Genomic DNA, 103,419 nt, shown 5'->3' on the forward strand with positions numbered 1-103,419 from the left:
CCATTGGTCCCCATTGTTGACTGCCTCCTAGAATCCCTTGTAAGAGCTTTTTTTTTTTTTTTTTTTTTTTTGAGATAGGGTTTCTCTGTGTAACAGCCCTAGCTGTCCTGGAACTAGCTCTTGTAGACCAGGCTGGCCTCGAACTCACAGAGTTGCCTCTGCCTCATAAGTGCTGGAATTAAAGATGTGCAGCCTTTGGAAGAGCTTTTAAAGTCCTAGTTCTGTAACTGAAACCCAGATTAATTAAAGCAGAATGTCTTAGATGGGCCCTCCAAGGCATAAGCATTCTTGAAGGACCCCAGGTGATTACAATATATGTTCGAGGCTGAAAAATGCTGGTCTCCCATGCAGCCAGTTGGGATTGCTCTAATAGGTGGGTTCGTGTGAGAGTCAGTAACTCTCCTCCCAGCCTCTGAATTCACTTGTTGGTTCCAGCCAGCTGGGAGGCCAACGGAGCCTATTCATCCCCTTGCAAGTGTAAGATTTGGCTGGGACCTATGTTTGTTTCCAGAATCTAAGTGAGATGTTCATTAATTTTTGACAAAACATGTCCAAATACCACACTAGGAAAGGGTACTGAGCCACCCTGGGTGACTGGAGGCTGATTCACTTCCTCCCTCTGGGGCCTGCAGAACCCTGGCATCCCAGAGCAGTCCTCATGAAGAGAGCCATTCTTCCCATGCGGGGTGGAGGAAGGCTGCTTCTTTTTCCAAGGTTGTGAGAGCCTTCCGGCTCCTCCTGCAGCAGCTCAGCAAGTGTCCAAGGGGCACTGGGGCCAGAGAGCAGAGGTAAGTTTTCCTGAAGAGCTGGGATCCCTCACAGTGTTGATCTGAACCAGGCTTTGGAGGCCCATCTGCTTTCTAGTGATGAAGGGTACTTGCTGGGATCAGTCTCCATCTCTGAGGTCACCAGTGAGGGCTTGAGAAACTCAGGTCTGAAATAAGCTTTGAGGAAACTGAGTCCAGTGAGCGCTAAAGCTGTCTCAAGGGCTAAGCTGCCAGCGGAGCATCAACTGACAGGCTCACCGAGGAAGACCATACAGAAGTGTGTGTTTCACTTTGGAAATGGGATTCCCACCATTAGATCTTTAGCTTAGCTTAGCTGACTTACTGCGCCTGTGTTCATCACCACAGTTCTTCCCATGCATTGGCTTCAGAGAGATGTCAAGGACTTGGGCAAGGCAAAAGTGCCCTCAGAAAGATCACAAAAGAGCAAGCCATGGTTCTTTGCCAGTCTTGGGGCAAGAGAGAAGAAGGTGCCATCACTGGTTGCATCCTAGGGACACGGGAACAAGGTGATGTTGCTACCCTGACCTCTGTGGGAGGGCCAGAAGCATCGAGGAGGTATCCTTAGAAGGTTTTGTCACCACTAGGTCCCTGAACCACAAGCCACACCCGAGTGATGCCTTGGGTCCAGTTCCCAAGGGGCGTTAGAAAACAGGCGTGGTCTCCCTCTCGTGTTGGTGGTACCCTGTGCCCAGTGAAACAGCAAGAGAAAGCTGGCCAACCGCCTTTATCTCCTTCTGGGGTTTTAACTCCATTGCTTTTCCCTGTTGCCATGAAATGGTGCCCCGCCCCCAGGCTCACTGCTGTCTGGGCTCCACAATTAGCGCTTTGTTAAATGTTCCCTCCTTTTCACTGGCACTTCATTTCCAAGCTGTAAAACAGTAGAGCCCAGCAGGCTCCTTGACGGTCTTAACCCTCTTTACTTAGAGATGTGGGTGGGAGGATGGGTGTGTGTGTGTCTTGGGTCAGTGCTAAGCCAAAGAAAAATGCATTAATAATGGCCCATCTTTATTTATAATTTTGACGTTTTGCCATGGATTTCTTACACTAACTTATATGTTTGAAATATAATAGACAATGTTTACCCTAACAGCTAAGGTTTTTGATGCCAACAGATCAACAGTGATCTGTGTGTACTTTGAGGATTGAGGATGTAGTTCAGTCAAAGGACTCTTGCATAGCATGTGTGAGGCTCTGGGTTCAATTCTCGGCACTACAAAAATAAATAAAAGCCAGGTGTGGTGGCCCATGCCTGTAATCCTGGCACTCAGGAGTTAGAGGCAGGTAGATCTTCATGAGTTTAAGGCTAGCCTGGTCTACATAGTAAGTTCCAGAGCAGTCATCAATAATACATGGTGAGACCTTGTCTAAATAAATAAATGCAACAATAAAACCTAACACTGATTCTGTATACCAAGTACAGTAGGACACGGCTGTAATCCCAGAGCCTGTGAGGCTGAGCCAAGAAGATCAAGGGTTCAAGCCAACTCATAAAGTGGGACTCTGTTGGAAAGGAAGGAAGGGAGAGAGGGAGGGAGAGAGGGTAAGGAAGGAGGGGGGAAATGAGGGAGAAGGGAAAAGAGGAAGGGAGGATAAGGAGGGAGGGAGGGAGGGAGAGAGGGAAACGAATTTGTATTCTTAGCCAGGTCCTGGCAGGAAGAGCAGTGATTTGCCCCAGGTGACACTAATCTCAGAAGTAAAACAAGAACATGAGTAATTTGTCTATTTCCTTCTTCTCTGTCAACCTCAAGTTCTTCCCTGCTTCTTCAAGTAAGTGGAGAGTTCTGACTCGTGGCATAACACAGTCACACATTAGTGTGGTGATATTTTGTTTGTGCTTTAACGAATGAAGCTTGCCTGAAGATCAGAGTGCAGAGCTAGCCACATTAGGTAGCCATAGAGGCCAGGCAGTGGTGGTGCACACACCTTTAATCCCAGCTCTCGGGAGACAGAGGCAGATGAATCTCTGTGAGTCCAAGGGCACCCTGGGCTACATGAGGTTGAATCAAACAGAACCAAGCGGTGATGGTTCACACCTTTAATTCCAGCTCTAGGGAGGTGGAGACAGGAAGTGATACGGCTGGTAGAAGAAGGAATGTAAGGCGGGAGGAGACAGGAGCTCAGGACTCCATCTGAGGTTTCATAGAGATGGCATGCGGTCTGAGAACTTGTAGAGTCAGGATACCCCATTCATTCATTCTGAGAATTCTGTAGAGGTAAAAACTAGTGACAGGCTGTTCGGCTTCTCTGATCTTTCAGGTTTCACCCCCTAATATCTGACTCCGGGTTTTTATTTTTAAGACCAATTAGAAATCACGCTACATGTTATTGTCCAGCCAAAGAAGCAAAGGCCCCTTGACGTTCAATACACTTCATGCTGTCCCGTAAACATGGTGTAGTTGTGGCTGATAAAATAGAGCTATCGGTGCTGCAGGGAGCTGAGACCCAGGAACACATGTCAAAGTGTAGACCAGCTCCCTTACTGGCCCGCTGACCTACACTGTCTTTGAGGCCAGGAAGCCTTCATTCCTTACAAACCCAGTTGACGACTTTCCAAAACCTTGCTGCTTTGACAAGAAACCCAGCAAACAGATGTGCCGGCCACTTGTAATGACTGTACTACTTGGAGGTCCTGCGCATCGCCAGGCCCTGAATTACCGGTCAGTTGCCCAGTGGCTGACTTGGAGTTCTCTCCTCTCCCATTTTGCCTTTTCCTCTAGGTTTGTACAGCAGGACCATGCAGCATTCACAAACTTTCCACAGAGTTCAGTAAAATACCCCTTGTCATATGTTCAAATTTATCCTATTTTTGTTTTAGGACATATGGCTTCTTTTGCATATTTTCAAATTTTCTCTTGGTGTCTTTGGATTTCTTTCTGGTTTTAAATTTACACTTCCACATTGATATAATCATTCATTCATTTGTTTATTACTTTGGGTTTTTTTGTTTTTGTTTTTGTTTTTGTCTTTGTTTGAGGCACTTCTCTGTATAGCCCTGGCCATCCTGGAACTCTCTCTGTAGGTTTGCCTGCCTCTGCCTCCCAAGTGCTGGGACTAAAGGTATGAAGTACCACCTCCCATCTGAGACATCATCTTTGACCTGCACACAATTGATATAGGTGTATCTAGATTGCTATCCTCCTTTACCTAGTTCTAGGACATTACATTAAAGTCAGCCTGTCCTTCGTTCCTGTCTGGGAAGACAGCTCTACACTAAGGTAATCCCAGATGTGTTGGGGCATATCAGCTCTGTCTCTCGGTTACGCTACCCTGGCACCAAAGCTATACTCTTTTTCTTGAACATCTTGTGGGCTCGTTCTTGAGTCTGGGGCTTACAGAGCTTGGCAATAGGGTGGGAGGGCTGGGGGAGCAGCAAAAGAGTTGGATATTCAGGTCCCATCACCGTCTCCAAAGAACCCCACTCACACATCTAAAAAGCTTCCTCAAGTAACTCTTCTGAAAAGGAAAACAACCAAGCACTAATTTAAGGCAGAGGCAGACAGATTGCTGTGAGTTCGAGTATAGCCTGGGCTACAAAATGAATTCCAGGACAGTCAAGGGTGCATGGTGAGACCTTGTCTTAAAATAAATAAATAACAACAAACAACAAAACAGAACAAAACTCCCCCAAACCAGAAAACATAAGCCATTTGTGGTGGTCTGAATCAAAATGGTTCCCATAGGTTCATACTGAATGGTACTATTAGGAAGTATGCATGTTTGGAGTAGGTGTGGCTTTTTGGAGGAAGTTGTCATTAGGTGTGGGCTTTGAGGTTTCAGATGCTCAAACCAGTCCCAGTGTCTCTCTCTCTTCCTGCTGCCTGTGGATCCAGACACCATGTCTGCCTGCATGCCGCCACACTTCCCACCACGATGATAATGGACTAAACCTCTGAACTGTAAGTCAACCCAATGAAATGTTACCTTATAAGAGCTGCCATGGTAATGGTGCCACATGACTAAGACATTCTTCTTTTCAAAAAGAAAGAACGAGATGGGAAAGGGAAGACTGGAAGGTCTCTGCTGTAGCTCCCAGCCCGGACTCAAGGCCCTATGCAAATTGAACTAGCCTTGGTCTTAAAGACTTTACAAGGGCCCTAAACAAACACCATAACCATTGCTGAGATTTCTCTGCTCTTCCCTCTATGTGCAGAGTCTGCTCCCAGGCAGGCTGCTCTGTTGCCTCCTGCACTCAGTCCCCTGAATCTCCTATGGGCCTTGGCCCCTTCTCTTTGGTCCAACTGGACCCAGGATGGCTGCCAGGCATTCAGTCAGTGCTGATTGCTATTGAAACAACCACCACCAAGAGAGAGTCATCTCCTTCAAAGGACAACCCGCCAGCACAGGGGCACAGCCAGAGACCGCTGTGTGCACGTGAAGTCTCAAGAGCCTGTACCTGGCTGGGACTGGCACCTTACAGACAGATCTGTAACACAATTTTGTAAGACGTGGGACAAGGAGACTCCTTGATGTTCCTGAATCCAATACCAACACAAAAGCTAGGCAACTGTGAGATGATGATGAGATTCTAGGATTTGGTCCAAAATATTTGGGGGAGGGGGGCAGAGACAGAGTGCAGAGTGCGGCTGCAGCTTATATAGCTCTGGCCATGAGTTAAAGCTAGTGAGTGATGGGCACTTGGGAGTTCATTATATTATTCTCTCATGAAAGATGGAGGGATGGGGAGGAGGGGCGGGGGAGGGGAAAGGAAGGAGGGACTGAAAGACCTCGCCAGCCCACAACGTGAGATCTAGCTTTCTAAGACAGAAGCCTAGCTGTCTCTGTAACTTCTTAAAGCTGGAAAATTTGCCAGCACAGACAAATTCCTTCCTTCCCCTGCCGCCCACCCTCTATCCTCTGCATCAGGTAGAAAGAGAAACAAGAGTCCCCGGGGGTCATCTTTTGTCTATCTGCACCCTTTCTGCCAAATCTCTCATCAGGAGCTATGTGGGGGCAGGGAAGGGGTCACCTGAGGCCTAGGGCCCTGCCCTCCATCCCAGGAAGCCAGAGCCACACAGGCTGGGTAAAGCTTGTGCAGGACTCCATGTCTGGATGTGCTTGAAGTAGAAAATTCACAAATTCCAAGTTCTGATCCCAAAGCAAACTCCCCAGCCCAGGTGGCTGTGTCTCGCTTGCACCCTTCACCAGCTCCTTGGAGCCTGGGAGGCCAAGTCGGAGGCTTTGAAAACCAGCTTGTGTTTGAGCTGTGAAAGCACCAATGTCTGTGGTGTTTGTCCAGCAGAGAAGGGGCCTATTTTCTTCCAAATACAAGCTTGAAAGATGCTCCATGGATTTTTTTTCTTCAGACTTTCCACAGGAAACATAAACAAGGAAGAAAAATGACTGTAGGTACTGAGACCTGAAGTGGAATTTCAACCCCAAAGGAACTGCTTTGGTAACAAGCGTTCTCTGTCCCGGGGAAGACTTCAAGAGAATTGGCTGGGGTTTCCTGCGAGTAGCCTTCGCAGACAGGCAAGGGGAGGCATTGGCCCAATTCTTGGGTCTGACTCTCTACCATATCTCCTCTCCACTGAATGAACGGCCCTTGCTTGCTTGGCTGTCTGCTGGGAGATTACCCATTCAATTTTTAAAACGTGTATTGTGTGTTCACAGATGTAGGTGCACACTGGTAGGAGTGCATATGAAGGCAAGAGAACAGCCTTGGGGTGTCATCTTCAGGAATGCCGTCCACTTCCTTTGAGAAAGTTTCCTACTCACCCGGGATCGACCAAGTCAGCCGGATGGGCTGGCCAGTGAGCCCCAGTGAGCCCCAGTGAGCCCCAGGGATCCTCTGCCGACCCGGCTCCGGGATTACATGCGCACACCACTGTACCTGCCATTGCTATGTGAATTCTTGGGGTCTGACTCAGGTCCTCACGCTTACAAGGCAAGCACTTTACCCCCAGAGACATCCGTGCAGTCCTCTCTTTTATCTTTCTAGATGGTATTAAATAGGGGTGCTCCCACACCAAGGGCTCATCAGCCTTGGGGACATGCACCCCAGAAGCCCGAAGCCTACAGTTCACTGACTTTCTCTACACTAATCTTCACGTGGGAATGGCATCCTGTCTGGATCTTATGATTTGCAGGCCAACATAAGAGCAGTTGTAGTGTCTGAGTGACCTGACGTTCACTGGGGATTTGAATGGGCAGAGTCAGATATAAAAAGTGTGTGTGTGGTATGTGTGTGAGTGAGGTGCTACAACACACACGTGGAGGTTGGAGTGACAATTTTGGGGGTGTTTCTTTCCTTTTACAATGGGTTTGGGAGATCAAACTCTGGTCTTGCTTGCAGGTTCATGTCTGTGCTGAGCTAAGAATCAGATTCCATTGTCCATAGGTTAGTGCTGCCAACCGACTGTTTCCATGTAGGCAGTTTGCAAATTCTATGTCTAAAAACCACCTGAGCCTAACAAAAGGCTCCTGACCAAGAAACAGTGCTGCCCTCCGTGTGGTCGTCCCAGCAGCCTGGATGCCCCATCTGGCTGGTGTGCAGTGAGCTGCAGGCCAGTTGACCAAACGTAGTTTACTGGGCCCATGAATGCCTCACACCCATGCTTCTGCCTCTTGGCATCTGAGAACTTTATTTTCTTCCTTGTAAGTTCTGTCTGGTACTGACTTTGAGCATGTTTATGTCTGAAAATATCTGCAGTATCAGTTCCTTCTAGCCCCTGTGATAAGTCTGCCGGATAAAGCTGGGAGCATCAGTGGATGCTCATACTTCCAACCAGGGCTTTGCCGTGTCAAATTCTGAGAAAGACTCAGAAAGCACTGCTTCTTCTGGCTGGGATTCATCTGTTCTATGTATATAAAGCCACTCCAAAACCCCAAAAAGCGTTCAATGATACAAAGGTCACTCGGCTTTAGCTGACCAGCCCTGACCCAGGAAAGTCAGCTACCTGGGAGTAGCTGCCCCACGCCTACACGGTGCTTCTTCTGATGTGGTGGAATAAGGAAGGGGATTTCTGCGGGTATTTTTGTGGGGAGATGCACTGGCTGTGGTTGGCTCTGGGGAGAAATCTGGAGACAGCCAGGAAAGAAATCCTTCTTTTGAGGTTGAGGAAGAGCGATACTGACGTTATCAGGGGGCAAGCGGCTTGGCCCTACAGCTGTAAATCCGGACCCAGATAGGTAAGTAGGTTCTTCCACTCAGTTGCTAAGCAACTTGATGTGTTTCATGTTTCCTGACATGGGAGGTGTGGGATCAGAATTGTTTCTGATTTCCACTCCTCCCCCCTCCCAGATTTTAGAATATGCATACATTAATCATATGCACAATGATATCTTGGGGGATGTGACTCAAATCTAAGCATGAAGTTTACACTGTTTCTTGTACATATTAAGCACATAGCCTGAAGGCAATCTTTCAGCCCTTAGGGTTGGAGGCAACAGCACAGTCTGGGTTGGGCTCTCCTACCGAGCTGCACCCCAGGGCCTGAAGGTAACTTTGCACAGCATTTGTCTGTGTTTTGTTTTAGTTTTGTTGTTGTTCTTTTTGTTTTTTTGAGACAGGGTTTCTCTGTGGTTTTGGAGCCTGTCCTGGAACTAGCTCTGTAGACCAGGCTGGCCTCGAATTCACAGAGATCCGCCTGCCTCTGCCTCCCAAGTGCTGGGATTAAAGGCGTGCGCCACCACCGCCTGACTATACAGCATTTGTTAATGTTTATGCATCTTGACCAGAATCTGTCATACAAGGCTGGGTGAAACTTTAATACTTGTGGTCTCACCTATGGGACGAGCAAAAACCATCTGATTTTGGCACTTTACTAGCTTTGGAATTTGAGTTGGGGATGGTCAACTTGTCTCAACCTTATTTATTTATTTATTTATTTACTTACTTACTTACTTAATTAATTAATTAAAGTTATTTTGTTTAGTTAGTTTTTATTTGTTTGGGGAGGAGGGTTGTTTGCTTAGACAGTGTCTCACTCTGTTCCAGGATGTCCTGGAACTTCCTATGTAGCCTAGGCAGACCTCAAGCCCACAGCAACAACCCTTGTACTCAGCTTCCGGAGTGCTGGGATTATAGGTGAGAGACACAGCAGTTGCCCGGTTGTTTTGTGATTGTTGTTTTTCATTTGCTTGTTTCTGTTTTTACTTTCGAAGTTATTACTTGACTAAGTAGGACAAAATAGAGAAGAAACCTAGTACAATACCAGCCTCAGGGCGCGGGCAATTAGGAACTCTTGTGATTATGCTGGGTTGCAAAGAGGACAAAAGGGAGAGTGTGGGGCACACAGTAGGAGGAGGTGCAGGGTCTTGACCTGCAGATGGTAGCCCCTCGCCCAGCCTCTGGATGCCAACCAGCATCCATTCCAGAGAGCACTGATGTTTATTAAGACCATCTATAAAGTTACTGGAGAGATCTGGAGAGATGCTCGGGGGCTAAGAACACTTACTGACCTTCTAGAGGACCCAGGTTTGGTTCCCAGCATTGATGTGGTGGGCTGGCAACTCTAGCTCTCCAGGGTCTGACACCTTTTCTAATCTCCATGGGGTCCTGCACAGATGGTGTACGTACATACAATCAGGCACACACATACATATAAAATCACATTTTTTATGAAGTTACTGGAAGCTGCATTGGCAGCACCATCTCTGCACGTGGCTTTGCTGCTCAGGGGCCTCTGTAAGGCCTCATTCACTTCTCTAGACTCCTTAGTCTCCCTCCAAGGTCCTCCCCTCAACCACCTTGTTTATAGAGACCCCCCCCCACTGCAGGACTTCCTTCCCTCCCCTTCCCCTGCTACTGAATGATATTCTGACATGTCTTTTCCAATGAGGTCTCTTCCAGTGAGGTCATTTGAGCTGGGAAAGTAAGGGGCAGGTAACAAGGTAATACTTCCTGAGAGCAGAGGCTGCTGGGTGACTGGGGGAGGGTTCTGTTGAACCGCTTATGGTAAGGCGGGGCAGACTGAGAAGCTGGTTAAGAAAACTACTAAGCCCGCAGCTTTCTGTGGTGTCCTTTGACTGCACACTTGATCCCAGTTCACAACACCGCCTGAATGTGGCAATCTGATGACCGACAGACACAATTTGGTTTAAACAAGGAGAGTGTGCCCTTGAGAGACGCTCCAGGTCCAGAGAGCTCCAGTGATCTTTCCTGGCTCATGAGGCCACGGTTCTCCTGTCCTCCGCCTGTCTGCACGAGGCCACAGTTCTCCTGTCCTCCTGTCTGCACTGGCTTTAAGAGCTGCCCTTACCAAAGGACGGCAACTAAATCCAGTCCACAGCAAGAGCCCATCTCTAGCTCAGGTCAGCCTCTCTCCAGCACACCCGGCTGCTTCCTGCTGAGGGCAGTGAGCTCCCTCCCTTGGTCTCCCCTCGGCTCAGACTGCCCTATGGTTGTGAATTACCTGGCAACAATCTGCCTGTCTGTCTCTCACCCTCGTGCCCTCTGTGCCAGCGAGACAGTGCACCATCAAGGGCAGCTTTCAGTGTGATCCTGGCAGCACGGTGTGCCAGCCTTGGTCCTCTCAGCCAGTTGTCTCACCTGCAACCAGAAGGGGATGGCAACTGTATCTACCTCCCCAGCTCTGTTGGGAGAAGTGAAAGACCTGGGGCTCCTGGAACAGAATAAGACTGATACTAACAGGTGACCGGCGACGCTGTGTCTTCTTTGAACGTGGCGCCCGGCTCTTGCCTAGAGCAGTCTTGATGCTCGTTTTCCATGGAGCAGGTATGTGATAAACGTGTTGGTTGCTTGTGTAGCCCTGTAGTGAGTTTCCTAGGGTTCTCTTGATTGGAGGTTCCATAGAGTCTGAGAACTGAGTCCCCTTCTATGAAGACTTGAGGGTCATCTCTTCTTGGTCATCCCAAAGCTGCCTCCTCTCTCTTCTCTGTGTAGTTGTGTCTCCAAGGCCCGTTCTCAAGCTTTGTCTTCTAATGTCAGTTCGCTCCACTAACTGGCATCTTCCCAGGAGTGGGCATATGGCGGAGGTGGTATGTGGATGTCCCCAGTGCAGGTTACTAGAGGGAGTCAACAGAGACAGTGCCTGCGAACAGACAGGGTGTCTGTTCTGAACAGACTATAGAAAGCATCTATAGTCTGATGGTACCAGCCATCAGACTAGGAACACCCTCAAACCCTGTTTCTTGATCCTGGTTCCTTCAGTTCCTGGCCAGGTGGCTACAAAGTGTGGGGACGGGATGGGTCCTGGTGGCCACTCTGGAGCACGCCAAAGGCAAGACAGGCCCCTGTCGCATGCAACTCCACAGTCTCTGCCCCCATGACCTTTTCAGAAAGAAATGCTGTGTTTCTCTCCCTGGTTGCTTGCCACATCTCCTTCCCGCAGAAGCCTGGTTCCCCAGGCAGCAGTCCAGCAGTCTGTGTGAGTGGACTCCCCAGCTACTCACGGCTTTGTTAGAAATCTCATTAGCAGTGACAGACAGACGAGCAAGCGGCAGCTCCATGAGGCATTCCAGGTGTCACGGAAGAGGGGCCAAGGCAGGAAAAGGCTATTAACGTAAAAACTAAGGTCAGCCCCCAGAGAACACAAAACAATAAATGAGGCCCAGAGAGGGGGCAGGTGGTAACCAGAGAGTCGTCGGGTAGGCTCTCCAGCTCAGGCTGGGTCCTAGGGGGCTGCCACGTCTCTTGCTTCATTTGGGGGTGCTTAAGAGATAAGGTCAGAGCAGCCTTCATTGTTTAAGTTTTTGGAGTAGGGGCAGGCTGGATCCGAGAATCTCAGTATAGCCATTCCCAAACTACAATGAAGGAGATGGGGTTTAGCCAGGGTCCTGGGGAGGTCAGCTGAGGCTCTGATTCATTGAGAGCTCAGGTCAGGGCTGGCTTTGCCCCTGCCTATCTAGGTTCTTAGGCCGACAGTGACATATGTATTATTAGCTCTGTTTCAGAGATAAGGAAGCAGATACCTGGATGCTATTTTGGGCTCTTGGAGAATTCACGGGAGCTCAGGCTCGCTCCCAATGATACTCGGAGCTTCTAAACAAGGGGCGCATTCCTTCATTCCACAGTCAGTCAGAAGCGCTCCAAGTTTGTGTTGTGGCTGAGGGGACGCTGAAACTGGTTCCACTTCTCCTGCAGGGGAATTAGCGTGAATGTCCGGTCTCTGGAGTTCTCTGTCGTGCCAAGGAGGAGGAAAGCTCCCCAAAGCTGGGGCACAGACTCTGCTGGGGGAGGCTGAGGACAGTGGCCGTCTGTGTGGACACCCAGCGTCGTTCCAGGGATCTGTTTGCCTTTGCTGTGCAGGGACCCGCCGAGGCTGTGTATTTTTGTCGTGCCTGGCCGGGAATGTGCATGATTTATGTTTTTTTTTTAAAAAACCCAAGGCTCCATCATAAAGGACCTTTGTGACTACAGTGACCTGCTTATGAAAGGCCTTCCTCTCTCGGACTCTGTCAGAGGAGGCACCATTGCCAACTGCCCACCTCAAGGGTTAGGGAATGCAGTGCCCACCTCAGGTCTGGAACAGCCCGAGCTCCCACCGCATCCGCACACCAGCCCACGTCTGGTCCCCACACCCCTTCTCAGGGTTCTCCTTCCCTATACCATCTTAGCTGAAAGTCTTCCCTACAGGAAACCTGATGGAGAGATCCCCGGATCCCTGGTGCTTGATGCCCCTTGACTTCAAAGACACACATGTCCCGGGATAAGTCATTTGACCTCAGCAATCTCAGTTTTGCCGACTGCAAGGAGCGCATAAAAAATCTGTGCCTCAAGCTGTTGTGGTGTGGCCATAAAGGTCCCTCTCCCCAGCAAGTCCCCTCTCAGAGCATGCCCCATGAGCAGTCTTGTTTATTTCTCTCTGCTGAGCACCTAACATGGTGCCTGGCACACAGAGATGGATACTGAGCGACAAGTTCCAGCTGATTGGACTCAGTGAATGGATGGATGTGGGATGTGCCTCTGAGAGCCGCAAGTCTGGCTGGCCCCTGATCAGCAGTCGGGAAATCATCAGTGATGTCTGAGTCTACATGTTTCCCTACAGATACAGAGCTAAGGGCTCTACTCTTGCCCTAAGCTGAGAGCCCCTCTAGAGTGCCAGCTGACCCCAATCTCCTGCTTGGGGGAGGGGCAAAGGACGTTCGTCAGTTCAATTGCCAGCCCAGGCGACCTTCCTCCAGCCTGAACCCTCACTTCTGGGAACAGCAGCCACTCTGGGGCAGTGGGCATCCTCATGTCGGCTCAGTCAGGCTGGGCCCCTCTTCAGGGAAGGGGCTGAGGGGTGTGAAGGACTGGGGTGCGTTGTGTGTGTGTGTGTGTGTGTGTGAGAGAGAGAGAGAGAGAGAGAGAGAGAGAGAGAGAGAGAGAGAGAGACTTTGTTTATTTTCTCTGAAGGATCCTGCTATAAAAATAACCTGCCTGGAAACCTCATCTCTGAGCGGGAGAAAGAACCTTTTGTATCTGAGGAAGTGGCTCTAACTGCAGCCCTGGGCCTGCCTCAGCCATCCAGGAGGGGCAGGGCCCGCGGAGGGCTGGGGGCCTCTGGCATGGAAGCTGGGTGTAGAACCTCGGAAGGAGGCATAGGTGAGGCACGCTAATGAGAGAGGAAAGCTGAGATAGAGCAGTGGTAGAGACAGAGCCTGGCAGAAAGCAAAATCAAGTCCTACAGAGGGGGAGTGTAGGCTGATTGGAGCCTGGAGTCAGAGGAAAGCAGGAGTGTTCAACCTGAGAGTTACAGAGGCTATGAGCTTAGCATGGCATCATGGCCACGTTTCTAGGCATAGCTAAGAATCTGATGGCACTATCTTCTCATCACCGAGGGACAAACACAGGGCAGGAAAGAAGCTGGCTGGCTGCTCTGTTGCTCAGCCCAGTCCCCACTGTGGCTCAAACGGTGACAGAAAAGACAAAGGATCACAAGTACCCACCAGGCAAGACCCTGGGCTAGGTACGAGGTGAGGGCTTGCTTGGGATCTTCAAGGTCCTCTTGCCCAGGACCCGGGAACAACGGCAAAGAAGGATCTGAGCTTGCAGGTGGCCTGTTCTCCTACTGTCTAGCTGACTGGCCTTAAGCAAGCCATTTAAATGTTTCTCGGATTATTATTCTTATCTATAAACTACAAACAATAAACTTTCCTTGCCTTTTCACTGAGCTGTCGAGCAGATTCGTGACACAAGTCTTAATGGACTATTTGGTGCCCACAAAGCAAGAGGAACTGACCTGTCTGGACAATTTCCTCTAGGCACAACAAGTTAAAGGCAGTTGGCTGGTGCTGACCTAGAAGCCACCAGAATCTTAGGAACCAGCACTACTTGTGCCCAGAAATCTGCAAGACTGGTTGTGTTTGCTGTTCCAAGTAGGCCCAAGAGAAGCCATAGAACAGCTATCTGTACTAGACATTGAGTGGCGTGAATTAATTACACCGGGGGCCTTTGCTCACAGAACTTTCCCATAGGGTTTTAGTTTCTCAAACTTGGGATCAACCCACAGAGAACCAAGAGTTGGTAGGAGCCATTAAAGGAGTCAGCGAGGATGTCCCCTGGACGTTCTGTCTAGGAGAGAAGGCTGTGTCCCTGAGAGAACAGGAGCTCAGCAAAGGGTAACGTTTATCTACCACAAGTTGTGGGACTGCTGTTGGAAGAACACAAATCACAGGTCGGAACAGAGCAGGGGTCCTGGGTGCCTTACAACGCTGAGAGGAAGAACTTACAATGTCTTGAGTATAACGGAAGCTATCTGAGAGCACAGCTGCTGGGTGCCGCTGGGAGATGCAGGGCTGCAGAGACATTATGAAGGGTGGGTGGCAGAGCTCCAGAGCTGAAAGGTCCCTGTGGCCTGAGACTCCAGGCCTAAGAGAGAAGCAACATGTAGACTATAGCCAGGGAACTATTCTGAAACACTGCGGGAGGCTTGTACCAGCCAGGGTGTCCATGGGTAAATGGATGAAGAAAGCTTGGTACATACACACTTGGAGTGTTAGTCTAACATAAAAAGAATAAAACCCTGCCATTTGTGGCATTGTGGGCGAAACTTGAGGATAATTACATGTTAAAATTAGCCAGGCACAGCTAGACGAATACCACATTTTAACTCTTTTTGTGGATGACAAAAATGTCAATATTAGGGGCTGGAGAGATGGCTCAGAGGTTAAGAGCATTGCCTGCTCTTCCAAAGGTCTTGAGTTCAATTCCCAGCAACCACATGGTGGCTCACAACCATCTGTAATGGGGTCTTCTGGCCTTCAGTCATACACACAGACAGAATATAGTATACATAATAAATAAATAAATAAATAAATATTTAAAAAAAAGTCAATATTAGAAGAGAGTAGAAGACACTGGGAGTGAGACTAGGGAGAGATAATGGGTACCAAAGATAAAGAAATTCCTTTGAGATGCTGAGAGATGCTTCAGCAGTTAAGAGCATTTGTTGCTCTTCTGGAGGTTCTGGGTTCAATTCTCAGCAACCACATGGTGGCTCACATCCATCTGTAACTCCAGGTCCAGGGGATTCATCATTCTCTTCTGGTTTCTGTGTACACCAGGCACATACATGGTACACAGACACACATTCAGGGAAAACACTCATACATGTAAAATAAGAACAAGTAATTCCTAAATAAGAGAACTCCTTCTTAATTTAGGAGATTTTTTACCATTAGAAAAGACTCCAACAAGCCGGGCGATGGTGGCGCACGCCTTTAATCCCAGCACTCAGGAGGCAGAGGCAGGTGGATCTTTGTGAGTTCGAGACCAGCCTGGTCTACAGAGCTAGTTCCAGGACAGGCTCCAAAGCCACAGAGAAACCCTGTCTCAAAAAACCAAAAAAAAAAAAAAAAAAGACTCCAACAATTCTCAATATACATACATTTTAAATGTTTGGGGTGGTAGGAATCCTGGCTATTCATATACAACCATTATACACTGCATATGTACTAAGTCTGTCTGTATTCCACACAGATGTATTTACAGCAAGTATATCCCTAAGGTAGCCCTTAGTGAAGTGTTGGAAGCTGATCCACGGCATGTGTTTAGGACAGCAATAATGCTAACAGTTTTAATAAAAATGGCAGCGCTTCCTATGTGCCAGGTGTTGTTCAAAACCCTGTACGTGCTATCTCATTTAGCCCTTATAAATGTTGCTATGAATGGTACTCTGGTTGTCTCCAGCATCTGTCATATTCTGTATCACTGTGCAGAAAATTGTTACTTTGAGAGTACTCTAATTCCCTAGTGTTCAGAAAGGACCTGATTGACCTGGGTCAATTAGGCTAATTCCAGGACCCACACAAGAAATTATTTTTTTTTTTATTAAAAACTTGTTTAAGTGTGTGTGTATGTGTGTGCGTGTGTTAGATGGTAGATGTGCATTTGTGAGTGCAGGTGTCTGCAGTGGCCGGAGGAGTCTGATCCTCCTGGATCTGGAGTTCCAGGCAGTTGTGCTGAGAGAAAAACTCAGGGTTCTCTGGAAGAGCAGTAAATGCTCTTAACCACTGAACCGTCTCTCCAGCCATGAGAAAGCTGGCTTCAGTTTGGGCCATATGAAGTATGGGGAAAATCTCGGCTTAACGACAAGGAAGGAAAAGATCCCTCTCTCTTCTTGTACAAGATTTGTGTGGAGGTTTTAGGTTTGCAGGGAACCCTTACTGTGAGGGGCCGCATATCAGGAAGGCAGTGCCAAGGGAATTACTGGAAACTAACTAAAGCATGATCGAGCTATCCTGAGCCTCCCATGATTTTCAGTTCTGTGTATTAATAATTCTGTTATGAAAGTTAATTGGATTTATTTTTCATGAGACCCAGGGTGTGCAACCTTATCCCCAGTCTGGTGGCTATAGGCTGCTCAAGAAGGGCCAAGAATCATGCCATTCCCTTTTAGGGACAACTGACTTCAATCTTAAAAAAAAAAAAAAAAAAAGTGAACTCAGTCCTCTCTCTCTCTGGACACTACACAAAGGTGAACATTAAAGGGAATGGGAGACTGGTTTTAGCCCAGCGTTAGAGAAGAGCTCGCCTATTACTGAACATCAGACTTTTCTCAGTGAATGAGGCCAGCAGGCCAGGGCTTTGGGAGCCCACTGGTGCTGGTGTGGGGTGCACACTGGACTTAACACGGGAACACCTGCCATTTCATGCCCCTTAAGCTGCTCTCCCCAGGCCTCAGTTTCCCCCTGTGCAGTGGCTGGGCAGTACTAAGCAAGGGCTGTGGTCCTTCATCCAGCTCTAACGTTCCGGAATTCCCACAAGTAGGCCTCCAGGCCCCAGGGCTGGCTGAGAGAACAGAGCTGTGGCTGTTTGTCAGTGTGGCAGAACAGTGAGACCCATTGAACCCGTGGTCTCCTGCAATAGAAACAGCCAAATGGCACATGTAGAAAGATAAATTCATCTGTGGGGCTGGTGAGAGGTGCTGGAAAAATATGCAGTGCTTGGGGGCTGTCCAGGGAGAGGTAATTTTCAATTCATAGGCTGGGACAACCATGTGTCCAACAGGCTACACTGAACTTCATTCTAGCACAGCCAGAGGGAAGATGTGGCTGTGGGAAGGGCAGTACTCATGGACACCATAGGACCAAGCAGTCCTGTGCTGTGAGGCTCTCTAAAGAGTCATGCCTCTCATGGTCCTGGATTTGTGGTTTGTAAAGCAATAATAAACCTTTTTAGAAATACACCGCATTGATAAAATCTATATTGTTCATGTGAAAAACTGGTGTTTATTTCAGCAACTTAGACTGCTTTCAGCAAACTGTGAGCCCAGAACTGGAGGGGTCTGAGGTCTTCTCTGGGGATCTTTGAGTTGGACTTGAGGCCAGGATGTAGAGAGATGACATCCTAAGTCTCCTAGTGGCCACTCGTTGACTTCCTTCCATCCTCCTCTCCACCAGTAACTCATGCTGACAGAAGGGACCACTGGTGTGCTTTCATATCTGAAGCCCCATTTGCAGTTACTGCAATCTGTAAAGAAACCTGATGCTGTCATGCACATAGGTAAGAGCTGAGGTGAGGTACAGGGAAGGCAAGCCACAAGCCCCTTAGTTAGCAAGTGACAGCCCTGAGGCTGGAACTAAGCCCCTTGGTCCCACATTCTCCGGTCTTACATAGCACGTGGCTGTTTCTCAGGGCTATGGTGAGCGACGCACAAGGGTTTCTCTTATCTGGGGCAATGCAGAGCCCTTAGTGCTGGATTATAACCTTTACACGTGCCAATCGTTGAAAGATTGGCTTTAAAAAAAATAAAAGCAGTTGTAATGGTGAAGCCTAGTTCTAAAGTTCTGACTTTTTCCATAGCGATCAATTATTTTGACACAAAAAAGTCAAGCACTGGAGTTAAAAATTGACATTCTAGGTAGCGCTTGTCCTTTCCCAGTGTGCCTTAGGTGTTTCTGGGCTGCCTCTGGGGCACACAGGCCCCCGGGGGCCTTTCAGGGTAGGAAGTTAGCGTGTGCTGGAGCAGGAATGCGAGCATGGACACCCGAGAGGTGCACGGTGAGGGGCTTCGGGAAGACTGAAGAAGCTCCTGCTTGGGGACGTCCTCAAGCTCAGTCTTTCACAGGCACAGGAACAACCAGAAATCGAGACGCCCATGGAGTTGTCATCATGGTCTTCTTGACATATAGCATCATGCCATTTTCCCCTAGCGTCTGCCGTCTTCCCTTGGTCCCTGTAGAGCTGGATCCGATCCAGGAAGTGGTCGGTCCATCAGAGGAGATCATCAGTTTCCACAGCTTGAGCTGTAGGAATGAGGATCATGAAGACACTCCGGGATGGTGTTGATTCTGACCCTAAGGGATGGTGTGGGTTTAAACAGCAATGCTCGCATCACTTAAAGAACTGACTCCTGAAATGTCCAGAAAATTCACTGGCTAGTCACCAACTTTTTAAAAAGTTTTATATGTGTATGGGTATTTTGCCTTCATGTATGTCTGAGCACCACATGTATGCAGTGCCTAAATAGCCAGAAAAAGGTTTCAAGTCTTCAGGAAATGGAATTAGAGACGGCTGTTAGTACCACTGGGTGCTGGGAACCAAAACCTGTCTTCTACAAGAACATCCAGTGCTCTTACCCACTGGGCCACCTCTATAGGCTCAGCTCAAAGGGGACTCAAAGGTCTCTGTGCAGTGCACATCATTCCAGTAGGCTTATAGGGCCCCTCTTCAAGTTTTCTCCCATCTCACAGTAGGGAGACAATCCCAGACGGGTGAAGTATCCTGGTGAGGGTCTCAAAGCTCACCAATGACACAGCTGTCTTCTCTTCTCTGCTGTCTTTTCCATGTTGTTCTTTGGCTAAGATGTTATTCTCCTCCAAGATCTGGGAAGTTTTCCAAATACCACTAAGGTGGGCTGCCCGGGGTCCAGGAGTTTGTTCACGGTTTCTCCAATGGGCTCAGCACGGGTGAACGATTGAGAAAGGCAGAGCCAGAGGCTGATCCAGGAGGCATGAGGTGTGTGTGTGTGTGGGTGGGGTTAGAGCACTGAGTGTGGCTTTTGTGTGTGTGCTTGAGGGTAAGGCTGCATGTGCAAAGACGCACGTCGCTTCCTTGCACATTGGTGGGACAGGACCAGGACTACAGACCAGTCCAAGAGGTGCTTTGCGGCTCCTGGAATGAATGGGCCTCTGTCCTCAAGGCTGTGTGAGCCTCTGTGTATGCAGGTCCCATTAACTCAACCTCAGCCACACGTAGAAAGGGGAGAGGCCCGAGAAGCTCAGAGTACACAGTCCTTCTGATGTTAGAATGAAGTATTGATGTCCCACCCGACATTCTGTTATCTCTTCTAACCCCTACTGCCAATTTCCTCTTGAACAGACTCCAGCAAGCGAACCTATAGGCCATGTCAGTATATGTGCTCCTTCCAGTGCCTGGGACCCTGAGTGTGCCTTTCTCCCCCTCAGCTTCAGCATCCACTTTGTATGCTGACTTCCAGTTAGCCAGGTGGCTTCACTTGCACAATTGTATCTGTAATGGACAGGCAGGCCCAAGTCCTGTCCAGGGGCCCTATGTCCCCACTCTCCCTTCCAGACCTTTCTGAGCCCAGGCCCCTGTTGCCCTTGGCAGTAGTTTGTTTAATGGAGTGACTCCTGTCTGGGAGCAGCCTGGAGCATAGGACACAGGGAGACAGTTGTCCAAGCTTGCTATTTTTTTTATTTTTTTATTTTTTACCAGCAGAGCCAAACCACAGTAATGGGTTCAGTGGCCTGGCTGGACGCCTCCCTCATCCCTCCAACCGCTATCCTGGCCCCCATTACCAATGGTCTCTGGTTTAAGACTTCTAGTTATCCACTGGAAGACCTCCTGGGTTGGAATCTGGTTCCCTACATGACAGAAGGGAGATTCGGCTTCTGTACAAGTAACTGGAGCTGAGAAAAGTTCCTGGGGACCAACGAGCAGACCCATGGAGACCAGCAACCACACCATATCGTCCCTATACCCCAGTGCCTGGCACCGAGTGGGACCCAAAACGGCTGAGCTTGAGTAGATGGTAGTAGACAGATAGGCAGATGGATGACTATATAGATGGGAATAAACTCACTTGATAGGCAGATGGATGACTATATAGATGGGAATAAACTCACTTGCCCATGAAGATATTTTTATTAAAATCTTACCTGGTGTCTTGACTCAGAGGAAAGGGTGGAGACAGTGTGATCACCCATCACTAAATCTAAGGGAATGGTGCTAGCTCAGACCCTCTCTGGCATGTCTATGAGACTAACTTAGAGGTCTGGGACTGTGTAAAACTGCTCCACTCTCTATCCTTACTTGGGCTGTCACCCCCAAATCATTTTCTAAATAGTATATTAGACTACCCTTTTCCTGGAGGTAGACGGAAGGGGATCAGGAGCAGCTGAAGGAGAAAGGGACAAGGTTATGTGCCACCCTCAAGCTCTCCTCAGCTTCCCAGCTCCACTTAGGAGTGCTGCCATTCCCTCTGGCAGACCCCAAAGATCCCTGGTACTGAGTGTCTTCGGGAGGGAAATGTCCAACGCACCCCCAGGTCCTTGCTCTTCAAGTCTGGTTACTATTCTCTGTGAGACTTCCATCTAAATTATATCTGGAAAGCCAGGGTTTGAGGCCCAAAGAGGCATGCCTCCCTCACTGAGTCCATGTTCTAAGCAAAAGCAAGATAGCGATTAGCTCAGGGCAGCCAAGAAAGGCCTCATAAGCCAGGGCAAACAATTAGGAACAATTACCATCAAGCAAGGCCTCTGGTGAGGGTGGAAGCCATCTGTGATGAAAACTGGCAGAACCGTTTGGGAAACAGCAGAGGGTGGGGGAAGGGCTGAGAGAGCAAGCCCAAGGGTCATGACTCCTCCCACTTAGCTCCTTGAATAAAATTTCTTTCACAGGGCAAAGGGGCATAGTGTGTGGGGGGTGATGGAAGACAGAGGGAGGGCTCTGGACTCCGCATTCCTGAGATTCTCAAACTCAGGCAGAGGAAACTCACACTGACAAGAATGAGTGAAAAGACAGAATGAACCACTAGAAATGTCTCCAGACTCTGTGTGTGTGTGTGTGTGTGTGTGTGCGCACGTGTGCGTGTATGCACTAGTGTGTGTGCGTGTCCCTATCTGGCGCAAACCTTGCCTGCTTCCTGAGGCCATGTGCATGGATGGGCTGGGGCCACCTGGTGTCTCTGTATTTCATCACCCTCTGTCCTTAGGTTTATCTTTTTCTGGGTTAGCTGAGACTCTAAAGGAAAAGGAGTGGACAGGTAGTGAAGAGAAAATGACACTTGAGGAGGGGTGGGAGAGGAAACAATGAACTCAAGGCAAAGGGACTCCACCTCTCCCTCCCCCTTCCAAACTAAGGTGAAGAGAGGAGTAACACAAGAGGTGAGGACTGTGGAGTGGGTCCCACTAAAATCTCTCCGCCCGGGTTTCTTTAACAGATTGCAAGAGGCCTTTGGTGGGGTGTTTTCCTCATGAGCATGAAGTAGCCACAGGGCAGCAGCACCCCTGAGTTCCCTGCTCTTGGCTGGGAGGATGACCTGCTCAGTGTCCATGCTTCATTGTCTCATTTCCGAAGCGGCGACACCAGTTCCTCGTCACAGACTGCTGAGGGGCAAGGAAGCAATGCATATGAAATGGTTGGCATGCAGGACCAGGGCCTTGAACTTTCCTGCTACTGTATTGTTAATACTACTGGAAGATGGCTCTAGTTGCTAAGTAGAAACAAAACAAAAAAACAAAAAACAAAAACCTTGAAGCCAGAGATTCTGTAGCAGATAGAATGCAGAAAGAAAGAAAATAAGAGCTTAGATCAGGGGCCACTTGGGAGGCTGAAAGATGCAGATCTCTGAGTTTGAAGTGAGACTGGTACACATGAATTCCAAGTCAGTCAGAGCTACCCTTTCTCCAAAACAACAAACAAACAGACAAACATCAATGTAGAAGCCCTCAAAATGGAAGGCAAGAAATGGAGGCACATGCTCTAATCCCAGCATTCAGGAGAATGAGAGGATCGAAAGCCTGGCTATACAGAGAGGCCATCTCAAAAAGAGACCGTGGGGCTGGAGGGATGGTTCCACCGTTAAAAGACTAGTTACTCTTCCCGAGGTCCCAGATTCAGTTCCCAGCATCATGTGGTAGCTCAACTGCCTGTTTCTCTTGTTCCTGGGGACCTGACACCCTCTTCTGGCCTCTGCAGGCAAAAGGCACGTAAGAGCTACACAGACATGCATGCAAAACACTCATATACATAAAATCAAAATAAATACATTTAAAAAGTGTGATAAAACACGAATCCAAATCAAATAAGGTGAGCTGTGATACACACTTGAGAGACAGATAGAAGGATCAGGAGCTCAGGGTCATTCTTGGCTACATAACAAATTTGAGGCCAGTTTGGGTTACACGAAACCATCTCATTCGATTAACATACAACTCGGAGACATCAATAATAGCAATTCATTCCACCCCTGCAACCAGCCTGTCCCCTTCAGTTGTTCTAGACACCTGGAGGAGTGTAGACATTATAACACAAGTCAGTAGCTAGTATCATGCCCAGATGCTGGTAAGTACAGGAGAAAAATGTGAGTGAAGAAGCTACAGACTTTGGACCGGGTGTCCCAACAGTTAGAGGAGGCAGCGAGGCTAAGAGGTCACATGGTAACATTAAACAGCATGGGAGAGGAGCAGGCTGGCAGTCAGAGAGGGAGTGAGCCAGGTCTGCCAGGCCACTGCAAAGACCAAAGTCTGAATGCACACAGCTGGGATGAGGAACTAACATTTCCCCTAGATCTAGGAAGTGTCAGTGTGTAAAGAACAAGGGCCCATCCCTTTTCCTTTGGGATTTTCTGCACAGCCATGACCAGAGAACCATCCAGGAGTAGCTGGGGAGAGGATGTCTCTTACCACTTACAAGTGTAGAACCCACTTGGAGAACAGTCTTCTTGTTTGGTGTCAGGTGGAGAACATTCAGGCAATAGCCAGTTATGGAATGAGAGTCAAGAAGTACATGGTTTAAAGATTTCATTCTCCACTCAAGCCATTGTGCGATGTTTGAAAAATCTTACACCAACAAACAAACAAACCCTCACGCCTTTAATCCCAGCACTCGGGAGGCAGAGGCAGGCGGATCTCTGTGAGTTCGAGACCAGCCTGGTCTACAAGAGCTAGTTCCAGGACAGGCTCCAAAACCACAGAGAAACCCTGTCTCGAAAAACCAAAAAACAAAAATCTGTCCAGCGACAACCTAGGCTCTCCTAACCGACAGATAAATGTTTCTCTACCAGGCTGCGAGCAGCCGCATCTCTGTAGTTTCACTGTTGTGAGCGTGAGCCTAGGGAAGCACTAGGTGATATGGTGAGAAAGGCATGCAGGAAAGCAAGGAGACAAAAGGCGCAGTTAGTGGAGCAGCCGGGAGTCCCGACTGGTGTGCCTGGCCTCAAGAGAGCTCTCTGGCAGTCTCTGCAGACAGGTTTAGTTTTTAAAAGCACCAGAAAGCCACAGATTTGCATGTTATTTGTGTTCCAGGCTTCATTTCCAGGTATGTGGAATGAAATGAATGAATGAACAGTATTCAGTCTCCAGGTTAAGGGGTGGATTCAGAAATCCAGACCACAGTGAGGATCCAATCACTGGCCCAGTTTGGATCAGCAGACAGTTGGGGGATATATATGTAATGTATATGTATATATATGTAATGTATATATATGTACATACACACACATTATCTCAGATATATGAGAGGAGACAGAAACAGTCTCAGAGACAGACAAATATATTATTGAGCCCAGAGTCCCCAGTCAAAGCACAGAAGCAAAATCCACAGAATTTATTTTAAATAAATCAATTAAAAACAAAACTAGGGAGTGACATACACAGAAAAAGGCAATATCCCTGACACACCCCACCCCTGCCCTTGCTTCCAATTCAGCTTCGTTCACTATGTTAATGACAAGGTGTTGTGTTTGCTTAGCTTCCCATCAAGCAAACTATAAACTTATAGACTGTAAGACCCCGAGGACAAGGTGGCCTTTATTTCCTTGGTCAAACCATCGTTCCTCTCCATTTCAGGGCTCATAAGTCCAGTGCCTGGCCTCACCCTTGAGATACCTAGACAAGGATTCTCTGTGTTTCAGGTAAGGCAGTGCCTTTAGAGGGTGAGGCAGAGAGAGAGAGAGAGAGAGAGGCACCCATCATCTGAGTGTGCAAGGGATATCACAACAGAGAGGCATCCATCATCTCACTGTGCAAGGGATATCACGACAGAGAGAGGCAACCATCATCTGAGTGTGCAAGATATCACAACAGAGAGAGGCACCCATCATCTGAGTGTGCAAGGGATATCACTGTCAATAAAAGGATGGAGGAGAAACCTACTCAAAGCGTTCTGAAAAGCCTCTTGGGAATCCTCTTGAAGGGCCTAAGACCCCCAAATGACAGCCTGCTGGACTGAGGAGGACGGTGCTCCTCTAGATGTCACGTGGAGCACTGTTTGTGATCTGCAGGAACCCTTTGGAGGTGACAATAAATCAGCAAATCCCCCTCACACCCCTACAATATTATCATTCTAAACCAATGCTTCAGAGAATGAGCCCCGCCAAATCCTTGGCACACAAGGTAGAAGCCTGCACTGTTGATTAGAAAAAACAGCATCAATCCATTTTCCTGGCCTTGACAGCTCTAGGTGTTGGTCCATCCATGAAGGCAAACGGGGAAGTTATCCCATTCCCTCATTAGGGCTATAGATGTCCAAAGATTTTAAGATAGTGTGATCAGAGAGGGCTTTAAGATCAGACTGGGTGCGTGTACTTAGTAGGTGCTTAAGAAAGGACTCAACTGAATGAGGGTGCCTGAGCAGAGTGGAGTCTGAGCTCTTGGGCACCTCTCTTCCACTTGCCTCCCCAGAAGCTGGGTTCTGTCAAGGATGAGACTATCCCTAGAAGTCATCAAATAACTGATGGCTATTCCTCAGCTTAGAAGGAAGAAAAGCCGCCATCTAGGTATGTTTTATTTAGGCAAGGTTCTGATGTAGGCCTTAATTCTACAACCAAGCCAGTACTGACATTGATCTTCAACTCCAGCTCAAAAGCATCGTACTCCATCTAGCATCAACTATGCAAGCAGAGCAAAGAAAAACAAGACAACCAAGTGCTAGTCACTTTTTACTCTCGCACTGTTCAGAGCTTGGAGGATGGCACAGAGATCAGAGGAGCTCTTTAACAAACCCTCTTCTCTTCTACTAGAGACAGTACCATAGGCTGTGTAAAACCAGGTGAAGACGGGCAGCCTTGGGAAGGAGTGGGTGGAAAGGTTTTGCCAGGTTATCTGCTCTACCCCTGAAACACTAAAACAAAAATCTGCCAGTGCTGAGGACAGTGAGCACAGGAGGCTAGTATGATCACACTGGCTGAAGAATAGAACCTGCTATCACAAGGAAGTACACCTCATGTTTAGAAGAGGGAACTGACAACAAGTCTCTAGGCTGTATGATGGAGAAATACACTGAACACTACATAGGACTCCTGGGAGTCACAGTGGATCTCAAGTCATCAACTGGATGTAATTATATTCCATGTCATATCACATGTTCAAAAAAGGCAGAAACAAGTCTTATTTCCTCTGTACACAGTCCAGGGATGACTGCTGGGACTGTGAGTTTTTTGTTGAAAAGTCTGTAACTGCCATGTAATGCTTATTACAAATATTCCTTCTGTAGGGGAGGGAAGATGGTTATGAGCACTGAACCCAGGGGAAGAGACGGAGGGAAGGGAAACAATAGGCACATTTTGTTTAAAGCAGGTTAAACAGATACTGGTAGCATACCCTCAACCACAGAATACAGAAACATTTTCGGTCTTGGTCAGCAAAGTTCATTCTTGCATTAAGGAAGTTCGCAGGTACTCGCCCTGCTCTGCTGGCTGGCTCTCAAGAATGGCTTACTATCCAAGTCTGCACATAATTCCCACTAAGCCACCCTGTCACATCTGGCCACTCCTATTAGTCCTGGGATGGACAGTGGCCTTGGCATCTCCAGCTTGTACCTGGTACATATTCAAACTGCACTGGAGAAAGGGAGCTGACTTCAGACAGGCTCAGAATTCATTATATATTTTGCAAAGTGCTTTTGTTGCAAGTCTCATATTCTGCTATACATGGCAATAAATATTTGTTGCTTTGGTCCACACAAAAAGTCTCTGAGGAGATAAAACAGATATTGTCTAAAGGAACAAATAATAAACAGAGAAAACAATCTTTGATGAGCCTCAGATAATAGAAAAGCCTGAAAAGCTTGTCTTATTATGACTAGTCCAAGGTGCCACCGAGTCAGCTGTCACTTTAACTACAGTAAGTACCAAGAATCAGACAATATTCCGGGAGTCCTGCAGTGAGACTGCATACCACCACAGTTTTCTAAAAGAGAGTGTGAAAGGTCCCAGCGACTCATATACAGAAAGCTATTTATTTCCTATGGAAAAATAAAAGAAAAAGAAAGGGAGGGGAGAAGGAAGAGAGGAGTAGCAAGAAGGAAACATAAATGTACAAAGGGATCTCTTCCTCCAACATGCAGGGACCAAGGAAGAGGGAGGGCACTGGCGGCTGGAGTGGAGACGGTAACACTCAGTTTAATAATGGAATATTAAAAAAAAAATAGTTGTTGTTTTCAGATTGTAACCTGTGGTAAACATAGAAAAATGTACTAAACGAGCTTGGTATAAAACAGAGTAAAATCTTCAAATAAGCCCAAGGAAGAAGCACAATGCTGGGAAGGATGGGGCACATGGATGGGGAAGAGGAGAAAAATTTTTATATAAAACTACCTATTACAATACAGAAAAAGTATAAAATGTTCTAGTTCTGGAACGTCAGTACAAAAGGACACTGGCATAGGATCACCTCACCATCTAAACCTTGGGCGCTCTCAGAGGGTGGGAGAGATGCTAGAAAGAACAAAAGGAGTAGCAGTTTCAAAATCTCAGGCTTATCAACCTAAACTCCACCCGTTTTTAGTTGAAAATGCCGTCTACCTTGATAACCTTGACTCTTAAGCCAAAATTCATTCAGGTCTTAAAATACTCTTAGGAAGTCTATAAACACCTGATACGTAGCAGTTGGTGGGAATCACTGTATGCTGGAATTTGAAAGATGAAAATAAACCTACAGACTAAATGGTGAACACATTTAGTCTTTTTTCTTTTAAAAGCACATCCCTATGAAATATATACTTCACATGTGTGTATGTGTATATATGCATGTACATACACACATATAGATAGGTATATATGTATATAAAATTCTCTGTGGTTAGAAACATATTTAAACTAACTAGCCACAGACCAACTAGACCTGTATTCATCCAACTCTGGTATTCCTTCTTCTTAGTCAGAAGGAGGCAACAGTGAAGTGGCCCTGTTGCTGCACTCAGCACTGCTGGGTGGGTCCTCCCCACAGCACATGCGCTAGCACATGCGAACCCCTGCTTGTAAGAAAAGGACTGCTTGCGACTTTAGGGTCTGCCAGGGCTTGTGCGCTATGCTCAGAATGGGATGATACTACCAGTGATAAAACAGCTTTGAGGACAAGCAGTGGGCTTCACATCAGGGCATATAAATAGGAAGGGTTCTGGAGGAGGGTACGTAGGCTTGTGCCTCAAAGTCCAGTTTATGCTCCCATTCCTAACTCTGCATCTTGGGAATCATGTGATGTCTACGTGCTGGTGGTTTTTATCCCTACTTGCTGTCCACGCTCTTTCCTACTTCTTGATAAGGCCTAGCAACCAGAGTTTATAAGAAACCAAGATTCTTCCCAAGTTTTTCTTGGGCTCCTAATTAGGGACTCAGTGAGGCTGGAGTCCTCTGGAAACAAGACGGCAGAACTGAGGTGAAAAGCAGTCTCTCTCCAGCTAAGGGATGTCCCTCACCCCTTTCACAGCACCAAAGTTTCTTTGCAAAAATAGTATCTGAGATACAAAAGGAAAGGCAGATGTGCTTGTGAGTGCATCTTGCCTGGGCTGGTCCAGGATCAAGGGCTGCACATGAACAGGGTGAGGAGCAGCTGTTCCAAGGTCTCTGGCTGTAGATGGCAAAGGGCTGGTCCCCCACACTATCATGTCTGCTCTCTGAGATAGTCTTCACAAGAGCTTCCGGTGGAGGATCTCCCAGACCATTCGCTTCCGGAAATACGGCATGTGTTGCTGTAGGGACACAGACACACTCTTAATTTTCACTCTTGTAGGCACAATATTCCTTTCTCCATACTCCCTTTCTTCTTACGGCTTTCAACCAACAGATGCAGTGACATTTCTGGTCTTCCAAACTGCTCATTCTTGGTTACATGTAGCCTTTTCTTCTCATTGTTCTTTTCTATTTCCACTCTGTGGCCTTAAGGGATTACAGTGTCATCATATGGAGTCATTGGGCTAGGCCCAAATGACTACAAGAATTCTGAGAATGGCACCTATCAGGTATTTTATGTTGATCTCTTAAGAGAGTATGAGACTAAGGACTGAAAATTAAAAGTACTTTCTCAGAGAAGAGCTAAGAGAAAGAACTTCAACCATCTCAGATTGGTCAAGATCCAGTTTTAGTTTTGTTTGAGACAGGCTCTCACTATGTAGCCATGGCTGACCTGAAATTCTATGTTGACCAGGTTGCCCTCTAACTCATAAGAGACCGGGTTGCTTCTGCCTCAGAGTGCTGGGATTAAAGTCATGTGCCACCATGCCCAGTTTTCCTAAGGATTTTTTAAACTCTGGGTGGTGACCCATATGAGCATCTGAATATTAAACTTAATATGTGCAGCTGTGAAAAATCTGAGAACAGTCAAAGGTTCTGAGCACACCGTGTTCGGGCTCAAATGTACAATGGATTGAAGGTGCTTTTGGCGGAACTCCCTGTGTCGCATGACCTCACTGCAGCTGACTCTGAGTATGACACACACTTAGCTCTGCGTGTTCTGTGACACCACAGAATGCCAGCTAGTGCTGCCAGAAACACCCCAGTCAAACTCTAGACCACTGGACACTGTGAACAGCAGTGTCTTTACTATATACAACATTTTCTGCTCGTACAGGAACAAAATGGTTTAACTATGAAAAACAAAATAATTTAGTACATTTCTATCATAATTTCTTAGCATGTGATGTGATATCTAATTGGCTTACTTTTGGATTGGATTGTACTAGAATTTTGATTTTAAAAATTGCTGTTTGGCCAGTGGGGTGGCTCAGTGAGCAAAGGTGCCTCCTACCGAGCTTGCTGACATGAGTTTGACCCTGGGACTCGTGGCAGTGAGAAACAACTCCCACAAGTTGTCTTCTGACCGCCATGTACATGTTGCTTCCTTCTCCCAAAAATTAAAAAACAAGGAAATATTTTTTTAAAAAATTGCTGTTTGAATCTTACTTCAGTCATTTAGTACTACTTCTGTGCAACAGCATTCTCAGCATTGCTGATTATAAAACCAAACTACTAAATCAACTCTGAAAACAAGATGAGCTGTATCCCAGAACAGCAAAAATTCAGCCAAATTCAATTCTTTATGTAAAAACAAGGATATTCATTTCATTTGTGTGCAAACTCATTTTTGCCTTTATTCACCTGTAAAGTTACATGTAAACCAGAAGTGTATTAAAATATATTCTTTGGTTTATTATCAGTGTGTTTCATTTAATATTTAATATATTTATATATCCAGGGTAATGCAAAAACTTCTTGGGTGAAAACAAAGTGTAAGTTTTATTTCTTTTTAAAGATTTATTTATTTTATCTGTATGATATTCTCCCTGCATGTATGTGTTCCATGTGTATGCTGTGGTCCCTGTGAAAGACAGAAGAGGGAAGATCTTCTAGAACTGTAGTTAGTAGTGGTTGTGTCTGGCCATGCAGGTGCTAAGACCTGAACCCAGGCCCTCTGGAAGAGCAACAAGTGCCCTTAAACCACTGAGCCATCTATCTAGCCTCAGCAAGAAGAACAAGTTTAAAATGAAGTCCTGGCCGGGCGGTGGTGGCGCACGCCTTTAATCCCAGCACTTGGGAGGCAGAGGCAGGCGGATCTCTATGAGTTCGAGACCAGCTTGGTCTACAAGAGCTAGTTCCAGGACAGGCTCCAAAACCACAGAGAAACCCTGTCTCGAAAAACCAAAAAAAAATAAAAAAATAAAAAAATAAAATGAAGTCCTGGTTCAAACAAAATCTAGAAAAGCCATTTATTCCAATAGAAGTAAAAAAAGTTAAGTCAGAAACATATGAGAATAAATCATAATAACTTGTAGTTTCAATCAACTTTGGCTCAGGACAATACACAGAAAAATGAACAGCGCACTGAGAAAGGGAACAAGGATGAGGTGTAACAAAGTACACGAGGACATTAGGTTGGGGTCTGTGGTGCTTTGGAAGAAAATGGCCTCCAAAGGGAGTAGCATTATTATGAGGTGTGGCCTTGCTGGAGGATGTGTGTCACTGTGGAGGCGGGCTTTGAAGTCTCTTTTGTCCAAACTTCCCTCAGTGCGACTTTCACTTGACTTCCTGCAAGATGTAGGACTCTCATCTATTCCTCCAGTACCATGTCTACCTGGATGCTGCCATCCTCCCTGCCATGATGATGGACTGAACCTCTGAAACTGTATGCTGCCACCTCAATTAAATGTTTTCCTTATAAGAGTGGCCATGGTTATGGCACCTCTTTGCAGCAATAAAAACCTTAACTAAGACAGGGTCTATTCCAAAATCTGAATGTTTTCTCTGGTTCATTTTGTGCTTCTTCTAAGATTAGAGGTAGGTGAGGAGACAGAGAACAGAGATTAAAGCTTTCGTTTTAATCAAGACTCACTATCGTATGTGACGCGTGGTAAGCCAGGATGTGAACTGTCAGTGTCTTCTTTGGTGCTGTGTTAGTGCAGTGTTATAGACTGTGAACAGTGTTATGAGACACAACCTGAAGCATGCAAAGGTATGGCAGAGGCCACAAAACAGAAAGGCAGCTATGGGTAGCTTGGGTATCAGGTGCTTAGGCTCTGTCCTAAATGCCCACCTCACCTGTGTGAAGTTGATTGGTCTGTCTTTGGTAATACAGTCAGCATATTTGCAAGCAAACATCCCACAGTCACTTCCATTCATCTGCTGTGGAATTTCCTAAAAGACAAACAACATACTATTTTTGCAAGATTCTTTATCACTTTGATACCATTTCCCTAGATTTTGAACACATGACTGTGGGAACACATGACTATGTAAGAAAAGTTTAAGGGGGAATAAGTAGTATTTTAGTCCCACCATTGTGTTTTACTTCACACTAATCCCATGGGGAACTATCTCAGATTTCCACGATACCTAAGTTTGTAAAAACTGGTCCTTCCACTAAGCATTAAATCGTCAAGTAGTTCTCACAGGAGTAAGCAATTCAGCAAAACAGCTTGGCATTTAGAAAACAGTTTTACACAAAAAATATGTTATGAGATTTCCCACAAATAATTTATCTTCCTTGAGGAACTGATAAAACTGAAGTCAGGCTAGACATGAAGCTAGAAAGCCCCTGGGAATCAAACAGCAGATAAAACTCTCTCCTCCCCGCACACCCTAGTTTGTGAGAATTTATATGAGATCAACAAGAACATACCTGGCTCTTCTTGCTGAAGAGCTGCCAGCCATTGGTGTCAAACTCTTTCCTTTTCTTGTCAACACTTTCTTGCTTTAGGTATTGCCTAAAGCATTAGAAGAGAATGAGATGAGCCATGTGGAGTTCTGATGGCAGCTGTCACCCCCGGGATGGGGCCGGCAATCTCAGAAGCCAACTGATCAAACTCCCACCATCTGCCCACTTTGTCAACCCACGAGGGCCAGCATCTCTGCTTCTGATTGCATGATAGTTACAGTCTTCTTCCTAAAGTTCTTCAGTCTACTAATCTTCCTAAAGAACAGTTTTTAAATATATTTCTTGGTTTGTATGGTCCTTTTAGAGTCATCAATCTAATGGATAATTTATTTAAATTATATTAAATGATTAAAAATGTCCTTAGTAGTACCAGGGTGTGTGTATTTTAGCAGTGGTAGACTCAGATCTCCTTGTAAAAGTTCAATCCAAATCAACAATTTAACAAGTACAAATTCAAGCAGGGTGGTTGATGGCACAAGTCTTTAATCCCAGCCCTTAGGAGGCAGGATCTCCGAGTTTGAGGCCAGTCTGGTTTACAGAGTGAGTTCCAGGTGCATAGCAAAGAATAGGTGTTTTAGAAAAAGAAGCAAATAGAACATAAGAGACTTGCATTCTAATTTCCAGGTGAGCCACTCACTAAGTATTAAGACCCAAACAAACCAAAAGTCACCTCTGTGGGACTTGAATTTTTCATCTAAAATTCCAGAAAGCTGATTTAAATGAGTTCTGTTAGCTTAATCTCTTATGTATAGAATTACTCCGTATTTTAATGTGTCAAGATAACAATTGCCCTCATTAACACATATTGTAGTATTATTAATTACTACACTCTACTTGAATTTAAAATATGCATTTATACTAGATATGACAAGTCATGTCTCTGAAGGTATCAGACAACTGAGTTTAACTGCTGGAAAGACAGAGAAAGTGAAAACAATTTTGTCTGTCCTCAACTCGCACTTACAGGAGGATCCTGCAGGCTTCATTGTTTATTCCACCCATAGAATCATAGTAGGTGACACTCTTCTTTCTAAAGTCTATGACCTGGGAACAAACAGAGCAGTGAGGACAGTGCTGCAGCATCAGCTTTCCCTCCCCGACTTTCTGTGACACTGTGAGAAGCTGGGTAATGTTCTGTGCTATGATCATGTAGAGTGATACCGGGGGCTCATCAATTGGTGGGCCTAGAAATTAGCCTAAAATATTTTTCTACAGTTCAGTTTTCCCGTGATCAACAACATATGATTCAAAGAAAACTAGTTAACTATCTTAAGATCATTTTCACAGTTTAAGAAAGATGATGACAAGATTCTGGGTTTGTCTTTAATCTTGATATTTTCTTTTTGGATTGATGTCTTTTAAACATAATTCAAAAGAGAATATAAAATAACTTTTAATAACATCAATTTGATGTATGCATGTTCCCAGAGTCATAAAAATACACAAAGCAAGTCATAGCTAGGCAGGAAGTAGTAGCCCAAGCTGGAGCTGGCAGCATCACGAACACGTTTCCCCTTGTCTTATGCTGAGGTCGGTAGCTGGCCTACAGTTGCCACCACCAAGCATCTCCTACTCTAATGGGAAATCCACTCATTTACCTGATTTTTAGCCAAGTTATCACTACTAAATTCCACTTTTCCCTATAATCAAGCAAAGATGTAGAACTAGTGACCCTCTATGTTGTCTTTGTAGATTTCTTTTTCATGTCACCAAAAATAAAGGAGCTACTCACAGCTAGACACCAGTGCACACCCAAGTGAATGGGCACCAGAAGAATGTCAACAGAAAACACATCCACTTTCTTTGTCCAACGTTTCACCGCCTGATAACCAGCTGTTTTCAGCTTAGTGAAGAAAAAGGTATTAAACGCATGTACACTTGGAAATCCCTTCTCTTTACTGCGCTCCATCAGCATATTCATGTAGAAATTGATGATCTGCAGGAAGACACACATCAGAACAGTCAAAACAGTGGCACGACAGGCAGAGCAGCCATTACACTGAATAATCAGTATGCCGTTCACATGTTTATGTATTATGTTTTGAATGACAACCGACTCAATGAATTCTCCAATAGACAGACTTAAAATATCCAGTTTTTACTTAATATAAAGTTTATTAATCAAGCTTCTGAAAGTATCAAACAACTAAGTTTCACTGCTGGAAAACAGAACGAATAGGCAGATTTAGTCAGACTTGTAGAACATGGAGAGGAAGGAGGAAGGTGAGGCTTTAGAGGAAAGGAAATGATGGCGGGCACTGGCAGTGTTACTTTAATGTTTCTGTACTGAGTAAGAGGATCCCGATCTCAGTTCTTATTCCCCCATACCCTTTTCTCCTTCCTCTCTCCCTCCCTTCCACTTTTCCTTTCCTTTTCTCTCTTCTTCCTTTGCTCACTCCCTCTGTTTAGACAGTCTCACTCTAGCAGTCTGGACTCAACTCCCTATACGGTGTAAGCTAGCCTTGAACCTGTGGAATACCTCCTGTTTGAGACTTGAGTGTTGATATTAAAGACTTGCAATGTGACATAAAATCCGGTTCCATATTCAAAGCCATATTGGCCACATGGCAGTGGCATGCAGCTTCGGTTTCAAGCAGATCTAAGCAAACAAAAAGCCAGGAGATAAACTAGGAAAACGCCTGCAATAGTACAGCAATTTCTCTTAGGAGCGAGACATGATATAGTATAAAACTGTTTTCTTTTAAAGGCCTAACAGTCAAGTCACAAGCACGAAGAGATCAGATGTTTAGCTTTCTCAGCTCCTGACTTCAATAGCAAGTATGAGTATGTAAATTAAAATGCTTGACAGAAGAGGAGATACTTTATCAACTTGATGGAAGTGGATTCTTTCTGTCAACAACGCAGTGTCTTCTCTACAGTAACTATGCTGTCTACAGTTCCTTTAGGTCCAGGACTCCCTGGTACTAAATCTTGAAAGGGGCAAAGATTACAGCATAGTTACTTTATGTGGCTAACTACGGTCAGGCCAGTGTCTGTCAACTGAAAGGAATTAATGGGCTAACTGAGCCACAGCTTGGAAATATGACTATGAAAACAGGCACATTTTTCAGAATTTTTTTTTTTTGAGGAATGGGAAAATGCCCCTGTGCTTTGACAAATATTTACACACCAGGATGCCAGAGCAGTGAGCCACTGTCCAACAGCAAGGAACACTGCCAGGAACATAGCCGAGCATGGTCTAGAGCAGAGAAAGGGCCTATAGATAGAGATGCAGAGGTGGCTTCAGGGAAACTGCATTAAGAGCTCTTAGGTGATGGGGGCCAGCTCTGAAGACACTGCTTTGCCTGTAGCTCTGATCACTGTGCACCAGGACCCTGAGGACGCAGAGGACTTAGGTTGTGGCTAATTCTGTGTCCTGAAGCTAACTGTTTCTTACTTGTTTGAATAATGAAAAGGAATCATTCAGGTACAATCAAGGTACAGATGGTATGCTTTCAAATCTAGGTATTCAATTTAACTGCCAGAAAATAATGGTCCTAAATAATGTATCTCTGTTTGTGAAAGCATCCACTAAGACAGGCATACCTGCACAGATTTCTAGATAATAAGTTACAATCTCCATTGAGAGAAAATCAACCAAAAGGAATGGGTAAGTTTCCTTTCAGAGAATTAGGCAGAATCTACGTAATCTACTATGTTATCCATGTTATACATATACATACAACTATTATAAACATATATTGTAGTTATATATTTACTATACCCAAAGCCACAATATACAGGCAGATAACCAGGCAGTCACTGATAGTCAAACCTTTTTGCAGGGGCTGGTAGGTTACATACTTTATCAGACAATAAGCACTAAGGAAAAAGGTAAAAGAACACGGGCAGAGGGATAAGGAGAGCCAAGCACACAAAGCCATGCAAGTATTTCTCTCCCAGTTCCCTACCAGAGCTATCACTTCTGCTATCGCTAGCTTGAAGTTTTTTGTTTTTTTTTTAAAGGGTGGGGGTTGACATGTTACACATAAGTATCCTACTTTTCAGAGGGAAAAAGTTCTTAAAACTAAACATGTTTCTAAATAGGGTTTTTCTCACTCCCTGAAAGAACCAACTATAAAGCTAGATTGGCGAGAACAGAGAATCCTTTCTTCACTGCTTGGGTATTGACTCCATCCAAAGCTTTTGTTAATGGGGAAGGAAATGGTTCTTCCCACTAGTCAACAGTTAATTAGCTCCATGGAATGATCTGGGTTCCTTTCCATTTTCCCTATATCCTAGCAAGGGAGTCTGGTGGCCTCAACATTCCCTCCTATTAGCTGAGAATTTGCAATCTGATATCTAAGCTGAGTTTAGATACAAGTCTCTCTCTTCAAGTGAGGAAAACCACCATAGTTCAGCTAAGACACAATCATACTCAAAATAAGACACACAAAGAATCCTACATGTTATTCCACAGCGGGGACCGGGGATAAAGGGGAAAGAAATGAGAGAAGGGATCATAGTGTTCAAGATGAAAGAGAAACGGAGATGTCACAACGTCTACCCGTGTTTTATGAAAACAAAGGTCCCTCCCTTCTCCACTGGAAGAGTTCTCTCTAATACAAGAGTCTCTTATCTCTTAGCCCAGCAAGTCTTAAATCCCCTTTAAAATAAGGGGCTAAAGCATGCCAGTCCTGCGCCTTACTGTTTGTCCTGCCACTAAAGCACATCTGAAAGCCACTGCTAGGCTTGTTAGTCTACTGGCCGCCCTTTTCCTATTGTCTGTCTGAAGAGCCTTTGCTGGGAGCCTGCGTGTCTAAGCAGCCTTCTTTGAGGTTAGGGAAACTGTTCGCAGTGCTTTGTTCCTTTTCTATTTGATGCGCTGCCAGCCTAACACTGCAAAGAGGCTCCTCTTTAAGGAAAATTCTAATTCTTTCTTTTTTAATTAAAAACTATTTATTTTATGTATATGAGTGTTTTGCCTGAATGTATGTTGTGTATCACTTGTATGTGAACCCCCTGGAACTGGAGTTACTGATGGCTGTAAACTGCCATGTGGGTGCTGGGAAGCGAACCTGGGTCATCTCTCCAGCTCCAGAAAAATCCTACAGAGTTTTCTAATGAATACTGGGCAGACAAGATGACACAATTGATCACTGGTATTTGTATCTTTTTTTTTCTTGCCCAGCAAACCAGACAAATCTAGAGGTAAAATATTCGCTAGCAGTAAAGTCTTGATGTTTAACTCGTCCATGGTTACTCTGAACCCCACTGCTTGGCTCAGGAAGCAATAGGCATGGTAATACTCCCGAGCAGACACTGAGACAAGAGGATAACAAAATAGCAGCACTAGACTGTTATGGTTCAGAGATTGCCCAGTCAAGATCTAGACTAAAATAGAAAACACAGCTTCCCTACTGTCTCCTCATGTGTACATTCAAGAACAAATGATCAAAATTACTGTAAAGTTTTAAAGAAGGACAGGCAGGCGACACCTACGTTTATGGAAATCAATTACTACTTTCCAAAAGACCTCGCATAAGATCTAGGTTTATCAGAACTAGTTTGGGGGACGTTCCAGAGGCCAGCCATAAGGACAGGAAAAAGAAGCCCGTGTGTGGTCCTAGAAACAACAGTTTTACTCTGATGGCTTCATTCTCATGGATGTATCAATGTGGCAGGTCTATCATGAAAATTCACTTACTTATCTTCATCTCTTAGTTTCTTTCCTTTTTACATAGGTTATCCCTTCCCTATAAACAAACTTACTGTCAGGGTTAAGTTTTGTGGGCTATTTCCTTTCTACCTAGCATTACTAGAATTTTTTTTTTTTTTTTGGATTTTTTTCGAGACAGGGTTTCTCCGTAGCTTTTGGTTCCTGTCCTGGAACTAGCTCTTGTAGACCAGGCTGGACTCGAACTCACAGAGATCCGCCTGCCTCTGCCTCCCGAGTGCTGGGATTAAAGGCGTGCGCCACCACCGCCCAGCTGCATTACTAGAATTTACTAGTAATTTCTTGAAGAAAATTATCAACTATGACCACTATCACTGCCCTTTCCATTACGTATGTGTGTGGAGGTGAGGCTAAAACCCAGGGCCCTGTGCAGGTAGGCAGGAGCTCTATCACTGAGTAAATATTATGCCTGGACTTCCACTAAATATTGTGTTCTAGGGCCGGGCGGTGGTGGCGCACGCCTTTAATCCCAGCACTTGGGAGGCAGAGGCAGGCGGATCTCTGTGAGTTCGAGACCAGCCTGGTCTACAAGAGCTAGTTCCAGGACAGGCTCCAAAACCACAGAGAAACCCTGTCTCGAAAAACAAAAACAAAAAAAAAAAAAAAAAAAAAAAAAAAATTGTGTTCTACAAGTTAGAACTCTTGACTAAAATGCCTGAGCTCCACCTCTAGCTCTCATTCTGCCAGAAAAATCCACTGAGCATGGAACTTCCTTATAGCCTTACTGTTTTACTTTCCTACAACCAACCAAACAGGAATACTGTCTCTACATGAAGGCTACTGCAATGCTGAAGAGCTGAAAGGCTTTTCTCTTCAAAGACGAGGCTTACAAATGGTGGCCCCGCTGGGTAGCAGCCTGTGTACTTGCAGTCTGCTATGTAGACTCTACCTCAGTTCCTCCCTCTTCTCGCATCTGCTGTAAGATTTCCCCAAGACCTTTCCTTCCCTGGTGAAGTTACAAATACCACATTCCAATATTTCAGTATTATTTTGTGGGCCCATACTTTGGAAACAACTGGTTAATAATTGGTGTGAGTTTTGCAAAGTAGACTCCTGCCCCCAAAAAGGGGTACATATATCTTCTTGCTAGTTTCCAGTTCACCATGTAAATCAGTTATTAGCAATGATTTGGAGACTAGGCTCTTGGAGGACAAATGAAAGCAGGAAATGTACCAGTTATGCGGTTTCTTCACTCAGTCTCTGCTTATTCTATCAGCTACTTAGGGAGAGAGGAGTGTTGGAGTCTTTGCAGCCTCGTTTTCTCCTACTGCTCCTGGTTCTACCAGTTCTCCTTCCCATGTTCTGAAAGTTATGAATGTGTAAGGATGTAGGCTGTCAAGCTCCCCTAATGAAGCGGTCTCTGCTGTGAGATCACTACCAGCGCTAACAGCTCCCAACTCCAAAATAAGCTTTGTATACTTTAACAGCCACTTGGCTTCTTTAATTAATGTTTGCATGGTATAACTTTGCCATCCCTGAATTTGTAAACCTATCCGTACCCTTACATTCAGAACAGGATCTTGTATAGTTGGTGTGTGGCTTACTACAGAGCACATAGCTAACACACACAGGTCTTGGGTTCAATTCCTAGGCATGCAGGAAAGGATGCTTCTTATAGACAATTTTCTTTTACCCAGTCTAACAATCTCTACTTTCAAACTCAATGCTTTAAAAAAATTTTTTTCATTCACACTTGTTTAATATGATAGCAACTATCCAAGGTTAATTTCTTGAGTTATGACTATTACAAACTAAGATGCAAAATTTACAGCCTACTTCAAAGAGCAAGTAAAATAACTCATTAATATTTTAATATGGACTATAAACCAAAAATGACATATTTTGGATATAACTAGCTTAAATTAAACATTTATTTTATTTAGTTCTCTTTTCTTCTAGTGCTAGAGGTCAAAGCCACAGCCACATGCATGTAAAGCAAGCATTCTACCAACTGAACTACATCCCAGCCCTCTTCTAAAAATGATACTACTATTCAATTTAAAGTAATTACATGGCTCACACTGTATTTCTGCCAGACTGGGCCGGGCTAGATCATTGTGATTTGACACTGATATGGCTGAGTTAAATCCATTACCATACCCCATTTCCATGTTTGTATGGTTTCTTCTTTTCTATCTTTTCCTCCTTTGGGTTTTTAGTTGCATTTAGCTGGGATATTACTTATAAGTATACCTCTGTTCTTGTCACTGCTCTGGGATTTGATCTTCGTAGGTTTTTAATGACATCAGTCTATGTTCATATTATACTACTACATATAGAAGGGAGAATCTGACAGTAGTTAGCATGAACTCCATTTTGTTTTCTCCTTTATGCTATAATTATCAAACATCTATTTCTAACATCAGCTCCACTAAAACAAGATGTTGTTCAGCTTGGTTTTAATCAGTGGTCTTTTAGAGATGAAAACAGCCTAATCTCTTTACTCGTTTGCAGGCTGATTTTCATTCTATGTTCTTATGCCCAAGGAACATGGAACATTTCTTCAGCACCTGTCTGCTGGCAGTGGATTCTCTCAGCACTATGTCAGAAGCAGAGCTTTCAGCAGGCTAGACAGCTAACTCCCTGGGTAAAAGTGCTCGCTGCCAACCTGACAACCTGGGTTCTATCCCTGGGACCCACAAGGTGGAGAGAGCCAATTCCCACTAGTTATGCTCTGACTTCGCACGCACTCTGGTGTGCACACATTACAAGGAATAAAAGTAAAAGAGCAAAGCTTACTTCGAAAGGATATGTATTGGTTACAGCATTTATGATAATATTTGTTTTTCCTCTTCAGTATTTCAAATGTCTTCTGGCATGTATGGTTCCTAACAAATTATTCTTTGTCCCTCTGCACTTAATGTACCTCTTTTTTTTTTTTGGCTAAAATTATACATTTTAGCATGGCATTTCTTCTACTTTGGATATGTTTGATTTCATAAATATCAGTTCCTAGGCTTCAAGTTTAGGACATTTTCATCACTAGTTTCTTACACAGATTTTTAGATGTTGCTAATGACTTTATTTCTCATTCTAGGATTCCAACTGCAAAGTCAGGCTGTGTGATAACATCCCAGAACTCACTGATGGTCTTGCCAGCTTTCTTCTTCCATGTTTCACCTTGGGTATCTATTGCTGTATCTCCACAACCATGTTTTTATAAACTATAGAGTTACCCTCTTTATTTCACTTCTCTCAGGGACCACTGCTGTATACATTTACGCAATGTATAGAAATTGTTATTTGTTTTTTGTTTTATTTTTCAGAATATTGGTTGAAAGGGTAAATCTTTCCCCTTTTACAATACCCTGAGCAGAAACAAAACTAGTTTTATCTGTACAAATACCTAAACACGTATTTTTAAATTTATTTAATCATCTATAAAACAATGCTCAAGCCAGGCAGTGGTGGCGCACGCCTTTAATCCCAGCACTTGGGAGGCAGAGGCAGGCGGATCTCTGTGAGTTCAAGACCAGCCTGGTCTACAGAGCTAGTTCCAGGACAGGCTCCAAAACCACAGAGAAACCCTGTCTCGAAAAACAAAAAAAAAAAAAACAATGCTCAAGGGGCTGGAGAACTGGTTCAGCAGCTAAGAGCACTGGCTGCTCTTCGAGAAGATCTGGGTTTAATTCTCAGCACCTACAGAGTGGCTCTCGAGAGTCTCTAACTCCAGTCTCAGAAAATTCAGCACACTCTTCTGGTCTTTGTGTGCAAATATAGATACTCTTGTATCTCCTTTACCTCTCTACCTCTACCTCTAACCTCTAACCTCTAACCTCTACCTCTACCTCTTGTATCTATATTTGAGGGAAGAATAGAATTGAAAAACTATGAGCTACTTGCAAAAGACTGAATATTCATAACTGAAAAAGAAAAGTATCTGTAAAATAGACATCAGAATTTAGGTGTATCTAATAGTGCATCAGAATGCTGGCTGTTTAAGGCTAAGAAATTTGATTCTTTTAAATTGGTGCTTCTTAAAACAGTTCTTGTTTTCATCTTTACACCTGTTTTGAGAGCTAATTCTCTGAACTCAAAAGAAAAGCACTGCTGGAAACATTACCGGCATGTGTGACAAGGCTACAATAGAGAAGGACCCTCTCCTCCCCCAATCGATTCTAAATCATGTAATTCCCATTAATTTTCCATGCTTCAAGTCCAGCTTCTCATAGGTCTGGGAAATGGAAACTATCCTGATGAATGCTGCCTCTGTAAGGAATTTCTGAGCTTACAGCCACAGTGAAGGGCAAGAATTCAGCTTATATCCTACTCACTGCTGCCCCCTAGGTTTGGCATAATTTATAATAAAAGGTCTAAAATCCTTTAGGAATAATTGACATTCTTTTCCAGCAGTGACAGGAAAAAGAAAAATGGTAATTACAAACCAAAAACAATTTATAAGAGAACACTTTTGATTATTATTGAATTTTGTTCTCCTTGATAATTCAGTGAGCTCTTCTCCACTATAAATTTAATCCAGTGTTCTAATACCTGAAGAGTCAAAAGATATTTCTGATAGAGATATCAAATCATATGTTCCTTACTACTGCTAGTCAAAAAAATGTACTCAAAGAGTGGCAAGTCTCTGAAATTTTTATCTCCTAAACTAATCATTGTCACACAGACAATGGAGCAGTTCAGCTGACCCCCAAGGGAATCAACATGGTCTGAAGTTCTACACATCTAATTCCATAACAGATCCAATTCAATTCAAGGCAGTGATCTACAATGAACACCAGTGCCTGCTATTTACTATAACATCTATGACCTTGGGAGTTTCTTAATTGCCCCATGCTTTGTCTTTTACATGTCTTATGTACACAATAATAAATAAAAAGTAGGAATAAATCCTTCTAAAGTGAAACAAGTTTTTAAAAGTTTAGGATGAAGACCAATCAATTTAAAGACCATGCCATAATTAATATATTTAATTAGAATTGGGAGGTGAAGTCATTCCCCCTCTTGGTATATATCAACTGCATAAAAATATTTTTTTCACTATCAGCTTTAAAAACATCATGAACAAATGAAGGCTACCCCAGAAAGCTTATCATATGCAATGTAAGTAACCTAAAGCCAGATGAGGAAAAGGAAATGGACCTGGTTTCTGCCTAGAATTCCCAAAGTAGTCCCTCATGCTGCAATAAGGTCAGACATTAAATATTTGCTCAGAAATATGAACTGCATAGCAGGTGCCTCGAGCAGAGTGAGAATATCCCTGTGTGGATGGCCTTTCCTTCAGCATCTACAAGAGCGGACGGAATCAGGAACATTGAGTCTTTAAAGCACACAGAAGCATGGAGCTTGTTAAAAGGCTTCGCTTCTCTGTACCACATTCATTCATACTGAGAGCCTGGGAGAGAGGGGTTCAGATGCAGGTCATCTAAGGACCACATTTCGAGAAACAGTGAGATAATGCTTTCAGTTTTCATTTAATATTTACTTACTATTTGCATATAAAGTAAGTGCAAGGTTACCTCATCGTTGAGCCAGTTCAGATGGTTTAGAGTTTGAATATCTTTGCGTGTAATGGTCAAGCGGAACGCTTCACTGAGGACTTCATCCTGGTTACCATTACGAAATACATTCTTTATTTCTTTCTCCATTTCCTAAAACAAAAGATGGTACACAATGGTTTGGCTTCTCCCAAGTCTCCAGACTGTACTTACCACAGCCAATACTTCCGAGTTTACTGTTGTCGGTCTGCATCTAACGTTTCCTTCCTCATTACTCCCTCCCACCATCCTTAGTCCTTTCTTTCTCACACAATATTCAGATCCTTGTTTCATATCAGTTCCTGAAGACTGAAATAAACTTTGCTCAAACTTTCCAAGCTCTTTAAAGGACTTCTTTATGTTTTATATTTCTGGTTCAAATGGTTTCCCAAGACAGAAGCTTACACAAAAGGCACCATGGAGTAAAGGTAGCATCTTTTAGTTAAGTTAGATGCACTTTTCACAAACAGTATTTTGTTTAACTTTTAAAGATAAAATATGGAATTTAATACAACTGTAAGTATGTGAGGAAGAGACCTGGTCAGTCGTCTTCATCAGCTTAAGACTATGAGACCCACTATGGACAAGTTCAACAGAACCACCATATACGGGCTGCTCATGCATGCTTCAGCATTGCCAGGGCAAACATTTCATTTTTTTTTCCAATAAGTATGTGATGATCACTGGTTACATGCACTTCTTTCCATCTTAATGGTGCTGAAATCAAACTGAGGACCCAGGCCTTGCACATGTGAAGCAAACACTCTACCACCAAGCTGTATCCCAGGACCAATAATGTTCTGAAAAAGGCATGAATTAAGGAACATAAGACTTCTAAGTATCTTCAAAAATGTTCACAACGATTATTGCTTAAAAAGCAACATTACAAAAACAATGTATGAAAATATCATAATGAAACCCATTTCTTTGTATGCTAATTAAAAAACAAGACAAAACAAAAACACAAAAAGAAATAGTATTTCTTAGCTTTTATAACACAATGTATTATAAAATGATTTCCTATCTGAGCCTGGCGGCGCAGCCAGCATATATAAAGTGGTGGGCTCTTTAGATTTTCTTTTCAACACAGGATTTAACTGTGTAGCTCTGGCTGGCATGGAACATCTATGTAAACCAGACTGGCTTCAAATGCAGAAATTCATATGCCTCTGCTTCTGGTATGCTGGGATTAAAGGCGTGTGCCACAACACCCTGCTCTACTGAAGGAATTTTCTTTTCTTTTCTTTTTTTTTTTTTTGAGACAGGGGTTTCTCTGTGTAACAGCTCTAGTTGTCCTGGAACTTGCTTTGTAGACCAGTATGTACTTTACCTCTGTAATTTCAGGAAATTCATTTTCACTATCAGTTAGCTCATGACTTTTTTTCCCCGTTTCCTGGGCGACTGTGACAGGAATCTCCTTTTCAAGAGGTACACGAAGGTGCAGTTCTATGGAATCAAGTACTGCATGTTCCTGCTCCTGCAATCTCTGGAAAGAGAACTTTAGAATGAGTGGGACAAAGAAATCTACCACCTGACTTCTGTGAGGTGAGTCAGTCTGCACATCAGCCATTTACAGTAACTGCTGAGCTACTGCACGAGCGTAGAGCCATCACTCAAGCACAGCTAACCTCCCCGACAGCTCCAGCCTGGATATGCTATTTAACTTATTATCTTAAAGAAAAAAAGAGATTACATTTACTTTTATTTTTTATGTATGAGTGCTTTGCCTGCACAAAGTGTACCAAGTAGGTGCCTGATTTCTGAAGAGGCCAGAAGAGGGTGCTGGAATCCCTGCAACTGAAGCTCCTGATGGCTGTGAGCTGCCATGTGGGTGCTGGGAATAGAACCGGTGCTCTTGGTTACCGGGCCGCCGGTGCAGTCCTTACTTTAATCTTAACACTTCTTGTTTCTTACCTGGTTTTGAAGCTGCAGTGCCAGTGCTTTCTGTTCTTCAATCTGGCGCAATCTTTCCCGGGCTCGAGAATCATAAACACTAGTTCTAATGGAGAGAGGAGAGTCAGACCAGCGTCTCAGCCCAACCACATCTTTGCAATGCACTGCAGGTGTGCAGCGTTAAATAGAGCTCACAGTACAGACTCCACTCAAACCTCACCACATGGACATGTTAAGACATAGTAAAACAACATGGTTATTTAAACTATTCTAACATGTTTACTGGAGTAATTTAAGTATAATATGTGTGACTTCTGTAAATAAAGCCTTGTTTCAAAAGTGTGCCTCTTAAGGAGGCTGGTGAGAGTAAAGCTTCACTAGAAATCCACAAGCAGAACTGAGTCCTAGAGAAAATAGTACACTGTCAAGGCTACAGCTAAATACTATGTATTTAGACTCGCAAAGACCAAGGGCTGATAAGTACTGAAAAGACTTTGGTGCTTGAAATTAAATGCTTTCAATAATTTCTCAAACTCTGTAAAAACTCAACAGTTTATCTAATAACAAAATAAAGGCATTTACTTTAGCCAGGCGGTGGTGGCGCACGCCTTTAATCCCAGCACTTGGGAGGCAGAGGCAGGTGGATCACAAGAGCTAGTTCCAGGACAGGCTCCAAAGTTACAGAGAAACCCTGTCTCGAAAAACCAAAAAAAAAAAAAAAAAAAAAAAAAAAAAGGCATTTACTTTTCTTTTTATACATAGCTAACTCTGGAATATTTTCCAATTCAATTTAGCTTCAGCAGCAACTGTTACATAGTTGACAAATATAAAAATAGAAATCTCCTAATTGGGGCTGAAGAGATGGCTCAATTTGGCTCAATGGTTAAGAACTTCAGAGGATTTGGGTTCAGTTCCCAGTACCCATATGGAGGCTCACAAAACTCTAGTTCCAGAAGACCCTGCACCCCCTTCTGGCCTCTGTGGGCACTGCATGCATAAGATGCACACACACACAGGCAAAACACATCAAATAAAAATACATAAAATCTGGAAAAAAAACCCAAACTATTGTAACTCTAAGAGAATCTTAAAAACCTAATATCTGAAAAGTACAAATACATATTTTTTTTTTTCTAGACAGGGTTACCCTGTATCTCTGGCTGTCCTGGAACTCTTACTGAGTAAAAACAATTAGGATAACTAGTTGTTTGATTTCTTTCTAAATGAAAATTAAATGAGAAGAAAAATAGTATCAATAACAATAACTTACAATTCTTTGATCCACAGCTCTGCCTGGAAGAAAGTAGGACTATAGATGGGGAAAGAAAATAAACAAGAGTTAGAAATTCAAAAATTTTCACCAACAAAAGCAATAGTCCCAACAGTTTGTAAAATTACTCTGCAATTATGGAATGAAAGAGAGCCAACTGACACAAAGTAACTAACTGAAACTTAAGAACATGAACACTACACATGTACTAAAGGATGAGCCAATGCTCAGAGGGGAATGAAGTGCAGCCCAGTACTCTTGTATGAGACATGCATATGGTGAAGGGTATCACTGAGCCAAGGCAGAGACGTGTACAACCAGCTACTCCAGGGATGGCAGGCTTACTCCAGTCTGCAACACTCTCGTGGGCACCCAAAGGAGAAACACTGAGTAGGGTCACAGGAATGCTAACTGTTCCAACAGCTTTTCCCCTCTCAACTGCTTTATTTCTTTGCAAACCCCTAACTAAGGGATCTACCACAAATGTTAGAAGAACAAACATTCTTCCAAAGGAATCCTTTGAGGTCCATAAAAACAAGTAAATACAGCATCCAAATGAAAGTTAGGAGACCTAGTTCCATTTAGTTCTGTGATTCTAAGCAAGTCACTTCACCTCTATGGGCTTCAGCTTCAAGTGTGTAAAATACAGAGAGGTTAGCGTTCTTTTGGTCCCTAGTCACCCTTAGGCTGTGACTTGGCACTAAAAATACTGTTCTGCCTCGTCAGTGTCATTAAGATTAACGAGAGCTGAGTATCTGTGGCACAATGAACACCTGATATAACAACCAAGTCCGAAATCTTCAGTAGCAGTGTAGTTTTAGTGTATGACACAAATAAAAAGAATCAACATGAGAAGATGTTTATTACATGATACAAAGATGTAAAAAAAAATTACCCATGATTCCTCATGAATTTGTCTGCACTCCTTGATTGAGAATAAAGATTTTTTTTGTCTATTTATAAATTACTGTATCCTCTACAACTGTCTGGTACAGAGCAGACCCATGACTGCTGAATAAATGAATAATGTAGGGGCAAGTACTTGTCTTCAATGGACTCAGGTATCTGTTGATTCAGGAAGGACAACTATAAGGGAAACTGAATTTCTACAGAGATATAACCGAGGCACACAGTAGTAAGAGCTACAAGCAGAGCTGTTCTTAGTGCTCTGTATGTAAAACTGCTCTAGTAGTTTTACATATTGTTAAGCCACATGAAAATCTCCATATTAGTTCATCTTCAATATAATATGTAACATGAAATTATATTACTCATACTTTATAACAAACAAAACCACCCTAAGGTTCAGAAGGACAAACCGTATTGAAACAACAAGTATTAGCTGTCCAGTTCCAAAGACTATGCTTTTTCCTCCCATGCTGAAATGTATTTCAGTATGCTAACACATTAAACAAGGAAAACTGAGGACTTGGGCTATTCAAGGGGGCATTTTGGGCTTTCTGGAAAGACCACTTATTTGGGAAAGATTTACTTACTAAGCACCTACCACTCTGAGGCACTACAATTAGTACTGGGGAGTTACATGCAAAGACATTAGTAGTAAAGATATAGGGAAGGTGGAGTATTTAATGTCATCTGGGGATTCAGACAACACCTTGAAAAAAAATAACACCTGATTCAGATTTTGAAAAGTCAGAATTGGGGGGCTGGAGAGATGGCCCAGAGGTTAAGAGCACTGATTGCTCTTTCAGAGGACCAGGGTTCCATTCCCAGCACCCACATGGCAGCTCACACTGTCTGTGACTCCAGTTCCACAGGATCCAACACCTTCACACAGACATAGATGAAGGCAAAAACACCAATGTGCAGAAAGGAAGGAAGGAAGGAAGGAAGGAAGGAAGGAAGGAAGGAAGGAAGGAAGGAAGGAAGGAAGGAAGGAAGGAAGGAAGAATCAATCAGTGGTCAAGCAAAGAAAGGGAATCCCAGGCAGAAGAATCAAGAGTGTATAAAGTATAGAGGTGTGGATGCTACATTCTGGGAAAACAGGGCAGGCCCTCACCATAGGAAGCTAACTGAAAGGCAGTGGCTGAAACTAAACTAGAAAGGCAACCAGCCAAGTCTTGAAAAAGCAGACTTTAACCTAGCCAAGGACATCACTCCACCTGCCTTGTTAAACTGCTCACATTTCAAGTCACTTCTAGGAGAAATCCCCCATAAAGGAAAGGCACACACAGTAAAGAACCAATGGGAAACGGAAAGTACTCTATCTAATATCAACTTCTCCCAGGAAAGAATACTAGCTTCTGTTTACTTCTCCAGGGCGTGTTTGTAAGCACCCTACTATCATCATCATCGTCACCATCACTCAGAGACTCGGTCTCATGCAGTCCAGGCTGGGTTCAAACTCATTGTGCACATGAGGATGACGTGACTCTCCTGCTTCCCCTCTGTGAGTGCTGCAATTACAGGTCTGCACCACCACAGCTATTTTATGCCACTCTTCACACTGACAAATGTGGTTCAAGAGAATAACAGACTCACATGAAGGCCAAAAAAGCTAAAAGCAGAAGTTAGACCCGACTCTAAACACCACGTAAGAAATAATGAATCCAACTAATAAAGTCTCCTTGAAAGACTTAACAGAGAGAACGTTAAAAAAAAAAAAAACACCAAAAGCTTAGAATAAATGTGGGAGCTGCAAAGTAGAGGAATGGGCTGAGACAGCATCTGGTCACCTGTAATCATCCCCTGACAACTGGCTACTAATCATCACCCAAGCAGTCACACTGCCACGCTGTGTGTGGTGGCACACAGCAGGCTATGGAATTGCTACAGAGGACTTGAAACCCCGGGAGAAGTAAAACTCTGTGGAAGAGCACATCTCAACTGAGCCTTAGACCAGTGTCAGACAAGCTGAAGGAGAAAGTACATGAAAGACAGAAGGAACAGTGAGAGAAGACACAAACATGTATATTTACAGACTAACAATAGTCTAGTATGTCAAGACACACGCAGGAATCTATTTACAAACATGGCTTCCTCGCTGACTTCCATGGGTTGGCATTTGACCAGAGACTTGCTCCAGCCACCTTAGATAAACGGACCTCACCCCAGTCTCTCTTACTTCATTATTCTTCACAGCACTGATAATCACCACTTATTACTCACTACTTGTTTCTTACCTTTTATAATAAGAAGCTCCTGGCCAGGCGGTGGTGGCACACGCCTTTAATCCCAGCACTCGGGAGGCAGAGGCAGGTGGATCTCTGTGAGTTCTAGGCTAACCTGGTCTACATAGCAAATTCCAGGCCAGCCGAGGTTACAGTGGGACCTTGCTTCAAAAACAATAACAAAACGCCAAATGAACAAAACAAACAATAAAAACAAACAATAAAATGCAGCTCCTTAAGAACTCTTGCTATCTTAATGTCTATACCAATATCTGACATAGAGTAGGTTCTCAAATAAATACTTACTAAAGGAAAGAAAGTGCCAGAGAATTTGAGACTTGTGGAAAAGTTCTTTTTATAACACACGTACGCATTTTGGCTTAACCCCAAGTTTAATAAGGTATCCTTGAGGTAACTGAATATTTTAATGATCATTAAACCTTTTTAATGACCAGATATGAATTTTAGAAAGATAACTGTGGTTACAGCATGGACGGAAGACCACAGAAAACTTAGCACGATGGAAGACATAATGAAGAAGAGTGAAGGCTGGAGGAAAAAAGATGGAACAGGAAGTCACTGAGATAATTTGAAAAGCACATGAAAGAGATTTGAAAAGAGACAGTTTTATATTATTGACTTTTAGTGAAGGAGTTGTGATTACGGAAGGAAAATGGCCGACCCTTCCCCTAGGTTTACCTGGAAGCTGGAGTTTGAGATTCTTTCACATTGAGTAAAATCACAGAGTCTGATCCTAAACAAAGAAATACAAGAAGAGCGTTTCACTGTTAGTAAAATCCCACCATTTACCATATCTGATTTCAGTTTAAGCTTCTACACTATGCTACGCTCTATGTCACAAACGAAGCATTAAGCATAGGACAAATAACAGATAGTGTAAGGATAAAGATGGAAAGAGAGGAACAGTTTCACTTTACTGAGCCTAGAAACTAGTCTTGGGAGGAGCTTCTCCTCCCAAATAAGGACATCATTAAAAACACAGGCACATCTGTCCATCAGCATTGACCCTCCTCCTCCTGTTTCTAGGGATAAGAACATGCCACAATTTTAAGTCTTGAGTTTTAAGTAAGGTGAAGAGAAGGAGATAGAGAAAAGGGAAGATGAAAGACAAAGGTTGAGCTTATAGAAATAATTTTAAAAGCACAGATTTTATCATTGTGTATTTAAATGTCCTTCTGAAGTGCAACGATTATACCCTGACTTAGAACATTCATCACACAGAACAAGGACAGGACCAATGTCAGGTTGATGTTTGCTCCAGTCTGGCTTCAGCTCAGTATCTACTACACAACATGTATTCCTGAGGTTTGAGAATTTTTTTATTTTAGATTTCTAGAAAATAAAAAGATAGTTCTCAGCAAATCATTTCACAAAATGTAACAGAGGTGCCCATGAGTAGTTAAATAGTGATATCGCTAAAAATTAAATCCCCAAATAAGAATTTTCAGAAAGTGACGAGAAGACTAACAGCAAATCAAATGAACTGAGAAAGGAGGGAGAGCCTTCAGAGATGTGTGCTGTGTGACAAAAGAGCCCTCTATCTGAACACTTAATCTAAACTGAGGATAACTACGTAATGAAACTGTCACCACCACCAATGCTCAGACAGGATAGTTGGGCTAGCTAAGGGTTAGATAGGAGATTCTTCTTTCTTTTTTTTTTTTTTTTTGGCTCTTCAAGACAGGGTTTCTTTGTAGTTTTGGAGCCTATCCTGGAGCTAGCTCTTGTAGACCAGGCTGGCCTTGAACTCAAGGTGATCCGCCTGCCTCTACCCCCCCTCTCCCCAGTGCTAGGATTAAAGGCGCGCGCCACCACTGCCAGCTGAGATTACCACCCAGCTGAGATTCTTCTTTCTAAGCAAGGGTTTTCAACCTTTCTGAGATACACAAAGCTTCTATCAAAATTAACGCATATACAATAAATACTTGCTTAATGTTTGAAAATTCTCAGGATTTCAAAGAACCTCACTTGCATTGTAAAGTAAAAGAAACAAAAAGAAGTTACTGAAGCAGTCGGGTTGAATGAGCTTGGACTCTTCTTTGCTCACAAAGTTAAAGTATTTAGCTTAGCAAGGTAGAGCACTCCTGTTTCTTCAGCTCTCTGGAAGCCGAGGAGGTAGGACTGCCCAAGTTCAAGGCCAGCCTCCTATATAGCAAGTGACAAGTAGCCAGAGGTACATAGTAAGACTCTTAAAAAAAATATTATATCCTGTCATTTGTATACAGAAAAAAAGAATACCCTTTTAAAAAAGGAAGAAAGGGAAGAAGGGATGGAGGTGGAGGAGAGAGAAAAACAAGAAAACAGAGGAATGAATTTTATTTGTGGGTTTGGTTTCATCATGGCATGGCTAATTAAATCATATGTATTTAATTAAAATTTTATATGTATTAAGTTATATGTATTACAATTTTGCCTGCAAGAGATGACTAGTTATTGGAGCTGTTAGTATTATTTACCTTCAGACTGTGTGTTTGGTGTCGACAAGTTATCTGGCTGCTGTGGAGTAGAGAGATGATGGTGAGGCTGATGGTACAGATCAGAGTCTTTGGAGCCAAATGCAACATCTGGGGTACAGGATGACAGGGAACGCGCATTATGGGACAACCGTTCCTGTGTAGGTAGAATGCTGGCTGATCCAGAGGATGAAGAATCAGAGCTGACTGCATGAGATGCACAAGAGTTTCCATTTCTCAACAGTGAGTCTTTCAAAGAGTTCTTACTGGAACTAAGACACCGAGATCTGGTAAAAGAAGGATACAGTTTCAACATCAAATAGTCAACTGTAAAGTTAAGTTTACATAAGATATCTTTGTGACTCACAGGTGCAAAGGAAAATGTGTGGTGGGCTTGGCTACAGAGAACTGTTTCCCTGTGACCATCTGCAACAGCTGCCTGTAGATCTCTTTTTCTTCTTCTTGAACTGTCTATAAGGGAGAGAAAAGAAAAGTTCTTAAATGTGAGGCAAACACTTCTCAAACAAACGTGGAGATACTCTCAGAATCTGCCAAAGCTCTCGTAGTCCAGAAGATAATGGAATACTGTATCCTGATGACACTCTCAATGTGTGCATAAGAGGAGCTAAGCAGAACTAAATCTCAGAGAGAGCTTGTTTTGGAAAATTATGGCAGATATAATAGTGCTAAGAAGCTATTGAAAATGAAGCCAGAAAGCCACGAAGCAATTATTTAATCATTCAAATGATAATCAGTCCAGGAAAAAAAAAAACATTTTTTTAAGACTTCTGAATTAGAATCCCAATAATCCCTTGAGTCCTGAGCCAATTAAAAAGTTCCCGATAAGGCAAGCACACAGTCAGGCTCTGTCAGAGGAAGGGATCTTGTATTCCATGCAGGTCTAAGTATTTTCTGAAAGTGGAGTTCATCTGCACCATTTAATTACTTATTTTTCTCTAAGTCTCAATTTAGTATTTAAGAAAAATCCCCATATAATCTGTAACATTTACTCACTGACTTGAACATCTACTATGCTTTAGTCACTTGAGATTTGGCATTGTATAAAATAAATTTCCAGCCTTTGTGGAGTTTATATTACAGTTATTAAAGGGACTGTCAATCAAAAACTTGTTCAAAGCGCGAAGAATTAAAGGGCAAGAAAGATACAAACTAATGGAGGGGAAACAGCAAGAAGGTACAACCTTGCTAAAAAGATGATCTTTCAGCAGAAACCTAAACTAAGGAGGGATGTAAATGATGAATACATATATATACACATATATATATGTATATAAGCACATATATAATATATATTATATATGTGTAAATGCAAAGCCCAAGGCAGGAATGTACTTTAAGTTTTAAGATCCATGAAAAGGAAGAGTAGAACAAATGAGGTCACTAGGAGAGAGCATTCCGTAAGCACCTCTAACCCTGCAAAGCATCTACTCTACAAAGAAGCAATGCTAGGTTCACTAAGAAATGACCTGGTGACTTTTTGCAGCCACCAGTCTTCACAATATAAAATTTGTTAGGGTTTCTATTATGACATTTCATTAAGCGCATTCACATTTTATGTAATTACAAATGTTTGGGCTTATTTATTTATTTATTTATTTATTTATTTATTTATTTATTTATTTATTATGTATAGTGTTCTGCTTGCATATGTGCCTGAGAGCCAGAAGAGGGCACCAGATCTCCTTGTAGATGCCTGTGAGCCACCATGTAGTGGCTGGGAATTGAGCCCAGGACCTCTGGAAGAGCAGCCAGTGCTCTTAACCTCTGAGCCATCTCTCCAGCCCTATAAATGCTTGTTGAAAGCAGAATGAACTGAGAGGCAGAGGCAGAGGCAGGCAGGCATATCTCTGTGAGTTGAAGGCCAGCCTGGTCTACAGAGTTCCAAAACAGTCAAGGCTGTTCCACAGAAAAACTCCTCTCTAAAAACTAAACAAAAACAAAAACAAACAAACAAAGAAATAACTAAAGCAATTAACTATGAAAGTGACTAGACACTAACATTTCTCTTCCTGAACCTTTCACTGTTGCTGTAAAGTAAATTATAATTATATTGTCATTATAATGTTACTTATTTACTAGATGCATTTAAATTGTGAAGCAGGACAAATCCAAACTATCCTGAAATTTAAACAGCCAAGTGATTAAAACAAAAGGTAAAATTAGGTAAACATTTGGTGGATGAACAGATCCCAAGGAGCAAATAATAGTTTGTGATGTTCTCTGCAGGGCATTGGGGTCCACACTATTTTATGCCTGGCACATTCATATTATAGCAATGATACTGATGACCTTGTCTAGTGTTTGAGATATTGGTTAAGTTCTTCAAAATAAAGAGCTGGAAGTTCTTGTGGGACACCATAAATGACAACAGTCAGGGGAACAAGGCAGAGACTATCCCAAGAAGAGAGGGAACACTAGGAATCAAGAAGGGACAGGACAGCTCAACAGCATGGAGAAACAGAAAGGTGACCTAAAGAAAAACAGGAATTGGAGAGACTCTTAGAGTAAGGCTGAGAGTGTACACAGCCTTCCTGACAATGAGCAGTTCTAGATTCAGGAGTCTTCCTACAGGGCAGGCTTCCCTTAGAGAAGAAATCCATTACGCTAAGTTCCACAGTCTGGATTGCCATGGTCAGTGCCACTTTTAGGTAGTAAGTAAAATGGCAGGCTTGAAGGATTTTGGGGTTAGACCTTTCCTTGGTAAAACAGCAGGATTTAGTTACTGGCCAGAAGAGTAGGACCTAAGTCTTACTTCTGGCCCTGAAGAATAATAGTAGGAAAATATTAAAAGTCTTTGTTTATTGTAAACTAGTCTTTTTAACTTTGCTTCTTTCTTCTTTTCTTTCCTGTGCTCCTTTATTACTTTTACCTTTATTAATTTTTAAGTTCCCAGTATATTCTATATTATTTTTGCCTCCCTTTTTCCTATGTTCGTGGTCTAGTAGTCATCTGTAAATGTTTATTTATATTTTGCTTCTGTGTTGCTGCTGTCATGGTAATTTGATTTTTCCCTTTTGAATGATATGAGATTTAAGCCCCCAAAGGCCACTCCTCCCATATAAAACCACAAAAACAGCCATCCAGGCTGAGGATAAAGATCTTGCTATGCAAGAATCAGGATAAGAGTTTGGATATCCAGAACAAACTAGATGCCTTTGGGAATGGCAGTTAGACTAGTTCTACTGGTGAGTTCAGTGTTCAACAGAGGGACCCTGCCTCAACTTGTTGGACTGCTATGGAGAAAGACCCTTGACATCAGTTTGGGGCCTCTACATGCATGCCTGCACACCCATACAAAGAAATGTATGTCCCTCACACAAGTGTTGGTGTTAGCCTCCAGGTCACGTCTGGGTGTAAGGAGAGCTGACCTATAACCTCCATCTGCCAGTTAGACTCCATGTCCAAAAGGTTCCTCTACCCCCTACAACAAAGCCACCAGCTAGCTCAAACACATAAGCCTGTGGGGACACTTCACACTCAAAACTTACCCATCACAGACCCACAACAATTTAAATAAACGGGTGAATGAAGAAGTCAGCTAAAGGCTCAGATACTCAGCAAAGGGATATTTTCAACACCATAGCAAAACAAAAGAAAACAATCTGAAAGGAAAATTTGGAGATTTTCACTTCTTAGAAAATCATTTTACTGCCGGGCGCACGCCTTTAATCCCAGCACTTGGGAGGCAGAGGCAGGTGGATCTCTGTGAGTTCGAGACCAGCCTGGTCTACAGAGCTAGTTCCAGGACAGGCTCCAAAACCACAGAGAAATCCTGTCTCGAAAAACCACAAAAAAAAAAAAAAAAGAAAATCATTTTACTAAGGGCTACAGAAATGGTTCAGTGAATAGGGCACAACCCTGCTGACTCACGCTTGATCGCTAGGACCTGAATGGGAGAAGGAAAGCACTGATGACAGTGAGTGTCATGATGTGTGAGTGTGCTTGTGCACACACACACACAAAACAAACAAATGTTTTAAAAAAGATGGCAGGAGGGGCTGGAGAGATGGCTCAGCGGTTAAGAGCACTGCCTGCTCTTCCAAAGGTCCTGAGTTCAATTCCCAGCAACCACATGGTGGCTCACAACCATCTGTAATGAGATCTGGTGCCCTCTTCTGGCCTTCAGGCATACACACAGACAGAATATTGCATACATAATAAATAAATATTAAAAAAAAAAAAAAGATGGTAAGACTCCTAGGACAGAGAGGGCCGGAGGAAACGAGCTCCACCGGGAGCAGAGGCCAGGAGCAAACCCAACCCTGGGAGCCAACGCAGTCCTGGGACACTGGCAGGACAGGATTGAGCCAATGACCTGACTCAGAGTCTGCAATCTCCACCGGAACTGGAGTGGGACTGAACCAGTTACCTAAGACACAGAGAGAACAAGCTCCACCAGGAGCAGAAGCCAGGAGCAAACCCAGTCTCGGGACACAGGCAGATCAGGACTGAGCCAGTGACCAGATCCAGAGTCAGCGATCTCCACCACAAAAGGTCCAACTCCAAGCCAGGGACTTCTGCAGGAGGAGATCCAGACCAAGATTTACAGAAACAGATCAAAGCCAGCAGCCTAGGCCAAAGTAGGTCTGAGACAGCAAACTCCAAGGGAGCAGACCAAAGCACAGGAGCACTGAGCTACCTCCAGGGCCCTCCAGGGCCAGGAATAACAGGATAAGTAGAACTGACAATGACTGTATCATGAGGAACAACCATCTGAGCTTTGGATTCACTGGCACCTAGAAGATTAATCATCAGAATCTCAGACAGCCCCAACCACACCTATTAGAGGAAAAGATGGAAGATCACATGCTACACCACAAAGAGCAACATAATACCAGTAAAACCTAAAGACCCTACAAAAGCAAGACCGGAGCAACCAAATATGGATGAACCAGAAGAAAATGATCTAAAAAATAACCTCAAGAGAATGTTTGAAAGTCTTAAAGATGAAATGAGAAATTACCTTAAGAAATGGAGGAAAAAACAAACAAAAAGTTGGAAGATATCAGCAAATCACTTAAAGAAAACCAAGAAAAAGAACTCAAACATATAAAAGAAACTATTCAGGACTTAAAAACTGAGATAGAAAAAATAAAGAAAACACAAGCCGAAAGAATTATAGAAACAGAAATCATGAGAAAAAGATCAGGAACCATAAATGCAAGCATGAACAACAGAATACAAGAAATGGAAGAAGAATCTCAAGTGCTGAAGATACAATAGAGGAAATAAACTCATCAGTTAAAGAAAACATTAAATATAACAAAAGCTTAACCCAAAATATCCATAAAATATGGGACACCATAAAAAGGCCAAATCTTAGAATAATAGGTATAGAAGAAGTTCAACTCAAAGGCACAGAAAATTTATTTAACAAAATCATAGAAGAAAACTTTCCCTACCTAAAGAAAGATATGCCTATGAAGATACAAGAAGCTTACAGAACACCAAATAGACTGGATCCAAAAAAAGTCCTCTCACCACATAATAATCAAAACACTAAACATACAGAGTAAAGAAAGAATATTAAGAGCTGCAAAGGAAAAAGGCCAAGTAACATACAAAGGTAGACCTATCAGAATTATGCCTGACTTCTCAGTGGAGACAATGAAAGCCAGAAGGTCATGGTCAAGCATTATGCAGACATTAAGAGACCATGGATGCCAGCAAAGACTACTATACCCAGCAAAACTGTTGATCACCATAGACAGACAAAACAAGATATTCCATGACAAATCTAGATTTCACCAATACCTAGCCACAAACCCAGTCCTACACAAAATACTAGAAGGAAAACTCCAACCCAAGGAAGATGGCTACACCAACAAAAACAGACAATTGATGATCTCATTATAGCAAATCCCGAAGAAGAAAAAAATGCACAAACTAACATCACCAACGATGAAAACTAAATTAACAGGAGATAGCAACCACTGGTCATTAATATCCCTTAATGTAAATGGACTCAACTCACCTATAAAAAGGCACAGGCTAACAGGTTGGATACGAAAACAGAATTCATCCCTCTTATGCATACAAGAAACATATCTCAACCTCAAAGACAGACATTATCTCAGAGTAAAAGGTTGGGAAAAAATACATATGTACTCACTCATAGGTGGTTTTTAAACATAAAGCAAAGAAAGCCAGCCTACAAACCACAATCCCAGAGAACTTAGACAACAATGCAGACACTAAGAGAGACTTACATAGATATAATCTACATGGGAATTAGAAAGTAGGAAAAGACAAGATCTCCTGAGTAAACTGGGAGCATGGGAACCTGGGGGAGGATTGAAAGGGGGAGGGGAGAGACACGGAGGAGAGCATAGAAAAATGTAGAGTTCAATAAATATCAATAAAAATAAATATCCAACCTCAAAAAATAATAAATAAATAAATAAACAAATAAATAAATAAATAAAAAAGATGGCAGACCAGAGCACTAGGTAGAAGAAAGAATAAAAAGTTCCGAAGACAAAGTTGAGGAGCCACTACAGTTAGATATCAACAGAGGAAGAGAAGAAAAAGCAGTATTTTCAGCTGGGTGGTGGTGGCACACGACTTTAATCCCAGCACTCAGGAGGCAGAGGCAAGAGGATCTCTGCGAGTTTGATGCCAGCCTGGTTCAGAGTGAGTTCTAGGACAACCAGGGTTACACAGAGAAACCCTGTTTTAACAACAACAAAAATCAAAAAAAGAAAAAACAGTATTTTCAAAATATGTATAGTAGTCCAATAAACTGGGAAAATTCAGAAGGAATGTATAAACCTCTGGCTATTTATATGACCTAATAAAACTGAACAATGAGGTATAACAATAACCTAAACAGATTAAAACTGATAATGAATCACTAATCAAAGTCTCCTAACAAAGAAAAGCCCAGGATCACTGCTAAATTCTTCCAGACTTAAGAACTAACATCAATGTTTTTCAAACTATTCCACAAAATAGAAAAGAAGTAAATACTTCCAAACTCATAATATAGAGCCAATACTAGCCTGAGGTCACAACTGGATAAGAGCACAACAGAGAGGAAAATGATAAATGAAATTCTTTGAAGAATATCGATGTAAAGATCTTAAATAAGTTATTTCCAAACAAAATTCAACACATTAGAAATATCGTACATCATGACCAAGTTGGTTTTATTCCAGTGATGGAAAGCTGGTACCACACACAAATCAAGAAACATAAACATGGGCTGGAGAGATGGCTCAGAGGTTAAGAGCACTGACTGCTCTTCCTGAGGTCCTGAGTTCAATTCCCAGCAACCACATGGTGGCTCACAGCCATCTGTAATGAGATCTGGTGCCCTCTTCTGGCCTGCAAGCATACATGGAAGGAATGTTGTATACATAATAAATAAATAAATATTTTAAAAAAAAAAAAAGAAACATAAACAGATCCGGGCGGTGGTGGGGCATGCCTTTAATTCCAGCACTTGGGAGGCAGAGGCAGGCGGATCTCTGTGAGTTCGAGGCCAGCCTGGTCTACAAGAGCTAGTTCCAGGACAGGAACCAAAAACTACGGAGAAATGATATATATGTCTGCTACCTGGAGTCTCCACTCTTTCAGCCTCTTTGTGTGCACTTTGGTGATGAACTGCTTCCTGCTGGTACTGAGGATTATATCCATATAAGAGTTCAACAGAAAAGCAGCAGGAAGACTCTCATTACTGTCCAAGGGATTGATGATGATGAAGATAAAAAGATAACGCCTTTAATCCCAACACTCAGGAAGCAGAGGCAGGCGTATCTCTGAGTTCGAGGCCAGCCTGTTCTATATGATCTAGCTACAGGACAGGCTCCAAAGCTACAGCAAAACCCTGCCTTCAAAAACCACAACAAAACAAAACAAACAAAAGATAAAAAGAAACTAATAAAGATAAACTTGCCCACAATAGACTGTGTATCAAGAATATGGAGAAGTAATTCAGTTATAGGGTAACCAGTACATGAATATGCCAGTTCCTGACAGTCACTGGATTAATGATGATCAGCTGAAGGATCACGGATCATAAGTGGTTGCTGTTCTCTGAAAGTTAATTGAGGATTTCCCTGAAATGAGCAGAATTTCCCTTCTGTCCCTTGTCACATTTTAAAACCCTCACAGCTTGTACAATGCAACCACTGGGGTCTGCTTTAATTTGAACTAGTAGTAACTTCTTCATGCTAAAAAGAGCTAAAAAAAAAAAAAGGAATTCTAAATTTAAAAATTGGGCTATCGGCCAGGTGTAGTGGCTCACGCCTTTATTCCAGTGGGAGAAAAAGGAAAGCAGATCTCTGTGAGTTCAAAACCAGCCTGATCTACAGAGAGTTCTAGGACAGCCAGAGCTGCATAGTAAGGCCCTGGAATTGACTCCCAGGACTGCAAACACAATAAAATCCTTAAAAAACAAAGAACCCCCCAAATATGAAATGAGTACATAATGGAAGACAGTTCTCAAAAGAATGATAAATACAGGGGCTAGAGAGATGGCTCAGTGGTTAAGAGCACTGCCTGCTCTTCCAAAGGTCCCGAGTTCAATTCCCAGCAACTACATGGTGGCTCACAACCATCTGTAATAAAATCTGGTGCCCTCTTCTGGCAGAGTACTGAGAATACTGTATACATAATAAATAAATAAATCTTAAAAAAAGAATGATAAATACATAAAATGTTCAACATCTCTAGGCATCAGAGAAACACAAATCAAAACTGCATTGGGATTCTATCTCATTCCAGTCAGGACTGTCATCAAGAAACAACAAATACTCGACAGGATAGGGATGCTGTAAAAACCTTATGTGCTGTTGCAGGTAATTCCCACCAGGGAAATCAAAATGGAGGTTCCTCAAAAACCTAAAAACAGAAATATTATATGGTTCTGTTACTCTACCCTTGGCTATATATCCAAAGGAATCAAGATAGTAATCAACATACAATAAAGAAATCTAGGGCTGGGGAGGAGGCTCAGTGGTTAGGAACACTAGCTGCTCTTCCAGAGAACCTGGGTTCAATCCCCACCACACACATGGTGGCTCACAACTACCTTTAACTCCTCTTCCAGGAGATCCAACACATTCTGCTTTCTCAGGCACCAGGTTTGCAAGTGGTGCACAGACAAGCAGGCAAGATAACTGTAAACATGAAATTAAACATTTAAAAAATAAGAACTCTGCATTAACATGTTTATAGCTGCACTACTTACAATAGCCAAGTTAATGCATCAGCCTAGTTATCCATGAGGGATTAATAGAAAAAATACAGACACACAGACATACACACACACACTGGACTATTATTCCGCTTTAAAAAATGTGAGCATGTTGTTTGCAGAAAGATGAATGGAACTAGAGATCATCATGCTAAATAAGACCGACTCAGACAAATTCGTATTTTGTGTCAGATGTAAACTTTAGATGTAGGGTGGTGGGCGGTATACACCTCGAATTCCACTACTTTGGAGGCTGAGACAGGAGGACTGCTGCAAATAAAGGCCACTCTGGGCTTCAAAGTGGTAAGGAAGGCTAGGACCTTGTCTCTAAATAAATAAATAAAATTAAAAAAAAAAAAAGAAAGGAGTGGGGCAAAGAACTAATACGACAAAGAAAAGGGCCTGGGAAGAGAGGGTAACTGGGAGCTTATATGATCAAATACATACATGCATGTGCCACAATGAAATTCATTATTATATACAATGAATATATACTAACATAGAACAAAGACTATCATATAGGAAGGATTTAAGAAGACTAAAAGATATACATCTTTATAAAGGTTTACTTAGGCTTCAAGCAGCTTGGCCAACAAGAAAACGTTGTTTGGGACAATTAATGGTATGCAGCTTCTAAAAAGAACATAGTTCACTGTGGTTAAGAGATTTTCTAAGGTGACAATTGGAATGGTGAATAAAGTCATCATGCACCTGCAGGTCCACATACGTTCATCACACACTCACATGGAGTGAAGTCTATTAACAACATGTGAGTAAATCCTGCATTTGGTGGCATTTCTATAGGAGTACAGTATAAAACTGAGATGTAAGACTGCAAAAACATGAGAACACAAAATTAATTTCAGCAAACTAATAACCTATTATAAATTACTATAATTTAGAATCTTCATAGTCTCTCCATTCCATTTTGCATAATGTAATAGCTTTACATATAAATGAATCGGAAGCAAAATGGTTAAAAATGTTTCTGCTAAATCCAAAATGTTTGGTTTTTAGTGAAACCACTACTACAGCACCCCCAGGAAGAGTGGGGGCACCCTCCCTCCAGAGCACAGCGCTCCAGCCGCAGAATGCAGCTCAGGGACTATCTCAGCACAGTACCTAACTACAAAGAAAGACCTGTGGTTTTCAAACTCTCCCTCCACATTTATTTATTTAGTGTGGAGTGGACACGCGTGAAGGGACAGCACTCAGGTTGTCAGGCTTGCTGGCGGCACTTTTATCTGCTGAGCCGTCTCATGGTCCTTGACTTACATTTCTACTATTTGAACTTTTTATTTTATTATTATTATTATTTTTTTTTTTTTGGTTTTTCGAGACAGGGTTTCTCTGTGGCTTTGGTTCCTGTCCTGGAACTAGCTCTGTAGACCAGGCTGGTCTCGAACTCACAGAGATCCGCCTGCCTCTGCCTCCCGAGTGCTGGGATTAAAGGCGTGCGCCACCACCGCCCGAACTTTTTATTGCCACATCATTTTCTCCTTTCAAACACTTACATTCTCTATTATAGTACAGCACAGGCCTACGATAGCTCAGAGTGCTCTACATCTGTGCAGCTAACACAGTGGTACCATGTGGCTGAGGTTAAAATCATTTGAATGGTGCTAGACAACACTCTGAATCGATAGCTGTACAGTTACTACTTGTACATTTTTAACCATTTTAAAATCCCCGTTTTGGCCCTGTTTTAAAACTGACCATAGCAGTGGTGATAACTTAACCATCAATTTTGGGCATAGCAGTACATTCCAGAAGTTCAAAGACAAATCTCAATTCTTAACTAGATATTAATACAACATCTTCCTTCTTTACCCTAAGCAAAGCAAAAATTATTCTTGTAGATGTCAACATTTCTATGGTTTTTTTTTTTTTTTTTTTTTTACATTTTGTAAATTCTCATAAAAAGTTCTCTAGTTCCAGCCAGGCATGGTGGTGCATCTTTAATCCCGGCACTTGGGAGGCAGAGGCAGGAGGATCTCAGTGAGTTTGAGGACAGCCTGGTCTACAGAATGAGTTCTATGACAGCACAGCTATATAGGAGACCCTGTCTCAAAAAAACAAAAGAAAAGAAAAGAAAACAAAACAAAACCCCACAAAACAAAATCTCTAATTCTAGTGGGGAGAAAGTATTATGTCTGCATTACCAGTAATATTAATAATTAAACAATTTGTTGAACATTTGCTAATAATGTTTGTTCTAATATTTCATCATACTTGTATGGGTTATTCTCAACTACAAGTGGTTTAATTGGAGAAAACAAACCAAAAATCCTTTGACCCAAAATTTCCTGCACCTCATTCCATAGCTGAGGAACCCTCATCCATCTCACTGTCCTGCAAGCAGAAGGGGAACTCCAGCTCCACTCTCCACTCACCCAGTCTGTGGCCTAGAAGGTTGGCTAGAAGAAAAAATGTACTTGGTTAGCCCAAGTTCTTGGGATGGCAGTGGAGGTGACAGGAAGCAAGGAAGTTAGGAAGAGATGGGAGATGAGTGACAGGCTGACAGATAACTTCCAGAGCCTGGGGTTCCTCTAGGAGGCTCTACTTAGCTGCTATGCTGCTGCTTCTCCTTTCCCAGACAGCCTTTCTATAGCTCATTCTAGAATAAACACAAACTCTTCAAGTTCAGAAATTAAGGAGAAATTACCCTAGGGAAGGTAGCTCACACCTGTAATCCCAACACTTTGGAGGCTGAAGCATGAGAACCAAGAATTTGAGGCCAGCCTGGACTATACAGTGAGTTGAAGGCCAGCCTGAGCTACTGAGTGAAACCTTCTCAATAAAACAAAAAAAGGAAAACTACTTATGTGTATATCAAAACACACTTGGTACAAAATTCAATAATGCAAAAGGTGATGTATAAATTACTTGTGTTGAGAAGTCAGTTGAGTAGTAACCATGAACAAGGCTCTGGGCTCAGTTTCCATAGCAACCCTCCACTGCCCTGAAAATCAATCTCCCTTTTATCCTTGTCACTTAGCTCCATTACCAATGGCAAATGTTCCAGTTTCTTGCATAGTCTTTGCTCTATTAAATATTATTCTGTCATTCTTCTTGGATACAATACAAACTTAAAACTCCAGAGAGCACATCCTTACTGAACATTTGTCACTTTCAAATAGTCATCCATCTTCAATTAACAAACTCTGTAATTATCTAGCAATGCTAGGCAGGAACCGTATCACCAGGTGTGTAAAGGAAGCACAGCAAAAACATGTCAGAAGACCTGCACTTAGACCTGCTATACTGTTAACAGCCAGGTGACTTTTCTTCCCAAACCCATAAGATATGAATACAAACTCACCCTTATCTAGTTCACTGGACTAAAAGAACTCAATCATTTAATATACTAATATATGGAAAGCACACTAAAACACTGTACAAATGTAAGGTCCTCATTATTCATTTGTATCTCTATAGAAACCAGTTAAAACCAGTAAGATACAAAATAAATACATAATACACATACTTCTTGCTATGCCAGTTATAGGTTATATTCCAGTCACAGTCTCACCCTTTAGGTTACTGTGTGGAAAGGACAACTCAAGTGTCAATAGAAAAGCTTTCTTTTGAGAAAGTCTATGACCTCCAAGATCCTGCTCATAGTGACAAGAGGTAAATAAATTTAACTGAGTTTAAAAAGTAAGGACAATGGTTCAGATGCGTATGGGTGAGAGCAACAAATGGCTCATTGCAAGAAGGCCTGGCTGCTCTTCTCATCTATGGCTGCAGCTTTTCCTTACCTCTTCAGCTGTGCTGAAATGTCGCCTCTGAATTTTCTTAGGGCTTAAAATACTTCGACGACATGAACCACTCCAGGATGGACTTGGGACAGGCTTAATAGGAAATGACTTTTCATACGCAGACACATGGCAGTGATGATTTGACTTTCCTGTAAAGGTGTTTGATAACCCACTAAAAAAAAAAAGTTTGTAAGAAAAGATAAACTTAGTGATTATTTCCAATTTTAAGAAATAATAATAATAAAAACAGCTAGAATGACAGATGTACATTTGTGATAAATATGTAAAATATAACACATGAGGTTATATACGAGGGTCTGTCTCTTAAAAGATCTTAAGATTGCTAAATCAGCCGGGTGGTGGCACACACCTTTAATCCCAGCACTCGAGAGGCAGAGGCAGGCAGATCTCTGTGAGTTCGAGGCCAGCCTGGTCTACAAGAGCTAGTTCCAGGACAGGCTCCAAAGCTACAACAAAACCCTGTCTCGAAAAATCAAAAGAGAGAGAGAGAGAGAGAAAGAGAGAGAGAGAGAGAGATTGCTAAATCATACATTTATCAAATAATTAAAACTTTTTCTTGGATCCACAATCTAGAATGAACCAAACAGCAAGCAATGAGGGAGAACAAAGCAGATTCGTCTTTGTTGGAAAACCCAGAGTGGAGGCACACTAACCACATACACATTTCTTTTCCTACCATACTTCATTTCTGTTCCACAGTCTTGTACCTGAAGCAGTTTGGAAGTACTTTAAACATGTAAGGATGGATCAAGCTGAGGACTCACAACTGAACTTTTTCAGTGAATTTTAATTTCCTCCTTCCTCTCCTCCTTCAAGAAAAGCAACCAGAAGATGTTTTTTTTTTCCAAGCTATACAGCACACTCTGTGATCTACAAGCCATACGGCACACTCTGTGATCTACAGGCCGCACGGCACACTCTGTGATCTACAGGCCGCACGGCACACTATGGATTCTTACTATCTGTGCCCTTTCTAGTGGGAAAACTGACATAAAAAACTACCTTTGTGAACTCAAAACCTTACTAGTTTAAAGCTTTCCCTCCTTATATGATTCTTTCTCTCTGCCATTACCTAGTGTACTTACTCTGACCAAAATGAATTTTTCTTCTATTTCATTCCCCTCTAAGAACTCAAACAGTTGAATAGCTGATTAAGCTAGATTCAGTAAACTAATTATATGGTCTGAAGCTAAAGAACACCAAAAAGCAAATATACTCTCTAACTTTTCAAAACCTATGGATTTTTATGTTAATACAGAGGAAGGAACAAAGGACTCTAGATTTCAGCTCAGGCTTATGCTCTCAGGCTGGGAGGACACAGTCAACAAGAAAGCAGTGGCAGTGCAAGTGTCTGGGAAAAGCAGAATGGTTTTCTACAATGTCTTTTGTATCTGAGCTTCCTCAAGTGTGTTTTTTTCAACATTAAAATGACCAAACCAAAAAAGGTATGAAGATACCTTGCAGTGCCAGTAAACAAGTATCCTACTATATATAATAAGGCTGCGTCTACCAGAGTCAGAAGCAAGTTCAAAGGGGAATGTGGCAGGGAAACCATATCACTAAAATGCAAACAAGCAAGTACCCCACTTCCCAGTTATTCTGGGTTACAAAACCAATGCTGTCAGAATATTAGCATTAACAAAATAACACGGATGGGCTTCGTGTCCCAGGCCTCTAAGTCCAGCTAGCTATTCAGGAAGCAACAGCAGAAGAATCACAAGTTCAAGGCCAGCCTGGTGACTTAGGAGACTGACTCAAGCAATAAAAGAGGGGCTGGGTGGGATGCAGCTCAGTACAGACTTTGCCTAGCAGCACCAAACCAAACAGGACAACAAAAAGAACAAAGAACACTTAAGGGGAATTTTTAAAAATATTTAATTCAACATGATAATTTAAATTCATTTAAACTATATGACGTAGTCATTTTTTAAACTTACTTTGAAAACTAGAATTTAAAAAAAACTATTCATTTATACTACCTTTCCCATAATAGACAATGTATTTCAGAGAAATCAAACCTTAACTTATGAAAAAAACAGTGCCAACTAATAAGAAGAAACAACAATAAAAAGTTTCATTAATTCTAAATATCATTAGGTAAGAATTGATATTAATAATTACTAAAGGATTAGATAAAATGAAATTGCTCACTTACATAATGCCAAGTAACCACATTCAGGTTATATTCAAATCATACAAATTCTAAGTGTAGAAGCAGGGACCAGATTGTCAATTTACCATCACTAAGGACAGAAAAACAGCACAAGACAGTATCTGTTTTCTAGTGTGGGATAACGCAACACCATTATTTCTTTGAGTCTACAAAAAGCACAGGGATCCCAGCACTCGGGAAGCAGAGGCAGGCGAATCTCTGTGAGTTCGAGACCAGCCTGGTCTACAAGAGCTAGTTCCAGGAGAGGCTCCAAAACCACAGAGAAACCCTGTCTCGAAAAAAACCAAAAAAAAAGCACAGGGAACGGACAATACAACTGTGGCTCCTGAAGACCCGTCACAGCCAAAGGGCAGCTACACAGGAAAAAGTCATTGTTGTTAAAACACCAGCAACCAATCCCTTGGCTCCTGAAGACCTGTCACAGCCAAAGGGCAGCTACACAGGAAAAAGTCATTGTAGTTAAAACACCAGCAACCAATCCCTTGGTTCCTGACCCCAGCCATTCTAGACCACAAGAGAATTAAGGGAGACAATGGCTAAGTGTGATACTGCATAGACATTGGTTTGGATAAACGAGACATAAATGATACTAAAAAAGCGGGGGACAGAAGAGTATGCACAGCATGGGGCTGATGAAACGGTTTAAACAGTAAAGGTACTTGTTGTATGAGCCTGATACCCTAAGGATCCCTGGAACTCAAGTATAAGTGGAAGTATCAGCTTCACCAAATTGTCCTCTAATCTCCACATGGATGCCAAACTCATATACATATCACATACTAACAATAAATTAATACTTAAAAAAAAAAGAGTATGCACAACATGAACTAATCTTTGAGAAAAGATCTAAAGATAATAAAGATATCTGAAAGAAAAGATTTTTGCAAGTGTTGTCCTCTGGTAGAAATGTGATGTTTTATTTTGATTTTTGCTGATCTGTATTTTTATTTTTAAAAAGCATATGTATTTTTTCTATAACATCATTAAAAATAACAATATGGTGTTATCAATTTTTAAAAAGCAACTTGTTAAATAATACATGAACTTTTATTGAGGACTAAGACCATGCTGTACATAAGTGCACTATATGTACCTATGGGACAGGCAGAGACACGAAGTACAACATGAGTGCTGTTACCTATGGACAGGCAGAGACAGGAAGTACAACATGAGTGCTGTTACCTATGGACAGGCAGAGACAGGAAGTACACACGAGTACTGCTACCTACGGACAGGCAGAGACATGAAGAGGCTTAGGAGGAAAGATCAATGGGAGGAGGAGCTTGTGGGGAGCTCAAAAGTTTTCCCTTTATTGTCAATACTTTAATTTTTACAGTATAAATGTACTAAATCTTATATGATTAAAAAATTAAAAACTGGTGAAAATTACCCCTAAGAGTTATAACATATATTCCCAGAATCCATGTGCTGATAATCTTCAAGAAAATAAAAGCCATTCTGTTGGTTTCAGTCAATCATGAAGCTTGGTTAACCAGGAAGCTAAATGACTTCACATTCCTCAGATATATACAGAGAAGTTAAAAAGTTAGAAGAAGAAAAACTTTATTAATACATGGGCTGGGAGCCTGGAACATCTATAATCTCAGGACCTAGGTGTTAGAGGCAGAAGGATCAGAAACTCAATGTCATGCTTGCCCACATACTGAGTTTTGAGTCAGTTGGGCTACATTAGATTTCATCTCCAACAAACAAAAATAAATATACTGATGGGCTGGGAATATAGCTCAGTGGTAGAGAACTTGCTAGTGTACACAATTCCCCGGGTATGATTTCCCAATGCTGTCAAAATTTAAAAATAAGCTGGGCGTGACGGCACATGCTTTTAATCCCAGCCAGCACTCAGGAGGCAGAGGCAGGTGGAGCTCTGTAAGTTTGAGCCCAGCATGGTCTACAGAGCGAGTTCCAGGACAACCTGGGCTACACACAGAAACCTTGTCTTGAAAAACAAAACCAAATAATAATGATAAAATATCTGAAGTACCTGTCTTTAATGACCAGTATAACCTTGGAAAGGGAACAGGTGTAAGGTTCTCTATGACCTCTCCTTCCTAAGAGTTACAAGATATTTGGCTCTAACTAGTTCAGATGTGAAGCAGATTCAAGTCAGCTCACGTGAAATGTTGTAGACTCTGCCACTCAAGTTTCAGAGACTGACTTAATTTCCACTTTAAAATTTAGTAGACTATTTGAACACTATCCTAAAGAGTCTGAAACATTTACACCCACCAGGACTTCCCTCAATGGTGTCTCTTTTAAAGATTTACAAGAGTTGATTATTGTCCAAATTCTACACGAAGGAGATAGATTTGTATATCTCATTATGGTTTAAAGCCCTAAAATAGTATTACTCACTGAGAATTCCAATGCACATCTATCTTATAGCCTTTCCCTTATATCTGAAGAAAGGTTTGATAAGTAGGTAAACAAAAAAACTAACCTTGAGGTCTTCCGGGTGTCAAGGTAAAGACTTCGGCTATTTCTGGATTTTTGTAATGTTGAGACTGATGCCGGAGTGGAGTTTCTCCACTGTCCATTTGCACTTTGACCAAAGCTTCCTGTGTCATCTGAGCCAAGGAAACTGTCTGAGGAGGGGTTATCTAAAATAAAATAAAATCTGAATAAGTTGAACAAATAACTAGACCTAGGTCTTTTCATGATTGCAACCATGTTCCATCATTGCATTCCACATTAACGCAGCAGATCACCATGTCTCTCATGGACAAAGATCCCAGTCTCAACTGCCAATAATCTGCAGTAAGGGAACTTCTACAAACTATAATTGATTCAGCCATACTAACCTGAAAATTGATGAGGAGCTGAATCCTGCCACAGCCATGTGCCTTATCTGCATCAATGTGACTCCGTGGTGTCCACCAAAAGTCAACATTTTACCCCAACTATATCTTGCAAGCACTCCCAGGCCTGGGCCTGAAAGAAGGTAGGCCAGACCAGTAAGAAAGCAAGTGGAGGGCCGAGGAGATCGTAATTCAAATGAACAACAGTTATTGCTTACTAAGCAGCCGGTGTCACTTCTTCTGTATAGTTATCATGTCCCAGACTCAGGGAATCTCTCAGAGTACAGATCTAAATGCTGCTTATACTGGTTGGCTTATGGCAGGAATGACTACTATTTATACCTCTGGTTCTAGTACAATCTTTAGTGGCTTTTCTAAAGCCACAGTTATCATATATATAATCAATACTCTAATCCTTGCTACTGCAATCAGACTGAAAATTATTTATTATTTTAACTTTATGAATTCTGGATTATAAACTAGAATGATAAAAACCTCTTGAAGTTTTAGTTAGAAGCAGAATAACATCTATGCCTTCCTGTCTCTGTCAGGAGAACCAGATAAATTAAAACAGTTCTGACAAAATAACTCCAGACATTATGCTATGGAATTCTAAGGAGCGTCAGTGGAAAACTAAGAACATAATTCTCTTTCATCAGAATTCTTGTCTTATACTAATGACATTCTGAAAGGACATTAACAGAGAACTCTGTACAACAGTACGCACTCACGTTATTTAAAGTATTTAGGGCGGGTATGGTGATACACACCTGTAATCCCAGGATGTGAGAAGCTGAGGCAGGACAATCATGAATTTAAGGCCAGCCTTAGCTACAGTGAGACTGCCTCAACAAATGTGCACACGCACACGCACGTTTGTCTGCTTTTAATACTCTATCCCAATAAAACAGCCTTAAAAAAGAAGGCTACTTAAGGAAACTATGAAAACAGGATTTGGGGCAAACTGGGCAAGGGGGAGAAAAAGCAATTCATGGTGCTATTAGTATCAAATGATTCACCAGTCAATGCAGTCACTTAGGCTTACAATTAAAGTAAGTAAATTAATTTTCAAAATGAATCAGAACTTTCCTCCTCCGTAGTAAACAAGTGGACTTAACATATGACTACTGTTACTCTAAGGACAGATTTGAGTTGTAGCAAGAAACCCAGAAACAATGCTTGCTAAATGCAAAACAGTAACAGTAGGAATAATCGTCTTTCTCACTTCTTGCTAAATGATCTAACCAAAGATGTTTTGAGGAAGAAATCTGTTAAAAAATATAAATCTTCTTGATAGACATGAAATTTGAGATCTAGGATAAGTCAGAATAGCCTTCCCTAGAGTACTCACTGGAAGGGGAAAGCATGGGCTCAGGCAGGGGTCTAGCCCCAGCTAATGGCATCACTAAAGAATCCTCTAATCACTGGTGAGGACAAGGGACTGATAACAGATTGCAAATCTTTTTTTTTTTTTTTTGAAGAAACATTTAACCTGCATTTTGTCATTACTAAGAAATTAGAGCTATAAAGCCAGAGACAAGGAAATTTATCATGTGCTCATATATGCATACAAAACCAGAGTACAATGAAAATGTAATTGTGGTTATGTTCTAGTAAAACGATTGAGTGTTTTTCTCTGCAAGTTTTCTGCAGAAATGGGCACTATGTTTATGAACATAATAAGCTGTATTAAAAACACAAGAGTGTCCCACTGCTCAGAGGCTCATTGTTCACCTCTCCTCAAGCTCTTATCTATGAAATCTATAATAACTGTCTCTCTATAACTCAAAAAATGAAAAAAGAAAAACAAAAAAAAAGAAAAGACAAAGAAAGAACCTGTCAGATAATTGTTCATTGTGAAAGTAACCCTTTATTTTTCCTGCTAACATTGGGGTGTATTAGTTACTGTAGTAATGGGATAAAAAAAAAAAGAAACTACTACATGTTAGCTTAGTTACCTAATTAACATTTTCTGAAGATATTGATAAACTTAAAGCAAATTCTTTTTGTCTCAATCTATTTTTTGGTTGTTGTTGATGCTCTTTTGGATTAAAAACACTTTAAAAATTTTCCAGTGTGCTCTTCATAAGACTGGCTATTAAAAAAGTCAAAGTGTGCATTTATGTTTTCTAAACAACTCAGGAAAGTCACTCTTGTGTAAAGTAGAGTAGACTTTCTGAAAGGCTTTATTCAGAGAGACAAGCCTGACAGAACAATAAATCGTCGGCTCTCCCATTTGTATTTTCACCTTGGTAGAAGACAGAGCATGGCAGAATGGACGAACACAGCAGCACTAGATGAGAAGGCTACAGGAGGTACCTGGACCCACACTTCGTCCCATCAGCAAGGTGGACTCAAAGGCAGATAGAACAGAAAAAGGTGTGCAGGGTTTGTAATAAATCGGAATGGGCATGGCAAAGGAAAAAGGTTTTAAAGTACCTGGTAAAAAAAAGAGCTTTGTTTCTGTTTGCTACCTAGGGCCCTGGGTATGTGTGTTAGATGTAAAATTCCGATTGTAAGGTCTGTGGCATGTCAGAAGATTGTGAACTAAGTGAAACCTGATAGACAAACAGATTGTTTCAGGCTGTAAATAGCACATGGAGAATGAGCATAACAGAAAGCTCAGTATTCCCTCTTCAGCACGACTTAATTATTCAGTTGTTTTTCTCTCATGTACAAATACAAAAGAGGATTTTAAAAATACTCTTATTTTCTTAAAAAGGTCATAAATTCAAATAAGAGATAAATGTTATTGAAAGATTTTTGGTATGGCGATCAACTTGTAGAATGATGATAAACACAGGAAAAATGTAATAATTCTCAACAATTTGTGCCTGCTAAGTAGAAAGTCAGGAATCTGGTCAAATATTGCCACAGTCAAGAAAAAGAGGATCTGGGGTGATCTCTGGTATATCTTTGTCAGTATTAAGGTACATCTAATTAAGAAAAAAAACTATATATAGCACAAATAATAAAAATCCAGAGGCAGATATTAAGATTCTATCTGAAGTTCAGAAAAGCAAAGCAGCCAAACCACTAGAGAGCTCTTACCTCTATGAAATCTTCAGATTGAAAGAACAAGTTCCTGTCTCATCCTGCCTTATGTCTCTCTAGTGCTGGGATTAAAGGCGTGCATCACCACCACTGCCTGGCCTGTATGGCTGACTAGTGTGGCTGCTTTGCACTGACCTTCAGGCAAGCTTTATTTATAAAAACACAAATAATATACCACTATATGAATGCTTTTAAGTGATGTTATTAATAATAATTAACAATAGCAGAGGCGTAGTGGACTTAGATGCAGGAAAAGTAATGACACAAATGAAGGCACTGGGCATTCACCCCAAATCGTAAGGCCTCGAGGGCCAATTGTACTTCAGAATTACAGACTTGGAATTTTGGCAAAATAACCTGTTATTCTACATATCACTTGTCAGTGCAAGTTGGTACAGGCAGCAAAATGGGTATGTACTTTTTTTTTTATAGGAATCAGTAAAGTCAAAACAGAGAATTCATACTAATTCATGTAGGTTTTAATGTCAAATCTAAAAAAAATATTTTTAGAGTTTTTGAAGTTTGAAACTACACATAAGGGATTGTGACTGTGCATAGAAATGCCCAGATTAAAAATCAATAGAAAACAATAAATATGGGCAAGAATATGTGAGCATATAGAGAACAAAAAATACAAACTTTGAGTTATAAAGATTTTTTTTTTTTTCTTTTGTTTTTTGAGACAGGGTTTCTCTGTGGTTTTGGAGCCTGTCCTGGAACTAGCTCTTGTAGACCAGGCTGGTCTCGAACTCACAGAGATCCGCCTGCCTCTGCCTCCCAAGTGCTGGGATTAAAGGCGTGCGCCACCACCGCCCGACATGAGTTATAAAGATTTTTATGTGTCAAATCATATAATGTGTACCACAAATATATGCAGAGATAAATCGAAAGAGGCTAAAGAGAGTGGAGTTAAATAAAATTTGGTTTTAGTCAAGGGGTTTAAGTCTAATTTTCTATACAACTATTTATTATTTTCAACCCAATGGAAAGCTTCTATCTAAAGAAAAACTGGCATATGAAATTATAAGCAAACACAGCATGATTCAAATGGAAATATTAATGATCTGATTTTATTAATTACTCAAATGTTTTTTTCTGTAGGATTAATAATGAACTATCTATCACACCACATTTCTTTCTTCACAAAAAAGCCCTTTTTAATAATGGCAAAGGAGTTACTTTCAGAGTCTTTTTACCATTGAAATTATTCACACATACTATGTAAAGGCCACTGCCCATCCCAAGGGGAAAGCTAGTGCCCAACGTATAGTACCACCCACCTAAATAACACACACTTAAATATAATATAAGTCTAAAAGAACATCATACTAACGTCTTTTTAGGGGAGGAGATCTCATCTTGCTGACAAAGAATCCTGAGGAAGCCAAATAATAATAATAATTATTATGTGCAAATTTATAATAAGCTTATCTTTACCAAAAAAAAAAAACAAACCCTCTCATGTAGGCAGGCTACTATTCCCATACTTGTGGTCAAATGGGATTTGAAGTGACAGAGCGAAAAAGACCTGGGAGACCACTGTAATGTTGCAGAGTCACAGTGCCCAGAGACTGACGGGCAGTCTTAGTTATCAGGTCAGAGGCAGACAAGGCCGCCGGTCAGGGATAGGAGTCACTTAGAGGATGCATATGAAATTAGATGCTAGCTTCTACTCTGGATCCCAGGTTGAGCAGAAAGTCCTTGAATACACAAGCACATGGCTGTGGCAGGTGCTAGGCAGACATGTAGTTAACATGTCCTGCCCTGATGGAGGAACAAACCTGGACAGAAATCAATTTTCAGGTTTAATTGTTTCAAGAATAGAAATAAGTTAGCCTTGTGGTTTAAACCAATACGAAACAAATACCCTTTGTATCACATATACATAGTAAAAAAAAAAAAAAAAAAAAAAAAAGCCATTTTACTTTTTATAATGAAAGAGACAAAGAGGAGAAAATTCAAAAAACTTTCCCACTCAAAAATTAGTATCTGGTTGATATTAAATTCAAACTATTATAGCAACCAAAACCATACACATAAATAACTAACTAAAATGATGCTGTAATGGAAAAATGCCATGCTGCTTTGGAAAATGCTTTCACTTCTTATTTTTCACAGTGTCAGGAAGGAAACCCAGGGCTCTGAGCACAATAGGTAAGTGCTCTACCACCAAGTCACGTCCCAATTATACCTGATCATGCCTTCACCTTTAGAGATGAACACAGATATTGCTATGAAGAAACATGAAGGGTGTGCAGTGAGCTGAATACAAGCAATGGGCCATACCTGAATAGTAATCTGGATTATAAGCTGCACTTCTTGTAGAACATGAGGAAGGTCGGTCCAAAGTCCCCTGCCTAGAAGGCAGGATCTAAAACACAAGATTGCTTTCTCAAATCATAATTTTGACAATAAAAGAGAATAAAAGTCTATACTAAGGAAAACATCATTAAACAGGACTATAATATACTTTGCAACTCAATATAGTATGCATATATTTATTATATTATAAATAAGCTGTATACTAACAAGAAGAAGACAATTTGGTGAAATTACTCAGATTTCGGGGGAAGATGGGACGTAACTATCTGCTCTACAGCTCAAAGGATGTTCACTGGATGGTATATCTGCCATTTACTGTATTCTATCAGAAACTAAGTTATAACAAGTCACAGAAGCTGAGAATATCAACTTGGTTTTGATTCTTTTGGACACTTTACAGACCGCCTCTTCTCAAGTACAAGATGTAAGTATATATGCAACACTCACATGACTATGGGGGACCAGTGCCTAATCTACTTCACATAAGCAGATTCACAGCAACAAACCATCTCATTCAAATTTCCACAGGCTTTCCTACTGAGCAAGACTATTTTCTTTGTTTTAATGTTAAAAATTACAGTTATTTATTGCACATTTCATGGCATAAGTGACAACTTGAAGGAATCAAACTAGGGTAATCGGGCTTGGCAGAAAGTTTCTCTATCTGCTGAGCCATCCCTGGCCTAAAACTACTGTTTCAACAGTGTTCCTGTTATTTTAGTATGCATATAAGTCAGCTAGGGATGCTTTTACAATACAGCTTCTGTTCCAGTGGGAGATGCTCAGATTCTGTATTTTCACCAGGTCCCTGGCAATGCACATGCTGCGTTCTGGGCCAGACCTTGAAACACTGTGAATTATATCACAGCCAAAGCTCCTCAGAATGGCTGTGTATCACCCGTCCCCTAAGCTAACGCTTAGTAATTTTAAGACTTAGTTTAAAAGAAGAAAGATCTATGTGTCAATAGTTTAATATCCTGAGGAACAATGAAGAGCTTTCTAAAAATATTGTTCTTAATTCATATGCCATCTGTTTTGTCTTAACATTTTTTTTTATTTTAAACCAAGCAGAAATCCAAACACTAAAATTATTTATTCTAAAAAGCTCACATGCTTGGATTTTTTAGTGTGGTATTCACACTGTATCAGATGACTACTTATAATGAACAAAACTATTAGTTTAGTAGAGGAAAAAATGATTCCTAACCTGCTGGTCAGAAAGTGAAAGCTGGTCCTTGAGGAAATGTGACTGTGGCAGGAGATGGGTTTTGAAGGTGGAGTTGTGGTTCACTAAAGTTACTTCTCCAGCATCCATCTTCACCCCGTCGGCAGTGTCGTCTAGGGAAAGAGTTCAGATTAGATCAAGTAACACAATCCTTCAAACATAGTTTCCTATGAGTCAATCTTTTCACCTAATAAAAAGATTCTCGAAGAATTATATAGTCAAATAAAACCCTCTTTAACATGTGAAGACACTGGCCAGTTTAGAATTGACCGATACCATCTAACAAGTAGCTCAAAACCTACACAAGACTAAAAACAGTCTGATTAATAGTTCTTAAAATAATGAAATTTCCCCCAAAGAAAACTTTTAATGTTTTAAGTATAACAGATTTAATATTGGGCTGGAAAGATGGTTCAGAGGTTAGGAGCACTGACTGCTCTTCCTGAGGTCCTGAGTTCAATTCCCAGCAACCACATGGTGGCTCTCAACCACCTGTAATAAGATCCTCTCTGGCATGGAGGTATACAGGCAGTAGGAACATTGTATACACAATAAATAAATCTTAAAAAACAAACAAATAAATAAATAAATAAATTTAATATTTAAAAAAATAATATAGTGGGTAAAGAGCCATGCTCTACAAGTTGTAGGTACTTGCAAAGCAAAGGCAGACCAGCAGACCCTGAGTTTGGGATCAGCATGGATGGCATAGCAAGCCCTATCACTTAGAAAGGGAAGAAGTGAGTGTACACCACCATTCAAAACCTCTGTTCACAGCGGTTCATTTGTTGTCTTAACTCAAAAAGGTGCTTTAAAATTGAAGCCAGGAGCTGGGAAGATGGCTCAGTAGGCAGAAATGTTTGCTGTACAAGTGTGAGAACCTCAGACTGAATCTCCAGCACCCATGTAAAAAACCAAACAAGGCGGTGTTTACCTGTGACCCCAGCAATGTATGGTAGAAACAGGCAGGTTCTAAAAGCTTACTGACCAGCAGCTAACCTAGCAAGAACAGTAAGCTTCCAGTTCAGTGAAAGTCCCTGTCTTAAAGGAATAGGCAGACAGGATACTCAATATCCTCTTCAGGCCTGTACATGCATTCCCATGGACAAGCATACCTACAAAAACATGTGCATGTGCCCTCCCACAACATACCAGCCATTAAAAACTTCTTAATCCACTTGATTTTTTCTGTAAAAAAGTAGAATTTATTTGTATGACTCTTAGTATCATCTCAACGGCTACAGTACTATGGCAGAATCTTACTTTAGAGACATTTTTACCATAAAAGGGCTGACACAGGAACAAATTAGAGCTATGAGAACTCTGACTTACACTGATAACAGCAATGAGAAAATAGAAACAAATACGGAGGAGAAAGAAGAAGAGTGCAGGGTGAGGGTGGTGGCGGTGGTGAAAACGAAAATGTAGAAGTAGGGATGGAGAGGTGGCTCAGCAGTTAAGAGCATTGCTCTTCCAAAGATCCTGAGTTCAATTCCCAGCAACCACATGGTGGCTCGCAACCATCTGTAATGAGGTTTAGTGCCCTCTTCTGGCCTGTGGGCATACATGCAGACAGAATATTGTATACATAATAAATAAATAAATAAATAAATAAATAAATAAATAATTTTAAAAATGTAGGAAGTAAAGAAAGGTTTAAGGTGAATTTAAAAGAAACATGGATGTAGGTAGCCATTCCAACTTATTCCTAATCTGACTGCTATTCCTGTCTGAACACTGAGCTCCTTTACAGAGAGAACGCAATGAACCAAACCGGACATGTTCTGAGTACAAAGTTTCAATATCACTAGCAACAGGAAACACAATATTTACCTTCCTCAAATTATTTATCCTACAGGAGGCAGTGTAACACAGTACTAAAGAACAGGGATTGAACTCTGCTAGATGGAGTATATGACCCCAAGCAGGTTTCTTAACTTGTATCTCACTTTCCTTGTTGATAAAATACATTGTTGGTACAATCCTGTATATTTTGTATACACTATTAGATATCCTTCTAAGATGACTGAAACAATAGAAATGAATTAATGTATATTAAATACTTAGAGTAGACACATAGTAAGCATAACAAATACTGCTAGTGTGCATTTATTTTTTCAAAACAATGAATAAGAAAATGATCTTAAATGATTCTGTAAGCAATGTATTAACCAAAGGAAAATAATGCTGAGTGTGTATATCTATGTATGTATGTCTGTCTGTCTGTCTGTCTGTCTGTCTGTATCTATCTATCTATCTATCTATCTATCTATCTATCTATCTATCAGCATTTAGTTAGGACTAAGATCTTGTAATATTATTACTATGCACAAAGTCACAAACATAGCAAATATTGGGAAACTCACTCTTTCTCCCCAGCCTAACTAGTCAGTAACTAAGAGGACGGAAGGACTGCTTTAGTTAGTCTTACCCATTTCAGGTCTTTTCACATCACTGACTTTAGCAAAGATACAAAAACCTATGAAAGAAGGCAAAAATATAAATAAACCATAAAGCATCTAGGTTAAATATTATATAACAGGAGCTTACACAGAAGTGGCATTGATGTCATTACTGGAGAAAAATGGCAAAGGCTATTGATTTGTTGAGAAAAAAGTAAAAAATAAATTCCAAACATTGCTGCAAACTACGCTGCATTAAACAGCAATTATAGGTAACCCAGAGAGTCACAGATCTTCAAAGCAGAAATGGAGTGAGCCACCCCCCCCCCAGGAGACTGAATCTCATGTATGAAAATCATACAGCTAGCAACTGCAATGAAATTACAACTAGCAATTCTTCCTAAGCCACTGCTTTTTCTATTACTTCATACTAAGACATTTTTCTAAGCAAGTGAGTCTTTGTGATCCTAAGATTTCTCTTAATAAGATTTCTATAAATCTTATTAGCAGACAAACAAAATGACAAAAATTTACTGAGTACAATCAAGGAATACTTTCAGCTGTACAAAGCACTCTTTCTCTACCTCTCCCTCCAACATTATCCACCAAACTGCTAAAAAAAAAAAAAGAAAGAAAGAAAGAAAGAAAAAAACCAAACAACCAGAGTTTGAACAGGTTCAGTGGTAAATCCTTGCATAGCATGGACAAGGCCTTTTATTCAATCCTTAGTGCCAAAGTAACCAACCAAACCAAATTAAACTTGCTTAAACCAAAGCTCCTTTATCTACATAGAAGCTCCCCTCAAGATATGTTGCAAAGCACCTTGTCTTAAGTATTGCCATTTTGACTTCAGACACCATTTTACCTATAAGGTGAAATACAATTCGGTTCCCAAGCCCTAGGGGAGCTGGGAACCTTCCAATAGCTGACCTAGCTCCTCCCTAAACCATAGACAGTGTCATTATGCATCTTAGTTCTCTAGAAACATATGACTGTTCCCAAGAACAGATACAATAAATGAATCTGATTGGTTGGACTGAAAGGCTTACATTGTATATCGGTTGATAATGATGTAACATTCAAAGAAGCCCCTAATCTTTGGATTCTGATTGGTGAAAAACTGTAATTTGGCAACAAATGTTTATGATTTTTATGCTTAAATACTTGCTTCAACTGGCATTCGGAGTTGTAGTTCAGCTCCTGGGTCTGCTCTGTGCCCCGATCTATCAGCCTCCTCCCCTTCTCCACTTCTTTTGTGCTCCCCTGCATTCTAGTAATTTCTTGTGTCTGCTTGAGTTGATTCAGAGCCTTGGATCACAACAGTCTAAAACTACAAGTGGGACTGAATTACACACACACACACACACACTTCCTATACATAATTATCTAAGAAAGTTTAATTTAAATTAGAACAACAGTAATAAAAACAGAACAATCTGGGAAGCAGAGGCAGGTAGATCTATTTCTGTGAGTTTGAGGCCAACCTGGTCTACATAGTGAGTTCTAGGCCAGCTAGAGTTACATAGTAAAACACACACTATGTGAATGTGTTCCTATGAATATCGTTTGTCTCGAAATATAGAATTTTCCATTTATTTTCTAAATACAGTTGACTATAACTGAAACTGCAGAAAGTGAAGTTACAGATAATGAATTTTCCCAGGAAAGGGTTGGGGTAGTTAAGAGTCTAATAGCTTGGAGCTACTTAATTAACATGAGCACACATGCACACCCACTTTTAGGACCGTGGATAAAAAGATTGAGCACTAGCTGGGAGTAGTGGCATGTTTTAATCCCAGCACCTGGGAGGCAGAGGCAGGTGGATCTCTGTGCGTTCAAAGCCAGCCTGGACTATACTACAGAGCTAGTTCCAGAACAGGCCCCAAAGCTACAGAGAAACCCTGTCTCGAAAAACCAAATAAATAAAATGCAAAAAAAAAAAAAGAAAGAAAAAAAAAAAAAAGACTGAGCACTAGATTAGCAAGTCCACAGTCATCCTGAATCCTCACAGTAGTCAAGAGACTGTGTGATGTCAACAGGCTTTCTTGATGGTCACAACAAAGAGCATACATGCAAGGCTGCTTCAGTGAGCAGAGCACCTAGGCCTGCCAGGATTCCCCAGACAGCTTAAACCTTAGATTTAGGTTTCAACTATCTCTAAATGCTTAATGCAGCATAAAGCTTCTAATCATAATTTCTCCAGGCTATTCTCCCCTTTCTTTTTTTAACAGGGTAGAATTCTTTCTTTTTTTAAAGATTATTTTATTTGTATGAGTATTTTGCCTGAATGCGTGTCTGTGGACCATGTGTGTGCCTAGTGCCTGTGGAGATCAGAAGAGGGCGTCAGAGCCCTGGAACTGGAGTCACTGATGGTTGTGAACCTGTGTGGAACCTGGCTCCCCTGGAAGCCAGAGCTCTTAACCACTGAGATATTCCTCTTGCCCTAGGATAGAATTTTTTAGGGTTCAGATTAATGTGGGAAAAAGAAGAGGAGGGGAAAGGGGGAGAGGGAGGGGTGATGAAGAGGAAGATGATGACAACTAATTTAATTCCAGAACTTGGAAAGTAGAAAGATTTCAAGTTTGAGGCCACTCTGGATTATAATATAGCTAAATGCTCTCTCAAAAAGAAAGAAAAAAGAATCTGGTATCCAGTAGAACAATCCCAGTTAATTTCTTTTTCATAATGGGAAGGGAAGGGGAAAACAAGCTAGAAAGTCACTAATTCAGAAAAGTTAAATGACTTGCATGAAATCACACAGATGGGGCAAAAGGAAGGTTCCAAGAATCCCTCAGCAAGTGCACATCTCAAGCATAGCACAGCTTCACATCCCTCAAGCATCTTCATTCAGATTTGCCTGGACAATTGAAACAGAACCTCCAGCTAGCCCTGGGTAATCCACCCTGACTTACACGTTCAGATGACTAAAGCCCCACATCCACACCTTAGAACAGACCTATCTTGTTTCTGTGTGTACTTTTAGTACCTTCATTAGTAATGTGTTGCAAGAAGAGACTTAAAAAACAGATAACAAGCCTTAGATGTCTTCAAATTCTAACAAGGATGACAACTTTTTCTTCCTTCCTTTCTTATTGTTTTTTTGAGACAGGGTTTCTCTGTGTAGCCTTGGCTGTCCTGTACTTGCTCTGTAGATCCGCCTGCCTCTGCCTCCCGAGAGCTAAGATCAAAGGCGTGTGCCACATTGACAGAAGCAGGCCAATGTCTGTGAGGCCGGCGTGGTCTATAGAGTGAATTCCAGGATAACCAAGACTACACAGAGAAACCCTATCTCAGAAAAACAACAACAAAAGAAAATCATTCTAATAATTCATTGCTAGTGTTCATAAGTGACTTAATTAAGAAAATTAAGAAGCAGCCAGTTATTAATGTGAATTAAGTTAGTAGCGGGACACCAGTGACAGGGAAATCTGTGGGAAAAGAAAAGGTCTTGACTGCAACAGAACAGAAATTGACAAATCACTTGTAAGGCTGTATTGTTTGGAAGAGATGACTAAAAAATTTAATGATGAAGTTACCGGCAAACATATAGCACTGTACAGTAAGCTGTATCCAGAGCCAGCTGTGCAAACGGTGTGAGTAACCCTACTCTGGAGTTCTGGGATACAGCCGTGCACACGATACAGTTTACACCCCATCATCCTCTGCTCCGGTCCCCACAATAGTATTTCTATGTGCAATCTCTCCCCAATTAAACTGGTGCCGTAAACACCTTAATATTCCACAGTTGTAAGCAATTTTTCCCTTCTTCCATACGTACACTAACTACACTAAGTGTCGGGTGCTGGGATACAAACACAAATAAGATGGTCTTTGCCACTTGGAAGTTCACAGGAAGTCAGGCGTGGTGGTGCACACCTTTAATCCCAGCACTCAGGAGGCAGAGGCAGGTGTGTTCACAGACACAGCAAAGATGGTGCAACTGGTAGGAGAAATATAAGTCAGTGAAAGAAAAAATTACATCACGTTAGCCACAAGTGGCAGAACCTGTTTGTATTCTCATCCACTCCCTCTCTAGACTCAACAACGGCGGAGCAACAGGATCGCCACTTCTGCAGTTGGGGTAATGAACTGAAATCAGGTAAAACGAATGAAGCTGTCTAAAAGGGACGGGGAGGGGGAGCAGGAAGGTTAAAGTCAATCATGAAGGTGTCACTGTCACTTCAAAGGCGGTTTAATTCACGTATCAGCCAAAGTCCTAAATACAAATGCTCTTTATGAAGAACACGTACGCATGTATCTACTTCATGAATTTCCGATTACAACGAAAACCTTAAGTCAAACAGTTGGCAGACTACAACAGACGGCCTAATTTTTACAAGAATCACCACCACTCCAGTACATTTAGTGTGCCACATGAACTAAGTAATTTTAACAAGTGTGAGTTTAAAATGATAAAGGAGCGAGTTATTGCCAACAAGATAACAGAAAAACTGTAGAGGTACTGATAAAACAGAAATCACCAAGCTCAAGACCAGGGAAACCTAGCCCACAGCCAGAAAGATCACATTAGGGTATACGAAGAAAAGGTTCAAGCCAATTACCAAGAGGCGATGAGCCAGGTAAGAAAGCTGTGGCAGTTAAGGGGGGTTTCATAACCTGTGCAGAAGGGTCCAGACGTTTCTCTCTGGTGGTGGCACTAGCGATATCACATCTCGGGGTTTTACCATAGGGTAAAAAGAGTTGGAGAATTGTTTACGTGGGACACAGAAGTAGTCGAGAAGTATCATTCAGGTCTCCAGGAAGAAGAGAGGTGAAGCAGGTGGGATTGAAAGCTGAACTTCCTTGGTGAAACAGCTCTCCCTTGGAGAGGACCCTGCTCTGGCGGGAAACTCCAGGAATCCCAAGCGGTCTTTTCTCAGTGGAAAAGTAGAGCTGGGCGCTGAGAAGGGCCTGCTGTGACCGCGGGGAGATAGCCTCTTCCGCGGGTCAGGCGATAGAGGCCTCAAAGGGCGGCCTCGGGAAGCCCGGCTACCAGCCCCGGGCCAGACAGCCGCCACCGGACAGCAGGGGGGAGTGGAGGTGGTCCCAGGGGGCGGGGCGGACGAAAAAGCACTGTCCCCACCGCGGTCCTCGCTTCCGCTCAGCCCCGCGGAGGCCGGCGGGCCCGGTCCGACAGAGCCTCCCGGCCCAGTCTCCCTCCATCCTCACCCCTCCCCCAGTTTCCCGCCGCCACTCACCGAACCGGAACCGGCTGCTAGGCAAAGGAGTTTCCGGCCGGGCGCGGAACGCAAAGCCCGGGAACCTCCGTGAACCGGAACCGTCTTTACAGCACCGGAAGACGGCTGGGCAGCTGCCGAGGAGGAAAGGGGGTGGGGCAAGAGGTCAAAGAGCAGAGTTACAGGCTCGTGGGACGCCTGCGCGAGGTGGCGAAGCCTGAGAAGCCAAAGGAGCGTTTGAGTCTAGTCTTAGTCTCTGTCGCCTTCAGACCGGGCTTTTCCTCTTTCCCACACTTGGAATAGTGTTAGTGCGCCCGCCGTCCTTTGCTTTTCTCTGTCCCTCGGCTCCCTTACCCGCTGTCTTCTGGTTCCGTTCATTGATTTTTTTTTTTTTTTTTTTTTTTTTTGGCTTACGCTCAGGTTTCTGTGGCCGCTTTTCACTGTGGCCTTACATTGTTGTGCCTTCCTTGTTAAATGAGAATTTGATATCTTAAGTCGATTTCAAACTGTATCTTCTGGAAATTAATGTGCTTCTTGTCATGCTTGAGGGATCACAGGAAGTGGGGCGTGGGGGACGGGGACCAGAGACTGGGAAGAGAAACTTTGAGAACACCTTCGCTTAAGACTGAAAACGTGCAGAACCTTCCATAACTGGAAGAATTTAAAACCGTGATTTCTAGTGAGGCTCGCCAGAGGTCTTAGACATGTAATTCAGGCCAGACTTTTTAAGCGAGAATAATGGAAAAGAAATAAGTTTGTTCATTCAAATTGTTTTACCAGGCTCCCTTAGTTTAGTAGGCCTCTGGCTCAGACCCTACCTAGAAGCCTTGGAGAGGTGCTTCAGAATAGGTATTCTAGACCCAGTTGACTGCCTGTCTGAATTGAGTCCCTTTTTTTTTTTTTTTTCCTGGTTTTTTGAGACAGGGTTTTGGTGTAGTTTTAGAGCCTGTCCTGGAACTAGCTCTTGTAGACCAGGCTGGCCTGGAACTCACAGAGTTCCGCCCTCCTCTGCCTCCCGAGTGCTGGGATTAAAGGCATGCGCCACCAAGGCCCGGCTGAATTGAGTCTTAACATAGGGAAAACCTCTGGAAGCTCCAGCCTTTTCCATACTCTGAGCAACTGGGAAAGGGAAGGAGGTGAACTTGTCCAGGGACCCTGACTTGGTGTATATATAAAAGTAGATTATTTATATCACCTTATATACTAATTTTTATGTGGCCAAGTCCTATTAAATACATCTAGACCATGTCAATCTTCGACACTTTAATTATTCCACAGATCTATTTATCTGGATTAAACTCTTTATTTCTAGGAAATAGCCATGCATAAAGACGAATTTCAACTGAAATTTTTCATGTGCGTGATTCAGTCTCGCCAAGTAGTCAGGACTGCTCAGAGCACAGGTACCGTTAATTATGCTTCAGTGGCAAGAGATGAGCTTTCTCTGAGCTTCCTGTATAATTACAGGCCTAAGGAGTCAACTATTTCTATTTCTATTCCTTGTTTGAAAAATATTTGTCACTGTGTTATATCTTTAGATGTTATACTTGCCCCAGGCAAATAAGGAAGACTTGGGCGTTGAGCAAGAACAAGATTTATGGAACATGGGATGGGCATTGATTTCTATTTAATTTATGGATTATTGCAATATGTCTAGGCTCATTTGTGGGAGTTCTTGTTGTTACTGTTATAGTCACCCCCAAATATGTAAGTCAAGGCCCAAAGAAAAGAGATTTTCTATTCTAATCTGCAGTAATGAGTTCTGCTTTGCCTCTGTTATTATCAAAGGAATAGAATCTTTGAAAGGTAAACTAGTTATTGAGAACAACCATCACTTCTTTTAATCTTTTTCACTGTATTTATGGAAAGGAAGTTTTCAATAGTTAAGTCTTTTAGGCAAAATGTAAGTGTAGGGTGCAGCCCCTCTCTGAGTCCCACCCTGAGGGTGACCTACAGCTTTTGCTTCTCAGCTGGGGAAGCTTCAACTTCCAACATGATCATACCAAAGCCACAACCAAAGACAGATCTTTTGAAGAAACTAGAAACTGTGGATGATCCAACCACCGTGGGACATATACCTATTCTTGAAACTGGTGAGGCATGTGTGTAAGCAATGGGGAACGGGTGTGAAAATAAGTATTGGAAAGCAAAAAGGTTACTTATAGCATTATGAGTCACCGTTTAAATGTAAGACACAGGGAGAAAGTGTTTGGAGAGAGGGGATGAAGGAGAAAAGGCTGCGGGAAGAATAGTTACTTGTATGAGCAATCCTTAGTTCATTTCCACAATATTTATATGTGGTTTGTTTGCTGTTGCTGTGACAAAACACCCAATGCTGAATAATGTATAAAACAAAGATTTTATTCACGGCAGAGGAAACTGGAAGCCCACGAGTGGGCAACCCCTTTTGCTTGGCCTCTGTCTTAAGATTCCCTTGGATGAACCACATCATAGCTGTAACATAAGCAAGGAGAGATCACATAGTGAAACCGAAAGCCAAACAGTGGGGGAGGGGCCAGTTTGTCTATTTTATAACAGCCTCTTTGCACAAGAACCTCAGTGATTCCTTCCCAGCTCAGCACCTCCAATAACCGGATTACCTCCCACCAGACCCCACTCTCAAAGTTTCACCTGTTCCTAACATTACTGCGTGAAATACCACATTTTCAACACATGAAACCTTGAGAGATACACTCAAACTATATCCAAGATAAGTCATTTGGCTCCCATGTTACTATAAACTATTTAATCTGACTTCCTTATTGAGTAAACTTGATATATAAAAAATATGGAATGTCTTCAGGCAATGGTGGTGTATGCCTTTAATCCCAGCATTGAAGGGCAAAGGCAAGCGGATCTCTATGAGTTCAAGGCCAGTCTGGTCTACAGAGTGAGTTTCAGGACAGCCAGGGCTACACAGGGAAACACTGTCTGAAAAAAAAAAAAAAAAAAAGTGAAGCTTCAACTAATGGATTAAATTAAGGAGTTATTATTGTGTTACAAAATGATTCCAAAGACTTGTAAATTTTACCCTGGGAAAACTTGAATAACAGGTTCCTCTTGTATATTTTAATAAAGATTCAGCTCACCAATACTTCATATTAAATTTTAGAAACACATCTATATGTCTCTCCTCAACTAATATATCTATATTGGAGCCAGTTCACTGAAAATACTTCTTTAGTTTCCACTGTGTGCCAGGGACATACTAGAAATAATAAGTCATAAAACGTGCTCTGTTGTTCCATTGCTGTGACAAAATGCGCTCGCCCGACAGCTTAAGGAAGGAAAGATGCTTCTACTCACGGTTTCAGAGGTTCCGTCCATTTCCCTGGGTGGGGGCACGTGGGGAGAGTTCGCGGCAGAGGGCCTGGACATTGAGAGTGGGGCCTCTGCTTCTGCACCCTTCCTCCGTCTCTCCTCTCTCTTACTATTCCTGGGATCCCCCCATTTGATGGTGCCAGCCACACACAGGACCAGCTTTCCCTTCTTAACTAATACTCTCTGCAAGTCCCCTCACAGACATGACCAGAGGCATGTTTACTAATTACCTGTATGTGTACCTAATCCAATTAACCTGCCAAACAAGAGTTTTTAAATTAGTTTGTAAAGTTAGAGTATAAAATAATGCATTTCATCGTGGCATTTGTGCTAATAAAGACTGACTCCACCCATATATATGTGTAAAGTTGTAGGTGGAAGAGGAGAGAGAGATACACGTAACGACTTATCATAATCCTAATAGTTACAATTCAGAAATGGTTTTTAAAATTATTTAGCTAAATAACTTTCATATATTTCCAGAAGGAATTCAAGAATAAAAAGTTTTTCTTAGGAAATTAAAAATTGGGATCCAGAGAGATGGTTCATCAGTTAAGAGCCGGGCTACTCTTCCAGAGGATCCCGGTTTGATCCCCAGAGTCCACATGGTAGCGCACAGCAATCTGTAACTACAGTCCCTGGAGATCTGATGCTCTCTTCTGGCCTCCATGGACACTGCATGCACATGGTGCACACATACATGAAGGCAAAACACATAAAAGTGAAATAAAATTTAAAATAGAAGTTTACACTTGAATTAACTATTCCAGGACCTGGGCAATAGATAACGATATATTTGTTCATACTTTTTGAGAATGTGCTATGTGAGCTCATTTTATTGACTCAATAGGAGATGAGAAAATTAACTAGATGTTTTCCCTATTCCTCAGGAGCTGATGTTCCAGGAAAGGCAATATATGAGATTGCATAAAAATTAAGAGTTGGTGATGCTGGTTCAAAATGTTCAATTTCTATCTTTCTTCTTCTTCTTCTTCTTCTTCTTCTTCTTCTTCTTCTTCTTCTTCTTCTTCTTCTTCTTCTTCTTCTTCTCCTTCTCCTTCTCCTTCTCCTTCTCCTTCTCCTTCTCCTTCTCCTTCTTCTGTTTTTTTGTTTTGTTTTGGTTTTGTTTTGTTTTTTTGAGACAGGGTTTCTCTGTAGCTTTGGAGCCTGTCCTGGAACTAGCTCTTGTAGACCAGGCTGGCCTTGAATTCACAGAGATCCTCCTGCCTCTGCCTCCCAAGTGCAGGGAGATTAAAGGCGTGCGCCACCACTGCCCAGCAAATTTCTAAAGAGCTCATAGAGATGTAGATATGAGTGGTGCCAGGCGAGCGCTTAGGTTGTCTAAATGGGTCTAGCATGGATGCAGGGGCCATTTTCTTATATGATCTCAAACCTATGCCGTCTTCTTAGTATATCTAGCATAGCAAGACTCATGAAAAATGCCTTATATTCAAGAATATTTACTTATTCAAGTACTTGGGATACCTGTTTGGCAACTGTAGGTGCTCCTTTAATCTGATTTGCTCAGCCCATACAGTCAGCAGCTGGCCTCAAGCAGTAACCCCAGGCAGCAGCTGCTTTCTACCAGTGAGTATGTGCAGGTTGTTTCCCAGTCGCCCTAGCTTTCCCACGTCTGCCATTCTCGTTTGCTCTACCTAATACTCACCTCAGACATCCTTTGCCCTGATGACTAATTCGGACTTGCTTCTCTGGTTTCCACTAATCATTATCTTATGAACAAAATTATGATGTTCAGCTTCTACATTTGAACACTGAAGCCTCAAGTAAGAGCCACTGGTAATCTTTTCAGCTTTCTTCCAAGAGAAAGGAAATCTGAGTGGGGCCTCTCTGCATCCTCTCTTGATTTCTTCCATCTTCCCTTCCATTTTATTATCTCTTCTTCCTATCTACCTACATACCTTTTTTTTATTTACCTACTAAGAAAGTTTGTTGAACACATACTATGTCAGACACTGGTAAACAAAACGTGCATGTCCTTCATGGTTACAGAATCAGAGCAGTGTGGATTCAGGGAAGGAAAGCAATACACAAACTCAGCGTCTAAAGCAGGGACTAACTCAGAACGGTCAGGGAAATGACTGCATTAGCCAGCTAAAGCAGAGAAGTATTTTCCAGAAAGCACAGTTGGCTCTGAATCTGGGAGGAGATTGGCTCAGTGGACAGGTAGTGTGGTCCAGTAAGACCTGAGTGCTGGGGAGAACAAGAACAAGATCACACTGTGCCTTCTAGATCCTGTTAACGCTTCTGCACTATGGGAAAACCACTGAACAACAACAACAACAAACATTTCACCATAAATTCATTTCGTTAACACATACAGGTTAGTGGGGTGCTCTGTTCTGTTTTGTTTGATGGTGCTGGATAAGTAAACCCAGAGGCTCATGCATGCTAGGCAAGCACTCTACCATTGAGCTACATCCCCAGCCCTCATATTTGCTTCTTAAAATGATCTTCAGTCTCTTGGTAGATGATGGTTTAAAGGGAAACAAAAGCAGGATCCTGCCTTAGGTGGCTGCCACACCCTTGCTCTGTTCTTTGCATACAGGGTATTGATGAAGGAGTTATGTCATCAAATGACATAACATGTCGGGGGCTGGAGAGATGGCTCAGAGGTTAAGAGCCTTGCCTGCTCTTCCAAAGGTCCTGAGTTCAATTCCCAGCAACCACATGGTGGCTCACAACCATCTGTAATGGGGTCTGGTGCCCTCTTCTGGCCTGCAGGCGTACACACAAAATATTGTATACTAAATAAATAAATAAATATTTTTAAAAAAAATGGACAAATGATAGAACATGTGAACCCAGAACTAAGAACACACAGACGTGTGCAGACCATGACCTACTATCCTACTGCTGCCTCGGCTTTCCTGACGAAAAGAAAAAGTGATAGACACTGCTCGCAGAGCGCTCTAGTCCTTGTTCTGAGTGCAGCCACATAGGGAGATGATGCTCTCTAGTCTCCAGGAAAACAGCATCTGCTTGCTTCATACTTGGTAGAGGAGCAGCCATAGCTGCTGTTTCTCCACTCTTTGCCCATCAGTATAAACACTGTGTCCTGTGTAGTGATGAGGCTGGTGTGTGTGTGCATGTTTCTGAAATACAGAACTCAACTACCAACCAACACAAGATACATGGTCCTGCACTGAGGCACCTCAAGGAACATGACCCCTGGGTCACATAGGCCTCTCTTTAGCTTTTGGAAAGAATGGCAGGTAATATTCCTAAATACCCAAGATGCCGCTAGACATCCCACACGCACAAGAGTCCCCACAGTGAAGAGCCAGCGCCCTTTGCTGAGACTGAATAATCTTGGCCATCTCTCAGTTATTTCCTACAGTTTTTCTGATTGTTAGGAGAAGTCACACTAGAAGTTTCTTTTTGAATGTTTAGAAGTTGTTGAAGTTCTCTCAGGTGGTGCGAGTGACACTACTGCTCCTTTCTGTGCGCTAGGACCCCACACCGTTCTCCACTCACACATGTAAGACTTCTCACTGGAAGAGAAACTCCAAAGAACACAAAAGTGCATTCTACTGTAAAAACTGATCCCAGTTCATTAGTTTTTAGTCTGTATTCTTACGATGGTGTTTCTATAAATAACCAATGTTCTTCATCATAAAAGTATACATAGCTCTGTAGACCAGGCTGGCCTTGAACTCATAGAGTCCGCCTGCCTCTGCCTCCTGAGTGCTGGGATTAAAAGGGTGCGCCACCACTGCCTGGTGATTATTCATTTAAGCTGCAAGAAACACAAAAGCAGAAACCAAGAGAGCTTTGTGGGTCAGGCTCTAGTCTGACAGACCCAGCTGCCCACTGCATGTAAATCCTCATCTGTGCCTAAGACTTCACTGGTAAGCAGCTTGACTAGGTGACCAGCGACTCTTATGACTTACTCATGGCTGAGTGGGAAATGGAAGAGTGCTGGGATTAAAGGCGTGCGCCACCACCGCCCGGCGGCTCGACTTTAAGAAAGTACTCTTGCTTTCTTCATCAGAGACAAGAGCTTCCATCTATATGCTGTTATAAGAATCCAAAAACCAGCTGGGCGGTGCAGGTGCATGCTTTTAATTCCAGCACTTGGCAGGCAGAGGCAGGCCGATCTCTGTGAGTTCGAGGCCAGCCTGATATACAGAGCGAGTTCCAGGACAGGCTTCAAAGCTAAACAGAGAAAACCTGTCTTGAAATCCCCCTCCCCACACAAAATCCACAAACCCAGACTCTATTAAAGAAAACTTAGTGAGGATTTTGGCTCTCTGAAGACTGCCTTGATCTCAACAAGTCAAGATAGAACATTCCAGAATCAGTTTCACAGAACTTGAATTTTCATGGAGCTAAAATTCTTAGGACTTGACCTAGTCAGGATTACTATTGCTGTGGTAAAACACCATGACCAAAAGCAACTTGGGGAGGAAAGGGTTCATTTCATTTTATACTTCCCAATCACAGTCTGTCAGGAAGGAACCCAGGCAGGGACTGAAGCAGAAACCACGGAGGAATGCTGTTTACTGGCTTGCTCAGTTTGCTCAGTTTGCTCAGCTTGCTTTTGTGAACCACCAGGGGGTGGCACCACCTCGAATGGACCTGGCCCTCCCACGTCAATAAGAGAATGCCCCACAGGCTTGCCTACAGTCCTATCTGATATTTTCTCACTTGTGGTACCCTCTTCTCAGATACTCGAGTTTGAGGGGGTGTTTTCTTTTGTTTTGTTTTTTAAGACAGGGTTTCTCTGTGTAGCCCTGGCTATCCTGGAACTCACTCGGTAAGACCAGGCTGGCCTCAAGTTTACAGAGATCTGCCTGGGATTAAAGGTGTGCACCACCACTGCTCAGCTATCACTCTAACTTGTGTTAAGTTGACAAAACTATCTCTTTCAACATTGTCTCAATTAGGAAGATCATTGGGTGGCACAAATAGCATTACATGTTCTTCTTCCAGGCAAATATGCAGAGATAAGAATAGTAGGGGAGGGCGGGCAGTGGTGGCGCACGCCTTTAATCCCAGCACTCGGGAGGCAGAGGCAGGCGAATTTCTGTGAGAGTTCGAGACCAGCCTGGTCTACAAGAGCTAGTTCCAGGACAGGCTCCAAAACCACAGAGAAACCCTGTCTCGAAAAACCAAAAAAAAGGGGCTGGAGAGATGGCTCAGTGGTTAAGAGCATTGCCTGCTCTTCCAAAGGTCCTGAGTTCAATTCCCAGCAACCACATGGTGGCTCACAACCATCTGTAAAGAGGTCTGGCGCCCTCTTCTGGCCTTCAGGCATACACACAGACAGAATATTGTATACATAATAAATAAATATTTAAAAAAAACGGGGAGCAGGTAGAAATATTAATTAAAAAATATTTAAAAAAAAGAAAGAAAAACTAAAAAAAAATAGTAGGGGGGAAGATAAAATATAAACTGGGCTGTGGTGGCGCACGCCTTTAATCCCATCACTCAAGAGGTAGAGGCAGGTGGACCTATGTGAGTTCGAGGTCAACCTGGTCTTCAGAGTGAGTTCCAGTACAACCAAAGCTACACAGAGAAAGCATGTCTCGAAAAACAAAACAAAACAAAACAAAAAATAGCAGCGTGAAATATTTCTTTAATTGGTTAATAGAAAAGATCCTCTATATAAACACAAGCATACTCTGCAGACCACACATACAATGGCTGTCCTATGCTACAGCTTACAATAGTGGTTTTAAACTCCAGCTTGGGTCAGAGTTACCTAGAGGGGTTGTTAAAATACACTGTATACACCACCCCCAAAATTTCCAATTTAGTAATCCCAGGCAAGACCCAAGAGCTTGCATTTCCAACCATTTCCATATGATGGACATTCTGCCAGGCAAGCGAAGAGCTGTTGTCTCAAACCACACAGAGCACATGGAACCTGCTTGTTCTAAGTGAGATGAAGTAGGCAGACAGGTGTCCTGTGCCAGAAATGTCAGTATTTATGACTGGTGGGGGCTCCTCTGCCTCCAAGGCTCACTCTTCTACCCTTATAGCCATGAGTCTTGGGTAGAGAAGGTTTGTGTCTGCACCTGGTATCTGTCTCCATAGGACTCGCAGCCTTTACTCCCCCAGAGAGGCCCGTGTCTCCTTGTTAGAGTGTCTCACATCAACTTACCAAGCTACGGCAGTCTGTTTAGAATTCGCTCTAGTCCTAAGGCCATCTGCTAGCCCTCAGACTCATTTGCTATTTGCTGTTCCCCGAGAGCTTGACTCTCCCCCACTTCAGTTATTCTTACTGTTACTCTCACGCCACCCCTCTTGCTCTTGCTTCCAGTGCTGTGGAGTTGTTCCTGTTTTGGAGGCTGTTCCTCAAAGCTCTGCACGTTTTCATTTATCTATCTACCACATCAGGCAGAGCACAGGGGCCAGCTAATCTGGAGGACCTCAGCTTCTCCACCTAAGTGCTCCGACTTCTACTTAACAGAGAATTTCTTTTCTTTTTCTTTTTGTTTTTTTTTTTTTTTTTTTTTTTTTTTTTTTTTTTTTTTTTTTTTTTTGAGACAGGGCTTCTCTGTAGCTTTGGAGCCTGTCCTGGAACTAGCTCTTGTAGACCAGGCTGGTCTCGAACTCACAGAGATCTGCCTGCCTCTGCCTCCCAAGTGCTGGGATTAAAGGCGTGCGCCACCACCGCCAGGCTACCAGAGAATTTTCTAAACATCTTACACTTCTATCTTTTAGAACCTCTTCTCTTGTTTTTTAATTCTCCTGTTACTTTGTCATTATGCCCAGTAGCTGGCTGAATCATGGAGCGCTCTGAGAATGGAACCTTTTGAATGTCTTCCCAATGTCCTGAGGATCAGCATAATAGAGCAGCCCTTTGTGGGCTGAGCAAGTGTCTCAGAGGATAAAGCACTTACCATGGAAACGTGAACCGGAGTTCATGTCCCCAGCACACGCATGAACCTGGGTGCAATGACCCTCCTGTAATTTCAGATCTTAGGAGGCAGAGACTAGAACCCTGAGGTAAGCTGGCTAGCAAGATTAGCTGAATCAGCAAACTGGGTACAGTGAGAGGCCCTTCCTCTAAATAAAGTGGAGAACAATTGAGCAATATATCTGATGTCAACTTTTGCCTGCACATGAATATGCACACATGTAATGAACACATGCATGTGAACATATGCCCATCATATATGCAAACATGCAAAAGAAAATAAGAATAGGTCTTTCATTTCTGGGTACCGGGGTATGGCATAAAGTAAGATATTATTTGGCCATTCTCAGTATGTGTTAACTTTCCCTGTATACTAAATACAGGAGGAGTATCTGATATTGAAAGGTTGAGGGATGGCAGACTATAACCTTATTATTTGGAGTGTTCTAGCTATATTCCTATACATTCCATACATTCAGTCTTCATATTCAGTACCTCCTTTTTTCTGCTAGGGCCCACTACCCTAAGCCCTAAATTAGAATTACCAATTTTCGAAGTTGAAGAAATCTGAAGTATACTTTGTTCCAAACCAAGTTTTCAAGCAGTGTCGTGTCCAATTCTTGTACTTCGGTCATTGAGACAAACAAATCCAGAGTCCCCAGCCTCCTCTCCAGTGCCAATCAAGACTTCAGCTTTCTCTTTTTGGAAGAAGGGCGTACTTTTGTAGCTGCATCACACTATTCCAACAGTGAAAATGAACTTAGTTTTCTCAAGAATTTGAGGCGTCATCTAGCTTTCTGTATTCCTTTTTTGACCCATCATCTAAGCCCGCTGTCACACTCTTTGGGAACTCTAGCTTGTATGCCAATGTTGAGATGCCTTCCTTAGTCTCCACGTTTCAGGCTGTGGGTCCCATTCACCAATGTTCTGTTCTCAGGGATGTTTCTCAGCTCCAGTCAGATGGAGCCAGAACATACACCATAATTTCTATAACTACTAGGTCCAAACATTGTCTCCATCACCAGTCCACCAACAATTTATGAATTCAAACTTTGATTCACTAAGTAAATCAAGAAGAGCTAACTAAAGTGCCGCATCCAAATTGTTGAGATTCATTGAAAATCGTATTTTGTATGTAAAAGTTGTCTGATGAAAAAATTTGGAAGAAGAAAAATGTTCATTTGGGGAGTTTAAAATGAGAAGGCAGGAAATGCCATTGTCATGAGCTGTCTGTGTGTGGTCGCATCCTTTGTCTCTAATGCCAGGTGTTTGTATTCATTGGTGCCTCTCCCCTAAGCAGTACTGAAGGAACAATATCAAATATTTTCTATTCTCATTATTTTTCACTTTGTTTTCTTTCAACCAACATTTTTATGTCATAAGAATTTGATAAATTACAGGTGTTATGGGGTTATAGATTTATTCAGTTATATCCCAAGTCTAATAAAATAAATAAAAATTCCAAAGCAAAAAAGGTTCTTTTTAAAAATTATATAAAACAGAGTTTTATCATGTTCAGTTTCCCGTTTTTAGCATCTTGCATGGGTATAGTGCACTTGTTGCAATTGATGAGTCAATATTGATACACTATTATTAACTGAAGTCAGTACTTCACGTTATGTAGTATTACAAGTTTTGACAAATGCATAATGCTATACATAGGCCCACCATTACAACATTACTGAAGAATTTACCTCCCTTAAGATCCCCCTATGCTCCACATATTCCTTGCCCCTCTATTTCAAGAGCCAAGTAACCACTGATCTTTTATCTTCATAATTCTGCCTTTTCCAGAATGTCAGAAAGCTGGAATCTTATATAGCATTATAGTATTTAGCATCATTCTTTCTTTACCTATTTACCTCTTGAGAGATGTCTTGGTTGCTTCTAGTTTGGGGCAACCATGAAAAAAAGCCTCTGTAACATATGCATGTGCAGTTTTCTTCTGTGTGAGCATAATGTAACTTGTTTAAGTAAAATAGGAATGTGATGGCCATGTCTGTGACAAACCCTAATTTACTTGTTCAGGAAACTGCTAAACTATCTTTAAAGTGCATTCTGCCAACAATAAATTATGCTCACTAATGTTCAGTGTGGCCTTGCAGCATAGTGGCTACTTTTATTACCCTATAAATAAATAAAGCTTGGGAGTCAGATATTATGGTATAAACCTGATAGATCCACAGAGCAATGGAGAAATGATCTGCTGACTATCCTTTCCACCTTCCCAGATTGAAAAGGCCCATGAATCTTTCCAAGCCCCTCCTTATTCCTCCTGGTGTCTCTCTATTCTTCATCTGGATCCACCAGAAAACTCTATGGTTTATTCTGACCAGTTTAATGTGAACTCTGACCTCTGAATCAAGGTTTAAGTCCATTGGCAGTCTTGGAACGATAATATAAACCAATCTCCCACAACATTTCCCCCTTTTTTGTCTAAGTAAAAAGAAAAGTTTTAACTCTAACATAGTAAACTATATACAATAAGAACAATTATCAGGTATTATCTAAATAAAAGAAAGGTTTTAACTTTAACAAAGTGAAACTATATATAGTAAGAAAAATTATCACATAAGATTTACATTCAAGATGTCTAGTCCATTTGTATTTGACAAATTCAGAGAAAATACTCTATTATCTATCCTCTCTTTGTGAGTCCAAAGTTTTGTACCTAATCTACTTTCTATCATAACTAAGGAAAACTGTAACCATAACTATCTAGTCTTCAACCCCATCAGAGATCCCAGAATGATATACTATTACCTGAGTAAATAGGAAGTTCAGAGCAAACAACTTCCAAAATTATAGAAATAATAGAGACATCTGGCTGTCTGGATAGTCACCCCAAAGTTCCTCTGCAACATTGGGGCATCTATCGTCAGCATATAGGTCTAGTATATCTGACAGACCTTTCTGTGAAGCAGGAAATTTTTAAGGACTATTCTACCTTGTCTTGGCAAAATTCAGCTGTTTTCTTCTTTTGTGTACAACTTATCCAATTTGGACAGCATACTGTCAGCAGTTGAGGCAAGGGCAGGTTTTTGTCCAATGGCTAACTTTGACACAATAAAAGCAAACTCCATATAGAGGTTCTTTAATGCCCATCATCCTTTTTTTTTTTTTTTGAAGTAAATTGGTGCTGCCAGGAGCAGATGTGTCTCACTGTTATAAAAATTAAAAATTTAAATGCCATATTTTTTAGGTCTCCAAAATGTTTGATGATCATATATCTATTTAAAATATCTCTGTTTGACCTTGAAAACATACCTAATATAAGTTTGACTATTATAGATAACTAACTACTAACCTGTCTTTCTTTATTATACTAAACAGCTTTCAAAGACAAAAACTTTACATTTTAAAATGAGCTACATAGGTACAATATTGTAAATAAAAATAGAACACATATATACAATATAATAAAAATAACCTTAAGTTTGTATCAAGTGGTGGCGCACGCCTTTAATCCCAGCACTCGGGAGGCAGAGGCAGGCGGATCTCTGTGAGTTCGAGACCAGCCTGGTCTACAAGAGCTAGTTCCAGGACAGGCTCCAAAACCACAGAGAAACCCTGTCTCGAAAAACCAAAAAAACCAAAAAAAAAAAAAAAGTTTGTATCAATATACAAATATTCATACCAATGTAAAATATTTGAGACTAGAAGTTGCTTTATTAAAAGTAGACTAAATAATCTACCCTTTTATCCTATCATTCCTATACCCCCTTCTTCTTTTTAGAACAAGATCCCAGAATCTAATCTCCTTTGCTTTGTTTCCTCCTTGACCGTGACCAACAACAACTTGTAACCAACCCCCCAAAACAATGACAAACATCCACTGAATGATCAAAAAACACCCACCCCACCTTTTGGGAATGTGGGCATCATGTTCTTAAAATTATTTCCTGCTGTCTGAGGGTAATGGCATCTTTAGGGGACCCTGAAAAATTGAGATAAAGATGACGTCCTGGGAGAACTAGCTGTTGTCCAGTCTTGGTGTGATAGGAAAGTTCAAGACTTATCTGAAGTCCTGGCTGGGGTAGTTTATGTCTGGACCATCTTAGCTGACTTCCTTAGAATTGTCTGAACAGACTGCAGTCCAAAGCTGATCTTTGGGTAGCATTTCTCAGTTTAGTCGTGTTATCACAATCCAGGTGGAATTGTCGTTGTGGGCCCCATCATCCTTTTGGAGACTTCAAAGGTTATTGTTAAGAATGGTCACCATCGAGAGAAGAAAGGGGGGGGTCTCGGAGGCCGGAGGACTTGGGTGAAGATGGCGGCAGCCGAGGCCGCGAACTGCATCATGGAGGTTTCCTGTGGTCAAGCAGAAAGCAGTGAGAAGCCCAACGCTGAGGACATGACGTCCAAAGACTACTACTTTGACTCCTATGCCCACTTTGGCATCCATGAGGAGATGCTGAAGGATGAGGTGCGCACCCTTACATACCGCAACTCCATGTTTCACAACCGGCACCTCTTCAAAGACAAGGTTGTGCTGGACGTGGGCTCGGGCACCGGCATCCTCTGCATGTTTGCGGCCAAGGCAGGAGCCCGCAAGGTCATTGGGATCGAATGTTCAAGCATCTCTGATTATGCTGTGAAGATTGTCAAAGCCAACAAGTTAGACCACGTGGTGACCATCATCAAAGGCAAGGTAGAGGAGGTGGAGCTGCCCGTGGAGAAAGTGGACATCATCATCAGCGAGTGGATGGGTTACTGTCTCTTCTACGAGTCCATGCTCAATACCGTGCTGCATGCCCGTGACAAGTGGCTGGCTCCTGATGGCCTCATCTTCCCAGACCGGGCCACCCTTTATGTGACAGCCATTGAGGACCGACAGTACAAAGACTACAAGATCCACTGGTGGGAGAATGTGTATGGTTTCGATATGTCCTGCATCAAGGACGTGGCCATCAAGGAGCCCTTGGTGGACGTGGTGGACCCGAAGCAGCTGGTCACTAATGCCTGCCTCATAAAGGAGGTGGACATTTATACAGTCAAGGTAGAGGACCTGACCTTCACCTCCCCCTTCTGCCTACAAGTGAAGAGGAATGACTACGTGCATGCCTTGGTGGCCTACTTCAACATTGAGTTCACCCGATGCCACAAGAGGACCGGCTTTTCTACCAGTCCCGAGTCCCCATACACACACTGGAAGCAGACTGTGTTCTACATGGAGGATTACCTAACAGTGAAGACTGGCGAGGAGATCTTTGGCACCATCGGCATGAGGCCCAACGCCAAAAACAATCGCGACTTGGACTTTACCATCGACCTGGACTTCAAGGGCCAGCTATGTGAGCTCTCTTGCTCCACCGACTACCGGATGCGCTGAGGTGGCGCCAGGCTGGCCTCCTACAGAAGGGGGCTTAGGGACTGGGCTTGGGGGATGGGAGGGTACATCGTGACTGTTTTTCATAACTTATGTTTTTATATGGTTGCGTTTACGCCAATAAATCTCAGCTGACCGAAAAAAAAAAAAAAAAAAAAAAAAAAAAAAAAAAAAAAAAAGAATGGTCACCATCACTGCAGAAAATTTGAACATTTAAATGTCATATGCAACAGATCTCAGAGAGGTTAAAGGACCACTAAATACACCTGGGGTACATAAACTTAGTTCCTAATTACCCGTTTCAGATTCAAGCCCAAAATAATGGAGAGGGAGCTAGATGAAGCTTATTTCTAGAATTAGTTAGTATTTTATATGACCATTAGTATCACAACAGAAATATATATATATATATATATATATACACACACATATATATGTTAATCTTACAAATTTTTAGATAATATTTGTATTTTAAGTAAAACTTTTATAGCTGGGTGGTGGTGGTGCACATCTTTAATCCTAGCACTCGGGAGACAGAGGCAGGCAGATACCCATGAGTTCGAGGCCAGCCTGGTGTACAAGAGCTAGTTCCAGGACAGACTCCAAAAAAAAAAAAAAAAGAAAAGAAAAAAAAGGAAAAGTTTTAGGCTGGAGAGATGGTTCAGAGGTTAAGTGCACTGGCTGCTCTTCCAGAGGTCCTGAGTTCAATTCTCAGCAACTACGTGGTGTCTTACAACTATCTATAATGAGATCTGGTGCCTTCTTCTGGTGTGTAGGCATAAATACAGGCAAAATACTATATACATAATAAATAAATCTTTTCAAAAAGTATGAAAAAAGAGAAAAGTTTTAAAGAGTCAAAATAAAACCAAAGGATTATGAGATTAATGACAAATTTTATTTGTCTTTTATCCCATACCAGGTAGCTCTTCTTACATGAAACAGAGATTTTGGATTTTCCTTTAACATGCATGCTTGGGTTTAGGGAAGGAAAGAGCCATGCTCCAACTCCAAAGCCAGCTTTAATTTTTAATTGATCTATGACTACAAAAAGACCATTTGCATTATAAATCTATAGAGAACATCAGAAGAAAACATTTGGGAAGATTTATGAAATTTAATCCTGTTGGAAATGTGTTATGCCATTAAACTAATTTACTTTTTTCTTGGGACATTTCCTCTGGATGATTTGTCCTTCTTCTTCAGATATCTTCTTTGCCCAGTGGTCTTCATATTCTTTAGTTGGATGCATCTATTCTCCTGGAAAGATAAAACCAAAACCCTTCTCAAACCCTAATTTTGGGGAGTTTCTCTTTTTGGCAGGTTATGTCTTATCAGATGAAAGACAAATGAAAGATATTTGTTAGTCTTATAAGTTAATTTAGATGGATTTGCCATGCTGTTTGATGAACTATCACCTCTCCTAATCAAGAGTTCTCTCCTGTTTGAATTTAACCTTATCAATCTTGATGACATCCATAGCTTTTCTTCTCCTGTGGAAACAAAAGCAAAACCTCTTCCAAATGTAACACATTTCCTGGTTTCCATTCTGAGGTTAACACATCTGTGAAGCATATAAGCTGATTTAATTCAGCAGTTTTTTTCTACTATCCAATGTCTCTAAAACAGCTGTTATTCCTTTTTCATTAGTATTCAAAAAATTATTTTTTTAGACAGGGTTTCTCTGTGTAGCTTTAGAACCTGTCCTGGAATGTACTCTATAGACCAACTGGCTTTAAATTCACAGAGATCCACCTGCCTGTGCCTCCTGAGTGCTGGGATTAAAGGTGTGTGCCATCATTGCCCAGCAGCATTCAAAACATTTTAAGTTAATAGAGCATTGTGTAATCTATCTCTTTATTATTAAGCATATCTTTTAAAAAAGATTTATTTATTTATTAACTATACAGTGGTTTGCCTGCCTGTGAGCCAGAAGAGGGAACCAGATCTCATTACAGGTGGTTGTGAGCCACCATGTAGTTGCCGGTAATTGAACTCAGGATCAGTGCTCTTAACCTCTGAGCCATCTCTCTAGTCCATTATAAGCATATCTTTTAAAGTGCAATTAGGTCTTAAGAGAAAGGTCCACAACTTTCTGGGAGAGTTGGAAGTATGAGCTGAAGCCACTGGTAGTAGCGCTGTTACTTGGCGCCATCTAAGGCCCCACTTTGGGTGCCAAATACTGTGGCTATTTTTATTGTTCTATTAATAAATAAAACTTGGGAGTCAGATATTAGGCTTTAAATCTGATAGATTCAAAAAGTGAAGGAGGAATGATCAGCTGACTGTCCTCTTCACCTTCCCAGATTGAAAAGGCCTGATCTTTTCAAGCCCCTCCTTGTGTCTCTCTATCTTCTTCTGGGTCCACCAGAAAACTCTATGGTCTATTTCTGCCAGCTGAATGTGAACTTTGTCCTCTGAATCAAGATTTAACTCTATTGACGGTCTCAGAGCAACAATACAAACAAATCTGTAACATCGCAGTCTTGCCGTTATTTGGTATTGTCTTTTCTTATCCCCGCCATTTGAAAGCTGTTTTTCTCACAGTTCCTGGTGATAGAACAAATAAGGTTATTTTTTTTTCTCCCACTTTTTTTTTTTTTTTGCCACCTCTGGGTCTTCTTTGATGAAAGGTCTGTTCAGATCCTTTACCCATTTTTAATTGAGTTATTTTCTTTTTATTACTGAACTATAAGAGAGTTTTTCATGTATAAATATTTTTAAAATTAGTTCTCTCTGAGAGGTTTGTTTCCTACAATGTGTACAAATTCAATGAGATCATATTCACCCCTCTCCCAACTCTTCCCAGATCTAGCCCACCTTCCCTAATGACCCAACTTTGTGTTTGTTTGTTTGTTTTTCCTTTTAACCCTTCAAGACCAATCTGTGCTACCCAAACATTCTTGGAAGTGGTCTTCCGCTGGAGTCAGCTTATCAGGGGCCACACTCCTAAAATATTGTCCCTCTCCCAGCAGCTAACGATTGCCATTGGCTCCATTTTCCCAGCTCTGGCCTTGACTCACAGAGGTTTTGTGCAGGCTGTTGAAATTGCTGTGGATTCATATCTGCAGTACTCTGATGCGTCCAGAAGATAATTTTCCTTGTAGTCCCCCACCACCTCCGGCTCTTACTTTCTTTCTTACTCTTCTTCAAAAAGGATTCCTGAGCCTCTGGGCTGGAGGTGTGATTTCTTACTTGTTGTGCTTTGTACAGTTGTGGGTCTCTGTGTTAATCTCCATCTACTACAGAGAGAAACATCTCAGATGCAGGTTGAGAGATGCATTGATCTGGTTGTGTGTGTGTGTGTGTGTGATACAGAAAGGCAGGCAGGAGGTGGGTCACCAGGCAGGTCTCAGGGCTTTTCCTCTACATTTTGGGCTTTTATCAGATACATAATTTGCAAATACTTTCTTCCGTTTTATAGGTTGTCTTTTTTACTTTCTTGATGGTGTCATTTGCAACATAAACGTGTATAAATTTTCAGTCAAAAGTTTTTATTGCTTGTTCACTTGCATTCCTGTTGTTGGAAGCCAGAATGTGCGGGGCAGAGGCAAGAGTCAGCAAGAGAAAGGGCAGTAGAGAAACAAGAGTGGAGCTGACTGTGGGCAGCACTGAAGCAAAGGCAAGGGTGGAGCAAAGCGAGCAAAGTGGAGATCTGAGTTTGGGATGAGCACTAAGCCATTGTTCCTGGAGTGCATGCTGCTTACTATGAGGTCTCAAGGAGATGCTTGCTCACTTCCAAAAACCCTGCAACCCTGATGCGGTGGACTTGGGAAGGGGCCCTTTCCTCTTGGTACCACGCAGGCTGGGTTCTTCCTATGATCTCTGAGAGAGGTGATGCAAATGTGGAGGGAGTTTTGAGGTGACTGTATAAGAGATGCGAGTGTTCGGTGTTTCTTAAAGGCAGGGATCTGTCCCACAGGCTCTGCATAAAATGTTTGTTAAGATTGATGGAGGTGGTCAAGTGTGGAGGGGAGGATTTGAA

The 103,419-nt window shown here is 42.2% G+C and overlaps 2 protein-coding genes across 6 annotated transcripts; one reads left to right on the top strand and one right to left on the bottom strand.

Moving 5' to 3' along the window:
- Positions 1 to 23,945: 23,945 nt before the first annotated feature.
- Positions 23,946 to 83,870, bottom strand: Senp1 (SUMO specific peptidase 1). Of its 5 annotated transcripts, XM_057791989.1 has the most exons (20): positions 83,281 to 83,870; positions 78,748 to 78,795; positions 77,469 to 77,504; positions 76,299 to 76,429; positions 75,056 to 75,140; positions 74,103 to 74,144; positions 69,358 to 69,517; positions 64,706 to 64,877; positions 52,092 to 52,195; positions 51,728 to 52,011; positions 49,950 to 50,004; positions 46,120 to 46,158; positions 44,871 to 44,955; positions 44,287 to 44,442; positions 42,939 to 43,070; positions 33,517 to 33,720; positions 32,749 to 32,828; positions 31,749 to 31,833; positions 31,169 to 31,264; positions 23,946 to 28,326 (listed from the first exon to the last, which is right to left on the bottom strand). In XM_057791989.1, exons 1-20 carry the CDS (start codon positions 83,330 to 83,332, stop codon positions 28,264 to 28,266), a joined length of 2,109 nt encoding a protein of 702 aa, XP_057647972.1. In that variant the 5' UTR covers positions 83,333 to 83,870; the 3' UTR covers positions 23,946 to 28,263. The 5 variants fall into 5 exon arrangements, with proteins under 5 accessions (XP_057647972.1, XP_057647973.1, XP_057647974.1 ...); XM_057791990.1 differs by lacking the exon at positions 77,469 to 77,504; XM_057791991.1 differs by lacking the exon at positions 74,103 to 74,144.
- Positions 83,871 to 98,335: 14,465 nt separating this feature from the next.
- On the top strand, positions 98,336 to 99,567 carry LOC130888619 (protein arginine N-methyltransferase 1). Its single transcript, XM_057791833.1, has one exon. It carries the CDS (start codon positions 98,376 to 98,378, stop codon positions 99,435 to 99,437), a length of 1,062 nt encoding a protein of 353 aa, XP_057647816.1. The 5' UTR covers positions 98,336 to 98,375; the 3' UTR covers positions 99,438 to 99,567.
- Positions 99,568 to 103,419: the final 3,852 nt, after the last annotated feature.

Source organism: Chionomys nivalis, chromosome 17, assembly GCF_950005125.1.
Source record: "Chionomys nivalis chromosome 17, mChiNiv1.1, whole genome shotgun sequence".
In the NCBI taxonomy this organism is placed as follows: domain Eukaryota; kingdom Metazoa; phylum Chordata; class Mammalia; order Rodentia; family Cricetidae; genus Chionomys; species Chionomys nivalis.

Coding starts and splice junctions, on each gene's coding strand:
- LOC130888619 (XM_057791833.1), top strand. CDS start 98,376: ATGGCGGCAGCCGAGGCCGCGAACTGCATCATGGAGGTTTCCTGTGGT.
- Senp1 (XM_057791989.1), bottom strand. CDS start 83,332: ATGAAACCCCCCTTAACTGCCACAGCTTTCTTACCTGGCTCATCGCCT. Junction 50,005..51,727: donor ACCAAACACACAGTCTGAAG/GTAAATAATACT, acceptor TTCTTTGTTTAG/GATCAGACTCTGTGATTTTA. Junction 32,829..33,516: donor GTGTGCACTGGTGTCTAGCT/GTGAGTAGCTCC, acceptor GTTTGTTCCCAG/GTCATAGACTTTAGAAAGAA.